Source organism: Xyrauchen texanus, chromosome 32 (assembly GCF_025860055.1).
Source record: "Xyrauchen texanus isolate HMW12.3.18 chromosome 32, RBS_HiC_50CHRs, whole genome shotgun sequence".
NCBI lineage: Eukaryota > Metazoa > Chordata > Actinopteri > Cypriniformes > Catostomidae > Xyrauchen > Xyrauchen texanus.
In genome coordinates, this window is record NC_068307.1 from 4091969 (window position 1) to 4236147 (window position 144179).

The 144179-nt window shown below is 38.5% G+C and overlaps 3 protein-coding genes across 4 annotated transcripts; 2 read left to right on the forward strand and 1 right to left on the reverse strand.

Moving 5' to 3' along the window:
• Positions 1 to 5422: 5422 nt before the first annotated feature.
• LOC127626213 (RING finger protein 207-like) lies at positions 5423 to 12957 on the reverse strand. Of its 2 annotated transcripts, none has more exons than XM_052101836.1 (7): positions 12822 to 12957; positions 10865 to 11030; positions 8492 to 8668; positions 8367 to 8418; positions 8166 to 8283; positions 7947 to 8033; positions 5423 to 6284 (listed from the first exon to the last, which is right to left on the reverse strand). In XM_052101836.1, the coding sequence occupies exons 2-7, from the start codon at positions 11009 to 11011 to the stop codon at positions 6110 to 6112; spliced, it is 756 nt and encodes a 251-aa protein (XP_051957796.1). In that variant the 5' UTR covers positions 11012 to 11030; positions 12822 to 12957; the 3' UTR covers positions 5423 to 6109. The 2 variants fall into 2 exon arrangements, with proteins under 2 accessions (XP_051957796.1, XP_051957795.1); XM_052101835.1 differs by having other exon boundaries at positions 5424 to 6284; positions 8492 to 8677.
• An 11348-nt stretch (positions 12958 to 24305) lies between these two features.
• On the forward strand, positions 24306 to 33262 carry LOC127626214 (60S ribosomal protein L22). The gene is made up of 4 exons (XM_052101838.1): positions 24306 to 24362; positions 25189 to 25293; positions 26142 to 26266; positions 33069 to 33262. Exons 1-4 carry the CDS (start codon positions 24351 to 24353, stop codon positions 33211 to 33213), a joined length of 387 nt encoding a protein of 128 aa, XP_051957798.1. The 5' UTR covers positions 24306 to 24350; the 3' UTR covers positions 33214 to 33262.
• Positions 33263 to 36931: 3669 nt separating this feature from the next.
• LOC127625753 (chromodomain-helicase-DNA-binding protein 5-like) lies at positions 36932 to 98783 on the forward strand. The gene is made up of 40 exons (XM_052101117.1): positions 36932 to 36998; positions 49242 to 49402; positions 56254 to 56445; positions 56520 to 56638; positions 59062 to 59303; positions 60810 to 60922; positions 61267 to 61396; positions 62467 to 62633; positions 62846 to 63064; positions 64610 to 64816; positions 64898 to 65109; positions 67707 to 67838; positions 67917 to 68025; positions 70489 to 70680; positions 70763 to 70963; positions 72945 to 73082; positions 73245 to 73366; positions 74696 to 74869; positions 75010 to 75151; positions 78030 to 78161; positions 80423 to 80540; positions 80637 to 80761; positions 80938 to 81184; positions 81733 to 81905; positions 84040 to 84214; positions 84315 to 84401; positions 84621 to 84709; positions 84795 to 84928; positions 85128 to 85272; positions 88126 to 88285; positions 88480 to 88559; positions 88650 to 88848; positions 88940 to 89020; positions 91056 to 91211; positions 91361 to 91469; positions 91721 to 91853; positions 91941 to 92136; positions 94447 to 94610; positions 94725 to 94851; positions 98320 to 98783. Exons 1-40 carry the CDS (start codon positions 36932 to 36934, stop codon positions 98445 to 98447), a joined length of 5997 nt encoding a protein of 1998 aa, XP_051957077.1. The 3' UTR covers positions 98448 to 98783.
• Positions 98784 to 144179: the final 45396 nt, after the last annotated feature.

A 144179-nucleotide genomic window follows, 5' to 3' on the forward strand; every position in this document is an offset into this window, starting at 1 on the left:
CTTTCCTCAAGGACCATGATGGTACATAAAACAACATAGGACAAACCCAGAACCACATGAGACTACACAGACTAAATAACATACCTATAAAGTGCATGTGCAAAGTGTGCAAAAATTACAGGACAGTACAATAAAGTACTAACAATGAACAGGACAATAGACACACAAAAGAGACCAGTACACAGAAGTGCAAAAGATGACAGTTTCTAAAAATGCCAAATGCAAACATAACATACTATGAGATAGTGTTCTATGGACATAGCAGTTATTGAGGTAGCAGCCAGTTATAAAGTGACAAAATTAAAGTGCAACTCAGGACACATGTCTCTGTGTGTGTGTGTGTGTGTGTGTGTGTGTGTGTGTGTGTGTGTGTGTGTGTGTGTGTGTGTGTGTGTGTTGTGTGTGTGTGTGTGTGTGTGTGTGTGTGTGTCAGTCCAGGAGACTGATGGCTTGGGGGAAGAAGCTGTTACACAGTCTGGCCGTGAGGGCCCGAATGCTTCGGTACCTCTTGCCAGACGGCAGGAGGGTGAAGAGTTTGTGTGAGGGGTGTGTGGTGTCGTCCACAATGCTGGTTGCTTTGCGGATACAGTGTTTTTTGTATATGTCTTTGATGGAGGGAAGAGAGACCCTGATGATCTTCTCAGTTGTCCTCACTATCCTCTGCAGGGCTTTGCGGTCCGAAACGGTGTAAGTCCCAAACCAGGCAGTGATGCAGCTGCTCAGGATGCTCTCAATAGTCCCTCTATAGAATGTAGTGAGGATGGGGGGTGAGAGATGTGCTTTCCTCAGCCTTCAAAGAAAGTAGAGACGCTGCTGGGCTTTCTTGGTAATAGAGCTGGTGTTGAGGGACCAGGTGAGGTTCTCCGCCAGATGAACACCAAGGAATTTGGTGCTCTTGATGATCTCTACAGAGGAGCCGTCGATGTTCAGCAGAGAGCGGTCACTCTGTGCTCTCCTAAAGTCAACAACCATCTCTTTTGTTTTGTCAACATTCAGAGACAGGTTGTTGGCTCTACACCTGTCCGTTAGCCGCTGCACCTCCTCTCTGTATGCTGACTCGTCATTCATGCAGTGAGTCTAGTGAGGGGGGCAGCTGGGTCTTAATGTGCCTCATGACAAGCCTCTCGAAGCACTTCATGATGATGGGTGTGAGCGCGACGGGACGGTAGTCGTTAAGGCAGGACACTGAAGACTTCTTTGGCATGGGGACGATGGTGGCCTTGAAGCGCGTTGGAACGACGGCGCTGCTCAGAGTGATGTTGAAGATGTCGGTAAGAACATCTGCCAGCTGGTCTGCACATCCTCTGAGCACTCTGCCAGGAATGTTGTCTGGTCCAGCAGCCTTCCGTGGGTTGACTCTACGTAGAGTTTTCCTCACATCAGCCGTGGTAAGACAGAGCACCTGGTCATTGGGAGGAGGGGTGGTCTTCCTCGCCACCACGTCGTTCTGCACTTCGAACCGAGCATAGAAGTCGTTCAGCGCATCTGGAAGGGAGACATCTTTGTCACAGGCAACTGATGTTGTCCTGTAGTTGGTGATGGCCTGGATGCCCTGCCACATATGCCGTGTGTCACTGCTGTCCTGGAAGTGACTGTGAATTCTCTGGGAGTGTGCGCGCTTTGCCTCTCTGATGGCCCAGGACAGTTTGGCCCTGGCTGTTCTTAAGGCTGCCTTGTCGCCTGCTCTGAAGGTGGAGTCTCGGGTCCTCATCTACGGCTTCTGGTTGGAGTGTGTGGTGATGGACTTGGAGAAAGTGACATCATCAATGCACTTGCTGATGTAGCTGGTCACTGATGCTGTGTATCAAAGGGAACTAGTGGAGGCATTTAAATAGTTGTTTTTAAGAATTCATAAAGGTCACCATTGAGGTCACCACAATGTCACCATTCGAGTGATCTATGTCCCCTTTGGTCAAGTTGGACCTTGTTAACACCATCTCAGTGCATGTGCAAATGAAGTGCTTGTGTCGACACATTTCTGTGGAGAATTATTTAGCTTTAAGGTTGCATGTATGACATGTGTAAGTGTAATAAATATAAATATATAGTGTATCACATAACTGAGTGTACATGCAGGGTGATTATTCTTTCTAGAAAGGCTATTGACAACATTTAATAAATAATATTTGTGAGGCCAGGGTAGCTCAATATGTAAAGACAATGACTACCACACCAGGAGTCGCAAGTTTGAATCCAGGGTGTGCTGTGTGAATCCAGTCAGGTCTCCTAAGCAACCAACTGGAACAGTTGCAAGGGTGGGTAGGGTCACATTGAGTTATCCTCCTCGTGGTCACTATAATGTGGTTCTTGGTCTCCGTGGGGCATGTGGTGTATTTTGCATGGATGCTGCGGAGAATAGTGTGAGCCTCCACACGCGCTAGATCTCAGTTGTAACATGCCCAACAAGCCACGTGAAAAAATGCATGGATTGACAGTCTCAGATGCGGAGGCAACTGTTATTTGTCCTCCACCATCTGGATTGAGGCGAGTCACTACACCACCACGAGGACTTAGAGCACATTGGGAATTGGGCATTCCAAATTGGGGAGAAAAGGAGAGAAAATCTTACCACTATGAGTTCTCCAAAGAGTTCCTAGCTACAAATTGTTTCTTAAAACCTTGTAAAGCAGTCAATGGAAAGGAGGAGGCGAGAACCGGCTTTTCAATATGAATAATAGTTTAATTTCAAACTCAAACAAAAGACAAACACACATGACGGACATGTCTGTAAACTATCTCTCTCTCCCGCACAATCCCCCGCAGTTGGCCTTTATCCCTCTCGGAGGCTTGATTAGCCTGATAAGGGACCGGGTGTGTATGATCACGACCCGGCCCCGCCCTCCGCCCTGCCACAAACCTATTCACAAAACTGCTAAGAGCTAGTTTTACTAAGGAAATCTTAAAATAAATGTAAGGTGGTGACCTCATTGCGATGGATGATGTAAAGTTTTAAGAGCTCGCTCTTTTAAATCGCCCACAGTGATTGGTTGACAAGGATGACTTCAGTGTTTTTTTGGTTGACGAACATTTCTTCATCCTGTATTGAATGCCACCTTTTTTTCTTTGAATTGTCGGACGATGTGCGTTCTAGAAAGTGTATATATAGTTTCATAGATGTTTCTGCTGACTGATGACACAATTCCACACTACACAATTTAATCTTTCCTGTGGCCAGGGAGTTGTTAAAACCTTTATCTCCGGTTGTTTGCTTTGTGGGAGAGGTACAGTACCTGCATTCCTAAGCAAGTTTACAATCATGAAAACACACTTGCAATAAACTAGTCCTACTCGGCCGTTATTGAGTCTGTCTTGTTTACATCTATAACTGCCTGGTTTGGTTAAGCAACCAAATCAGACAGAAGGAAACTACAACGGACAGTAAGGACTGCTGAGAGGATTATTGGTGCCCCCATGCCCACCCTCCAAGACTTGTACATCTCCAGAGTGAGGAAACGTGCTGGTAGAATCACTCAGGACCCCACACACCCTGCCCACTCCCTTTTTTAACTGTTGCCCTCTGGCCAGCACTTCAGAGCAGTCAGCGCTAGGACAACCAGGCACAATAACTTTTTTTTACCTTCAGGCCATTTTCCAGATGAACAATGAAATAGCCTCAGGACTGCCCCAAAGTGGAATAATGTAAATACATATCTCATGCAATATGTAAATTCACACAATTAATTAAATAAATGTACATACCCCTTAGAGCTCATTTAATTAAGGTGAACGTCTATCAATAATGTAAATAATATTCTAATACATCATTTGGAAAGCACTGATTGATGACAGCAGCCATACTCCTGATTGTCTGTGAGTCACTCTTAGGGACTTAAAAGCCCTCAGACTGACTTCTGCGCCGTTGTGGATGTAGGAGCTACTTTTAATGTTAAAATGCTTCGTGAATTACTATAAAAAAAAATTATAGAGTCTTAAAAGTAGGAGTGAAACGCCCCTAATTTTTTAAGAGTCGCTCATAAATTAAACTTAAGGGGAGCTGGAGGGTCTAGCATCACCCACTAATAAAACCCAGAATCCAGGAAGCACAGTGAAATGAAGCAATGACACAGCAGAGGTTTCTGTATTTCTGTCAGGATTGAGCAGCAAGGCAGACGAGGAGATGCGGATCTAAATGCAGTTAAACTTTATTAAATAAACAAGCAAGAAAAAACACAAAGGAAAACCCTCAATGGGGAAATAAACATAAAACTAGAAAACACAGGCAGGGAACACACACCAGGCTAACAACATTCAACGAACGACAAGGAGTGAACAAAAAGCAGGGCTTAAATACACAGTGAGTGATGACAAAATGAGACACAGGTGAAAACAATGAACAAAATGGCAGTGATGATGGCAGGCGGATTCTGGGAAGTGTAGTTCTAAACAATGACAAGTGAGACAGTGGAGCTAAACAAGGGACAAAACTATGGAATGCAAAGGTGACAAAAATGGCAGACAGAGGGCAACAGTGAAACAAGACAAGGAATTCCTAACACTTTGCTCCTTCTGTAATGCTGTGGATTAATCTGCCCCTCACCTTTTTTGGGAATGTGTCCACGCTGTAGTATTTTGGAGAAAATTTTGTTTGTTTGTACATACCTCTATTTTAACTAGTCTTTGCTTTATAAAGACATTTTATTTGGTTTCAACAGTTTTGATAATTTAAAAAGTGAATATTTTCTGATTAATCTGTTTATTTTTCTTGCCAAGTTTTTTGTACATAAGTGTAAATTTATGTCTAATAAAGCCCCTATTTAGACTTGTTTGTAAAGACTTGAAATATTATTTAAATACTCTTTGTACCACCAACAACTCCAAAGCATTGAAAAGCATTGCACTATGTAATGAATATAATGTCTTGGCATTATTGTAAAATATATCTGTAGTATTGTGTACTATGTGTACCCCTGGTTGTTTCTAAAAAAAAAAAAATGTCTGAGGCAGGTGTAAATTGTCGGGTCCTTAAACAAGCCCTCATAATAAATCTCCAACTGATTGACAAATTCACTTGTGAAATGGATTACTGTGAACTGTGTGCCAATGATTGATTTATGATCAATAATATGGTAGTAAACAATAAATTGTATTCTAAAGCTGTTTTTTGTATCGTCTTATCAATTATGAACTCTTCCGCTACAGGAATGTAATGCATTTTAATTATCTCAATATTTTTTTATTTTATATATATATATATATATATATATATATATATATATATATATATATATATATATATATATATATATATAAATAATTTTTTTTTTTAATATTTAAAGATAACTATGTATAAATATTTCATCATTATATATTGAGTTATTGTTATATGTGGGGCTTTCTCAGCAAATATTTGTATATCGGGACACCATGTAATTAATTCAATTAAAAAAATGTATCGATTTACTGCCCTAATAAAATTATAAGCTTTATATTTCCGCCTTTAAACCCTTCAAAAATTGGCCTCATTTACTTCCATTGTAAGTGCCTCACTGGAACCTTGATTTTTGGTTTTTATTTTATTTTTTTAAGAAAAAAAGGGACGTGTCGAAAATACTTTTTGTGAGAATGAACATTATGCCACAAATGCTGTGGATTGAGCTTAACTCGTGATGAACCCAGAATATTCCTTTCATTTTAAAAAATGTTCACACTGGCATCTACAGTAAAATCATCTTTGGAATTAAAACTGGGATTTTAGACCTCCTGTCCTAGAAAAGTTTGATTAAGGAAAACCTGATTAAGGTTGTTCATAACCAGTATCAATTTGACAAACATTCAGTAAAACAATGTAGAATCAAATTTCACCAAAGGAAGGTTTATCATGATATAATTTTGAACATTTTGAACTTCTACATTTAGTGTTACACTTCATAAAAACAACAACAAAAGAAAAAGCAATAATCCATCAGTCCATGAAACAAAAGCCCATCAATATTTTTTTCAATACCAACATTATTGAGCCATTCGATCCACTCGGTAGTCTTTTATTTTGCTCAAGTCCAGGTGGTTTGACACACTCAAAATGCTAGAACAATTCTTATCATGTCCTGATTCTTCTTGTGCATGTGCTGACATCTTAACACATGTCTAAACTCACACGCCACATTTGCGGTCATTGTTCACCATCGTCCAAACATGCCGATTTACAGAAGCAGCTCTTTCCAGCAGAAATCTCTGAAATATTTGTCTGCTTTCCATGCCAACAAAAGTCATTGCTCTTCAGTTGTGTCGTTTCAGGCTCCAGGAGAGCGTTTTCTGTGGCGGTGTCCCAGTCGCAGACAGAGTCACTGCCAGTGGAAGAAACCAAATGTCATTCACTTAACGTATGTGTAAACATGTAAGTGTAGATTTTTCACTTTGTGCTGGGTTACTGTATTACAAAAGCCCTGAACCTCACTGTGAAAAAACTAAAATTCAGTTTAGGTGTCTTAGTGCCTTCCTGAGACTATGTCCTAATTTTTTTCTTTCTCTCTGAACCTTTCTTTCTCTTTCTGTTTTTTTTTTCTCTCTCAAAATATATTTCTCTAAAAATGTTGTTTTTCTCTCAGAATTTTTTCCTCTCTGAAAATATTATTTTTTCTCTCTCAAAAGGCAACAAGCTTACAATTAGCATGTGCAATTAGCACGTAAAACAAAGACATCCATCTAGCGTATGTTTTCATAGGCCAGCAATTTTAAAATGCATAACATCAATAGCAGTATCGATATTCCCAGTTGTGAGGTCATCAAACAATCAGAAATAGCTCCTGTTGGGGGTCTGGGTAGCTCAGCGAGTATTGACACCGACTACCACCCCTGGAGTCACGAGTTCAAATCCAGGGCATGCTGAGTGACTTCAGCCAGGTCTCCTAAGCAACCAAATTGGCCCGGTTGCTAGGGAGGGTAACCTCACATGGGGTAACCCCTCGTGGTTGCGATTAGTGGTTCTCACTTTCACGGAGAGTACCAAGAGCCTCCACAGTGTCATGCTCAACGAGTCATGTGATAAGATGCACGGATTGATGGTATCAGAAGCGGAGGCAACTGAGGTTTGCCCTCCGCCACCTGGATTGAGGCGAGTAACCGTGCCACCACGAGGACCTACTAAGTAGGCATTGGGCATTCCAAACTGGGAAGAAGAAAAGAAATAGCTCCTGTTGTCACACTTGACAACAAATGCAATTTGAAACGCATCAAATTCTGAGAATATGCGTACTTCCCTGCTACACAGTGTGCAAAAAGCAGTATGTCAAATGAGTAGGATATCCTTGTGGCTAAATGATACTTGTTTATCAATGCCCAAGGAAATTGCTGACTTTTATTGAGGGTAAGTGACAATGCCAAAGTGGCAGAAACCAGGAATGTTTTCATAGTTTTTCTAACAGTAGTTTGTGAGATTTTGGTGGATGTATCTCGCACCCTTTAGTGGGGTCTGGGGGCATGCTACCCCTTAATAAAATTTTGTACATTTTAAAGTTAAATGCATCAATCTGGAGCACATTGAGAGCAAAATTTAGAGGCTAGAACTATGAAGAACTTTGTGCTCTTGTAAACAATTTTGTGCTCGAGTAGTGATAAACACATTGGTTGTATAGATGTGAATGTTGATGACACGGCAAAAAGGTCACACCCACAAAGAATGGTAAATGAGATGGAGTTTAACGCAGTTCACAAATGGTCAAAACACAAAATCGATTTCAGCCAGTGACAAGTCCGGAGAGAATAAAATGACATTTAAGTTACATGCTAGTTTGCAATGGCGCAAAACACAACGTTAGAGATCTTTTCTGTTATTAAGAGAAGTATAAAAATATTTTCGGTTCATTATGAAACCATGGCAGGCTGTGACGGCCGCCACAGTCTAGGTAATTAATGGGAAACACTGCACCTGTATCCCTACAAAAATGTACTTCATCAGTGTTCGAGAAATTGGGAATTTGGACGCATCCATGGTGTTTGATATAGATCACCTGTTTTGTTCTGTAGTCGTTGCGCCAGCCTTACAAATCACCAGAGTGTCCATGTGATCTTCCTCAGACCTTTGTGGCTTTTTAAACCTGTGAATACATCAACAATATCCCATTTAGTAACCAAAATAATCCAATGGCCACATTATGCAGATGGGATGCTTGGGTATAAACATTCAAATATAAAATATGAATGCTTGAGTATTAAAATTGCAAAACAACCTGGGTTCCAGGCGCTCTTTTACTTTTGCTATGGATAACATGTAGGGCCCGATCTGTCGTGCAATGGTTGTCAAGTAGGCGTTCTCTTGCTTCAGCTGAAGAAGATCATGAAGCTGTGCTGTAATTGGCAAACTAATTAGTGCACTAATTAGTGGTCAAATTGTATATGCAACCCACAGGCAGCACACTTGTGTTTCTCACCTTCATAGATCTCTTGCTCGTTGGTTACTCTTTGAAAGGTCATATCCCATATCTAGAAACAGCCAGAATATTCTAAGAAGCTGTGTTTTGAAAAAATAATATGCTAAATTAATCTGTGGTCTCACCTTCTCAAATATGGCCCTTTGGGTCTGCACGGCAGAGTACTGTGACACGATCTGTTCGTTAATGAGCCGAGAGCTTTCCAGGATTTCGCCCATGGTGTCTGTGTTGATGAGCGAGTGATGCTTTGTCAGGCTTCTGTGCATCTCCTGAACTTGATCCTTCAGCTTCTGGATCTCTGTCTGAAGAACCTGACTTATTCAATATGTAAGATTTAATCAAATAATACATTAGATACAGTATTAATTCAAACACCAGACACCCCCTGCACGGACACATAGCACCCCCACCCCGTCTGAAATCGAGAGCCAGTTTCCTACTGACAGTCCCACCTCTCCAGACAACCAAAGAAATAGCAAGGACCAACATTTGGAAAGATGAATGGAACCAGCTAAACACACGAGTCCTGGACTGGATGGAGAGAGGAATCACCCCGACTGAATGTCTCGCCAGTGGGCACGACCTCCCATGGCTAACCTGGAAGACCCTCAACAGATTACGAGTGGAACAGGGCAGGTGCAAAGCACTTATGAAAACATGGAACCACCAGACAGACGACACATGTAGCTGCGGAGCAGTACAGACAATGCCCCATCTACTGGAGTGTGAAAACGCCCCTCAGTGCAGCGCCCAGGACCTGGCTGAACCGACTACATCAGCTGTGATCTGCGCCAGATATTGGCAGAACGACATCTGAGATTGCAACGGACTCGAAGAAGAGAAGAATTCAAAAAGAGATCCAAAATACAATAAAAACGTCTTTTTTTAATTAATGTATGGAATGACAAAATTTGATTCTCTTGATTGCAAAGGAATATGCAGCAGTATCTGAAAACAGTAAAGGAGTACAGTAAATCAGGTAATGGAGTACAAAAGCAAATATTATAATGTGATAGACATTCTTCAAGACCACAACAGTGACCATTCACTTTTTTACCATTTGTTTTCTCTATAGGCATTTCAAAAAATACTTCTATAGAGAGTTTTAAGCTATGAACTAAGCTAACTAGAGCCAAGATGATTCACAATATTTATTACCTTTGATTCGAAGCAAAAATAAAAATATTTAAATAAAATGAAAATAGGGGAAAAATGCAGTGTAAATATAAAACGTTTTGCTTATATTTTCATATTAGTGATTAAGCTACGCGTCCCACGATTCATTGTGAATCTTGTATATGAATCATAAATGACCGTACCAAATAAAATAATTGACTTTAAGTCATTGATTATAAGTATAAAACACAATATATTTATTAGATTTTTGTGATGAGAGTGTAGAGATATTGATTTGATTATTTTGCAATTTGCATTTCTATGGTAACAGCGACTTCTCTGATTGGTTGATCTCTCTTGGGTAGTGTAATTGATCGCAACAGTCTGGTTCCAAAAGTAAAAATCTAATTAAATAATTTTTTTTTTGCATAGTGGAATTAATGAAATTGATAGTTTACCCAAAAATAAAAATTCAGACTTTGTTGTCCATGATTCTCTTATTGGTGGATAGTTTACATTTACATTTACATTTATGCATTTGGCAGACGCTTTTATCCAAAGCGACTTACAGTGCACTAATTACAGGGTCAATCCCCCGTGGAGCAACATGGAGTTAAGTGACTCGCTAAAGGACATTATGGTGGTGGCTGTGGGGGTCGAACCAGCAACCTTCTGATTACCAGTTATGTGCTTTAGTCCACTACGCCAACACCACTCCAGTTTCCCTTCTGGATGATGGGTTGTGTGGTTCTTCACCAGAAAATCTACTAATAAACAGGTTCTTTTTTTTTTAAATAAAATTGAAATAATGTGGGCTTATGACTTCAACAAAAGCATATATCTAATATATTATTTAGTGAAAATGTTCACTGACTGTTGATCTCCTGTGCCCCTTCATGATAGGGTAAGAGAGCAACATTTAACCCAGCATCTTCATCACATTGGGGCGTTTAAGCTAAAACAGGTGACTGAATTTTTATTTTTGGGTTAACTAATCCTTTAACGATAACTAATAAGCCTATAAAGACAGACTATAGTGAGCTGCGATGTTGTTAATCGATGGTATATGCTTTTGTTGAAGCCATCCAAAAAGAATTTGTCTAGTAGCAGACTTTCTGGTGAAGAACTACACTACCCAGCATCCTGAAGGGAACGATCCACCAATAAGATCACTGCCAACAAAGTGCACCAAAAAAGCTCTGCAGTGACCACCCACTCTCATGATGTACTGTCAATGACATTATTGAGTCGGTCTCCCTAAACACTAAAGGTTTGTACATTATAGCTAAAAAGAACCCAACTCTTTTGCTCTAGTCAAACACCAGGCAGAGGAATAATGACTACATGGCTTCAGTTATTAATGAATGAGGATTGATTCTCACCCTGTAGCTTTCCTCAAAGTTTCGGCAGTGCTCAGTGAAGGGTGACTCTCTGCCCTCGGCCAGCAGCACCTTGGTGCAGATGTATCGATGAAAGGTGGGCCTGCGGCCTAGAGACATGTCACTGAGAGAAGGGGATGGGCACGACATAGACAGAGGGAACTGCAGTCTGTGAAATGGGACAGAGAGGACCATATGGAAACTCTCTATTTAAAAAAAACCTCTGAAAATATAATTTTAATCATCTGCTCATGCCTCCTCTTCATATTTGTCACCAGTAGATTGTTGGATTTGTAATGAGGAATGCAATTTGTAAAGAACACTCCACTAATCAAGAACATTTACATGCACAGCAATAAATACCAATAATTTTGTGTTAATCAATATTATGCTATCAACTGAGCTTAACTTGTATTGAACCCTGAATATTCCTTTAAGTAATTTATAGCACCTCACATATTATTGTTAACTAATTTGTATGTAAACGTGCTCATTGTTTTCAGAATCAGAATACATTTTATTGCCCACGTAAGATTATACAAGGAATAAGCCGCTGATAGAAGACAATAAAATGAAACTCAAATGGACAGCAGTCCTAAAATATGCAAATCAGTAAATAAGTGTGCAAATAAATAAAGACAAATTAGCTAGAGCACAAACAAAACCGAAAACCAAAGCAAAAACATAGGGCCATAACATAACATAGCATAGCATAACGTAGTGTAGCGTAGCATAGCATAGCATAACATAGCATTGCATAGCATAAAATAACATAGCCTAACATAGCACAGCATAGCATAACATTAACATAGCATAGCATAGGATAGCATAATATAACATAACATAGCATAGCATAGCATAACATAACATAACATACTGTAACATAGCATAGCATACCACAGCATAGCATAACATAGCATAACATAACATAGCACAACATAGCATAGCACAACATAGCATAACATAACATAGCATAACATAGCATAACATAGCATAGCATAACATAACATAACATAACATAACATAACATGACATAAGACAAAACAAAACATAACAAAACAAAAAACAGACAAAATAAAGATGTGCCATAGCTTTAGTTTGCCATCTTTTGAGTGTTTCAAGAATTTTTTAACCTAATCCAAGTTTTAAAGGAATATTCCATGTTCAATACTAGTTAAGTTCAATTAACAGCAATTTTTGGAGGTTTTAAAGGCTTATTATTTAATAAAAGTGCACACAATAATTCGTCATTTAAAATTTGATTTAAAAATTTTAAATCTTCATTTTTAGGGTTGTTTTATGGTTTACATGACATGCCGTCATGACAATAAACTTGTAAAATTGGATATATCTTTACACAGAACAGGTAATGAAGTGATTTTATCACACTAAAATCATGTTAACACGTATGTTGTTTACGTCTTGTGGCTATACTTTTGAAACAGTGAGCATTTTAACGTTTACAGATTGGCCCCATTCACTGCCTCAATGTAAACCAGATGTTTTCTTTTTCAAATTTTCCAAAAATGTGAAATATTCTAAATGAATTCTTGTGGTAATTAACATTATGCCACAAAAGCTGTCAATTGAACTTAAATTATACGAAACCCGGAATAATAAACACGCTTGGTTTGTTTCTTTCATAAAAACATCTTTTAAAATAATAATATAGTATTAGTAGATCATGTAACAACCATCAAAACATTGAAGTTCAGCAAGTCCTTTTCTGAACTAAATTAAACCCAGACACTGATCCGTTTTAATTTTCCTAGCTCAGAAATGCAACACTTCCACCTCAGTATCCACAAATCAACAGTACCTCAGAAAACAGTTTGCAAGTCATGACAACAATAGCAAAACCTCAATCATTAGGAGCATGAAAATGACCAAACTTCAGCCACAACATCCTATTAAAAGCTCCTAATGTTACAAAACAAACAACAAGAATAAAGAGAGTTACCTTAGATTCAAAGCTCCTTTAATCTCTCTTCCCTGTTACAATACATGCACTGTGGCAGTTCAAGTCCCTCGAGTGAGTCTGGACAATGCAGTTCTAACTTTCAATCATTGTATGTTCTCATAGCCTACTGTAAGTGACAAGCGACCCCCCAATTAAAATTTTTGGCACCAGCAGTGACATCAGTGGCATGGAACAAAGTGCTCTTATGGCTAACCGCCTTTGTGTGAGTGAGTTGAATCCCAGACACTTCTCTGAAATTCTGTTAAAAATAGTGAGAGAAGCCTGACCTCCGCACTAGTCTGTCTGTTGGCACGGGGGGCAGAGTACAGAAGGGGAGGTAGTTTGTTTGGTGGAGGGCTTCAACGGTAGGGATGACTGATGTGGAAAGTTGTCCCAGGGACTTGCGTCACAAACTCTCTGAGGAGAGATGGAGGTAGCCGTGGTGGAATGGCTGAATCCATTCTGATCTCTTGTCACCTTGAGTGTTCTGTGTAGCTGTATACAGTCTTTTATGAAAATGTGAAGAGCAGATGGCGTACAGGCGTGTGATGTGAGTTCAATGGCATGACAATGCAAAGTCACACAATAATTCCAAACATCACAAACTGAAGAGAAGGAGAAAGATGGGCTATGGAAACTTTTAGTCATGGTAATTTACTCATAGAGATATGACCAAACATAATTATATCCTACAATGTCCCCCAAAAAGTAATTTCTTTCTTTAAAAAAAGGAAAATTCTGGGTTACAGTGCAAGTCAATGGGGCCAATCCGTAAACATTAAAATACTCACTGTTTTAAAAGTATAGCAAGATCTAAACAATATGCCTGTCAACATGATTTGAAAGTGATAATATTGATTAAAAAAAATTTGGGCCAAAAAAAAAACAAAAATTGGCCCCATTCACTTCCATTGTATGTGCCTCAATGTACCCTCAAGTTTTGAGGTGAAATGTCCACTGTGTGGAGCTAAAAGAGAGTTAAATGTCAGATGAAAAAATGCAATTGCTCAGACAACTTCGTCATTTTGTGGTGCTTCTATGACACTTGCGGCTCATGTGTCGACTTGCGTGCTCTTCAGGACTCGTATCCCGGTCTGATAGTTGAGCTACCATGCAATTCACACCAGGGCCATAGCGAGGAATTCTGGGCCCCCTGACTGCATATTGGTCTGTCTACCCTTTCATATTAAAAAGTACAGTTTAAAATGTGTTGTGGGCCTCCCTGGGCTTGTGGGCTCCTAGAATCATTGCTGCCTTTCACCCTATTAGCTACGGCCCTGATTAAAACTTTCAAATGTATCACCTGACCAAGGCATGTGCTACATTAAAAGTGTTTAGATACTGCTGCATTGTGTCGTGATTTGTGTGAAAGTAAATAAAAGTAATTTAATGTTTCAATTGGAAACTGCCGTGATACATACAAGGAGCCACAAAAAATGTAGGTCTAATAACATGATACTATGAGACCATTTTCTGATTTAACCCTCCTATTATCTTTGGGGTCAATTTGACCCCAATAAATGTTTAACATCTATAAATACATGATTGACATAATTTATATTTTTTGCTTATTATTTAATGTCTTTTCCAAATTTAATGGGGAGAACTGGGTAAAAATAAAATTAACATGATGATATGTTTTCAATGTCCTGTTCTCATTTTGTAGCATCGGTGTTCTTTGGGGTCAATTTGACCCCAGACTGTTTTGGCTGTATAAAACATATAAGAAATATCAACATTTTACATACATATGTTTTGGTTGTTTTGGATGACAGAGGTCACTATAACATGCCATTTTATAATCTTCAAAAAACATCCTTCTGCATTAGGGCCCTAACCTAACATACCTAACATGAGAACCACTGATAGTACACATAACTTGGAGGAGGGGTAAACATAATTCCCACGAGAACTTTAATATTTCCCACACCGTGGGAGAGGGGAAAACATAATTCTTGTGAGACATTGATAGTTCATCCAACATAGTGAGGAGCAAACATATATAAAGGCTTGCACAGTTCTTTGACAGTGAAAGTGACAGAGGAGAATGTGAATGTTGAAGAGGCCTCTGATGAGAATGAGACTCTTAGTGTTGACCTCCAGTTGTCTCTCAACCACCAGCAGACACGTTACTTTCCAAAAATGGAAAGTTATTATGGTACCTCTCCCCACTTGAACGACAGGTAGACTTAGCGCTGCTAATGTCATCAAAATGGTTCCACGCCCCACCATATATGCTGTCAGCCATGTCCAAGACATAAAATCAGCATTTGAGCTCTTAGTAACACCATCAATCGAAAGGGATTTACTTATGATGACAATCTTAGAGTGGATGCGCATGTATGGGGACATTTGTAAAGACTTGGATGTGACCCACTTGCAAGCCTACATTAGGTTGCTCATTTTGCCAGGAGTGTACAGGTCAAAAGGAGAAGCAACAGCAAGCCTTTGGAATGATGACACTGGAAGGGCAATTCCAGCCACCTAAAGACATTCCATGTTTTCTCCCACGTCATACACTTTGATGACAGAGCACCAAGGCAGGCCGACAAGAGCACAATACGGGATGTATGGGACAAGTGGGTCCAGCGATTACCCTTTCTTTACAATCCAGGCCCCCACGTCACTGTGGATGAATGTCTGGTTGCATTTTGTGGGTGCTGTCCCTTCAGACAATACATACCAAGCAAACCGGCCAAATACGGTATCAAAATATGGGCAGTATGTGATGCACAGTCCACCTATGCCTGGAATATGCAGGTGTACACTGGTAAATCCCCTTGGGAACGCCTTAAATAAATCAGGGCATGAGGGTAGTACTGGGCTGAAGGACTGAATGGTCATAACATTACATGTGATAATTATTTCACATCTGATGCCCTGGGTGAGGAAATGCTGAAAAGGAAGGTTACCATGTTGGGGACAGTGAGGAAAAAACAAAAGCTTCTTGCGATAAAGAAGAGAAAGGTAACATCTTCAATGTTTGCCTTCAATGATAGAGCCACTGTTGTCTCCTATTGCCCCAAGAAAGGGGAAATTGACCCCAAGGATAAAATATTTTAGTAAATTTGAGGATAACAGGAGGGTTAATTACAAAAACACATGGCATGAGTTTCTGAAGCTAGAATTAGCTACACTTCATCAGCCCTGATCCATTTGGAGAAATATCTCAACACACTATGCAGATATTCCAACACCATTGATCCGATCCTTCAGTTTCTTGGAAAAGTGCTTGTAAAACTCCATATCAGTTCATTCCATAACCCAGCAACAGGAGTTTGACACAAACCAGCATTATGCTGCAACGAGATCTGAGGATGGATTTGTTGAATGCCAATTTAAGATGAGAATCATTTCTTTCGTATGTCCTGTTTATATACATTTTGTCATAAAAATGGATTCTAGTCAGCATTGATGCATCACAATGCTTTATGAATAAAGACTTTATCCCTTAAGCCCATATAGATCTACATCCAGATGACTGAAGTGCTGAACTAGGATCAAGTTCTCTTCTGGCTAGACTAATCCAACTGCAAGTTAAAGAGCTAAACTGATCTGAAAAACAGTCATCATTTATGCATCTATATTGTGAATATGGCTCTGAAGCTGTCCAGTCTGTGGCATAACTCTGAGCCCTGCTCCCTTGATCTTTCCAGGAAGTCTGGCTGCCATCTCCCTCTGCCTCCTATTGTCACCTCAGCTCCTGGCACCTCACAGACACCGGACTAACTCTGGCTATAACAGGACAAATGTGAGGTTGGGTTACATAAATGTTTCTCTGGGCAGAAGCTTAATGAGTGGCTGAGTACATGCCAGGGTAATACCACTGTCTCCTTCCTGTTGTCTGTTGTCCAGACCTGCTCATTGGGTGAAAAGTGCATGGCAGAATTCGGACAATATCAATTTGAAGGCAAAAATCCTTGCAATGCAAATAAAAAAATAAATAATAATAAGGAAAATGACTGTAGGTCTGTCAAAATTAAATCACATTGAGTTGTTGGACACAATTATTTTAGGTGAAGACAAGTTAACGCAACACATTTTGCATTTAAAAAATAAAGGCTATCAACCCAATATTTATATAATAACTACTGATGAACTACTTATAATAATAAATAAAAATGAATGTAAAGCTTGAATTCCTTGCAGTGATTTGGTCACTGTGAATGTTGGGGAGTTATGAGAAAGGTTTGGTCTATGTAAATTTAACCATGATTTTACTTAGTAATATTGTATTAATTATGTATTGTGTTTTTTGGAGGAAGGCACTTGTTTTAATCCTATTAACATACTATTAATACAGTAATATGGTGTTAATACAGTAACCATGTTTAATTATATGATTATTATGATTTTAGTACAAAATACAATGGTGATACTATGGTTATAGTAGTAAAACCATGGTTAGTTTTTGTAAGGGAAGGTTAGGGTTAGGTTTAGGGGTAGGGTGTTTGTGGAACTCCAAGTAAACACAATTAACATGCTGCAGCGATGCCCCTAAACTGCAGTATGTAATTAGGTGTGTAAATAATATCAGCAGTCCTTTGCCCTTAGTGCAAAGAAGATACTTTTTGTTGCCATTTACACTTAATGCAAAAAAACTCTGCCTTAAAGAAAATATAATTGGGGAGACAGAAAACAGGATGGAAAAAAGTGGGACAAAAGACTGAATCGAACACGGATTGTCCTCAAGGAAAAAGCACAGTTACACTATCGTTACTCTCCACACCACTGCAGCAACACATGGAGTCTTCGATTTCTGTGTTTCCACAAGACTATTGAAGTGCAAATTGAACAGGTGATATTTACACCTTGTGAGAAAAGTCACTTAGTTTAAAAAAAGGGATGAACCCTTCCGTATGTCCTGCACCAATTTCATGTTTCAATAAGAAATATGCCAAAACAGGAAGGTAAACCATGCTCATTTAATTATTCCATGGGGTCTTATTATATTTTGTCCTTTGTTTGCTCTTGTATTTCCCTAATGTAAACACACACATACTAGATGGAGTCCTAGATTGCAGTCTGACATAAATAGCTTCATTCCTGGAAGACATAGTCAACTTCCAGGAAATGTGAAGGGTACAGAAAAAAAAAATACTCAACAAATCACAGGACTCATGAAATGCTTGAGCACTGCTATTCCAAGTTTCTTTTTATTGGTGGAAAAGAAAACAACACAGCAGTTTCTTTAAACAAATGGATTGTTGTTTTGTTCAAACTTCTGTTTATCCTCATCATTACAATATTGAACATTCAATTATGGTGGTGATTTCAAAGAAAAGAGAGAAAGCTTCCTGAATAACTAGCTAGCTATTAACTTAATGCTGCCTTCACATGCAATCAGAGTTATCTTAAATACGAATGACCTACTCAGAAGTTGCATATGAATGACCCCTCAAGTCATAATGACAACTGGGAAACTCTAAGATTATTTCCTTTCCCCAAGCTGGGAGGAAATTTGAACGTTCCACATGGCGGAAGATGTGAATGATAGATTGCATAACTTTTTCTATATATAGCTAATTGTTAGTGCTTGCTGTTTCAGTCATTTACGGATATCAGCAACTATTTGATGCACATTGTACATATTTACGCCTAGAAAATAGCATGTATTGCTAGAAAAATAAAATTATCGCCAACAGGCTGACTGAGTATTATGCATCAGTGTCAAAATAAGAGGTCCCCTGGTCTCCTCCGTGTTTTTTGTTCTTTCCAACAACAAAGCACTTGAACGTGATGCAGTAGGATTATATATCACATGAATGCAGCCTAACTACACTGTTCCATAGTGTAAAAGCGTCCACACATCGGACGAGAAGTGCCTCGCCTGGTTGCAGCTAGGACATGGCAGAGGTATCAAACACAGGGCACGTCGATGTGGTTCAGTTGGCAGACACTACACACAAAGTTTGTGTATGAACAAGACTAGAGTAAATAATCTGTGTCCTTTTATAACGATCTGGGTCAAATTCAATGGAAAATATGCAAGTTGCGCTCTGTTATAAATTAGAACAGCCTCCGGAGTCATAGATGGGCATACATTTATAGTAAACAATTGTTTCGAATTTTAGAATGCGCCATGTCATATACCAGAAGCGTCCAGTAGTGGTGTTGCGTCATGCATAAAAACAGCTAAAAGGGGAATCAAATGCATTTACCAACATCCATCATGATCTATAATGCTGCATAAAATTGAATGGCACCAACACTAATATTATTCTATTTGTTTCCGGAATCCAGAGCCGGCCAGATCCAACTCCGTTCCTGCTTGGTGTCGGACTCCACTGCTACATGTTGCTGAGAGATGATGACAAACTACAGCCAGTGCCAGCCAGACTTCAGAGGATGAACTAATACCAATTCCAAATGTAAGACATTGGATTCTTCATATACCACTGCCTGAACCTTGGATTTAGGATGGACCCCACCGAACCTCAACGAAATGACCTGCAGGTTGAACTGCGATGCACCACATTAATCTCTACCTGCATCACCTTTGTGTATTGATGGACTACACTCTTGAAATGGAATACTTAGACTATCATTTAATTGCCAACAAAAGTCTTCATCAGCCAACTAACAAAGGACAATGCATCAATGTGAACTACTGCTGTTAATCCAGGATGAACTTCAAAGACTTCAAATAATCTTAAAGTACATAAAATAATATTTTCTTTTTACTTTTTTAAAAACACTGGACCTTAACGATTGGATTTGCACTGCAAGTCCAATTGTTATGAAAAGCGCTATACAAATAAAATGACTTGATTGACTTGACATTTCATTAAAATGAATTGGTTACAATAAACAATTTACCAATCCACTTATGTGTAGCGATGGGATGTCCGAATCAGTTTAGTGAATCGGTTCTTTTGGACAATTGTTGTAAATGAGTTGGTTACAATAAACAATTCACCAATTTACTTATTTGTAGCATTGAGGAGTCCAAATCAGTTTAATGAATCAGTTAATTCGTACATTTCATGTAAATGAATGTTAAAATAATAAAATGCACCAATTCACTTTGTAGTGTTGGGAAGTCCTAATCAGTTTACTGAATTGATTCATTCGAAAAGTTATTACAATAAAAAATTCAACAGTTTAACGAATCGGTTCGTTCAGATGTCACTTCACTTTTTTTTTTTCTTCTTCTCAAGAATTCATCCCTGAAGTTAATGAAGCTGCTCATTAGTGCAGCCAAGTGCGCTCTCTTCTGGTGTACTACCTCACTTGTAAACTGTTAAACAATGTAAATATAGCACTTTCCTCCTCCTCTGCATTGGTCTGCACTTCACCCAGCATGGCCTTCAGCAGAATGACGGCCTCTCTGGCTGATGTCTGCAGCTCCTTCACCATCTGCAGGACAAGAAATGTTAGTACAAGGCAAAGTCTGCTTACTGCATTGGCCAACTGTTGTCCAAATTGTCTAATACAGCTGCTTCAAGTTGACATTATTCACATTAAAGTCAACATGAAATGGCATTCACATCCCATTTTGATTTCATGTTGACTTGAAGTGTTTGAGTTCTGTTCTAATTGGTGCACACATTATATTCATAAGCTTATGCTTTTATTATCTTCACAATTTCCAGGATTATTAATAATGAATGTAAGTTAAGTATACTGAACATAGTGTAAATGAGAAGTTAATGCTTTAAAGTGACTGTAAGTTTCTGGGCATAAACTATATGGTAACAAATTTATATTTTGGGACATACCACAATGACCTCAAGCCTAACCCTAACCATTAACTATGACTAAAATTAGAGGCAAACCAAATGATTGGTATTTGTTAAAGCCCAATCTTGGCCCTAACCCTAACAGTAAACCAGACCCCTAAAATCTGATTGGTTGATAATAACGAAGTTCCAAGACCTTGGGTGGCGCTAGGGGTGGGCTATGGGGGGTTAGGCCCTGAATGTTTTTAGTAAAGCCATGAATGTTTTAATCATCTTGTAGAGATGTCAAAATTACCAGGACTTAGTTATCAAGTTTATACTAAAATCTAAATATATTTTAACTAGGGCTGCCTAGTAATGCGATTACTTATACAAAAAATAATGCATTACCAAAATTAACCCAATTAATCATATCCCCAGACTGAGCAATTGAAGCTTGTAGTTCCACCTGTTTTCTCAAGGGGGCAATAAGCGAAACCCCAGCTAGCAACGCGCTGCTTACACAGAGAACAAACCACACATATCGACAGCAGACAGCACACATTCTTGTGTTCAATCTTTGTTTATCGTGACACAGTGACCTCAAAATCATGTTTATGACTGCTTTCCACCACGATTGTATATTTGTGCGCATGCAAGTAGAGCGCTTGCAACTCACAAATGCTGCTGTGTTAACGGTCAATAAGTGCAAAAAGTACAAAATAATTCAATACGTATCCCTGAAAATAAAAGAGTAATATACAGATGTGCTCAAACCCAATACATTTACATTTATGCATTTGGCAGACGCTTATATCCAAAGCGACTTACAGAGCCCTTACTACAGGGACAATCCCCCCGGAGCAACCTGGAGTTAAGTGCCATGCTCAAGGACACAATGGTGTTGGCGGTGGGGATCGAACCGACAATCTTCTGCTTAACAGTTTAGTGCTTTAGCCCACTACTCCGCCACCACTGTATAGAGTCTCAACGGGATAGGACATTTGCATTTTTGCAAAACTCTTTTATTAAGACACGATGCCACAAACTTCTCAAACTTTGGAAAAACCAGCGTCTATGCACCAATTTTAGCCTATTTCCAGCTTTTAAGTTTAAAAACACTGAATCAATTAATGATAAACATTCAGTTGTACACAATGTGTGTTGAACGTACAGAAAGCCAACATTCCCTTTCATTGCATAATTTTTCCTTAAAACGAAAGATAATGGTGACTTAAGGCAAATATTCTGCTCAACAGCTTTTTTCTTCTTCCTGGGGCATTATGAGGGTGAATACCTAATGACAGAATTTTCATTTTTAGGCTAACTAGCCCTTTAATATGTGGTAATAGGGTTTATTGCAGTATGTTTTTAACTAGCGAACCACAGACTGCTGGCATTACAATGTACCGGGCTATTTAGACACAACAAATGCACATTTCAGTGAACCTCATTGGATAAATCTCACTAACTCAGGCAGCTCTTAAAAACAGAAGACTTGATATAAACAAAAGTGAAATGGGTGGGTCTTACAAGTAAGATCACAGGAATCTAGGTTTGCCAAAGAGGCTTTGGAAATAACCCAATAACCAGCTTGAGGAAACTGAATTATTGGAGACACAAATGTAACCATTACAGAGGAACTTGGCTTGTGTCCACAGTGACTGGTTCTGATTGAATGCTTCTGTCATGGTTTCAATTTCTTTACTCCCACAATACTTGAGCTGAAGGTTCAAGTACAGATCTACTGACATCTTAAAACGCTTGGATTTTCAATATCTACATTGCCCACATTTTTCACAATATTTTACATTTATTTGCTCTTCATCATGACAAATGTGCAAATATGAATCCAAATGTTGCAATCAATGATTAATCATTAAATCTGCATGAGTACTTTTCCCTTTTGTGCTAATAAAAAAACATATTGTAATGCAGTGTTTGTTGTTTTTGACCAGTAATTCTATTTATTTAGACCTCTCCAAATGTGGGCAATTGAGGTGATTGCCATTGGCCCTGCCATGCAGGCAGCTGGCACAGAAGATTTGAAAGCAATCCAGAAGACACTGTTGGCGGTATTGCTCATGACACAGGTGACAGACGAGGGGATGGAGTTTGGCATAGTCTGGGTCCCACAGGTCATCATCATTCTCCCTGCCATCTGTAGAGATAGAAGAGGATTAAGTATTTAACTGCATTTCAAATGGATGCAATTATTTGCAGAATAATGAGAATGAGTTCAGCTGGAATTATCAAATGTTTTTAAATGTACATATTCTAACTTCATGTGGTATTACCTGTGACAATTGGCAATTATTTCAGATTTTTGGTAGCATAAATTCAGTCAACAAACATTTTGTTTTTTTTAAAAGATGTTTTCAACGTTCTGCCATGAATGAAAAAAATTACAACACATAAAATCCAACAACAATGTACATTTATTTCCTTTTGTACACACAGAAAATATAATTACCAGTCAGGCTTCCTCAGCAACCAATTAGCCTGTTTGCTAGGGTGGGTAGAGTCACATTAGGTTAACCTACTCGTGGTCGCCATAATGTGGTTCTCGCTCTAGGTGGGGCACGTGGTGAGTTGTGCGTGTAAGCCGCGGAGACTAGCGTGAAGCCTCCACACGCATTAGGTCTCCGTGGTAACGCGCTCAACAAGCCACCTGATAAGACGTGCGGATTGACTGTCTCAGACGTGGAAGCAAATGAGATTCAACCTCCACCACCTGGATTGAGGCGAGTCACTACACAACCGAGGACTTAGAGCACATTGGGGATCGGGCATACCAAATTGGGGAAAAAAGGGGCTTCTGTCAGAAGGGGCTGGTTGTTTATTGCTAGTCTTGACCACTGTCTACCGGAATGACAGCAATGCCAGGGCTCAAAGTAAGCCTGATGCCATGCTGCTGACTATAGAGGGGAGGGTTGAATAGGAAGGGAGACTGATGGGGTTGCCAGAGGCTAAACTGTTGCCTGAAAATATGAGAAACCAAATACTATGAATCCTGTCAGGATCCATAGTATTTGCACAGGACCATAATTTCCCCTACGAGACATTAATGTTCTCTTAAGTTATTGTTCTATGGCCAAAGTGTGTTGCAATGTGAGCCAATAGCCCCGTTCACACATGCAACCAGGTAAATTACAGGAAAATCTATAATATATATATATATATATATATATATATATATATATATATATATATATATATATATATATATATATACACACACATTTATTTTGTGAAAGATTACACAATTCAATTTGATGGACATAATTATGAGCTATGAGCATGTGCTATATTCTGTACACTGCAATTTTCTGTATATTGTTTAACAGAGCAGTGCATGATACAATTAATGGTGTATACATGTGATGTGTAAATCAAAAGGTCTAAGGATCTAATGACCCCCTTTAAACATAAAACAGTGAAACATTTGGAATTAAATAATGGGTTACAAGGGCATTGGGTGTATAATAATAATAATAACAATACAAATATTTATTATTATTATTATTATTATTACAAAATAACAGAAGTTTTTACATCTAGGCATCAAGACATTTGGACATTCAACTTCAACTTTCTTTTTTTTTGCAGTTTACACAGGCCTATTCAGTGTATTCATTATCATTATTCTCCACGATAATCCCAATTAATCTATGTTTACTTTCTATTCTAATATAGGCACATCCATTTAATCCACTCAAAAGCGTCACTCATTAGATTCTGTACATTTATACTGTGAATCGATCTTCGAGTAACGGATTCTATCGATTACATCTGAAATAGATTATAACGGGCAGTTTTCAATGCGCATGCGCTCCTCTCAAACTTCCTTTCTGCCAAACTGTCGGCCATGGCTCCGCTTGTGAGTACGAGCACATTTCTGAAAAACGACCAATACATCGTGTCACGTCCTTTTGGACGCACTGAAACGAATGCAGATTAAATCCGAACAATGAACCTTTTTAGTAGAGTGATTAAACGAACGAGTTTGTGCATTAGTATTGTTTTTAAACGCGTTTGTTTATGGCAGGTCTGGAGTGAGGCCTACTTGAGGCAACCACGTTGTAGCACTGCATCACTGCAGTTAGCCGATTAGCTTTTCTAATAGCTAAGAGTCTCTGCTGAAATAATGCATGTTTTTAAATCGTCCTTCTAATATATATATTTATTGATAAATGTGATTTTTGTAGTCAACATTAGGTTTTGTACCTTGTTTATGTTTGAGTCATGTAGGCACTTGGGTAAGAGCTGAACAATGAATTGTAAATTTTTATCACCGTTTATTGGCATTAAATCGGTGCTACGTTAGGTCGTTGTATGTGATCTGCTCTATAATTTTTAGTGACTTTTGACTTTGAGTTTTATGCAGTAAAGAAATGATAATAATCGTATTTTTCGAATGATATCACTGTTGCTACTCCATACCGTTGCTGGAATACAGTAATTAATATTTTGGTTCAGACTTAAAATGTTGTAATTATTGCAATCAACTCGATGAGTTTTGAAGGGTCAGTGTGACTTAAAATGATGGAGCAGGTCACCTTGTCTAATTGTTTCTGTTCTGATCTCATGAACATGCTGGAAGCAGACTTTTTTTCTTACATGAAATCACAATGTTAAAAGTGATGAATGTATGTAAACGCTGATTGATATTGATTCCACATGATGGTTCTAATTGTGTTTTACAGAAAAAGCAGATGACCAAGGGTGGGAAGAAGAAAAAGCAGGTCCTAAAATTCACCCTGGACTGCACCCACCCCGTAGAGGATGGGATCATGGATGCTGCTAACTTTGTAAGAGTTAATGCTTATTTAAATGCTTAATGATTTTGGGTGTATATACAGTACATACCTAAATACAAAGCATTCATCTCAACCTCAGATGGCATGCTGAGGTATTGCCTAAAATCTTCACTAACCATCTGATGCATATTGCATAAACAAATGGAAAGCAATTCTTAAATCAAATCAGACTGCTTAATGCAACTTCTTGGAGTCAAGGTGCACATATTGTTATCACCCTGTTTTAAAGTTTATTTAATTTTTTTGCCAGGCATTTAGTAGCAAGTAAACCTGATATTCTCAAGCAGAGCTGAACTTTCCTTATTTATTATTTCTGTTTGTTACCTGTGTATTTTTTTTTAATTGAATTTATCATCCTGTTCGGTATTATGCTATAATACTTCAGTATACAAATTTGAAGCCTTGATCCCATCATTCTATGAACTGAGTGACACTGAAAAAATGTCCTTCTTACTCGGAGAAGATGATAATACAGCTGCACTAGCGGCTAAATATGTGCTAGCTATTCACAACGCCAGAGACAGCTAATTCTCTAGAATGACCCAATGTATTTATTTATGCAGTGTGTGTATATTTATTTATCCATCTATATACAATGCTACATGTGACATGATTTATACATATATGTTTTGTTTGTTTGTCTGTTTGTTTTATTATTTATATATAATATGTTGATGCTTTGGCAACATTGTGTTACACAGTCATGCTAATAAAGCAAATTTGAAATTGAAATTGAATATCTACCTGTAAATTGTTAATAAAGGATTTGGTGGATGTTTCATGACTTGCATTTGTGCTTCAATATGATCTGATGGGCATATCTACACTTCTACTCACAGGAGCAGTTCCTTCAGGAGCGCATCAAAGTAAATGGAAAAGCTGGTAACTTGGGTGGTGGTGTGGTCTCCATTGAAAGGAGCAAGAGCAAAATCACAGTGTCATCAGAGGTCCCCTTCTCCAAGAGGTAGGTCTGATGTTGGAGATCCACTTTCACAAGTAAAATGCTTGTGAAGGGCTGCATACGGTTAGGCTACATTATTGCAGTTTCATAATTTGTATTACTCCATGACTATTGTGTTGAAAATTATGTAATTTTCTAACATTCAAAATAGTTAAGTAAAGGACACGATCGCGATTATTTGATTGAACCACTATTATTTGCTATTTTATTGTGCATTTCAAATTCCAATCACATTTTATACCACAAATAATGAAATTAAGCACCCATAGATCGCCCTCAGAGCCGCTCATGAAGATTAACCACTTTTGATGCGCAGCTGAAGCACAATTTGTATGACAATTAATCATCATTATATTGAAAGCCCTAAATCAGACAATTTTATCGTTGTTTAATGTTTTGACAAATAGTTAGACAAATTTCATAATTGTGATAGTGCCTTTTAGTAATATTAAAGATATAAGGTTTTAAAAGTTACATAAACTGGAACTGACAATTTCAGTGCAGTTTTAACCAGCCAGCAAAATCTGAAATGTGCATCATAAGACTTGTATGGTCAACTGCTTTTATTGTCACAATTTTCAATGCATCTCCATTTGAGAGCTGGTAAACTCCATTTGAGATCTATTTTCTCACACTTTGCATGGTGGCACACATAGTTTTTCAATATAATGTGATCATGTTAGGGATGTGCAAAACGACCAGTTTTCATTATCGACTACTCTGTTGTTTAAACTACTAGTTGACTAATGTGTTAAGGATAATGTATAATTAGGCTTTGTTCATGTGATGCTTTTCAGAGGTACATACGGATTTTAAGCACTTCAACATTAACTCTTTCCCCGCCAGCGTTTTAAAAAAAAAAGTTGCCAGCCACTGCCAGGGTTTTTGACGATTTTCGCTAAACTTTAATGGCCTGTAGAATATTTTCTTCCATGAATATATGAAGATGCTATATATCAAAATAAAGATCTGGGCCTCTGCTTTTAGGCAAAAAAAATGATTTTATTTTATCTTCATATGTTCTTTTTTTATTGCGACTTGAACAGAGGTAGGTTTTGTCAAAAAACAACATTTCAGACAAAAAGCTGAGAAAAAGGCATGTTTATGTCTGATATTTTGAGCTTCTCATACTCCACTTCTTCATGTTTGAGACGATCGCAGTCTGTTTCTTTGATCAAAGAGTTGCATACTCTTTCAAAACATGCGCAGGGGTCTTCCTTACCGTATAACACCTAAAACACGGAAACCCGGAAAATTCCGTGTTTGGCGGGGAAGCGTTTTTTTCATAAAACACGGAAAATTCAATGTAAATTAGTGAGTGTACAGCTTGTATAACAGTGTTGCTGTCCCCTCAAAATAACTCAACACGCATTCATTAATTTCTAAACCTCTCGAAACAAAAGTGAGTACACCCCTAAGTGGAAATGTCCAAATTGGGCCCGATTAGCCATTTTCCCTCCCTGGTGTCATGTGACTCGTTAATGTTACAAGGTCTCAGGTGTGAATGGGGAGCCAGTGTGTTAAATTTGGTGTCATCGCTCTCACACTCCCTCAAACTGGTCACTGGAAGTTCAACATGGCACCTCATGGCAAAGAACTCTGATAGATCAACTGAGGATCTGAAAAAAAGGAATTGTTTCTCTAAATAAAGATGGCCTAGGCTATAAGAAGATTGCCAAGACCCTGACCCTGAGCTGCAGCATGGTGGCTAAGACCATACAGAGGTTTAACAGGTCAGGTTTCACTCAGAACAGAAGTTGAGTGCATGTGCTCAGCGTCATATCCAGAGGTTGTCTTTGGGAAATAGACATATGAGTGCTGCCAGCATTGCTGCAGAGGTTGAAGGGGTGGGTGGTCAGCCTGTCAGTGCTCAGACCATACGCCGCACACTGCATCAAATTGGTCTGCATGGCTGTCGTCTCAGAAGGAAGCCTCTTCTAAAGATGATGCACAAGAAAGCCTGCAAACAGTTTGCTGAAGACAAGCAGACTAAGGACATGGATTACTGGAACCATAACCTGTGGTCTGATGAGACCAAGATAAACGTATTTGGTTCAGATGGTGTCAAGCGTGTGTGGTGAAAACCAGGTGAGGAGTACAAAGACAAATGTGTTTTGCCTACAGTCAAGCATGGTGGTGGGAGTGTCATGGTCTGGGGCTGCATGAGTGCTGCCGGCACTGGGGAGCTACAGTTCATTGAGGGAACTGTGTGAACATGTACTGTCATACATACGGAGACTGGGCCGCAGGGCAGTATTCCAGCATGATAACGACCCCAAACACACCTCCAAGACGACCACTGCCTTGCTAATGGTGGCCGCTCAAAATATTGACACTTTGGGCCCAATTTGGACATTTTCACTTATGGGTGTACTCCCTTTTGTTGCCAGAGGTTCAGACATTAATGGCTGTGTGTTGAGTTATTTTGAGGGGACAGCAAAATTTACACGGTTATAAAAGCTGTACACTCACTACTTTACATTGTAGCAAAGTGTCATTTCTTCAATGTTGTCACATGAAAAGATATAATCAAATATTTACAAAAATGTGAGGGGTGCACTTTTGTGAGATCCTGTATATGCCTGTGAAAATGTTGTTGTATTAAGGCATTGATAACCAAAAGCTTTTGTATGTTGCTACATCCAGGCTGATATGTCTGCCTAAAACCTGAGATCACTATTGTATCGGCCAGTGAAACAGAGCACAAAAATGAGCCTTCTTGGTAACCCTTTAAAATAGTGAAAATGCCAGCATAAATTATTGTTATTGGATATGAAGTAGAGAAGTGGTGATAACCAAAGTTTATCCGTGCTGGTAATTTTGATATTGATTAAAGACTTTTAACTAAATTGCATTTGAATTCGAGTAGGTAGTTTTTGGCAATACATTTTTTTTTTTTATGTATATAAATCTGTCCGTATGATTTTTTTTTTTCTTTTCTTTTTTCTACAGAATGTTATTCTATTGAATCATAAGTGCACTTAAAAAATGTGTTAGTTTAATTCAATTGAGTTTTTGATATTAAATTAAAATGTAGGCTCTACTCAAATATTTCGATGCAAAAACCTAAATAAATTGACATGTAACTTAAATTTGATCTGTTGCCATTATACATGTATGTTAGGGCTGTCAATCGATTACAATTTTTAATCTAATTAATTACACGGTTTCCCGATTAATCCCCTCATATAACAATAACTCAATATATAATGATTATGCATATTTATATCAATATATAATTATATATAGTTATATATATATATATTAGTCTTTAAATATAAAAAAATATATATGTAAAAAATATTCAGATCATTAAAATGCTTTACATTCCTGTAGCAGAAGAGTTCATCATTGATAAGACCATACAAAAAGTGGCTTTAGGATACAATGTATTGTTTACTACCATATTATTGATCATAAATCAATCATTGGCACACAGTTCACAGCAATCCATTACACAAGTGAATTTGTCAATCAGTTGGAGATTTATTATGAGGGCTTGTTTAAGGACCCGTCAATTTACGCCTGCGTTAGAAGTCTCGGGTGTGTTGCGTCATAAACATAAAATGTTTAGGTCACTGTGTCAAGTTAAATATAGTTTAATACTCAATCTTTAAACGCATCTTGAGATCCCTTAGTTCAAATTTGTGCTCCAAGTGTTTTGAACGTAACATGTTTGTGGTGTTCTGCCTACTGAAGCATTTTCTTCACTGTATAAAACAGAATATATATTTAAAAACTGCGCGTTGCTCATACAGCTTAAGTTTCACTTACTGCCCTCTGGAGTAAACAGGAGATACTACAAGCATGCATTTCTCAGGAATCTTCCTTATTATGGTCAGTGGGCATGCGATTAATTGCGTAAAATTTTTTAACACGAAATAGTGAAGCTGCGTTCATGAGTCGTATCAGAACGGCAACACCACTTCATGAAACCCTCCATGAAAACGCTTGCAAACAATAACACCTCATTCTGCATTTTAGTGATAGTTTAGTGTGCTCAATATTAGGCAGGTGGTTTTAATGGTGTGTGCGTGCATGAGATATGCTAATGTGTTTTTTGCTAGCAAGGTTCGAAAGTTATTTGAACTTTAATCCAGTCCCATGCAAGCCATGCTGGGAACTGGAAATATCCTGCCCGGATTCAGCATTACATTGATGCAACAAATTATTCCCATAGTCCCAACACAATTAGATTATGTGAACATAGATGGATTGCATACAATGAAATTAAGACCAAATGAAAAATTATTGTTGTATAAGCTCATTTAAAATAAGTTAATTAAGCAGTAAAAAATCACGTTTGGTGAACATTCGTTTGAAATCTGCATCCATTTGAACATTTCATAGCAATGTGACATCACTATTTGGTGACTGTTGAATATCACTTGGACATAATAAAATGTTCTCATCTCAAACATAAATGTATTACTTTGATTTCAAAACTTAGTATTTTCAATAGAGCTGATTTCTTTTGTGTAAACGTTGGACTGTAGCATGCATGTAAATGACGATGTTGATTGAAAGTTTGGGATACAGTAGTGTGCTTAACGGTCGAGTTGTGAGTTTGTGGTGTTTAATGGTAAGAGACGTGGAATGTGCTTGCATTTTGGCAATGAAATGTGTAGACCATAATCATGCAATCATTGATCGATTTAGATGCAGCAGGATGTTGAATTCCTGCCGTGTTTACTGGAACAGGATTTTGTTTCAGTAGTGCTGTTTTATTATTTAACACATGGAAATCAACCCACTTTTTGCTTTAATATCCCTTTTATGATTATACCTTTATTGTATTTCACAGTAAATTATTGGTTGGCATATAAATGCTTCTCATTAATTTGCTTTCATTATGGGCCTTTTTTAATTGTTTTATAGGTTAGATTGAAATTAAGATGTTACTTTGGTCTTAAGTGTAACTGTGACTGCTTTTGTCAAGTTTCATGCAAGGCTTTTATAAAATATTAATAAAAGGTTTGAATTTTGAATATTGCACTATTGAGCAAGTTTTGAAATATATGATTATATATTATGTTAAGCAAGATGTTTTCTCAGAGCATTACACTTGAAAAGAAACTGTGTTTTAGAATTTGAGGGTCTTTCCCCAAAATATAATTTTCCTGTTTGAAAGATGTTTCTTCGTACCAAATGGAGTGAATACAAATCAGTCACTTGCTAAGCTTGCACATATGTTTTGTAAAATAATTGTAATATGTAACTGTCATTGGAAGGGGCTATCAAATCTGTACCACATCAAATAATCAATGTAAACAGAGCTGGGTTGTGATGGATTGCATGTTACCTGGATTATGTAATCGGATTACAAAAACAAAGTACTTGTAATTAGATAAAATTAAATTTAAAAATGCTCGTAATGGATTATGTGATAACATGTTAAGTGGGTAAAGGCTGTAAATTGTAATATGTGAATCACAAAAGACTGTTAAATAAGTAAATATATAGTATGTGCAGCGCCAGTGCGTTAGCGAACGTTTCTTCTCTGTTGACACAGACTCATGCACAGGCTGGTGATGCACTCATCTATTTTTAGCCTTACGCCGGTGCACAACATTTGAGCGCTACTCAAGAACAGCCTCACAGATGTAGATGCTCAATAGTTAGGTTCACTTATAATATACATTTAGAACGGCACCTGAGGAGCTTTTGACCAGAATTGGAGTAAGAAGCTAATTAAATTACTGTGAATTTGCCTGCATACAAACACATACAGGACGTCCTGGAGATTTTAGAATGTCAAAATAAAAGCGTGAGGGTTTAAAAAGTGCACGATTTAAATGTATTATTGTTGTAATTAAAATTACAAGTCACTAATATTAATAACAATTTATTATTATCATTAGTATTTGTTTACAATTTATAACTATTTAAATTGAATGGGTTACAAAACATAACTGTGTGAATGAAAATTGGACTGACAGAAAATAGATCTGAATCCTTTAAAAGTCCAGATGTAAGTTGAAACATAAAGGCAAAAATGTGTAGAGGTTTGTGTTTCTTTACATATTAAAGAGTACTCTCAGTTAGTTCCACACAATAATGTATAATAAACTGATTGTTGATTGGCCGATACTGAGATTTCCGATATCAGAATCGGATCAGAAGAGAAAAAGTGGTATTTGCGCATCCCTAATTTGATCCAGTATGTTTAAAAAATAAATAAAAATGTAAGCAACACTGAGCCTGTTTACATGCACACCAATACACGGAGTCATTTTTAAAATTATCTTATTAAAAAAAAATCTGACAAGGCAGGAAACCCGCGTCAAACAGTGAAGAGACATGCGCTCATCACGTGTGCACATTGGATGAGCTGGTAAGGTGTTATAGACATGCAAAATCTGCGTAATGGGTAAATATCTTCCTGTCAATCAGGTTATTCGTAAGCATTTTATGACCTTTAATGTCGATAAAGGAACACATGACCACATGCATTGTCGGCTTAAGCATAATCGGTAAGAACGTGCATGTCATCTCGCATTGTCAAAATGATACCTACTTAAATGTATTTAACATAGTAAATAAACAAGAATCAGGTCAGGAGTAAATTTTGGATTACTTTAATGTAATCCAAAGGATTACAATTCAGAAGTAATCTACTCCTCACTGAATGTACAATATGATACATTTATATAATATTAATATAATAATTGTCATACGCTGGCGATGTTCATGAACTATGCCCATACTGTCACATTTGAAATGCAATCATGTAATAAGTTACTTGAGTCATGCAGATTTCAATAATATGAAATGATGCAAACTGAAGCATTTATTTTGTCTGCAGGTACCTGAAGTACCTTACCAAGAAGTACCTCAAGAAGAACAACCTGCGTGACTGGCTGCGTGTGGTAGCGAACACCAAGGAGAGTTATGAACTGCGCTACTTCCAGATCAACCAGGACGAGGAGGAGGAAGACGATGAAGATTAAATCCATGCCGTACTTTTGTAAATTCAATAAAATTTTCAAAAGAAATAAATTCCTGCTTATTTCTGGGTCATTCATTTGAGGTAGTGCATCATGACATTGAACCTCTTGCTCTGAAGAAAAACAAAAGAGCAGGACAAAATCACAATTACGAATCAAATGGATGTTTTTTTTTAATCTGCTGAGCAACAGTACTCATTTAATTCCTATTACTGCAGAAGAGCTATACGGTCCAATCTACCATCACTTAGAGGGGAACAATGATTTCCATAGCAACTGTAAAGTTTGTCCTTTCTCAAAAGGGTTCAGCGACTTCGTTTATTGGGGGGAAATTGTTATGTCTTTATGATTTTCAGTGTAAATTTTTGCTCTGGGTGCTTTTTTTGTTTCCCCTGAGGCTCCTCTTTTAAATGTCTTTGTCTCGTGTGATATTAGAGCATGTCGCTGGCGTATCCTTGACAACGGCTCGTGATTCGCGGGTTCACAAGACCTTTTTTTGTTTTTTATGGAAATGGATTAAAAGGAAAAAAATACAATTACTGTGTCACTCCTAAAGGAATAACATTTTACTTATCACTCAAATAACAGCTGCCTGGGCTCGTTTTATAAGGGATCGTTCACCCCCAAATAGAAAATTGGCATAATTTATTAGCCCTCATGTTGATTCAAACTTGTATTCCTTTTTCATCCGATGATCATAAAAGATAATGTTTGAATGTTAGGGAGAGGCTGTCAGCTTTAATGTCCTGCCAAACATCCTTTTTGTTTTTCCAAAAGAAAGTCTCATGAGTTTGGAATATGTAGCCTCTAAGAGGACAGGGTGGGAATATTTTTCTGAAACACTTTTGCTCTCCCTCACAATAAATTTGCCATAGGTTTATTATAGTAACCATTTTGTAACCATGATAGTTGTAGTGAAATAATAATGACAATACATGAAGAAAAAACTATGATAATACAATTTCAGCTCATAAATTTAAGGGAATCATGGTTTTACCAAGCAAATACCAGTTTAATTATGGTTTTACTATAGTAATATTGTGGTAACGCTTAAAAATAATGTTCCATTTGTTAACATCAATGAATAAAACTTTTACGGCATGTATTAATCTTGTTTAATTTCAACATGAATTTTTAAAATAAATGTTAACATAAGTACTATTATTAACATTAACAATGAATTTTTTCTATAAACAAAAATAGTTTGTTCATCGTTAATGATACCTAAATCATTTACTAGCAAATGTAACCTAATTACCGTAGATTTTGGTGGATTTATTTTTATATGTAGTAATATTGTAGAGAAATGATTGTTTAGGCTAACGGTTTTATTACATTTTTGAATGTAACCATGGTTTTACTATAGTAATATTGTAGTAACTATGACAATCCATATAGTAACCATGGTATTACTATAGATTAACTATGGCTAATCTTGTGGTCTTGTATCAAATACTATGACATTTGTAGTAAAATCAAAATCACCACAAAATTATTATTTTTATTACTGTAGTTTTTGTTTTCCTGTAGTACTATGGTTTTACTAAGAATATCAAGGTTTAAATATGGTTATTTTAGTAAAACCATGGTAAATGTATTGCGAGGGAACGCAAAACTATGTCCTCTAAGGCAGGGTTCTCAAACGTTTTGATGCCAAGGAGTCAAGGACCCCCAAATATGACAATCACCTTGCGTGGGACTCCCTCCTAAAATATATAAAAACTGCTATATTTGTGTGTATAAAGACAAGAGAAAAATTAAGTGTGATATTAAAAGGCAATTTTAATGATCTTTTATATAGTTATTGTACTAGAGCCAAAAGAAAGATTATTAAAATAATATCTGCACCCATGTATTTATTATCTGTAGGGATGCGTTGTATTTATGCGTCCAATTTAAAACCATTGATGGAAACCACTTGTATAAACCATTGGTTTTTCATATCGGCACTTACATAATTATGATCGAATAAGCATGAAAATGCTAATTAATTAAATTTATTTAATTGTATTACATTTTTGATAATTTTTCTGTGCATAGTATAAAGAATTACTAAACAAAATTAATAAAATCCAAAAAAGAAATGTAGAATATAATGATTCATAATTTAAATGTGTAATATTTTATCATAATATGTCAAATGTGAGGCTTATCGTTTAGAACGGCAAAAAACAGAAAATAAAATAAATTTTAGATGTGATTTGATGACAAAATGAGGTAAGTGGCAAAATATGGGTTTTGGATTGTAGTTTTTTTATCTATTTATTTTTCATCCCCAATTTGAAATGCCCAATTCCCAATGGCTCTAATTCCTCGTGGTGGCGTAGTGACTCAATCCGGGTGGCGGAGGACGAATCTCAGTTGCCTCCGCGTCTTAGACCGTCATTTTATCCCGTGGTTGTAGAACGCATTGCCACGGAGACATAGCGCGTGTGGAGGCTTCACACTATTCTCTGCGGCATCCACGCACAACTCGCCACGTGACCCACCGAAAGCTAGAACCACATTATAGTGACCATGAGGAGGTTACCCCATGTGACTGTACCCTCCCTAGCAACCGGGTCAATTTGGTTGCCAAGGAGACCTGACTTGAGTCACTCAGCAAACCCTGGGAATTGAACATGCGAACTCCAGGAGCTACCCAGGCCCCCTGGATTGTAGCTTTTTTGTTAAAATATTTATCGTATCGGCCCAACATTTTCAAAATATTTAGCCTACTTTGTAGTACAGTGTGTGCAGCGTCCTTCTACCTGATAATTGAATAATGTTAAATGTATAAACCCAAAGAAAAACTTTTAGATTAAACTGAAATGCTATTTTCTGTCAAATTAAGTAAATATAGTGTTTTACATTTATCAACACTTTCTCTGCATTCTCTGAAATTTTCCTCAGACCCCCTAGCAACCCCTCGTGGCACCCTAGGGATCCCCGGACCCCAGTTTGAAAATCACTGCTTTAAGGGGTTCTGTATTGGAACAACACTAGAGAGAGAGAGATTGTAAAGGGCGAATGCTAAGTGAAAGTGACCATCCCTATGCCCTACTCCCTTCGAAGGACGTATCTCTTGATGTGGACACTCTAAAGGCAGCATGAAAGCGCTATATAAATGTACCCTTCACTAATAGTCTTGTAAAAGGGCTTTTCATGAAGAAAATCAATTCTTGTACTATTGTTTGGAACGAAACAAAAGTAAAAGTGAGTGGTGGGGCAGGCTTCTCCCCTGGACCCCCCCTCGAGAGCCGCCACTGCTTGAGGAGAGGGAAAGCAAACTGCAGCTTTGCTGGCTGAAAGGGTTTGTGAGGGAACTTTCTCCAGTATGTATCCCTGGATGACCTCAAATTCCGCGATGCCACCGCGAGACGGGCGAGCGCATCAGCAATGCACAGTACTAGTTAAGCCGGTGACCATCAGAACACCACTAACTAGTTGTGTCGGGAAACTATGGGATGGATTGCCATGGCAACCGACCAGACGTCACAATCTGGGCATGTGTGTTCCATTTTTGTCTCTTATTTTCAGACTGGAGGATTTGGATAGAGAAGAGGGAGAGAAAGGGGAAGAGATTTTTTTGGGGGGGCAGCTGAACAAATAGGGCAGCCATCTTTTATTTTATTTTCACCATAATAAAATTAAGAAAAGTATCCTCACCTGATTCGGAGGGTTAAGTTTCAGGACTTTTATTCCTGTATCTCGGATGTGATTTTCTGGTAATACGTTAAAGATGCCCGGATCGCTAAGCAATGAAGAAGAGGGGCAAGACGATATGGACTTTGAGGACGAGATGCCAGGTGAGGGGGTAAAGAGTCACAGGGGAGGGAGAGTTCTGCCCTTCACTACTGCGCTGCTACGCCTAGTTGGATGCGGGAAAGGGGTCTCGCGCTACGCGGTCGTAAACGCGCGTCCAATTTATAATTGCGCGTAACCGGTAACAGTCTGTGTAGCTTCTATTCTCACACCGGACACTGCTTCCAAAAATAACGGCGCACTGTCCAACTGCATTTGAGTCAGGAAAGCGCGGCAGTCCATTTCTCAATTGTCTGTGCAGAAATGCATATTCTCTCACGAGCCAATTTTTGTACACGCGCATATAAATGAGTCATGCATGCACCCCGTTTTGTCTTTTCAAGCCAGAAGGCTCTGATAGCAGTTGCAACCACGATGCACAATGATTTCTAAACGTGTTACACTGTTTTAATGTGTAAAGTCTGGTGCATGCATATGCATCCGTCATGTTCAGGAAATAATGCAATGCAAGAATCGCTGTTTGATCTTTTATGATTTATGCAAGCAAATGATTCCTCTGAGGAACAGAGAGGAGCTCTTGGTGACAATGCTGCTTCATGGTCACAGTGTCTTGGTGAAAAAGTAGTACATGTGCCTGATAGCCACGTGTGACAGGAAAACATCAGATGCTATGTTACTCAGCCTCTGTGGTCTGATTGAGTGGCACAGACTTGAGTCAAGTAGGACTTGAGGTCATTTTCTACACCTTTAGTGGTATATAGACTGAAAGAGGGGCTTTTGCATGTTCAATGCAAGTTGAGATCAGTCTACAGCATTTGTGGCATAATTTTGATTACCACAATAATTAATTTAGACTCGTCCCTCCTGTTAGTAAAAAAAATAATAATCTGTGTTTGAGAGACAATGGAAGTCAATGGGGCCAATCGGCAAACATTGAAATACTCACAGTTTCAAAAGTATAGCCACAAGACATAAACAATATTCATGTCAGGAGGATTTTAGTGTGATAAAATTGCCAAATAACCTTTTCTGTGTAAAGTTATGTCCAATTGTACAACGACAATGCCACAAACCCTAAAACTAGGATTTAAACATCTTTACAGCTCAATTAATGCACAGTTTTAACAGAAGAAGTAATGAAAGTGCTTTGATCAAATAATAAACCTTACATTTCTGCTTTTCAAACCCTCCAAAAATGAAGGCCCCATTTACTTCCATTGTAAGTGCCTCACTGCTTTTCGAAATCCGAGTCATAATAATTTATTGTAGTAATCAACATTACGCCACAAATGCTGACAATTGGTCATAACTTGTATTGAACCCGGAATATTCCTTTAATATTATCCATTTGTAAAATGTAGAATGTATTTTTTGCAATAAAAGCAGATACAGTTGCTTTACTGTATGTTGATAGTGAATTTTTAATACTACAAGACAACAGTATCATTAAGCTGCCCTTTGCATCCAAGGTCAAGCCCAAAGCAGTGCCTGTATGTATCTCATTTAACCCTGTTTATGCACTCTGTAAAGGGAGCGCCTGGTTTAAAACAAAAGACTCATCAATCTTGTTTTTATGACAGACTGGTCTGAAATCCATTGGTTTTTAGAGCAGGTTGCAATGGTGTGACGAATAAACCATGTAGTAAGACTCTCTGGCTGGCTGCCTTTTATACAGTCATGGCATTCCGTTCAATAAAATCAATACGTTCATAGTTTTTCGCCCACAGCCAGGTCTAGGCTGCCTATGAATTAGTCTTGAATTAGTCACATGACCAACCTGAATGCGAGTTCTCATTTAAACCCCAATCTCGTATTTACCTTCTTTTTTTTACAAGGCTGAGATGAGAATTGCCGAGGGCTGCAAACGGGGTGAAATAATGAGCAATATGCACAATAATTAATAATTCAGAAATAATTTATGAACCAGTGCGCTCTCTCAAAGTACACGGTAAGCTCCCACATGTGCTATAAATGAGAAAAGGAGAGAAATCTATGCAGCTGAGGAGTGGCCATGATTTTGGGCTATGCTGTTTGATTCTATTCTGTGTTATTGTAAGTGCTTTTCAGTGCATGTGTTGTGTACGGTAGAACTATTCATGAGGTCCTATACATTACTGATGTTAGTATGAGGTGGTTAATGAAGTTTTGGTGAGATAACGTACTGTGTGCTTCAACATAAGATGAAATTATTTTCAGGTCCAGTTTTGAAGATTACATTGAATCATTTCTGTACAATCAGATTCCAATTTACCTCTGAGTAGAAACTCAGTGATGAACCCTCATGTTGTTTCAAACCCATATGACTTTCTTTCTTCCGTTCTGTGGAACACAAAATGAGAGGTTAGGCAGAATGACAAAAAGATGCAATTAAAGTGAATGGCTACTGAGACTAACATTCTGCCTAACATTTCCTTTTGTGTTCCAAGGAAGAATGAAAATCATCTGGGTTTGGAATATTTTTGGGTGAGTTTATTTTTCACTAAGTTGTGAAATTTTAAATTGTACCAATCTAGGAGGGGTGGTGGCATAGTGGGCTAAAGCACAGAACTGGTAAGCAGAAGGTTGCCGGTTCGATCCCCACAGCCACCACCATTGTGTCCTTGAGCAAGACTCTTAACTCCAGGTTGCTCCGGGGGGATTGTCCCTGTAATAAGTGCACTGTAAGTCACTTTGGATAAAAGCGTCTGCCAAATGCGTAAATGGAAATTACATCAGAAATTAGCATAATTAATTCTGATTCAAAGTAATGGCCAGCATCGTCCAATCACTGCAACCCATGTTAAAATAAAAGGATACATGATCAATTCTGAATATATGTGCTGATTATCATAGTCCCATGTCTGCCAAACATGTTGAGTGATCCAAACATCATCTGCAGCCTGAAACTGAACTTTAGATGGGAAGTTTGGATTGAATGCACTTCACTGCATAGAGAGCTATAGGATGCTCCCTTGCTCCCTATGTACTAAATGACTTCACCTCCAGTGTGCTGTCTCTCTTCACTGGTATCAGAACAGTTCAAAATGCAACTTATTTCCATCCTAACTCTGTATACAGCCTCTGGAAGCAAAATCATCCAGCATTTGGATGAACCCATTGATTCTCAGTTAGATAATGTTCAGTGAATATAGGATATTTAAAAAGAAAGTGAGCATATAGTCCACGTACGATAAATCACTCAAAGTTTACAAATGGCATACAGGATGAAACTAGAGACTCTAATCTTTTGACTCAAACAGGTTTCGATGTAAACGCATGATTTGGTTTCTTACCAGATGCAGTTCTGTTGGCGTTTTTCCCAAAGACAAACTACGTCACATGACTCGTGTGTTGAACGTCTCCTGAACTGAGATCAGTCGGTTTAAATTAAATTAAATTAAATTGTGCGTTACCTATAGCAAAGCTAAAATACAACGTCCACTCTGAATGCGGGGTCACACAAGGTTAATTACAGTGTATCTAAGACACAAGTGTAATGGGACAGATATTGAAAATACAGAACTACACCGATCAGCCACAACATTTAAACCACCTGCCTAATATTGTGAAGGTCCCCCTTGTGCCGCCAAAACATCACAAACCCGTATCTCAGAATAGTACTTAGAGGTACTATTCTTCTCACAACAATTGTACAGAGTGGTTATCTGAGTTACTATAGACCAGTCAGGCCATTCTCCATTGACCTCTCTCATCAACAAGGCATTTCCATCCACAGAACTGCCCTCATTGGATGATTTTTGTTTTTGGTACCATTCTGAGTAAATTCTAGTGACTGTTGTGTGTGAAAATCCCAGAAGATCAGCAGTTACAGAAATACTCAAATCAGCCCATCTGGCACCAACAATCATCCATCTGATCATCTAATCAGCCAATCGTGTGGCAGCAGTGCATAAAATCATCCAGATACGGGTCAGGAGCTTCAGTTAATGTGATCTCAGTGATTTGGACCGTGGTATGATTGTTGGTGCCAGATGGGCTGGTTTAAGTATTTCTGTAACTGCTGATCTCCTGGGATTTTCAAAGTCTGCCAAAGTCTACCGTAACTCAGATAACCGCTCTGTACAATTGTGGTGAGAAGAATATAATCTCAGAAAGCTATTCTGAGATGCAGGTTGGCGCTGTATTGACGGCACGAGGGGGACCTACACAATATTAGGCAGGTGGTTTTAATGTTGTGGCTGATCAGTGTATGTATTGTAGGTCAGAGATGTGCGCATGCTTGAAACACTGCAGAACACATGACTGTTGCCCTCAACCAGGAGGGGATGAAATTATCATTGGTGCCTTAACTCTGGAAAAAAACATGAGAATGAAACATGATATAGAATGCCATTCAAGACAATTTGCATACCTCCACTGATTTGTTTAATAGGGACATGCATCAGTTCTACTAAGATATGCACATTTTAATCAGGTGGTTTTAGATTGTTGCAACTTGAGTCCCCATTCCACGTGTGGCGCATCAAGAACAAAGGCTGGAGTCGCTCCAGAGAGAAAGAGCAATTATTCCCAGAGTTACTAAATGGGACCAGTGGTTGTATACTTTGCCTTGTCTAAAAATGAAGGCATTCTCAAAAAGCATTATTTTCATCTGCTAGTCATACCCCAGAGGGGCAAGTAAGAGTTTGTGTTTGTGTTGATTCCGGGATTACCTGCGAGATGTCCTTATTAGGAAGCATTAGGGCGAAACTGATCCAAAAATAATTTGAGTGTTACCTTCTCTATTTACCCCCTTCATCCACTTTGAGTCTGGTCTTCTTTTACAGTACATACAGTCTTATCTTCCTTTTGAATTGAAAGATTATCATGAGAGCTTTCCTCTGCTCAGAGAAGTCATCACTCTGATTGGTGGGGGCTATTTTTGGAAGCTGCACTGTGAAAGCTGACACCCCTTCCTCTTAGCTAGAGTTTGTGCTCTGTAAGTGTGTGTAAATCAGTGTTGCATCACTCTACAGTCTGTCAAATAAAAAGAATCTTGAGAATTTTCCAAACAAATTGCCTCATTTCTATAGTGTAGAGAATATATATATACAGAGTTTATAGATACGGCAATAAAATAATTATACTGACTAAACTCAATTACAGTGGCTTCTTTCGAGTTTTGTAGGTTATCAGGACATTCATTTTAGACTGCAAAGCTTTACTGGTTGTGAACTTGCAATTTATGTTGCTGTGTCTCAAATGACGCACTACACTATGCACTATGAATCCTCATACCTCATCAAATACAGTCCTTAAAGGTTATAAGCTGACTGAAGTGACATTTCAGACGCACTCAACGTGTTGCCATTTGTGCGTTAGTCAACCTTGGTGAAACACTAATATCTAAAATAATGTACATTTTCACACAGTTTGGGGTAATGCTAAAGCATATAACTTACATTTGCAAGGTGTTATCTTCTCAGAAGTTTCTGTAGTTACCACATTCACCATTTATTACATTAGAGCACAGCAGTCTAGTTCCGAAGTATAAATCCCATAATGTTTTTACATAGATGAATTGTGAATTGTTATTATTAACGATAACTTATTAACAGTGCTACCATGATCTCCGCGATTGTTAATTGATGGTATATGCTTCTGTTGATGCCATCAGTCCATGTAATTTCAACTTTACTTTTAAAATACTGTATATAATAGCAGAACTCCTGGTGAAGAACTCCACTTCCCATGATCCTAAAGAGAAATGCTCCAATCGGAGAATTAGAGAAGCGCTCCATCAACCGCCCACTCCCATGATGACGCAATGAAGTCTGTTTTCCTAAACTCTTAAACTACTTAATATCTGCAATATCTGTAATATTATTGCAATAATATAACAATTGAAAAAGGGAAAGCAGCTCTATTAAATACTAAACCAGCACATTTGAAATCAACTTTATATATTTATGTTTGCGAACATAATTATATTGAGTAAAGTCCAAGTGATATTCAACACACTCGTCAAAGAGTAACATGATCACATTGCTATGAAATGTTCAAATGGATTCAGACTTCTAACGGATGATGGTTACTCAACAATATATTATATATATTATTCTAACATTTGAATCATTTAGATTATGATATATTTTGAGACTCTCAGCCTAAGAAACTGCTGAAAAAAACAATGTAGCCAAAAATGTACCTTTGTTTCTTATTATTTGACATTATATATCTGTGGGTGTAAATAAGGTTGCTCTGAAAAACTGTGTTTGTTTTGTTCCTAATAATGTTGATACAACAAAGCATTCAAAAGTTATCGCATTACAAAAATAAATTATCTTAGTGTCCAAAAACCTCTCCAAACAAATAAAACATTATAATTGTACTTAAGAAATAATTACACATGTAAACACAATAACGACAAAAGGTTTACATAGCCTGATTATAGTAATGAGATTTTGGTAATGAGATTTCACAGAATGAGTTTCATTCTGTGCCATTTGAGTTATTATTGAGTCTGTGTCATGTACTTGGCGCCATCTCCTGGTGGTCATATGTAATATTGTGCTTCATGTGGATTATCTAATGATCTATGCATCTGATTACCATGTGTGTTGGCTTGTTTGAAAGACCTCCTCTAAGTAATGGAATGTGATATGTTATGCTCCGTTTATATTTCATGAAGTTATAAGCGAAAACGCAGCATATAAACAGCACCAACATAATTGTCAAAGACATATACTTAGCTATTACTCACTATATTTAATCTGTAAGTAAAACAAATAGGTTTGTTATATTCTACTCTGAGAGCTGTCCAGAAATATATGACACATGTGTGTTTAGTCAGTTTGATGTTTTTCACTCTTGCAATAATATGTACGTTTTTTTTCTCGTCCTAGCTTAAAGGGTTAAAATGAGCTAATGCAACAATTGTTCTGTTTTGTTCTGTCATGTTGAATTTTTTTAGAGGTTACCATTGTGGAGAAGAATGGATCTAATAGTTAGGAGAAGGTTGGGTTTATTACTAATGAAATATTAAAGTGTATTTCTTTTCTTTGAAGCATATGCTGAGGGATCATCAGTATAATGACTGATTGGGGATCTGTAAGCTCACAGCAGCATCATTCCTGTTAATCAGTACAAAACGATTTTAGAAAAATAATCAGGTGGTTAAAATTTTGCCAAAGAACAACTTGACACTTATTTGTGAACTGAATGAAACTAAGGTTGAATTATATCGGAAGAACACGCTGCACTATGTATAGTGTAGAAAGGGCACTGCATACAACATAAAAATCTATCTGTCTGTCTGTCTGTCTGTCCGTCCTTCCGTCCGTCCGTCCGTCCGTCCGTCCGGTCTGTCTTGTTCTGTTGTCAATCTATCTATCTATCTATCTATCTATCTATCTATCTATCTATCTATCTATCTATCTATCTATCTATCTATCTATCTATCTATCTATCTATCTATCTGTCTTTCTGTCTGTCCGTCTGTCTTGTTCTGTTGTCTATCTATCTATCTGTCTGTCTGTCTGGCTGGCTGGCTGTCTATCTGTCTGTCTGTCTGTCTGTCTGTCTGTCTGTCTATCTATCTATCTATCTATCTATCTATCTATCTATCTATCTGTCTTTCTGTCTGTCCGTCTGTCTTGTTCTGTTGTCTATCTGTCTATCTATCTATCTGTCTGTCTGTCTGTCTGTCTGGCTGGCTGGCTGGCTGTCTGTCTGTCTGTCCGTCCATCTTGTTCTCTTGTCTATCTATCTGTCTTGTTCTGTTGTCTATCTATCTATCTATCTGTCTGTCTGTCTGTCTGTATGTCTGTCTATCTATCTGTCTGTCTGTCTGTCTGTCTGTCTGTCTTGTTCTGTTGTCTATCTATCTAGCTATCTATCTGTCTGTCTGCCTGTCCGTCTGTCTGTCCTTCCGTCTGTCCGTCCTTCCGTCCACGAGCCCACCCGCCCACCTGCTAATGTGTTTGTTGCTTGATAGCAACAAGCTGGACGGTTTCGAAATAGTTATATGAACAGATACAATTTAAGTTATCTTAACTCAATATATTTTGTTTTTTCAACACAAATGTTTTTAAGTAGATACTACATGTTAATTTCATATCAAACTAATTTACATTGTGTAGAACCTATGTTCACAATTTAATTAAGTTAATCCAAAAACATTTTGTATTAATCAACAACTTTTAATCAATAGTTTTATAGTTTTCCATCGTTTTTAATTTAATGATATCATTTGCAAAGCTTCATGGGATTGTAGTTCATTCCCTCATGGAAGATGTTATGTACACAGACTTGTACCTTTGTCTATTTGTCTGATTTTCAAATACTATTTTGCTTCAAATCAAAGTTTGTAATGTTGTGATTCACCTTTGGTGTGGTTCATTGCTTAGAACTCAGTTATGAAGACTTTTATTAAATCCCTTTTGAAGAAATAAATGGACAAAGCACTTCAGGAACCAAGATGGCTGAAAAAGTGGACAGGCACTGTTGTGCTTTTATAGACCAGGTAACCCCGCCCCTTCCGATATGAAGGGCAAGCCGTGACCACTGAGCGCATTAAGTGTGATTTGGGACCCAGCCACTGTCTTTGCAAGGCAGAGCAAAGGTTTTAAAGATACAGCCTATAAAAGTTCTGAACAACATGCTGTCTCATCACATCAACAGTGGAGCACTATTAACATACGCAATCTGTCAGATAGCTAATGCATTTTACTCTACCGCACCTCTTCTTATCAGCGAGCACAGCCATCAATCACTACTATAATGGAGTGCGACAATGACCCAGCTCTTGCTGGAAGGTCAGAGATACCTCAGTGTCCATGCTTAGATGACACAGAAATGTGTGGTTGCAGCCATGACATTTTAAGGCCTGCTACCAGGAGCCAGTGGCAACCGCACAGGTTATAATCACCTGGCAGCGCCAGGCAGAGCATCTGTTTACCTGGGAACCTGGCACAGAACATGACTTTCACTGTGATTCTGGTGAGAAACTGCATCTGCCTCTTTTAATAGATCATTTGTCTTTGTGATTTATTTCATTTGCAAATTATAATGCAGTGGATGTTATCACATTAGCGGAGGGATTTAGAAGATTGCACAAATCAATTTTTAATGTTAATTTTGGTGTTAAAGGGATAGTTCACCCAAAAATGTCAATTCTGTCATCATTTACTCACCCTCCATGTTCCAAACCCATTTGACTTTAAAACATTTAATTGAGAAGCCATTGACATAAGATATTTTGTCTTGTTTTCAGAGAAATCTTACAATCAACAAAGAAAATGACAACAGATTTTTCATTTTTGGGTGAACTAGCCCTTTATCGTTGATATTGAGAATATTGGTATTGATCAGTATTGATACTCATATTGGTTTGATAAATATTAATTCCAGAAATATCAAGTAAAAGCAACATAATCAAAACCACTTAAAACATGACTTGACTATGTAATACCTTTGCTTCAAACTGCTGTATTGCATCACCATGACTGTAAGAGAGACATGAATGAATAAGAGATGTGAGCTTGATGTGCCTGGCAGGCAGCAGACATTTTCTACAGACATGAAAGAGCCTCCCTGTGAGATGCACTGCAGACAGGCTGCCCTAAATATCCATCATCTCGCAGGTAACTGCTCTATTTATGTGCAGCAGAAGATTAAAAAACGCAGCAGTTGACAGAAAGTCGGGAAGCTCTATCTTTATGAGAGTAAATACTCAAAACGCCCTGTAGAGCTGCGAGCTGGGCTTGAACTGTGCAGTGGCGGTTCTCACCGGAGCTGAAGTCCTCTAACAGTGTCAGCTAAATGAAGGTTAAGTGGATTTGGAGGATAGCATCCAAGAGGCTGGGAAAGCCCCATCTCCTGCAGCTCCCACGGGGCATGGTGGGCTGCAAGGCTGGGCTTTCACTGATTGACCGCACATGCTGCATATTTCATGGGCCACACTCTGAGCTGAAGATAGACAGTCAGCGGGAGCCGTACCATAAAGCTCCATTGCAGAGGATGCTTCCCTGATCTCTTTTTTTTAGCACTTAGTCTTTTTGACAGCATGGCAGTATCGAAGCGTTAGAGTGCATACGTGCTGCCTGACAGTAGTTTTTGTTTACTGTGAGAGATTCACACTTCAGCAGGTGGCAGGGGCCTCACCTGTTTCCCATCGCTCCCCTTTCAGTTTGTCAGTTTTCCTGTCACGGAGTGAAGGATTCTCCACTTTACTGGCAAACCCCCCCAGCAGAACTAACTAGAAAAATAGACAGGTCACATTCAGATTTTACTAAATATTAATTTTATTTTGGGAATATATTTTTATTCATAAATGTGCCTTAAAATAAACTATTATGATCTATATTTCTAAAAGAATTCTGGAGTTATTGTAAATCCTTAAAATATGTAAAAAATACAAACGCTAGGACATTTAAGTTAATTGAAAATTTTTATTTGCAACAAGACCCTCCTATATTATATTATTTGTTTTATTATTTTTTTTGTTTGTTGTATGTCTGCTGTTTAGTTTTGTAATGCCTTGTTGTAATTGTAGTTTTGGAGTAGATAATAAATATAGATTGATAGACTGACAGACAGACAGTCACATAGACATATAAATAAAAAGACAGACAGACAGATAGATAGATAGATAGATAGATAGATAGATAGATAGATAGATAGATAGATAGATAGATAGATAGATAGATAGATAGATAGATAGACGTAATTCAACCTTAGTTTCATCAGTCCACAATAACAAATTGTGAATATCAAGGTGGTCTTTGGCAAACTTCAGGATTGCAGCGATGTTTTTGTTGGAAAGCAGCAGCTTCCTTCATGGTGTCCTGCCATGGACACCGTGCCTGCTTAATGTTTTCCATATAATATCCTCAGAAAACATAGCTAACAAATGTTAACCAGTTCCAGTGATTTTTTTCAAGTCTTTAGCAGTCACTCTATGGTTCTTTTTTACCTAATTTTGTATTCTGTGGTGTGCCCTTTGAGTCATCTTGTCTGGATGGCCACTTCTAGGGAAAGTACCCACAGTACTAAATCATTTCCATTTATAGACAATTTAGTACTGACAGACAGGAAGATAGATAGATAGACAGACAGACAGACAGATAGATAGATAGACAGACAGATAGATAGATAAACAGACAGACAGATAGAGAGATAGATAGATAGATAGATAGATAGACAGATAGATAGATAAACAGACAGACAGACAGATAGATAGATAGATAGATAAACAGACAGACAGATAGAGAGATAGATAGATAGATAGATAAACAGACAGACAGATAGATAGATAGATAGATAGACAGATAGATAGATAAACAGACAGACAGACAGATAGATAGATAGATAGATAAACAGACAGACAGATAGATAGATAGATAGATAGATAGATAGATAGATAGATAGATAAACAGACAGCCAGACAGATAGATAGATAGATAGATAGATAGATAGATAGATAAACAGACAGACAGATAGATAGATAGATAGATAGATAGATAGATAGATAGACAGATAGAGATAGATAGATAGATAGATAAACAGACAGACAGATAGAGATAGATAGATAGATAGATAGATAGATAGATAGATAGACAGATAGATAGATAAACAGACAGACAGACAGATAGATAGATAGATAGATAGATAGATAGATAAACAGACAGACAGATAGAGAGATAGATAGATAGACAGATAGATAGATAGATAAACAGACAGACAGACAGACAGATAGATAGATAGATAGATAGATAGATAGATAAACAGACAGACAGATAGATAGATAGATAGATAGATAGATAGACAGATAGAGAGATAGATAGATAGACAGACAGACAGACAGACAGATAGATAGACAGACAGACAGATAGATAGAGAGATAGATAGACAGACAGACAGACAGACAGACAGACAGATAGATAGATAGATAGATAGATAGATAGATAGATAGATAGATAGATAGATAGATAGATAGGCAGATAGATAGGCAGATAGATAGGCAGGCAGTTAGATAGACAGACAGACAGATAGATAGACAGACAGAAAATCAGATAGATAGATAGATAGATGATGAACAGACAGACAGACAGAAAGACAGACAGACAGACAGACAGATAGATAGATAGATAGATAGACAGACAGAAAATCAGATAGATAGATAGATAGATAGATAGATAGATAGATAGATAGATAGATAGATAGATGAACAGACAGATAGACAGAAAGACAGACAGACAGACAGACAGACAGATAGATAGATAGATAGAAATATGAGGGATATTTTGGAGTCTTAGGTTGGCATGATTTGTGGCTAAATCTTTTGTCTGCTGATGTTTTTTCTTCAGATGAGAATGAGGAAGATGAGCGTGAGAGGAATGTCCCTCTGTCGCCGCTAGAGAGATTCTTCTCTGGGGATGACTCGGTTAAACAGCATAAGAAAAAGAAGAAGCCCAGCAAGATAGCAGAGGGCAAAGAGCCAAAAGTGAAGAAAAAGAAGAAGAAGGAGGTAAGGAACAGCCTTACAATTGTTGTATCTACAGCCACTTATCAACAATATAATACATGAAACAGGCAGGTACATAATGCCATGACAAATTTAGTTCCATTACACTACAATATAGATATTTTAAATTAGATTAAGCTGACACTAAACCATCCATATTACAAGCAGCATCCTGATCCAGCTTTAGTCCACACTACATCACAGCCGGTAGGGCAGTCAAGCTCTTGTCTACCATGCCGAGGCGTAAACGCTGTTCCCATCATATAAAACGATCCGCCTGACCTGAGGTTATTGTATCAGATTGTTTACAGATCAGCTGTTTCATCCTGTCTGTTCTCCCTCCGAGTCTGCTGTTTTGTCTCAGCCATGGAGAAAAGTGTTTGATAGGTCAGTAGGTCACAGGCCCCCCAGCTGATTGTAGTCACCATTGAGATAATGAGGGGGATTCCTCTCTTTCTCCTCCCTTTCTCTCTCTCCTTCATGCTCCCTGCCTCCTCTCAGATTCAGTCTCTCTATCAGTGCTCTGTCTTTCTCAGCAGTTGTAAATGTGCCATAGAGAGGGCAGAGAGGTCTCCCCTCAGCAACTAAGCGCTCTGCTTGGCATCAGTCATGTGCTCCCTGCGGTGCCGTGTCAGACCACCTGCTGCCTGCACAGCTCAGATCGCCAAAGCTGGCCACCTGTACCAGAGCCTGATCGATTGTGGAGAGTCTGTGGATTGTAACAGAGGAGTGAGAATTCACATCTGGCAGATGTAAACAATTATAAGGGATATTTTAGTTAGAAAAATTTGTAAAAAATTAACTTCCACTTACAAAGGAATTGAATGGGGCCAATTTTTGGAGAGTTTAAAGGCATAAATATGAAGCTTACCAATTTTAAAAGCACTTACTTTAATTTTTATGTTAATTGTGCAAATGTGTTTTTTTTAATAAAATTAAGCGCACTGAATTAACACGTTAAATCGACAGCCCTAATTTTAATGTTTACGGATTGGCCCCATTGACTTCCATTGTAAGTGCCTCACTGGAACCCAGATTTTTTATTTATTTATTTTTGTGCAATCAATATTATGCCACAAATGCTGTCGCTTGAGCTTAAATTGTATTTAACCCAAAATATTACTTTAAAGTTGGGTATACATACATACTGTATATTACATATACAATATATATCCCCAACTTATATTAAGGCTGTCAATTTAATGCGTTAATTCAGTGCAATGAATTATATAAAAAATAACGAGTTAAAAAATGAACACAATTAATCATCTCCCCAGTCTGTAATAAGGAATATTCCTACCATCAGAGCAATTCAAGCTTGAAGTACCACCTGTATTCAGCAGGGGGCAGTAACGAAACCCCATCAGAGAACAAAGCAAACTCAGGCTTGCTTGACACTGGCTGTCGCGTTTGGAAGGCTTCGTGCTAGGTAGGACGTGTCCTTTGAAGCCTGCAGTATACAGAGTGTCCTCCTTTAAACGAGACGGCCTTCATAGGACAAACGGAAACGGAATGTAACATGGTTACTATGACAGCACGCCACAAGTCCCTCTGGAAGGGAATGTGTGAGGTACATTTTAGGAGAGTTATAATGATGTAAAGAGAAGAGAAAATAGATTTTACAGGTGTACTTTTAGTCTAATACTTTATTTTAATTATATATTAATATAATTATACATTTTATATACTCTGCATCCGTCTACTGAGGTACTTCAACTTGGGAATTAATGTTCCTTGCATTTGAACATCATATTTACAGACAAATTGGCATCATTTTTTTTTTTTACATTTCTGTTGAAGCAAAGAATTGTGGGTTGTGAGTGCCCACGAAGGATACACCTCATGCATCCTCCAAATTACCGTGAAAGAAGGTCACATTCGGAGTGTCCTACTCGCTTTTCTGAAACGAGACATCCTCGATGATGTATGTGGCCGACGGAGGACGCATCCTTCCAAATGAGACACATCCACTAGATAGAAAAAACTATTTCGTATCAAGTGATTTTTAGACGTGTCTTTTTAAGTTTCAAACTAGGTTTAACTTGACACATCGACCTAAAAACTCCCCAAAATGCTCCAAAAGCGTCCGATTGTGGCATGTTTACATTGATATATTGTTAATAAATATTATATGACTAGTTCGTTATATTCCAATTCTAAACTTCTACATTTATTCCAAATTTTGGGAGAGAAAAACATGAAATTGTAATTATTTGCTGAATATATTTCCCCGTTGTTGGTGTCAAACATTCATATGCATTCAAATTCACCGCTAACCCGTCTTTTTTGGAAACCATTCACTTGCATTTTAAGGGGAGCTCCTAACATCTCCTTTTGTGTTCCATGAAAGAAAATAAACCATTTGTGTTTGGAACAACATAAGGGCGAATCAACATTTTCGGCTGAAATATTTCTTTAAATACTGCATTTTCTATTATGAGACAGCTTTTGTGGGACAGTATTGACTCTGAATCTTTTTTCCTCTTGGGTACACTAACAGATAAAGTAGATGTGGTTTGAATTTTGGGAGACCTTTCAGCTCCAGCTGTGAAGCTGTTTAGCGGTTTTGCTCTTTGCTTCTTTCATAAGCACCCCTCCCTTTCTTTCTTTCTTTCTTTCTTTCTTTCTTTCTTTCTGTACCATTTTCCTCTCTCACTCTCCCTCTTTCTCCATCCCCCATGTACGTGATTGAGATTTGTCTAGATCACAGGCACTGCAACCACGGGGACTCTGCATAACAAGCTCGTTATGCAAACGCGTCTGATTGGATGGCGCCATTTCATTGGCTGCTGCAGCAGAGAGAGCTCCCCCTATACCACCCCCCACCCCCCCCCCACTGCCCCAAACACTGCACAGTTTGGTTACCATGGCAACACAGAACGGCTGCTGTTGGAGCTCGTGCGCTCTGCGGCAATGCCGGCCTTCCCTGTGCCGAGAAGACGTCTGCCAGCCCAAGTACAGCTGCAGCAAAGCAACAGGCTTTCTCCAATCACACACACACACACACACACACACACACACACACACACACACACACACACACACACACACACACACACACACACACACACACACACACACAGACAGTAATTCACCCACTGACACATGTGTTCCCCAACACAATGATCATTTCTATTCATTTCCCTGTTTCCAGATGTTACTAATAACAGTGCTGTAATGATCTGGTTACGTCATAGCAAATGCCTTTTTTATCATTTTTATGGTCTATAGATGCAGGGGCTGTGCCAAATAAAAGGATCCCAGTTCAAATACTTGTACAGCTGCAAGACCGATATCTAGAGCAGGGTGGCCAACATAATGCAGATATAAACACATTAACCTTTACTTTAAATTCAGTTTTAAAGCAGTATAAAGTAATATTCTGGGTTCAAAACAATTTAATCAGTATCTGTGGCATAATATTGATTACCACAAAAATGTATTTCTACTTGTCCCTCATTTTCTTTAAAAAAGAAAAAAATCTGTGTTACTTTAACTACATTTCTATCCAAGGATTTTTTGCTAAATAAGTTTAAGCGCATCAATAAAGCTGATGGAAACGCACATTATCACTAAAATGTCACAAATGTCGACATAATATTTTTCCGTTTAACTCAAGCGCATAAACTCTATGTCGATACATCAAATGTCGTGGAAAATGGTTTGGAAACACTTTTGTCGATAAAATTGGCATTAAGGCAAAAATGTAGTGTCACATGACAGAGTTTGCCCCAATCGTTAGTCTGTGTTAATCTTGACATCAGTATTGAATGGCAATTTATTGTACGTGATTATGATTGCTCTTTACGGCATATAGAGCCGATCTGCAAACATGACACTTCCAGGAGTGCAACACAAATATCTCGTGCACGTTGAACAAATGAACGGCCGCTGTTTGCGATTAATTGAATCGCAGTATCCATCCGTTTATTTATTAAAGTTGCATTTCGGCAGTCACTGAATTAGCACACAATACAAAAATCATAATTTCTGTGCACAAAGATGTTTTAAATTAAAAATAAATACACAATATTTTTTTTAACACTTAATTAATTTAAACAATTAAATTATTGTTTAGTTTTACTTTTGAAAAAATTCCGGCAAAATCATTTTATATTAAATAAATAAATTTACCAAACAAAATTTTTTTTTTAGATCTATATATGCTTAACTTAAATGAGCTTCACTCTGTTCTGTAGATGAATAAAGTCGGCTGAATGACGTTCTCAGAATTTTCTGCACTTTTTTTCAAGACTATAAACTATCAGAAATATTTGTCCAATGCGGAGTTCACTTTCAGAAAACGATCTTTTCAACATTTTATAACGTTAAAATACTTTAAATCTAGAAAATATACATTTTTATTATGAAGCTAAAATAAATTTGAGATGATAATCAAGTTCAGTTGGTCGTTAAAAGTTGCTGGAGAAATATGCGGGACATAATGCAGTTGTGATGGCGATGCTTTTGATTAGATGATTGTTCAAAATATTGAATATCAGGAATGTATCTTCTGTAAACCCTGATATAACACTGCATCAGTTTATTGCTTTAATATCTGTGCACACATCATACACACATCGATTGATGGTCCTTATACTGAGACAGAAAGTTTCCGCCACTACTTGGTGAAAGTTGCCAGCTTGAACAGGGCCATGACGATCCACTTTCGGGTCGTAACTGGTGCCAACCTGTGATAGGCGCAACATCAGGACCAATAATACAGTCCTATCAGAAGGGCAACTGTTACCTTTAGATTGCAATTCCTCCTCTTCTGATTGCGTTTCATTTGTGAAATTAAAATGATAGTAAACTGTCAAATTTTAATGAATTGTCTCAATACTCTCCCTATTTTAACAAAACCTCGGAGGAAAAAAATGAGGGACATCTGGGAGGCGAATTAGCGATAAATACACATTTCTGAATGGAAACGCTTCAGGGCAGATTTCTTTTGAGCTAAACCAAAACTTATGCAACAAAGTGTTTTTTAGGCATGATGTCATCACACACACCATTTTTATCGATAAAAGGCCATTTGAATGGAAACAGGCAGAAGGCGGCAAAGTGAAAAAAAATTTCACTTTGTTGATAACAAAATAGCGCGAAAGGTGGATGGAAACTAGGCTAGTGAGACACTTACAATGGAAGTCAATGGTGCCAATCCATAAACACAAAAAGGTATAGTGTTTCAAAAGTATAGCCACAAGACGTAAACATGATTTAACATGATTAAAGTGTGATAAAATAGTTTAGTAATCTTTTCTATGTAAAGTTGTTTCCAATTTTTCAACTTTGTTGCCATGACAATGTAAACCCTAAAACGAATGTAGAAATTACAATTTAAACAACTTTGAATGCTGAAATTATACACAAGTTTTAAAAGCATTTAAAGTGCTTTTATAAAATTATAAGCTTCACATTTCTGCCTTTTATACCCTTCCAAAAAAAATTGGCCCCATTCACTTCCATTGGCAGTGCCTTCGATTTTTAGTTATTTGTTTTCTAAGAAAAGGAGGGACGAGTCAAAATTGTTACTATTATTATTGTGTGTGTTAATCAATGAACATATTGCCACCAATGCTGTTGATTGAGCTTAATTTGTATTGAACCCAAAATATTTATTTAAAGGGACTCAGTAAAGGGATTTATTTCTTTTTTTAGTGAAATGTTTAGTTAATTACTATATTTCGAATCAGTTATGTAAAATAGAGTTTTCTAGTTTTATATGTTTATGTCTAGTATAAATGTATAAGTTCAATTTAATATTGTCACACCAATTGTTTTTCCTAATTAAATAATATAATTTGATTATTATATATTCAAAAATATTGCTTCAATGTAGTTAGATACTTTTTTGTAACTTTTAGTGTAGCTAACTACATTTTAGAGTAGCTTTAAAGATTAGCTTGACTGTCACCACACACACACACACACACACACACACACGTATATATATATTAGGTCTGTCGAGTTAACGCGTTAATTCAATGCGAATGCCCCCGGACTGTAATAAGGAAGATTCCTGAGAAATGCAAGATTGTAGTACCACCTGTTTACTCCAGAGGGCAGTAAGTGAAACTTCAGCTGTATGAGCAACGTGCAGTTTATACAGTGAAGAAAACACTTCAGTAGGCAGAACAACACAAACATGCGTCACGTTCTTGCGTTCAAAACACTTGATGGAGCGCAAATCCGAACTAAGGTATCTCAAGATGTGTTTAAAAATTGAGTATTGAACTATATTTAACTTGACACAGTGACCTAAACATTTTATGTTTATGACGCAACACACCCGAGATGTCTGATGCAGGTGTTCATTGTCGGGTCCTTAAACAAGCCCTCATAAATCTCCAACTGATTGACAAATTCACTTGTGAAATGGATTGCTGTGAACTGTATGCCAATGATTGACTTATGATCAATAATATGGTAGTAAACAATACATTGTATTCTAAAGCCGCTTTTTGTATCGTCTTATCAATGATTAACTCTTCTGCCACAAGAATGTAAAGCATTTTAATTATCTGAATATTTTTTATTTTATATATATATATATAATTTTTACATATTTAAAGATAACTATGTATAATTATTTCATCATTATATATTGAATTATTGTTATATGGGGGGCCTTCTCAGCAAATATTTGTACTTTTCCACCTTTATTTGTCATTTTTACATTTATTGTGCTGTTATTCCTGCTGTGGTTTACACTGTATTGTTGTTGCATTATTTAGTGTTGACAACCAAGGCAAATTCTGCTGCACCCCTGAAGTAGCGAATAAAGGGATTCTGGTCAGTATTGTTCACTGTAATGTTTGTAGTGGTGTTTTCAATAAGCCTGCATCCCACAGGGGCTTCTTACAGAGCTGGATGACATGTCAGATAGAGAAGATCGCGGTCACAGGTCAGGGAGTGAGAGCAGCACCTACAGCTCCCTGAAGAAGAAGAAGAAAACTCCCAAAGAGAAGAAGGAAAAGAAACCAAAACAGCGAAAGAAAGACGAAGATGAGGATGAGGATGATGACGATGATGGAAACATGAAGGTACGGTCAGTTTTGATGTCGAAATGCTGTTTTATTGATACTGCCATGCTTTATGGGTTCTCTTGTGACACCAGGAACCAAAGTCATCGAGTCAGCTGATGCAAGAGTGGGGTCTGGAGGATGTACAGTATGCCTTCTCAGAGGATGACTATAAAACTATCACCAACTACAAAGCCTTCAGCCAATTTCTTAGGTAAGACAAGGTTTCCCTTGTTTATTGACGTTTTAATGCCCTGCTGTCAAGTTGTCCTGTTCTATTTTAAAACGCTCAATTTTGCAAATGCTTGTAAGAATTAACGACATTATAATAAGAGGTTTTCTAATAACAGGCATTGAAACAAGATGTACTGTCAGACCCCACGCCAAGCAAGTTTTTGCAGTCAGAGTAGGATATAACATTGCATCTTATATCTAAACAGTATAATATTTGATTCATTTTATAAAACAACAGTCGGGTTACGGAAGTACAATTTTTTGCTTCAAAATAAAATGTTGTGATTCACCTCGAAGCTGGTCGTTTTGTATCATGTCTTCGAAATCTTTTATGAAGATTTTTATGAAATCCCTATGGAAAAAATAAGTGGAAAAAATATTTCCGGAACCAAGATGGCTGAAAAAGTGGGCGGGCACTGTTACGCTTCGTTTCTGATCGTATGAGCCATGTTCAAAATGTTGATAAACTCACACCTGTGAGTGCGCATTTTAACATTGGGGAACCCCTCGAATACGCCTATATATATTTGAAACACAATCCAAAGAGAATGAACCATCTCCAAAACAATAGAAAACTAGATTTAGTTTACACATAACGCACATCCAACACATTGCTAATCCCAACGTATCAAACTAAACACTCAAGCACAGCAACACCATATGCTATTTATATCAACCAGTCATGACATATGGAAAATGTATGAATGGAATTGGTTACTTACAGTTTTGCGGTCAGATCCAATAGTGTTTTTAACTGCCCCATCTGTCAATAACATTTCCTTTGCAAAGCATGAATCATATTTTGGCTGATTCACAAGCAATCCATGATGAAATGAGCCGAACACACATACAATACATGCTAAACTATAGGCTGAACACACATAATACAATCATCCTGTACTGATGCGCTCAGGAACTTTGTTAAACTTCAGTAACTTTTTTCTGATGTTGGGATGCTCTTCTTCACAGGCGCATCTTCCATTGTCTCTTTACTATGGATGGGACACGGTTCTCCCAGCCATTGGCAGCAATGGAATGGAGCAGAACAGATGCATTTTTACAGTTTGCATGCAGTGCACATTGCTGTAAGCACATCAAAATGGTCAAAGATGTCCATCTAGTGCATGTTTACATAGACCAGCAATAAAAAAATAGCAAAAATGCAGCCAAGATGTGTTTATACTCAAAACACTAAAAGACTCAAAATGGGGGTCTCCTTTCAAAGGGTTATATCTTGACATCATATCTTTTAAAAGCGGAGCGAGATGCATGATAATGGTCAAAGCAGTTTGTCTATTGCATGTTTATGTAGAAACATATTTAAAATTAGTCCAGATGGGCAGGAGAATGTGTCCTGTTTAAGTCCCCTTTGGTGTGCGGGATATTTAGGCCCATCTGTCTTGTTCTTTCCTCTTCACCTTTCTGACTGAGCGTCAGTGTGTGGGCCAAGGGTGCGATGATGAAAAAGTAGGCGTTGATGTCTTGCTGTAGAGGCAGGGAAAGTGATTCCTCCGCTTTAATGTGCCAAGTTTCTATGTTGCTACCATTCCCAGCCAATCAAAATGAACTTCTGTATATTTCTTGGTGTAAGAATTGTCTGTTCTGATTATTAATATTGTTGATTGTAACTATTAGTGCTGTCAGTCGATTACAATTTTTAATCGTGATTATTCGGTTTTTTATTATTATCGCGATTAATCGCAGATATTGAAAGTGCTGAAATGACACTATATATACGTCTTTTCCTGTCAAAATGCATTTATTTCCATCTTAGGACAGAAAACAAAACAATATGTAGCAATAAAATGCTTTATTAACATTTTCCAAATTTGTTTTCCGAAGCCTTCCACAATATAAAGATAGAAATGCACTAAAATATCTCCAATTCAAATAACATTAAATGTTTCCCAAAGTGGAAGTGGAAGTTTGACTAATTGAAAGTACTAGTCCCCACATAGGTTGCATATTCATTGCAATGGGGATTAAATCTCTTAAACTCTCATCCTCTACAATATTAATGTGCCATAGACTGTGGCTATCCACTTTGCTAAAGTCATAAAGCCGCGTTCATGATTCGCATCAGGGCATCAATGCCGCTTTGAACTCACCATGAAAACAAAACACGACTTATTCAGCGTTTTAGTTTAATTGTGATTTTCTTAATGAAGGTGAGTAAATAATGACTGTGTATTTTTGTGAACTATGTCTTTAAGACGATGCTTTATATGGATTTTACAACAGTTAATGGGGTTTTATGCTCTGCGTGTTGTGTCTAAAAACTCCCCTTACTCGTGGTAAATTCACCCTAATGCACTGCCTCTCTTGTCTTATTGCTTTATTCAGTTGTGACAAAACTCAACCTCACAGTGTAGTTTTCTCATTGCCATTTTACTTTGTGGTCAGGCCTCTTATTGCCAAGAAGAACCCCAAGATCCCCATGTCAAAAATGATGACGGTGCTTGGGGCGAAATGGAGAGAGTTCAGCGCAAACAACCCGTTCAAAGGAACCTCTGCAACCGCTGTGGCAGCAGCTGTGGCTGCTGCCGTGGAGATGGTTAATGTGGCTCCGCCCATCTGCATTAGAAGTATCCAACAGATCTCATCATCTGGGCCAATCAAAAAAGCCAAAACCAAAGAGGGAAAGGGTAAAGATATGCTTTATGTAGCTAACATTACACTGGGGTTTGATTTCCAAAGCAGTTAATAGAAGGTTTGACATGGTTAACACAAGTAGTGTGAGTAATTATTGGCTCTTGGTACTTGGTTCAAAATTTCTTAGTTCAGATGTTACGTTTGTACCTGGCTTTACACTAGCTTTTGGATCCCAATTGCTTAAGTGCAACTTAAGTGTGCATATGTGTACGCTAGTTCAACAAAAATACAGTTTTGCAAACATTATATTTAAATTTGTTTACCGTAAAGGTACAGTTCACCCAAAAATGAAAATTCTCTCATCATTTAGTCACTGTTTGACTTTCTTTCTTCTGCAGAACACAAATTAATATTTTTAGAAAAATATCTCAGCTCTGTAGGTCCATACAATACAAGTGAATGTTGACCAGAACTTTGACGCTCCAAAAAGCACATAAAGGCAGCAAAAAAGTAATCCATAAGACTCCAGTGGTTAAATGCATGTCTTCAGAAATGATACGATAGGTGTGGGTGAGAAACAGATCAACATTTAAGTATGAGTGGTGGTGGCATTTAAGTATGAGTGGTGGTGGCGTAGTGGGCTAAAGCACATAACTGGTAATCAGAAGGTTGCTGGTTCGATCCCCACAGCCACCACCATTGTGTCCTTGAGCAAGACACTTAACTCCAGGTTGCTCCGGGGGGATTGTCCCTGTAATAAGTGCACTGTAAGTCGCTTTGGATAAAAGCGTCTGCCAAATGCATAAATGTACAAAAAGTTCCAGTATGTGGAAACATGCACAAAGAATCCAAATCACAAAACAAATTAAAAAAGTAAAAGTCAAAGTGGAGATTTGTGGTAAAAAAAAGGACTTAAATATTGATCTGTTTCTCACCCACACCTATCGTATAATTTCTGAAGATATGGATTTAACCACTGGAGTGGTATGCTATTTTATGCTGCCTTTATGTGCTTTTTGGAACTTCAAAGTTCTGGTCAATATTCACTTGCATTGCATGGACCTACAGAGCTGAGATATTTTTCAAAAAATCTTTGTTTGTGTTCTGCAGAAGAAAGAAAGTCACATCTGGGATGGCATGAGGGTGAGTTAATGATGAGAGAATTTTCATTTTGGGGTGAACTGTCCCTTTAATGCGCTCCTGGACTAAATGAAACTCAAGAAATGGGTAGCTGATGTGACATTCCTTTGAGATTGTGACATGCTACACGCCATCTAAAACTATTTAACATTATGAGCTCTTTAGAGACTCCATGGAATTTTTGTACTTTTAAACATGTATTTGCCAAACCACTAAACAATTCAGAATGAACTAGTGAAGGCAAAAAAATAAAAAATTAGATTGTGAAATACCTCATTCAGGACCTAAGATTCACACTTTCACTTTTACATTCATGTATATTTTAACATAAAATCTTAATGTTGAAAAAAGTTGATGGACACGTTATACACCATCAACCCATCTCAAAATCTCACTTGTTTATCTGGACTGCATTGCAGGGCCCGGTGCTAAAAAAAAGAGTAAACCAGTAAAGGAAACAAAAAAGAAAGGGAAACCGAAGAAGTCCAAATCGAAAGCAGGCCAGGGTGGGAAAAAGAAAAAAGGATCTTCGGTGAGAATGCCTTTACACTGAAATCTTTATAGGGCTTAACATGTATCACATGGAACAGATTCCCCATAGCTGTTGACTTGAGAAAGAGAGAAGGCTGAAGAATGTATTTGCAAACTAGTTTAACTTCCCAGAGCAATTCATGGATTGTTTTTGACATATACATTTGTTTTATTATTTTGGTTTCTCACAGTTTTATGAGGTTCTTTCTGAATCAGGAGCTTAGACCCTTTTCAAATTTGCTAGCTTCTGATCAGAGCCAGTACCTATTATATAAACTACTGTATCTTTTGAGGAATAGGAACTGATATGGATTGTTTTCATGGATTTCATGCCTTGTATCCCAGAGTGAGGAGGATTTTCTGGATGATTTCTCAGACTTTGATGACATCAGTATTCACAGTTCCTCTGTACGCTCAGACACATCAGCGGCACCCAAAAAGAAGACGGGCCGTCAAGGACGAAAAAAAAGAAAAAGTAGTTTGTTGGAATGATTTGCTCATTTTGTTGTATTAATGAATTTAATGCCAGTATCTGTTGTTTCTCTTGTTTTAACATTACCAGCAGAAGTTTGGACACACCTGTACTTTCTTTATTTTTCACTATTATAAAGTCATCACCTAAGGAATAACATAAATGAAAGCATGGGGTGATGCTGTGACTTAAAGGGATAGTTCACACAAAAATGAAAATTCTCTCATTATTTCCCAGATGTGTATGAATTTCTTCTGCTGAACACAAACAGAGATTTTTTGAAGAATATTTCAGCTCTGTAGGTCCATACAATGCAAGTGAATGGTGGCCAGAACTTTGAAGCTCAAAAAAGCACATAAAGTCAGCATAAAAGTAATCCATACGATTCCAGTGGTTTAATCCATGTCTTCAGAAGAGATATGATAGGTGTTGGAGAGAAACGTATCAATATTTAAGTCTTTTTTTTTTTTTTTACTACAAATGTCCACTTTCATATCATCAATCATATTGCTTCTGAACATATCGAGTTAGCTACTGGAGTCGTATGGATTACTTTTATGCTTCCTTTATGTGATTTTTGGATCTTTATAGTTCTGGCCACCATTCACTTGCACTGTATGGACCTATAGAGCTGAAATATTCTTCTAAAAATCTTTGTTTGTGTTCATCAGAAGGAAGAAAGTCATACACCTCTGGGATGGCATAAGATAATTTGGGGGTGAACTATCCCTTTAAAAAGTTAAAACTAAAGTCTGTAACCCCCCCACCCCCAAATAAGATTTTTTAAATAGAATTTAAGCTTCTTCAAAGTAGCCATTCGTTTGTCAGATCACTGCATTGCACAATAGCTGCTTTCAGTTTTCTAAAGAAATGCAAATGTTGGCACAGATTATATTTGTCTACAAAACATGAGAAACAAATTGACAAAAGTTCAAGTGCATACACACATTTGACAGGATAACAAAAAAGAATGATAGAATATAAAACTGTATTTAAAAAAAATGTCATGCATTGTTTTTTGGAATTGATGCACAATACTTATACACACAAGGCCAACCTCGTTTTTAATGTAGGAGAAGATGGAGATGGCTACGAGACAGACCATCAAGACTACTGTGAGGTTTGTCAACAGGGAGGAGAGATCATTCTGTGTGACACCTGTCCCAGGGCATATCACCTTGTGTGCCTGGATCCAGAACTGGAAAAAGCCCCAGAGGGCAAATGGAGCTGCCCGCACTGTGTGAGGAAATCCCATCCAGCATAACAAACATAAACATGCAAAGAAACACACAAAATATATATAAACACACAATCTAATGCATGTATCCATACATGTGGTTTGTAGGAATTCATAGAAATATACAGCATGTTGCATGTACATGCCATTATTTTTAGTTTTACATATAATGACATACATCAGATTTCTGTATGTGCTATTTCTTCATCTCTCAGGAAAAAGAAGGCATTCAGTGGGAGGCCAAAGATGATGATGAGGAAGAAGATGAGGTCGTTGGGGAAGAGGAAGATGACCACATGGAGTTCTGCAGACTGTGTAAGGATGGAGGAGAGCTGTTGTGCTGTGACACCTGTCCTTCCTCCTATCACATCCACTGCCTCAACCCACCACTGCCTGAGATCCCCAACGGAGAGTGGCTGTGTCCACGATGCATGGTGAGAGACTTCTGCACAGCTCAGCTCAGTGCTTTCATACTAGGTGTCGATTTCACACTTCAGTTGACCATAACGTTTGGATTATTTGTCTACAATGAAAGCGGTTCTCCGTACTCAGGTGTGCACCTTGGATCTGCACTGGAGTACATTTGAAAATGGTTCATGTGAACCACAGCTTAGTTGATGTCAACGCAATCTGAAAGTGAATTACTGTTAATATTGATTTTTAGCGTTGTTGTTTGCCAATAGTTTAGCGATTAGAGTAACATCAATTTAAAAAAATAAATAAATAAAAAATTAAATATTTTGAGAATAAAGTCGTAATATTTTAAGAAAAATCTCATAATAGGTCTTTTACGAGAATACAGTTGTAACAATACTAGATTAAAGTTGTAATAGTATGAGGATAAAATCATAGCTTTATGATATTAAATTATTAATGTTTTATAAATAAAATCATAGTATTATTATTAAAGTCGTAAAATGAGAATAAAGTCGTAGCATTACGAGATTAAAGTAGTAATGTTACGAGAATAAAGTCGTAGCATTACGCGATTAAAGTAGTAATGTTACGAGAATAAAGTCGTAGCATTACGCGATTAAAGTAGTAATGTTACGAGAATAAAGTCGTAGCATTACGCGATTAAAGTAGTAATGTTACGAGAATAAAGTCGTAGCATTACGAGATTAAAACATAATATGAGAATAAAGTCGTAGCATTACGAGATTAAAACATAATATGAGAATAAAGTCGTAGCATTACGAGATTAAAGTAGTAATGTTACAAGAATAAAGTCGTAGCATTACGAGATTAAAACATAATATGAGAATAAAGTCGTAGCATTACGAGATTAAAACATAATATGAGAATAAAGTCATAGCATTACGAGATTAAAGTAGTAATGTTACGAGAATAAAGTCGTAGCATTACGAGATTAAAGTAGTGATGTTACGAGAATAAAGTCGTAGCATTACGAGATTAAAGTAGTAATGTTACGAGAATAAAGTCGTAGCATTACGAGATTAAAACATAATATGAGAATAAAGTCGTAGCATTACGAGATTAAAACATAATATGAGAATAAAGTCATAGCATTACGAGATTAAAGTAGTAATGTTACGAGAATAAAGTCATAGCATTACGAGATTAAAGTAGTAATGTTACAAGAATAAAGTCGTAGCATTACGAGATTAAAGTAGTAATGTTTTGTAAATAAAGTCGTAATGTTACGAGAATAAAGTCATAACTTTACGCGATTAAAGTCTTTATATAATGAGAATAAAGTTGTAGCATTACAAGATTCAAGTTGTAATATTATGAGAATAAAACCTTAAGTAGCATTAAAAGTAACGTTAGAAATAATGTGGTGAAGAACAGCAAAGTGGAGCACTGATTGTACTGCATTAATCTCATAATGCTACGACTTCATTCTCGTAATTTTGATTTTATCCTCAAAATATTACTAGTTTAATCTCATAATTTTACAACTTCCCATCTGGATATGTGAAATGTAATGAACTTTACTAATCCATATTTTGCCCCAGTGCCCACCACTAAAAGGGAAAGTCCAGAAGATTCTTCACTGGTCTTGGGGAGATCCCCCCTTGCCTCCTGATGTTCCTCTTGGGCTGGATGGAGAGAAGTTAGACGGTCTGGCCAAAACTCCACTGAAGGGCCGTCCAGAGAGGCAGCTGTTTGTGAAATGGGCTGGCCTGTCCTACTGGCACTGCTCCTGGGTCAGCGAACTACAGGTGGGATTCAGGGCCAACATTCTCTTTTAGCTTTTTAGTGCCTTTTCAAACCATTTTATGGTGATCTTTACCTCGATGCAGTTGGAGCTCTACCACACGGTAATGTACCGTAACTACCAGCGTAAGAACGACATGGACGAACCCCCTCCGTATGACTATGGATCTGGGGAGGAGGAGCTTAACAATGAGAAGAGGAGGAGCAAAGACCCTCAGTACGCAGCCATGGAGGAGCGATTCTACCGTTATGGCATCAAGCCAGAGTGGATGATCATTCATCGCATTCTCAACCACAGGTACAGGGCGCAACGGGTACTTCTGCCAATGGTCTTTTTTAGACAGTTCACATATTTTGAACCCATATGTGCATAGTGGGTAGACTGCTGCAAAACTCTGTCCACACCAGGGCGGTGTGATTTGTACACAAAGTCATATTGCGATGATTTAAAAAAATATTTAACACAGTTGTGGAGCACAGAACCACTCTGAAAGCAATGAAATAATACTTGGAAAAAACTTGGAAGCTAGCAGACAATTCATTTTTTTAATTAAATCGCAGCCCTTTGGTCATATCGCGATATCGATTTTATTAGGTTATATTTTTTGTAAATGCATTGATTTTGCTACGATTACATCTATTATTCACACAAGAACAGTGTTTTTCTCCACCGAAAACAGAGCATTTAGAAAACTCTCTTCATTACCGCATACAGAAAACTGAAAACAGAGTTTTTAAACGAAAATGGACCTACTGTGGTAAAATTCTTAAACTAATTAGATGTTCACAAAACTTTTTTTGCACCTAAACTATTCCGATTGAATCCCATGCCAAATATTTTATACTCTCTGAAAAAAGTTAAGGTATGCATCCAAACATTACATTTACATTTATTCATTTGGCCGACGCTTTTATCAAAGCGACTAACACAAGAGGAAAACATAAGCGAATCATCTTAAGGAGAAAGTAGTATGAAAAGTGCCATACTACACAGTTGCACTATCATCAGAATAGTATACAAGATTAACAGATTAAAGTGCAACAAGAATTATTATTATTTTATTTTTTTAGTGACTGGTTAAGTGCTCATGGAAAAGATGTGTTTTTATCCATTTTGTGTAGACAGAAAGTGAGTCAGCTTCACGGATGGAGTTGGGACGGTCATTCCGCCAAAGTGTTTTGGTGCCTCTTTGTGTTGGTACAACAAGGCGACATTCATTAGCCGATCGCAGGCTTCAAGTGGGCTTGTAGCTCTGCAGAAATGAGATATGCTGGAGCAGACGCGGTGACTGTTCTGTATGCCAGCATCAGAGCCTTGAATTTAATACGTGCATCAACCGGCAGCCAGTGGAGAGAGACGAGGAGGGGTGTAACATGTGCTCTCTTTGGTTCATTAAAGACCAGACCTGCTGCTGCATTCTGGATCATTTGGAGAGGTCTAATAGCACATGCAGGGAGGCCTGCAATGAGAGCGTTACAGTAGTCCAGTCTAGTTATGACAAGTGACTGAACAAGCAGTTGTGTGGCATGTTCAGAGATGAAAGGTCTTATCTTCCTGATATTGTAGAGTGTAAATCTACATGATCTTGTGGTCTTTGAGATGTTGTCTGTGAAATTTAGCTTGTTATCGATGGTTACCCCTAGATTTCAGATCGTTTTGGAAGGCGTTACTGTAGTTGAACCCAGCTGCACGGTGATGTTGTGTTCAACAGCAGGGTTGGCTGGAAAGTTAAGGAGTTCGGTCTTGGCTGGGTTCAGTTGCAGGTGGTGTTCCTTCATCCAGGTCGAGATGTCTGCCAAACAGGCAGAGATTCGAGCAGTCACTGTGTTGTCGCTGGGCTGGGAAGACAAGTAGAGTTGCACGTCATCAGCGTAGCAGTGGTAAGAGAAACCACGTGCCTGAATGATGGGTCCCAGTGATGTTGTGTATACAGAGAAGATAAGTGGCCCAAGCACTGAGCCCTGAGGTACCCCAGTAAGTAGCTGATGTGGCTTGGACACCTCACTCCTCCAGGCTACCTTGAAGGACCTACCTGAGAGATAGGAATTAAACCAGTCAAGCATAGCTCCTGTGATGCCCAGTGAAGAGAGGGTGGAGAGTAAGATCTGATGGTTGACTGTGTCAAAGGCTGCAGGTCCAGCAGAATCAGGACGGCTGATCTGGATTCAGTTTTCCCCTGTCTCAGCAACTCAGTGACAGACAGCAGGGCAGTCTTTTGAAGCCTGACTGATTGTCATCCAGCAGCTTGTTCTGTGAGAGTCAGGCAGAGATGTGATTGAAAACTTCACTTTTAAGTGTTTTTGCCATGAATAAAAAAATAAAATTCTAGTCTCAGAATAAAAAAATCGAAACAAAAAACAAGGGATCATTTTAGTTCGATATTTAAGAATTGATGTAAAGGAGTTAATAGAGTTTCATAGAGATTCAGTGTTTTGTTTTACATTTTTTGTGCACGTTTTTCATGCCGAAAATGTTGACTAGGTGTTAAAGGGACAGTTCACTCCAAACTAAAAATTCTGTTATCATTTACTCACCCTCAAGTTGTTCCAAACCTGTAAAACTTTCTTTCTGCCATGGAAAACAAATGGAAATGTTAGGCAGAATGTGAAGTGCAACATTCACTTTCATTGTCAAGATTACGTTTCTAAAATACATTTCAATCAGCAATAAATCTGACAATAGTAGCATCATATATGTTGCAGCTTTGCCTCAAATCACACAAAAACTATTTTTTTTAGGATGGTCTAGCTAATGCACTAAATATACTCTATCTAAAACGCGATTGGCTCTTTTAACTGACAGATGGGACTTAATTTCCTACAGCATTTTCTCTAATTATATTCCTACAAATGACTCGCTCCCCCTTATACTGACTCTGGTTGTGTTTGTTGAAGTTTTGATAAGGATGGAGATGTACACTTCCTGATTAAGTGGAGAGATTTGCCGTACGATCAGTGTACGTGGGAGGCTGATAACTTCGACGTTCCTGATTATGACAGATTTAAACAAGCCTACTGGGACCACAGGTGAGCTATTGCATTAATGCATCATGTTGATTTAGTCATACACACACACTCCACGTTGATTTACTCTTTGTGTACCAGGGAGCAGGTGCTCGGTGAGAGCCCTCACCCCCTGCTGTTCAGAAAGGGAAAGAGACTCAAAGAGGAAGGGAAGAGGAGGGAACCTCCTCCAGACAATCCGGTTGTGGATGTGAGTGAGATTGCTGTGTCGCTTTATAAATTTACAGCAGGTTTTTAGTGTGCTGTTTTTATAGAATGAATCCCTGTATCCCTCTCTTCTCTTTTTATGCAGTGTTAATTTTCTCAGTTTTTTTATTTTTATTTTGTCTTTTTATTCAGTTCTACCCTCACTAAAATGGCATATAATTTTTGTCAACAAAAATGGCATTTTATTTGATGATAATGTGCAAAATGACAAAAACGTGTTAAAATGTAACCATTCAATTTTTTTTTTAACTTTATAAACTACCTAAAAAACATATTTAAACGTATCATCACCTGCGCTCCTGATGTAATACATTTAATGAATATACTGAAGTATTTGCTATTTTTAAAATTACTCTGTTATGAATTCCCTTCGTTTAGACGGTTTAGGATGCGTTACATGTTTTTAAGGTAACGGCGTATACTCAACGTAAGTTATGCAATCTGACTGGTGCGTAACTTAGTTTATGTTCATCTCTTCATTCGCTTCATTGTTTGTGCAGATGTTAGTTGTAATATTATGTTTATGTTATGTATATGGATATAGCTGATTAATGTCACATATATGTGATGTGTTTAAGTGAGGTAATTAACCTGTTAGTAAAGTTTATTGTATAGGTGTTCAGATCATGCAGTTTAACCCTTATATGCATGGGTGTTTTGGTAAACATTATTACATACTCTTTAGTGACCGGGCATGTATATCTATCACAAAGGAATCTAAAAAAATGCCCAGAAATTTCGTGAGATGCAACTGGCTCTCAAAAACACATTAAGCTACACATAAGTATTTTCTCAGGCACTTTTTTGAGTCTTAATAGATGCACAACTGACATAATTTCAATAGTACACCCAAATGACAAAAGTGAAATAATACTGTTCATGTGTTACACTTGCTATAGTTTACTTCTTTGTCAAATAGCAATGTCAAATATAACTTTACTGTAACATCAGTGCCACCTTGAGTAGAAATAGCTTGTATAATATGTATCTGTACACGCTAGGACTGTACAATCAATCAAAAAGATAATCGAGATTACAGCTGCTGCAAGTATCTAATCGTGAAAAGTGTCAATTACATCATTCAGTTTAGAAAAATTCCTGTAGTGTCAAGATTTTTTTATTTTCAATTTGATTTGGTCTGTTGTGTGCATGAATGCAATAGACAATCAGGCTATTAGCATATCAGAAACGACAGTCTGGTATTCTAGTGTTGTTGTGTTTACAATGTAAACAAAATTTCAAAACACTTGTTTTCTATGCAGTAAATCAATTCAGGAACAATTCTTCACTTGTTTTGGATGTGTAGCTTAAATAAAGAATATGACATGCAGTTGCCCCACAAAATGTATTAAATTATTAAACGCAATTAAAATATAAAGCGAATTAAACGTATATGAATATAGTACTAATTTGTCTTTTAATGAACACAGAAATATGTATCCTATGATAGTAAACTTATATAGATATAAAATAATAATATATAAAAATATTATTTATTGATGCGCAAATAAAAAACAACCTGTTACTATTACATATCTCGGGTCTCTAATGACCCTATACATTTTTGGAAACTAAGCAGTTATAGGCGAGGCAAGTTTATTTATATAGCACATTTCACACAGTGTAAATAAAGTTTTTTGTTTGTTTGTTTGTTACATTATTCAGAAGAATAAGGATGAGAAATACTAAAAATGTGTTGGCATAACTCCAAAAAAATTATGAGGTACAGGGGTGGAATGAGGTCCCAGGTCCCTAAAGACTCGAGTAATGCATTTAAGGGTTGAGTGCGAAATCCCTAACATACTATGATTGGACTATCAATTATTTCTAGATTTTTCTATCTTAAAATAATTAATAAAACTTAGCAATAGTGCGTTTTACTAACTTGCAGATTTATTGTTTTGGTCATATTTTTGTCTAGAGTATGTTTTTTCGCCCCTTTTCTCCCCAATTTTGAATGCCCAATTCCCAATGCGCTCTAAGTCCTCGTGGTGGCGTAGTGACTTTCCTCAATCCGGGTTACGGAGAACGAATCTCAGTTGCCTCCGCGTCTGAGACAGTAAATCCGGTCATCTTATCACGTGGCTTGTCAGGCGTGTGGAGGCTTCACGCTATTCTCCGCGGCATCCACGCACAACTCACCACGTGCCCCACCGAGAGCGAGAACCACATTAGGTAACCTCCACGAGGAGGTTACCCCAACGTGACACTACCCACCCTAGCAACTGGGCCAATTGGTTGCTTAGGAAGCCTGACTGGAGTCACTCAGCACGCCCTGAATTCGAACTTGCAACACCAGGTGTAGGTCTAGAGTAGGTTTTAATTAAAACCATTTTTTTTTTATCATCATTAAACGTCTTTTCGTCTACGTTGACAAAATAAATTGAAATATTCATCAGTAATTCTGTTGACGAGATTTACACTGTTTGTATGTTATTGGTCACAGCCCACCATCAAGTTTGAACAGCAGCCCTGGTACATTGATGACACAGGGGGAACTTTGCACCCATACCAGCTGGAAGGCTTGAACTGGTTGCGCTTCTCTTGGGCTCAAGGAACCGACACAATCCTGGCTGATGAAATGGGGCTTGGCAAGACTGTGCAGACTATAGTGTTCCTGTACTCACTCTACAAAGAGGTCTGGGTACCACTTGAACTTTCTATCAAATGTACTTGATGGAGAAAGAGAATGATGTGAAAGTCGATTGTTCTTATTTCAGGGTCACTCCAAAGGGCCTTTTCTGGTCAGTGCACCGCTCTCCACCATCATTAACTGGGAGAGAGAGTTTGAAATGTGGGCTCCGGAATTCTATGTGGTCACTTACACAGGAGACAAAGACAGCAGGGCTGTTATACGTGAGAATGAATTTACCTTTGAGGACAGCGCCTTCAAAACAGGTCGCAAACTTTTCCGCATGAAGGTGAGAGGATGATGTGGACTGGTTTAAAGCTGATGTGTGCATCAGTTATGTTATATGCTGAGGCCTGGGAAATCTATTTGAAATAAGTTATTATATTGCAATTCTGTTAGGTGACTCTAGTGACACAGAATTAACACATTTTACTGTTAACCTGATGTTCTGATGCCACTGTCGACACAAAAGTGTAACATTTGTTGCACCTACACAAAACACACACACACACACACACACATGTTGTGTTTCCATGTTTTATGGGGACTTTCCATAGACATAATGGTTTTTATACTGTACAAACTTTATATTCTATCCCCTAAACCTAACCCTACCCCTAAACCTAACCCTCACAGAAAACTTTCTGCATTTTTACATTTTCAAAAAACATAATTTAGTGTGATTTATAAGCTGTTTTTCTCATGGGGACCGACAAAATGTCCCCACAAGGTCAAAAATTTCGGGTTTTACTATCCTTATGGGGACATTTGGTCCCCACAAAGTGATAAATACACGCTCACACACACACACACACACACACACACACACACACACACACACACACACACAAATTGGGTTTCCATGTTTTATGGGGACTTTCCATAGACATAATGTTTTTTATACTCTACACACTTTATATTCTATCCCCTAACCTTAACCCTACCCCTAAACCTAAGCCTCACAGAAAACTTTCTGCATTTTTACATTTTCATAAAACATAATTTAGTATCCATTTATAAGCTGTTTTCCTCTTGGGGACCGACAAAATGTCCCCACTAGGTCAAAAATGTCGGGTTTTACTACCCTTATGGGGATATTCGGTCCCCACAAAGTGATAAATACATGCTCACACACACACACACACACACACGCATGCACACACACGCACTCACACACACACAATTTCTATGCTGAATTTCCATAATTTTTTTATAAAATACAGCAACACCTTGATTTAATAAAAGTTAGAAAAAAGACCAGAAGCAAAAAAGAGATGGTGTAATTATTTCTTATGACGTCATGTGTATTGTTATTGTTTTTTTTAATCTTTAAATATAGGGATGTCCCAATACTGGTGATACTGGTATCGGAACTGGGTTCGATACTGCACTCACATGTTGTACTCATGCTCGTAAAAATGCTTTGATATCAAAAACTGATACCATCTGACACTCTGTAAACATTCAGTGCACAAACTGAAATCACGTTATGTGTGATTATTAAACCAGCAAAGGCAGCGATTTAATGAGATAAATATAAAGTCTGCATGTGCTGCACACTTCAAGGTAAATAGATCTTGTTTTAAGAATTTATAAATGTAAATGTGAAGTCGTCTGCTCTTAACAAGTAGCTTTAAAGCCCCTACTCATGAGCATTGACCGCGCTGTTTGTTGCAAATTACTGTGCTAATTTAGTGCTAATTTACTATGTAGCGTGCAGCACATACAGACTACATATTTATTTTATTAAATAGCAGCCTTTTGTGGTTTAATCGTGTTTTAAACACACTGAGTCATATAGCGAACTTCTTTTCAGAAGGTGAGAAGCTACTTTTTAAAAACACACCGAAACGGAAAGGGATTTACTCCAAAATAAAAGCTTCTGCCAAAATAAAAGCTCCATTTAAATGGAAGAATGTTTGACAGAAATGTATCATTACTGTTTAGTTCTGTAATATTCAATTACCACTACTGCTAATACTACAACTAATAATAAATTAATTATAATGATCTTGTATTTAAACAATATCTCACATCTGTGATGCTCTGTTGTGCAGCACTTAAATGTACACTTAAAATGAACGGTAGTTTGAAGATATGTTTTATCAATTACAGACTATAAACCTAGTCTCCATATCTTTGCAGTAAAATATTTAGGTTGTAAAACTGTTTTTGTGCATGACTTTATGGTGAGAAATTTGGTCTTTATTGGTTTAAATAAAATCTAAGTAAGTTGTTGTAGAGCCCTTGTTATTATTTTTCCATCACAGAAGGACACACCAATCAAGTTTCACGTCCTGCTGACATCATATGAACTGATCACTATTGATCAGGCCGTTCTTGGCTCTATTACCTGGGCCTGTCTGGTTGTGGATGAGGCCCACCGGCTGAAGAATAATCAATCAAAGGTACAGAAGTAAAGGAAGGCTTTACTTTGTAGAAGAACAAAGTCATCTTATTCAATTTCAAAGCATACCTGTGAAATCATATTTCAGTGTGCACTGCATAATAATTGTGTAATTTACTGGATACTTGGAAAATCAATATTGTCTTTACCTTTTTTCAAAAAGTTTTTTAGAATACTGAATGGCTACAAAATCTACTATAAGCTGCTCCTGACTGGAACCCCTTTGCAGAACAATCTAGAAGAGCTTTTTCACCTGCTCAACTTTCTCACACCTGAGCGCTTCAAGTAAGATTGCAGTCTGCATGATTAATGTGGTGATTCACAAATCTGCTCTTAGAAGAATGACCCCCTATAGAGTGATCATGTGGATTGTAATGGAATATAATCATAGGAATAAAAGGAAGTGAGTTCCATGTTCTATATTTGGCTGGTTAGTTTCAGAAGTGTCCTGTGGTGTGACATGCTATAATTCATCTAAATCTATATAAAACAAAATATTCCAGTTCTTCTATAATTATATTGAGTTGACAATTTTCATGTCCTCATATTACTTGAGAGACTGCATGGCATATTTGCATTTTTATTATAGTAAAGGCAAAAGGTGTTAAAAAAATTGGGAAAAACTTTGTTTTCAATGTTAAAATTCTTTCTTAATATAGAGCAGGGGTGCCCACACTTTTAAATGACCAACTCAATAAGATCTACCAACAAAAAAAAACACAGTTTCATTTAAAATAAGAAAATGCTTGTTGGGACTACTGCATGTATTCCTACATGGAATTCATCTTCTAATTAATAAAAAAATATATAATAATGTTCAATGTTGATATCATTCAGTTTTAAAACTAAACCCAAAACACCTACAGCACAATGGATTACAATAGCCAGGGCATTTACCTTATTCTGATGACTTGCACTGAATGGAATCAGACAGTTTTGCCTAATCCGGGCATTAGCATCGCAATTTCGCGCTCTGTTCTCAGAAGTGCTTGTAAGGCGCGTATGCGCAAACCTAGTTGTCATGGCAACTGAATAAACAAAACCTCGCCTGGTCAATATTTACGCGTCAAGTGCAAGTCAGACAGAAACTAAAAGAAGGAAAGACATTATATTGATTTGTATTAAAATTTTACGAAAGTACATTTACATTTTGTGCGATCTATCAGCATTGGCTTTGCGATCGACTGGTAGATTGCGATCGACGTATTGGGCACCCCTGATATAGAGTCTCAACTATAAGCCATTTGTAGATTGATTTCATCAAAAAATTTAACACCATGTCTCTGGTACTCTCAAAACATTGCTCTGTTTGATTGATCAGCACGTCAAGCCTGCCACAGCTACATTTGCTCGACCAATGGCGTGAGTTTAGGGCGGGGCTATCTGCTTGTACAAACTATGGAAGATGGAAGAGTTTCCTGGAATCTGTTTGAAAACAGTGATTATTTTTTTTCAGTTCCATTTGGTGACACTAGTGGAGCAGAAATATGCTCTTTTTCCTTATACAAATATGTGGATTTCAACATAAAATCTTGATGATGAATTAAAAAAAAATAGTTGAGTGGACAAATTAAATGTAAGCTTCCAATATCTAAATCACAATGTTGTTCACAGTAACCTGGATGGTTTTCTGGAAGAGTTTGCAGACATCTCAAAAGAGGACCAGATTAAGAAACTGCACGACCTTCTAGGGCCGCACATGCTCAGAAGACTGAAAGCCGATGTCTTCAAGAACATGCCAGCCAAAACCGAACTCATAGTGCGAGTCGAACTCAGTCCCATGCAGAAGTCAGTCTACCTGAGTTCCTCTGATCCTCATACATAATTATTAATCCAAACTCAGTTTATCATACCTCAATATCATTTTTCAGGATTTCATATGTAAAATAATTAGTGTCCATCAAGTTTTTGTGCTTTCTCGCCGGCAGGAAGTACTACAAGTTCATTTTAACGCGGAACTTTGAGGCGTTGAATTCCAAGGGAGGAGGGAACCAGGTGTCGCTTCTCAACATCATGATGGACTTGAAGAAATGCTGCAACCATCCCTACCTGTTTCCAGTGGCTGCAGTGGTGAGGAGGGGAGGGGAGGAGAACATTTTGAGAGCGATTGCTCCCAATGTACACACCGCCATAAGGAGACGGTGCTGTATTTTTAGCAAATGTATCTGTAATACATTACCTGTTGTATAGGGGCTATTTAAAGACAACCAGAACCTTTTGTTCAAGAATCTATTGTTTCTTAAAGTCTGCAGTGAATTTGATGCATAATATCGGCCTTACTGTGTCATATTCTTATCTTACATTTTCGTGTTTTGATATTGATGTTGTTTACTCTTAGAAACATTGACTGCAGACAATTAGTTGTGGTTGCTAATCATCACTATAACTATTACTCATATTTAGCATTAGGGTATTTTCAAAAACCCAAAGTATGAAACTTTGGTGTGTAACTGGCTCTACAATCTAACATATGCGTTTTGCATGGGGGAATATAAAAACGGAGACAAAATCCTTTAGGCTTGCATTGAAGGAAGGATATGCATACACTGGCTGCCAAAAGTTTGGAATAATGTACAGATTTTGCTGTTTCGGAAGGAAATTTGTACTTTAATTCACCAAAGTGGCATTCAACTAATCACAAAGTATAGTCAGAACATTACTGATGTAGAAAACAGCATCATCACTGTTTAAAAAAGTCATTTTTGATCAAATCTAGACAGGCCCCATTTCCAGCAACCATCACTCCAACACCTTATCCTTGAGTAATCATGCTACATTGCTAATTTGGTGCTAGAAAATCACTTGCCATTATATCAAACACAGCTGAAAGCTATTTGGATAATTAAATGAAGCTTAAAATTTTATTTGTGTTTGTTTTCAAGTTGCCACAGTATGCAAAAGACTGGCATGTCTTAAGGTCAATATTAGGTCAAATATGACAAAAAAAAAAAAAGATTCTGATTTCTCTTGACACTCATCAGCCAATCATTGTTTTGAAGGAATGAAGGCTATACAATGACTTGACATTGCCAAAAAACTGAAGATTTCATACAAAGGTGTAACTACAGCCTTCAAAGACAAAGGACAACTGTCTCTAACAAGGACAGAAAGAGATGTGGAAGACCAGATGTGCAACTAAACAAGAGGATAAGAACATCAGAGTCTCTAGTTTGAGAAATAGACACCTCACATGTCCTCCGCTGACAGCTTCATTGAATTCTACCCGCTCAACACCAGTTTCATGTTCAACAGTAAAGAGAAGACTCAGGGGTGCAGCCTTATGGGAAGAATTGCAAAGAAAAATAAACTTTTGAAACAGAAAAACAAAAAGAAAAGGTTAGAGTAGGCAAAGAAACACAGACATTGAACAACAGATAATTGGAAAAGAGTGTTCAATCACTCACTCGACATTGTGTCCCTTCCTGGGACGCCAAACGTACCTCTGAACCTGAGAAAAGGCCAATGTCAAGTTGGCAGACAGAATTTGCATGCCCTGCCCCGAACATAGACCCCAAACATAGACCATAGTAAAGTGCCCAACAAGACAGTCACATCTATGGCAAGTGCTACAGGAAGTGTGGGGTGAAATGTCACCTGAGTATCTGGACAAACTGACAGCTAGAATAACAAGGATCTGCAAAGCTGTTATTGCTGCACATGGAGGATTTTTTTGATGAGAACTCTTTGAAGTAGTTTAAGAAGTTCTGAATTTTTTTTTCAAATTGTAATAGTAATTTTTCATGTTATTAATGTCCTTACTATACACTGTGATCAGTTGAATGCCACTTTGGTGAATAAAAGTACATATTTCTCTCCATAAGAGCAAAATCTGCACATTATTCCAAACTTTTGGCCATATATTTAGGTTTTCTATATTATAAAAACATATAATAAAAACAAACGTTTGTAGTTTATAAATCTAACAGTTTATACATCTAAAATCTAGTTAACAAAAATATTTTAGCCTAATTTTAAGATTTAAATTTATAACAAAATTCCATCAAATTAAATTGTGTAATTTTAAAGTAAGTAAAATTATTAAAACGAAAAAATAAATAAATATATATATATATATATATTTTTTTTTAGATTATAAATTGTGGAATTTTGTTATTAAAAAGAAATGTGTTCTTCTTAAAATAATTTTTTTGAGTGTTGTTATTGTTGAGCTAGTGATTTCGGTTGGTGTGGTGTAATACATTTTTTTTATATTATATTTATTATTATTATTATTATTATTATTATATACAACATATAAAATATAATAAACAATACAATATAATATATATATTTATATTTAAACTCACTGAGCACTTTATTACGAACACCTGTTCACCTACTTATTCATGCGATTATCTAATCAGCCAATCATGTGTCAGAAGTGCAGTGCATAAATCATGCAGATACGGGTCAGGAGATTCAGTTAATGTACACATCAAGCATCAGAATGTGGGAAAAATGTGATCTCAGTGATTTGGAGCGTGGCATGATTGTTGGTGCCAGATGGGCTGGTTTGAGTATTTCTGTAACTGCTGATCTCCTGGGATTTTCACATGTAACAGTCTCTAGAATTTACTCAGAATGGTGCCAAAAACACAAAACAGCCAGTGAGCGGCAATTCTGCGGACAGAAATGTCTTGTTGATGAGAGAGGTCAACAGAGAATGGCCAGACTGGTTCGAACAGTCAGAAAGTCTACGGTAACTCAGATAACTGCTCTGTACAACTGTAGTGAGCAGAATAGCATCTCAGAATGCACAACATGTCAAACCTTGAGGCCATAGTGTTCCTAATATAGTGCTCAGTGAGTGGAGTGTATATAAGCATATAAAAAACTATTTTTAATAAACTAACTGTCTAGAAAATAACTTGACACCTTGAATCCAAACATCATTAATTAAGTCTTTTCTTCAAAGTCCTATTTTAATGTCCATTCTTTACGTGTTCAGGAAGCTCCAGTTTTACCCAACGGTTCATATGACGGTAACATGCTGGTGAAATCCTCAGGAAAACTTACCCTGCTTCAGAAGATGCTCAAGAATCTCAAAGACGAAGGCCACAGGGTTCTCATCTTCTCTCAGGTAGATTTTACCCACTCTCTTAATAACGTGAGTTCAGAATTCCCTGTGAAGAACAATAAAAGCATAAATATGCAGCGGCCTAGCTTCAATTTCAGTCGAGGATTAATTAGATGGTAAACTGTGTATAGAAAATAAGAGCGGAACACATTCATCTTTTAAATGGAGTTACCAAATGAAAAGGCGGGGCCTATATTTATCTCCGCTTTGTTGTTTAGTCCTCAGACTTTTTTTCCCTCCCTTTTAAATTGCCTGTGGAATCATTGCATCCATTAATTTGATGAATGGCACAGGTAAATGGGGGTATGGGTTTGGACTTTTCATTTTACCACCCTTTTCTTTCCTCAAGTGCTTGAGAATAAACATACATATTAATGTTTAAACATACCATGTGTTTGTTCACTCCTTTAAGCTTGATGAAAGAGGAGGGCTAAGTATCTTTCCCCTTTTTTGTTGCAATTTGCATGTGTGGAATTTAGTAGCTGGCAAGCCCTCCTGGGTTTGTTTAACATATCGCTTGAGTCTGTCATCATTTACTCATCCTCATGTTGTTCTTAACCCATGTGTTTTTCTTTTTGAAGTGTTGAAGAATGTTCACGCTGCTCTCTTCCATAAAACTGAGTTGGATGGGGACTAGGGGTTGTAAAGCTCCAAAAATGTACTCCATGTGACTTATGCACATTTATCCAAATATTCTGAAGCCGGGTTACATTCAAGTTAATCTTAATCGAGAGCATGTGTGGCATAATGTGGCACTTCTTGTTGGGGTCTCTAAATACACACTTAACGAGTTGCAATATGTACAAAATTCGCAGCTAGGATCCTAGGACCAGAACAATTGACCACATTACTCCTGAGAAGCACAGACTTTAGGCATTTTTAAATCTTATCTAAAAACATACTTCTTCAGGTTAGCTTTTACTGGATTATTATTAGTTTTTTTTCTTCTGATTTATTTTTATTTGTATTTTTGATATACTTGCTTATACATTTCATTAATCTTTGTTTTGTATTCTTATATGTTTGTTTTTTGTGTTTCTGATTTATTATAAATTTTATTTTGATGTGCATGTTTATACATTTCATTAATCTTTGTTTTGTATTATATAGTTGAAGACAAAATTATTAGCCCCCCTATGAAATTTCAATTATTTTTCAAATATTTCCCAAGTGATGTTTAACAGATCAAGCATATTTAATACAGTATTTCTTATTATATTTTTCCTCTGGAGAAAGCCTTATTTATTTTAATTTGCCTGGAATAAAATAATTATTTTAAAAAATTTAAAAACGGCTAAGGTCAATGTTATTAGCCCCCTTAAGAAATTGTCTGTTTGATTGGCTACGGAACCAACCACTGTTATCCAATGACTCGCCTAATTAACCTAATTAATCCCCCAAGCCTTTAAATTTCACTTCAAACTGAGGATTAGTATCTTGCAAAACAACTAATGAAGTAATATAAAACTAGACTTGAGAAAAAGAATTGTTAATGCTCACAAAGCAGAAGGATATACACGTTTATCAAAGCGTTATCAAGAAGTTTGAGGAGACCCACACAGTGGAAAACAAGACTAGCAGAGGCAGGAAGCGAAAGATTTCAAAAACCTTGGAAAGAAAACTGGTGAGAGAGGTTTCTAAAGACCCAAGAACATCTGCCAAGACACTAGTGAATGATTTAGCCAACTCTAGGATTGATGTCTCAATGAAGACAGTCACTAGAGCCCTGCACAGGAATGGACTGCGAGGTTGCAGACCAACAAAAACAACCTGGAGAACAATTATGCATACTGGAAATGTGCCCTTTGGTCAGATGAGACAAAACTAGAGCTCTTTGTCCATAGAGACGTTGCCTATGTTTGGAGAAAGAAGAGAGAGGTGCTCAATCCAAAGAACAACGTTCCCACAGTGAAACATGGAGTGAATGCTGTGGGTATGTTTCAGTGTGTCTGGAACTGGGAATCTCATCAGGGTCGAAGGAATCATGAAAAAGGAAGACTACGAGAAGATTTTGAAAGACAACCTCAGGCAATCTGCAACAAAACTTGGTTTGGGTCAATATTTCGTCTTTCAGCTTGATAACGACCCAAAGCATACCTCACTTATGGTGAAGAACTACCTCCAAACGGGCAAAGTGACTGGCCTGCACAGAAAATAGTTTTTGGGTGAACTAGCCCTTTATCACTATTATATGTCCCTTTGTTCGAGACCTGTGTTGTTTTTCCTGTTTGTGTCTCATCCTGAACTGTTGATACCTCACTCAGATGACAAAGATGCTGGACCTGCTAGAGGACTTCCTGGAGTACGAGGGGTATAAATACGAGCGGATTGATGGTGGCATCACTGGTGGGCTGCGACAAGAGGCAATTGATCGTTTTAACGGTGAGAATGCCAGCAGGGAAATTGCAGTTGTGTGTGTGTGTGTTGGATAGTGGATACTGAGGCTCTCAAACTGACTGGCTGTCACCCTGTGTTCAGCTCCTGGGGCTCAGCAGTTCTGTTTTCTGCTGTCTACACGCGCTGGAGGATTGGGTATCAACCTGGCAACCGCAGACACAGTGATCATATATGACTCCGACTGGAATCCACACAATGATATTCAGGTAATTTTTTTGCTTTATTAATGAGGAAGTTCCTAAATGTCCCCAAAGGGAGGTTTTGTCAGATTTAGCTAAATCTGGGAACAAATCTGTCTCCAATCTACCTCCATTATACAAATACCAGTTTGTATATTTCTTGCTTATGTCCATTTCCTGTCTTTCTGTCCATCTTTCTGCAGGCATTCAGCAGGGCGCATCGTATCGGCCAGAATAAGAAGGTGATGATCTATCGTTTTGTGACGCGGGCATCAGTAGAGGAGCGTATCACTCAGGTGGCCAAGAGAAAGATGATGTTGACCCACCTGGTGGTGCGTCCCGGCTTGGGTTCTAAGACGGGTTCCATGTCCAAACAAGAACTGGACGATATCCTCAAGTTTGGCACTGAGGAACTTTTTAAAAATGATGTGGAAGCTGCCAGAAATATGGGTGAGATAAAGTGGATTGGTGTGACAGTTTGTCCAATGCCCTCTTGTGTCCCTAGAGAGATTCCTGTCGCTTTAATAAAGAAACATTTTATTCCAACCACACATTGCACAGATGTGGTAAAGAAGTCCCAACTCCACTTTTGTTATTTGTATATTAAAAAAATAAAATGAATGTATAAAAGCAAAAATGTGGGCAAAATGTTGAAAAACTAATGATACAATAAAAATAGTAAAATGACTCTTTTCATTATTCACCAAGATTGAAGGTCCCCTGTATAATTAACACATTAGCTGAGAGAGAATTTTTTCATTTGTAAGCAAAATGCACATTATATTTCAAATACACCCAAATGAATCAGAATTGAATCGAGAGCTTGTGACTCGAATTGGGATATCAATATCTGCCCTACTAGAAATACAAAGTCATGGGTTCGATTCCCAGGGAAAACACATACTGCTTAAATGTCAAGCCTGAATGCACTGGAAGTTGCTTTGGATGAAAGTGTCTGTCAAATGAATAAATGTAAACATGGTGTGTCTCTCGTCTAGGTGACTGTAAGGATGGAGAGGAGGTAAATGTTATCCACTATGACGATAACGCCATCTCCAAACTTCTGGACCGCAGTCAGGATGCCACTGAAGACACAGAGATACAGAACATGAACGAGTATCTAAGCTCCTTCAAGGTGGCTCAGTATGTGGTAAGGGAGGAGGATGGAGAGGTGAGTGACAAATAACTGCATTTTCAGTTACTCTCCATGCCGTTTCTATTAAATGTTTGTTTATCTTTTTGAACTGACAACCATGTTTTTCCTTCTAGAAATTTGAATTGAACCTTATCAGTCCAAAAATTGAAAAGAATCAATTGTTTTTTTGCTTACAAACTGATGTTTGGATTTAGTATTGTGTACTGACTTTATCAGAAGTTTTTGTTTTTGGGACATGGTACCTAATATATTAAACGATTCACCAATTGACTTACGGTATATGTAGCATTAAGTACAAATCATTTTAGTGAATCGGGCTGTTTGGGCAGTTTATGTAAATAAATTGGTTAAAATAAACAAATCACCAATTCACATATATGTAGCACTGGAAAGTCCAAATCACTTTAGTGAATCATTTTGTTCAGACAGTTCATGTAAATGGATAGGTTCAAATATACATAACACCAATTCACCTACAGTAAATACTGGCGGCCAAAACCTTGGAATAATGTGCAGATTTTGCTCTTATAGAGAGAAATTGGTACTTATATTCACCAAAGTGTCATTCAACTGATCACAGTGTATAGTCAGGACATTAATAACATGAAATATTACTATTACAATTTGAATTTTTCAACTTCTTAAACTACAAAGAGTTTGATGTAAAAAATCCTCCATGTGCAGCAATAACAGCTTTGCAGATCCTTGACATTCTAGCTGTCAGTTTGTCCAGATACTCAGGTGACATTTCACCCCACACTTCCTGTAGCACTTGCCATAGATGTTGCTGTCTTGTTGGGCACTTCTCATGCACCTTACAGTCTAGCTGATCCCACAAAAGCTCAATGGGGTTAAGGTCCATAACACTCTTTTCCAACGATCTGTAGTCCAATGTCTGTGTTTCTTTGCCCACTCAAACCTTTTCTTTTTGCTTTTCTGTTTCAAAAGTGGCTTTTTCTTTGCAATTCTTCCCACAAGGCCTCCTGAGTCTTCTCTTTACTGTTGTACATGAAACTGGTGTTGAGCGGGTAGAATTCAATGAAGCTGTCAGCGGAGGACATGTGAGGCGTCCATTTCTCAAACTAGAGACTCTGATGTACTTATCCTCTTATTTAGTTGTACATCTGACCTCCCACATCTCTTTCTGTCCATGTTAGAGACAGTTGTCCTTTGTCTTTGAAGACTGTAGTGTACACATTTGTATGAAATCTTCAGTTTTTTGTTAATTTCAAGCATTGTACAGCCTAGTCTAGAGTTTCCAGATAAAGCTGTTTCTTTTTTTGCCATATTTGACCTAATATTGACCTTAAGACATGCCAGTGTATTGCATACTGTGGCACCTCAAAAACAAACACAAACTCAATGTTAAGCTTCATTTAATAAACCAAATAGCTTCCAACTGTGTTTGATATAATGGCAAGTGATTTTCTAGTACCAAATTAGCAATTTAGCATGATTACTCACGGATAAGGTGTTGGAAATGGGGCCTGTCTAGATTTGATAAAAATTACTTTTTTAAATAGTGATGGTGGTGTTTTTTACATCAGTAATGCCCTGACTATACTTTGTGATCAGCTGAATGCCACTTTGGTGAATTAAAGTACAAATTTCCTTCTGAAACAGCAACATCTGTCCCATTATTCCAAACATTTTGCCGGCAGTGTATACAGTATACTGTAGTATTGGAAAGTCCAAATCAATTTAGTAAATCAGTTGATTCGAGCAATACAAGTTAATTAAATTGGTTCAAATAAATGATTCACCAATTCACTTAAATGTAGCGTTGGGAAGTCCAAATCCAAAAGTAAATCGATGTGTAAAATAATTGGTTCAAATGAACATTCAGTACCATGGCATTACCAACTGATATTGTCACTGTACCATTGTACCACCATGGTACATTTTTGCAAGGAATGTACTTTTTTGAGGGGCAAAAACCTTAAATTATGGAGATCTCATGGTACCCATGAAGACAACAGCTTCTTAAATGGACTAAATGTGTTATTACACACATACAAATACCAAACGTTTAGGATTAGGGTTAGAATGAGTCTATAGTGACTATAATTAGCTTATAATTACTACAAATAATAGATGTCTATGGTATGACCCCATTTAAATAGCTAAGTAAATGTGTGTGTACCTGCAGGAGGAGGTCCAGAGGGAGATTATTAAGCAGGAAGAGAATGTTGATCCAGACTACTGGGAGAAGCTCTTGAGACACCATTATGAGCAGCAGCAAGAGGATCTGGCACGGAACCTGGGCAAAGGGAAACGCATCCGCAAACAGGTCAACTACAATGACGCCTCCCAGGAGGACCAAGGTACACACACACACACATACAGAGATGCTGACAGTGCAATAAGTACTGCGTTAAGCATACATGAGTGTACATGTGTTCCCTCTCTCGATCCTGTGTTCAGAGTGGCAGGATGATCTTTCAGACAATCATTCTGAGTACTCTGTCGGCTCCGAGGACGAGGATGAAGATTTTGAGGAGCGTCCAGAAGGTAGGTAACATTTCTGAAACATTTCTGCACGGTAGAAGACAACATTATTTGCACATTCATTCAAGGAAGTATGCAAAAAAAGTGTACACAAACACCTCTTTTTTATATAAAAATTTGTTTACCACCTGCTTTATGTGGGCAGTGATAGCACAACGTTAATTTTGCCAGGCAAATAGCAATTCATCAGTCTCTTAACTAAATTATCTCCTACTCTTTCAGGGGGGCGTAGACAGTCTCGCAGACAGATGAAGAGCGATCGGGACAAACCGCTGCCGCCACTGCTGGCCAGAGTCGGAGGAAACATAGAGGTGAAGTGCCTTAGAATGTGCACTTCCTGTCTTCAGGTCAAGCTTTGGCTGCACATAGGATATTTACATACGTTTGGGATTACAGGTGCTAGGATTTAACGCCCGCCAGCGAAAAGCCTTCCTGAATGCGATTATGCGCTGGGGAATGCCGCCACAAGATGCCTTCAACTCTCATTGGCTCGTCCGTGACCTAAGAGGAAAAAGCGAGAAGGAGTTCAGGTACTGCATGTGCCTCAACTTAAATAAACCGCTAAAGCAAGTCTAAGCTGGTTGGCTGGTCTTTGCTGGTCTCCCAGCCTGGTTATACTGGTCATCTGGGTGGTTTGAGAAGAGATTTGGGCATTTATCAGCTGGCCTGACTGGGAGACCAGTCATTCCATATTTTATTTGTTGGTCTTTGTTCTTTTGTGTTCTTTAGGGCTTATGTGTCTCTGTTCATGAGGCACCTGTGTGAGCCAGGGGCAGACGGAGCTGAAACTTTTGCAGATGGGGTCCCGAGGGAAGGGCTGTCCCGCCAACATGTTCTCACCCGGATCGGTGTTATGTCTCTGGTCCGGAAGAAGGTAATGCATTTGCATTTTTTTGTTTGTTTAAATTCCACGAGTTTTTTCTTTTGCCTTTGTTTTGTATCTGAATTATGTTACTCAAAGACAAGGCTGTGATGGATGGAATTGGGTCTTGAATAGGGATGGGTCAAGTCAACTTGTCAACTTGTCAACTTGTCAATTTATTATTGTTTTTTTTTAGCTTTATTGTTTTGTGCATTGGTGCTTCAATGAGGGTAAATTTAGTGATGCAATTTGCCAGAGAGGGATTGAACATGCTGACAGCATTTAGTGCTTTAGTGTGCCTACACTTCTATAAGTTGAAACGTTAAGAAAATATGAGAATGTGACATAAATTGGAGGCAGATTTCTGCCATATGTTGAACAAAATATAAATAACATGACTTAAAAACTGTGTCATGCCAGTAACAGCCAGTTGATGGCGTTAGCCACCTGTGTAGTCTGATGGCTTGTTGTAACCTAATTTTATATTTTATCACAAGATATGCATTTGGATATACAGTATATTTAGACATTATCAAACTATTATTTGTCAAAATGTAGCACTTTAAGTTGATTTGAAGTGTTTCAGATTTTGCCAGTTTTGTCATTATGCTTCCAATCAAACCTGACCATGGCGTTACAAAGAGAAGACAATTTCAATGGCCAGTCAATTCTGACCACGAATACCAAAGGTGTCAATTTTTTACTACCATTTAGACTTATCGAATCAAGTCGATATGTTTTTTTGGATGTTCAGATGGCAAGTGGAGGAATTTTCACCAAGTCTTGTACTTCTCAGATAAAGGAAATAATTTATATTCAATTAAATTGACCGAATACCATAGGAGGGTCAAGACCAACAACTATTCATTCAGACAACCCACCCACCTAGTCGATTATGCAAATATCAGCCTGATCTCATGAAAATGACACGACCATAGCAACATTTTTGCAAAACAAAATTATGTTCTTCGTAACACGTTTCGCTGCAATTTCCCAGTGAAATGTCCATTGGGGGGCGCTAAAAGCGAGTGAAATGTTGTTGTAATCAGATGAAGTTTTAAAAGTGAATATTAGATGGTGGTTTTAATAAGTGAACGTACATCCCTAACCTAAATCTTTAACCTAAACCTAACTAATAGTGTTGATAAAGCAAGTGAGAGGTGAACAAAACAGAAATCCTTACCCTAAACCAAAACCTAAACCTAATGGATTGTGTCCTAAAAGCAAATGCGACATGATAAGCACATTTTCTGAAGCCACCATGTCATGTATTGTCGCTTCTGTGAAACTTTCTTCTCACGTGCCAGCTTGCGTGTTTAGCTTGGCTTGAGTTTTGGTTTTCAAAAGAGTCCAAAATCCAACACTTTATCAGGTGAGCTACCACACAAGCCAATCACGCTGGAATAAGTGTGAAAATGTTGGTGAGTCTGTAATACAAGTGTTAAAATTAGTGCTGTCAATCGATTAACGTCTTTAATCAAATTGATTACATGGTGTCCCTATTAATTAATGGCAATTAATCGCATATACAAATATTTGCTGAGAAAGCCCCTCAGTAATTCAATATAACAATAATTCAATATATACTGATTAAATAATTATACATAGTTAACTTTAAATGTTATATATATATATATATATATATATATATATATATATATATATATATATATATATATATATAAGATATTGATAAGACAATACAAAAAGTGGCTTTAGAATACAATGTATTGTTTACTACCATATTATTGATCATAAGTCAGTCATTGGCACACAGTTCACAGTAATCCATTACACAAGTGAATTTGTCAATCAGTTGGAGATTTATTAAGATCCAAATGTTTTGGAAAGAACTAAATAATTACATACAAAGAAAAGCTATGATTCTTGTTAACTTTGAAGAAGTTGATATTATGCTAAAATGTTTTTCATTTGATGGTGATAAAAATATTCTGTTTATATTTGATTGAATTATTATAATTGCCCGTTATTATATTCATAAAGTCAAATGGAATGGAAAAATGCCAAATTGCCAATGTTAAAATATATTTATAAACAATATCTAAAAGTAAAAACTTAAAAGCAAGGAAAACTTTACAGCTATTTAATAGGTATAAGTTATTTCAGTAAAATGCCTTTCTTTTTTATTTATTTTTTACCCTTGACATGTATGGTTATATGTACTATTGGATGTAAATTATTTTTGTTCTTGTTATATTGCAATAAAAAAAAAAAGAAAAAAAAAGGGATGTTTTGTTCACTGTATAAACTGCGTGTTGCCACACAGCTGAAGTTTCACTTACTGCCCTCTGGAGTGAACAGGTGGTACTACAAGCTTGCATTTCTCAGGAATCTTCCTTATTACGGTCCGGGGTCATTGCGATTAATCGCACTGAATAAAACGAGTTTAATTGACAGCCCTAGTTATAATTAATTGTTTTTAAATTATGCATTAGAGTAAAAGTTACATAACATAGCTGTGTGTGTTGAGCAAAAAATAACTATTCTCTGTATATGTTAATTTCTACTATATATGGTATAAAGTCATAATCAGCTGTTGTAATTGTGATTTGTGTGAATGTGAATAAAATGCTCAGTTTTTGTAGTACCTTAAGTGTTTTTCACCAGGGAGCTGTGGCAAATGTAAAACACGGCACGTAAGCCTAAGTTTGCAAAAATGTTGTTATAGTAACGTTATTTCTATGAGACTAGGAAACAAAATGTGTAGATTTGCACATCCCTATTGTCGATGTTTCAGCCAATGAAATGTTTTGTTAGCTTTGTTTTCATTCAGGTCAAATTAGATATTCTGTTTACTCTGTGAAGTCTATTGAAATATCCCCTTGTTTTTTATTGTGTGTGTAGGTTCAGGAGTTTGAGCATGTGAATGGAAAGTTCAGCATGCCAGATTTGATTCCCTTAGGCTTAGATCTGAAAAAACTTACTGAAAGTGTCTCATCGGACCCAAACACTCCTGTCCCAGCCAGTCCGGTTCCGACTCAACCCAGCACACCTGTGCCATCAGGTATGTGAATGTGTGTCTACTGGACAATAATCATGTTTCCATCCATGTTACGGATTGAATTCATGAGAAAAATCCATCCAGCATTTTTTATGTGATATCCCAAAATTTGCGTAAAAGTATGTGGATGGAAATCTAGCTAATATCATTTTGATAGTTCTTGGTTAGCTGGACAGTTACATTTTCTGTTTTTACAGATAAAACTGAGTCAGTGTCCGGTCCTCAGGAAGACAAGGAGATTACGAAACCAGAGAGCACCAAAACGTCCGATTCTGAGGTTGGACTGCAACACGTAATACTCAAGAAATCTCTCCTTTATCTCTCATCTCTCTAGTGTGTATTAAAATCTCTCTTTGTCTTCTCACAGCAGCCAGTTATGCCAGAGCCCTCCCCTGCACCAGAGAAGACCAATGATAGTGAAGAGCCAAAGAGTGGCTGTGTAGAGGAGAAGCAACTGGAAGAAAGCGAGAAGAATGTCACGCCACCTGTCCAACCAGAGCCATCGTCCAATCAAGCACATCCACCCATTAATCCTAGTGAGCAGTCAGACAATCAGACTCCCTCTGGTGAGAGTTTTTACACCATGCATGTAATAATTCTTCAAAACTTCTCTATTTATAAAGAAATTATTAAAACAACGATAATAATTTTTTACAGACTCTGGTAAAGTGAAAGACACTTCTCCGGAGAGAGGGAAAATAAATTCAGCCCAGTTAAAACAGACGACAAAGAGCAAAAACTAGGTGAGTTACACTGAAATATTTTTATGATTTTGGAGAAAACAGAAGGAAAGGGGTGACCACCAAGATTTTGGGTTCAAATTGATATATTTATACAGAAAACAAGTTACACCGAAAGACATTTGAAGGTATTCAGCTGTTTTGATCATGTGATTCCAGCAGTTAGAGTCACATATGCTAGCATCCACATACAGTAAATATGTAAAGCTTTAAATTATTGAATGCTTATTATTGCCAAAAAACACTCACTGAATAAATAATGATTCACACAGGGCTGGACTGAGAAGAGAAATCGGACTGTGATTTAACCTGGGGGTGGGGGGGGGGGGTAATAATGCAGTGGCTCATTATAGGTTATCGCGGCACATTCTGCACTTTTCGGGGCCGGACCACTCGGTTCTCATGATGGCCAGTCCGCCCCTGATCGGCCCCAAAGTGCGTCGGCCCACCGGGCAAATGCCAGGTATGCCAGATTACCAGTCCAGACCTGGTTCCACATAAATATTACACATTTAATTAATAGTTAAAGGTAATATTTTAAAGCTTCAAATAGGTCCTGATTATCAACATCAGTAAGTGAATTTAGTAGGATTCTTTAAAGATTGCCCATTTAAACATGGATTTATAGATTTATTTTTCAACATTTTTATTTTTAGGGCAACATGTAAATTCATAACAAGTAATTTTGAAAAACAGACACACATTAGATAATGCCAATATATTTCAAGTGTATTTCTATCCATGATGTTCATTTATTATCTTTGTTCTTCTTTTTCAACAGTAATTGCTTACAATAAAATACTGTATTCAGAATTGTACTGTAAATCAATCAATATAGGATAGGTAATTTTCTGTCATAACACAACAAATTACAGTAAAAAAAGAAATTCAAATATCATACTGCATTGAGGGATAATCGCGTTTCATTTGAATCCACCAATATGGCGTTAAGTGTTCCCTTTGTATGGGAACTTCGACTTATTTAGTTTGAATTAATTTTCTCCCAGCTGGTATAATTGGGCTATAAAACGAATTTTTTTTCACACACACAAAAAAAGATGTTGGTTAATGGAGAAAAATAACCTTGGGGAAAACCAGGCTCACTGTAGGGGCCAGTTCCCCTGTGACTAAACAGCATAAATATAATGCCAATAGCATATATAAGGAGAAAAAGCAGAGACCCTAAAACTGATCCCTGTGGCACTCCATACTTAACTTTAGTTTGATCTGACAATTCCTTGTTTACAAAGACAGAGTGGTAGGGGTTGGATAAATGGGACCTACTCCATGTTAATGCCAACATAATTCTCAAGCCTATTCCAGAAAATGTCGTAATCTATGGTGTCGAAGGCAGCACTAAGATCTAAAAGCACAAGAAGAGAAATGCAGCCGTGATCAGATGATACGAGCAAGTCATTTGTAACTCTGATAAGTGCTGTCTCTGTACTGTGATGGGGCCTAAATCCTGACTGAAATGCTTCACATACACAATTTCTCTGTAAAAATTATGATAATTGGGAGAGCACTACCTTTTCTAGTATTTTCGACATAATTGGTAGATTGAGATCGGTCTATAATTAGCCAACTCTCCAGGATCAAGCTTTGGTTTCTTGATAAGCGATTGTCTCTAAAGTTTGTTCATAATATAAAGTCTACACTGAGGTGTAAATCTGTAAATTAAAATAAAGAAATAATACAATTTTAAATGAACAATCAGGGAGGGAGGTTTGCAATACTTAGGTTACACCACGATTGTAATCTCTATATGATACAGTCTACAACACAGCACTGCTACATTGCAGTAATTACTTTTGTCTTTTAATAGCAACAAATTGTAAGACTACTACTGTAAAATATACTGTGAAAGTCCTGCAACTAGCAGCCAGGAATATATACTGTAAACTCTCATTATTATAATTTTTTTTACAATGCAGCTAAATTATAAAAATATAAGATGAAAGAAATGCATTACTTTTTTTTTTAAGGCATTAAAATGTGTCATGTGTCAACTGCCATATATCTGGTTTACACAGCCATTCCTGATGATTTAAAATCCGAAGATCCCTCTGAGAGCCAATTGAACGGAGAGAAAGACATGAGGGACGACACAGGAGACGAGAGCCACAAAGATGACAAGACCAGCGTCAAGACACGCTTCATGTTCAACATCGCAGATGGAGGATTTACAGGTGAGTTTCAGTCTTATTGATGTTGGTGTGATTGGCTGTCTTCTTCTGACAGGCATTCCCGCATGGATACGTATTGAATTGCGGACAGCAGAATACAAATTATGCACGAATGGCAAAGAATGCATGGATAAGTATGTGCGTATTCTCAGAGTTACACACGCTCTGGCAGAACGAAGAGCGCACAGCTGTGTCATCTGGAAAAATGTACGACATCTGGCACCGTCGCCATGACTACTGGCTGCTGGCTGGCATTGTAACGTATCCTCACAGTTTCCTCAGTAGTGCTATTGTCACTTCCTATAATTGTGTTTTGTTTTTCTTTCTTTTTCAGTTTTTACAAAAGCATGGTCTAAAATGTACTTTTTGCGACATCTGCCAATGGCAGGTGAATTGAGAAAACTTACCGGCCGTTCATCTGGACATTAAACTGCATTTTGCAAATTTTTAGAAAATACTTGTTTTGAAAACCCTCTCTGAATATAAGGCAAACCCTTAATCAAGTGTCTCAGACATGGCTATGCCCGCTGGCAGGACATTCAGAATGACCCACGTTATGCCATCCTCAATGAGCCCTTTAAGACCGAAATGCACAAAGGGAACTACTTAGAGATGAAGAACAAATTTCTTGCCAGGCGATTTAAGGTACGAGTCATACGATTTTCTTTAATCCAAAAATAATTTTTTTAATTAACGCTTTCTTGAATGTCATTTCCCTGCTCTCCATTTTAGCTCTTGGAACAGGCATTGGTAATTGAGGAGCAGCTACGGCGTGCAGCGTACCTGAACATGACTCAGGACCCCAGTCACCCTGCTATGGCCCTCAACACGCGTTTTGCTGAAGTGGAATGCCTGGCTGAGTCCCATCAACACCTCTCCAAAGAGTCACTGGCTGGTAATAAACCAGCCAATGCTGTGCTGCACAAAGGTGCAATATTCTACAAATACAATGTTGATAAGAAAATAAATAAGTAAATGTATAAACTTTATGAGTCAAAATAGAGAATGTTTGGTTGGCCACTAAACTTAAAATGGCAAATCTAAGGAGCTCCTTAGAGGCCCCTTTTTTCTGAAATAGTTTTCCGTTCCGGCGCAATTAATTTAGCATTTACGCTTTTATACAAAGTGACTTACAAAATGAGGATACAACATATGTGATTCATGTTAATGAGACAGTAACACACATTTTAATTGCATCAGATTCAGAACAGTACAAGCCAAGATTTTTGTATTTTTTATTATTGAATTTAAGTTTTGCATTCACTCACAAAAAGCTTTGTGTTCTCTCACAATACCTTTATCCATCCCTTACAAAAATTAAATATGGTTTTACCACAGTAACCATAGTTGCACTTTGGTATTTTTAGTAAAACCATAGTAACCACAAAATGCACCATGCTTTTACTACAGTAACTATTGTTTAACTATGGTATTTGTATTAAATTCATAACCTGAAAATTGACATTGGTAACCATATTTTAACCATGATATTAGTGGTAAACCCTAGTAATAATACATGAAAATTAGGGCTGTCAATCGATAATTTTTGTTAATCGAATTAATTGCATGGTGTCCCGATTAATTAATCGTGATTAATCGCATATACAAATATTTGCTGAGAAAGCCCCTCATATAACAATAACTCAATATATAATGATTATACATATTTATATCAATATATAATTATACATAGTTATCTTTAAATATTTAAAATTATATATATATATATATATATATATATATATATATATATATATATATATATATATATATATATATAAAATAAAAATATTGAGATAATTCAAATGCTTTACATTCCTGTAGCAGAAGAGTTAATCATTGATAAGACGATACAAAAAGCGGCTTTTGAATACAATGTATTGTTTACTACCATATTATTGATCATAAGTCAATCATTGGCATACAGTTCACAGCAATCCATTACACAAGTGAATTTGTCAATCAGTTGGAGATTTATTATGAGGGCTTGTTTAAGGACCCGTGTCAATGAACACCTGTGTCAGACATGCTTGTAAGCGTGTAAAATGTTTAGGTCACTGTGTCAAGTTAAATATAGTTTAATACTCAATCTTTAATCACATCTTGAGATACCTTAGTTCCGATTTGTGCTCCATCAAGTGTTTTGAATGCAAGAACGTGACACATGTTTGTGTTGTTCTGCCTACTGAAGTGTTTTCTTCACTGTATAAACTGTGTGTTGCTCATACAGCTGAAATTTCACTTACTGCCCTCTGGAGCAAACAGGTGGTACTACAAGCTTGCATTTCTCAGGAATCTTCCTTATTATGGTCCGGGGGCATGCGATTAATTGCGTTAATTTTTTTAATGAGTTATTTTTTGTAAAATGAATCGCACTGAATTAACGCATTAAATCGACAGCCCTAAAGAAAACCAAAACTATGTTAATAAAAATAATAATCATTCTGATTTTGTTTTAAAACAAATTCACCCCTTGAGTTGATAATGAGGTTTTTTGGCCTTCACACCTTGAGATGTGAATTAATGTTAAATAGTTCAATGATCGGAGTCTGTTTATACCGCAGTTACCACGTGTATTGTGAAGAAAACAAGGACTGAATCATGGAACCTGGTCATAAAAATGGCATTCGTTATAAAAAGCAGCATGTCATGGAATACGACATTTTTGGACAAAAATTTGTTTGAATGCACAAATAATCAAATGAAAATTGCGATATGTCCTAGTGTGATAATTAAACTGCAAAAGTCTGTGATTTAATTAAATATGTAATCTGCATGTGATGCATGCTTCAAAATGAATGTGTAAATCTGCCCACTTATACACTTAAAACACCACATCACGATAATCGTGCGCTCTTGTGTGTGTGAGATGTGCGTAGCACATGCAGATTATGTATTTATTCATTTAAATCACAGCTTTAACAATGGAACAATGTAATGGAGACTTTTCAAAGAGGTATTATGGTGCAAATAGCATCTAACAATATTCTCTGCCCAATTTTAAACTATATAGGACACAACACAGCTCCCAGCAAAGCGCTGTTGCTCATTTCACATACGAAGATGGTGTATACACCGTAGTCGTAAAGGCACAGCAGCAAAAACAGCTCATTCTAAAACTCCCAGAGAGGGTTGAAAATGGCCATATAGAATTCAATTATTACTGTTTTGGTGCAACAAAAAAAAAAGCATGAAATGCCCCCTTTAATGGTTTGTCATTTTGACATTTTTGTTCTAGTGTTGAACCAGCTGGAAGAGCTGTTAAGTGACATGAAGGCCGACGTGACACGGTTACCATCCATGCTTTCGCGCGTCCCACCCGTATCTTCCCGGCTGCAGATGTCAGAGCGGGGTATTCTCAGCAGGCTCACCAGCCGGGGCAACGAGCCGCCATCTCAGCAGGTCAGAGTGACACTGTCTCCTATCATATCACAGCTGCATCTAAAAGATGAATAATAGATAGACCTCATGTGAATGAGCCTTGATGTAAGAATGTTCTATTTAATCTCCCCTCAGCCTTTCCCTCAGGGCTCGTTTGGCTGTTCTCAGATGTATAATAGCAGTTTTGCCGGAGGGTTCCGTGGGCCTGGAGGCACCGCGATGGTGAACTACAGCCAGATGCCCCTGGGGCCATATGTTAGTGGTTAGTGCTCTTACATAAACCAACATAAACCTTGAAATGAAGGGCATAGATTAATCAATCAGCTCATTTACATTGACACCAAAAAGCCGTTTATTACTTAAGACATGAAAGCAACTTTCTCATTTACATTATCTTTATTAACGGCTTGCTCTTTAATGGTCTGCACTTATATAGCACTATTTTAACCTTAGTGGTTTTGAAAGCGCTTTACACTGTGACTCATTCAACCATTCACACACACGTTCACACACCAATGGCGGCAGATCTGCCATGCAAGGTGCTAGCCTGCCATTGGGAGCAACTTGGGGTTCAGTGTCTTGCCCAAGGATACTTCGGCATGTGGAGACATGTGGGCCGGGAATTAGTGGCCGACCCGCTCTACCACCTGAGCCTCAGGCGCCCCTAATGCTGTATACAAGTGTCTCGATCAGCAGTCATTTCCCTGTGATGCGTGTGTAAATAATTAAAATGGCATCTGAGGACGAGTCTGGTCCATACTGCAGCTTATTCTAGCTAATAACCAACCTCTCCACCACAGTGAGTGGGATCTCTTAAGAAGAAGTGAAAGAAAAACGAGAGCCAGATCACGTAAACTTTTAAAATGGTCCATTATTATGGCAGCAATGTAATAAAATGGTAATATATCATATTTTAATGTAGAAACGTTTACTAAATACATTTATACATCAGGCTTGCCTGATTACTCGTTTATATGGGTCGAGATTCATTCATTTAATTGCTCTTCACAAGAATTTTACCTTGCTCCTTTTATAAAATTGTACTCTGTAAATGTCCGCAGCGCTTTGCAGCGTGGTTCCCTCATGCTTTAAAATTTTTATTTTCACTTTGGTGTAATTCCAAACATATTTATATGCAAATAAGAAGAGTTTGTGGATTGATACATTTTCCATATAACAAGCGCAACTGCAATCATGTGATTGACAAAAAGTCTTGCTCGCATGGATCATATTCATGATCGCTTTATAAACCAGATAATTTAACACAGTGGGAGAAAATAGAAAAACCAACAATGAGGGGGGAAAATTTGAAACTATTACATAATATATCGTAATTAAACTTATTCTCATTTAACCATCTCTTAAATTAAAGGTGCTTGTGGAGATTTCCAATCAAGAAGAATTACCTTTTTGGCTGCAATCATGCCCACCATTAAAGCCGGTTGATTGGTATGAGGGAGAGCACCAGTCAGATCAGAATAGCCGAAAATCGCCAGATTAAATATTGGAAGACCAAGGCCTCCACATCCAGTAGGTTTTTGTAAATGGGCTTTTGCTATGCGAGGTGTCTTGTAGTTCCATAAAAATGAGAGAATAATTGAATCTAGTTGTTTAAAAAGGTTGCCCGCAAATAAATAGGGAGATTTTGGAAGAGGTAAAGAAACCTAGGAAGAGTAACCATCTTTATTGCATTCACACGGCCAATTCATGATTGAGTAGTTTCCAACTCTCAATGTTTGATTTGAGTTTGTTAATCGTGTCTAAGATATTTTATTGAAACTAATATTTAGGGTTCTTTGGAATTTTCAGGCCAAGATATGTAAAGTGAACCTCCACTATCTTAAATGGTAATCTATTTAAAAAGCGGGTGCTTAAATGATTCGTTAGTGGCATAAATTCACTTTTACTCCAATTTACTGAGTATCCTCAAAATTTACTAAAAGTGTCAATGTAATCTAAAAGTTTAGGGACTGAAACCTCAGGATCCGTGACACACAGTAACAAATCATCTGCATATAAGTTTACCAGACTTTCAGTATTTCCTAATGAGATCCCTTGGATATGAGAGTGGGCTCTGATTCCTACAGCTAATGGCTCCAGTGCAATGTTGAAAAGAAGGGGGGATAGAGGATCACCCTGTTGTACACCCCGATGCAATTAAAAAGCACTGAATCTAATACCATTGGTCAAAATGGATGATAACGGACAGAAATAAACAATCTGAATCCATTCGATAAATCTATCTCCAAATCCAAATTGTTTTAACGCTTCAAACATGTATGGCCATTCTATCCAATCAGAGGCTTTTTGGGCATCTAACGAGATAACAGCTGCAGAGTTGTTCGCTAACCGCCGGTCCGTATATAAAATATTAAGAAGAAGGCGAACATTACAGAATGAAAACCTTCCTGGAATAAACCCAGTTTGGTCAGGATGAACAATAGATGAGATGTGTTGTGCTAACCTGGAAGCCAATACTTTAGTTAATAGCTTTTGATCAAAATTTAAGAGGGCAATGGGTCTATAATTTGTTGGATCTGTCTAACTTTTCCCTTTTTTCAAAACTACACAAATATTTGCTTCATATAGAGTCCGGAAGTTTCTTCTTTTGGATTGACTCTTGTAGCATTCTCTGCATATAGGGGGCTAGCCTCTTATTAAAAGCTTTAAATAATTCACTGCCGAACCCATCGGGGCCTGCAGCTTTACTCAATGAAAAAGCTTGAATGGCATTTAGTAAATCTGCTACTGAAATTTCAGATTCAAGATCACTTTTAGAGGATTCACTACGTTTTGGGAGGTTTAAGTTTGAAAAAAAACCACAATCATAGTTAGATTCTGTATCTTTAATTTTTGTAGTATATAGTTCAGAATAAAATTCCCTGAAACAATCATTTATCTCTTTAAGAGTAGTTATTAAACTGCCCAGTTTCGATTTTATCATATGAATCGCTTTCTTAGCTTGTTCTCCCCTTAATTGTCTTGTAAGCAACCCATCTAAAATGTTTATACAGGAGATTATCCCCACTAAAAACCCAAATTGTTTAAAACAGTTCTGTACCCGTGGCCAGGGTTGTAGCTAGTGGGGTGAAAGGCGGTAACAATTCTTGGGGCCAACCAGTCCAGGGGTCCCCACAACAAAATCTAAACTGTGTTTTTTTAATAGGAAAGGGGCCCAGAGCAATATACAGTCAGGGTGCCCAGATTACTGTGCTACGGCCCTGCCCGGGGCCCAAAATGTTTTGCTATGCCACTGTTGGTCTATGTGCTCACGCATTAGATGGATGCTTTTGGATCTTCTTACTTTGGTTGTTTTGTGCCTCACTAGTTATATAGCATCTCTAGGCATGAACACTGTGTTTTTAGAGCGCAGGTTAAAGTCAAGAAGATTCACACTTTGAAAAACACATCTCAAGATCCCTTCATGATTCTGTTGTGATCAGTCTTGACTGACTGGAGCTTGCGATTTTCGCAAGTGCTTTCCAGTTTTGTGTGTAAAATGTACAATACCAGACGGTAAGTGAACAGACTCTGGGTGGTCTGTGGTTGAGACTAAGACTTACGTAGTGACCAGTGAGTAACTAAGTCAAATCTAGTAAATACTCTTGATTTAATGTATGACATACAGTATATATATATATATATGAAAATATAATGAATAAAAAATTTGTATTGCTGTATAACATCCCTGATATCATAAAGATGGTGCTATTTTCTCTCCGGTTCCCAGTGTCTTCAAATGGACCTCTGCCTGCAACCAGCCACCTCGAGAAGAAGTCCAGTGACACTCTTAGAGATGTGCCCAACACTGACCTGAAATCAGGCAAACCCAGTGATGTCATATGCATCGAGGACTAGCTCGCACCCATTCTGCCCTCTCTCTGTAAGATACCTATGGACAGATCTATGGAGACCTACTCCAAAATGTCAATATTAAACAGCAGATTGTGTCAATTGAACATTTGTCCTTAAGAATCTGCTGTTTTATATGCCTGTAATTTCAATCTAGTAAGGTTAAGTTATTTTTCTGTTGTTCTTTTTTAACCTCTATATTGCGAAAGTCTTGATCAATTAAAGAGAGACTGGAAATTTTTGAAGAGGGCACTAATATTTTAACAGTCCTCTGGTCTTGAGTTTTTGTTTTACATAATGACTTATTTTCGTGCCATGGAGGACATTTTCATCTCTGCTAATGTTGAGAGGTGCTACTAGTTCCTAGCCACTTTAAGGACTAGACCTCCTTCCTCTGGATACATGTGCAGCCACTGCTTAGTTTCTGGCTCTGCTCATGGATGGTGTGTTGTTGGTGCCCCTGCAGGTTACTGATGTGAACTGAAATGCAGAATAGTCCAATGCATTGAGAAACAGTCCAACTTCAACGTGATTTTAGGAAGAGTACCTCTAATACACCCCACCAATGTTCACTTTTTAAATGGTATTGGATTGTTTTTCAGTTTGCATGACACTTTATTGCGAAAAAGTTACAGTGTGGAACATGAGAAAGGTTAAATGATAGGGCAGTAATTAACCAATGGCAAATGGATCACTATTTGGAAACTTTTCTCAATTGTATTGTTTGCTGTGAAACATTGGGGCTTACACACAACTTGAAAGGAATATTCCATCTTAAACTTAAACACAAGCTGTATTGACATCCTCTGTGGCAAGCTGCAGCAAGAAAAATAATAAAAAGTACGATTTAGACAATTTGTACGTAAGAAATTATGCATTTTTTTTATTGAACAACTATTTAGGTGCCTAAATTAAAATGCAAGCTTCACAGTTTTTGTATTTAAATCCTCCAATACGATTGCCCCGTAAGTTTCAATAGTAAGTGCATTAATGTACACAAGTCAAAATTATATTCTGACATATCCAGAATATCCATCCTGCAAAGGACAAAGAAATGGTTTAATTTCTGGAACAAAGTGAATTTGTGCAGTGTTCATGCCACCATTAACTTACTCAGAAAGCTTGCATGCAGATATTTTTTATTTGTAAACTTAATTTCCTATTCTGTTGTTATTTTAATTTTTTTATAATGATATTGTCAGACAGATTTTGTCCAGACATTTTGTGAATAACTGAAGCTAATGGATATCATTGACATTATTGTTCTGCTGCCATCAGTGGTGTGGATATGGATTGTTTTTGTTTAACTTTGAAATGATATGCCTTGTGTAACTGTGTTTTTAAGCAGCGCACTTTACATGGAGACAGGACGTGACCGTAGAGACGGCATTTCCAATGGGCCATTTCAAACGCAGTAGAAACCTCTCTCAATAACTTGTATACTCGGTTAATTTCAGTCTGTGGTATTAGTCATGTTAATTACTAAAATGTTGATGAAGTATTTCTGTTCGTTTTCTGCATCTCAGCCCCAGGTTAAATGGCACTGTGGTGTCAAAGCTGAACTTAAACTTGATCATAGCTTCTTTCGCAGATTATTTTTAACTTAATTGTTTAAGATGATGCTCATTTCTGTGTAGACTATGAATGTGGGTTAAATAAAGTTAAATGTCCACACACACACACACACACACACGCACATTCACACACACACAAGATAAACCTCAAACGATTTCATTGAAATACAAAGACAGCCTCAAGAGTAAAAGGACCTTAAAGAGAGAGTCAGCAGCATAAAATGTGTTTTGAAATTAAGTTTTATTTTTATCCTGTATGATGAGTTTACACCATTTCAGTAATAGCTAACTTTTATGACAGTATTAATATTGACATTAAGCTCCATTTAAATGCAATCAAACTGAAGCTAAAATGAATGTATGAAGTATTTAATAAAAGCTTCAGTCTAATATAAAAAGTCTTTTCATTCAAGTACACATTAGGCTTCAAAAGCTACCAGAAAATCCTGGTCTACTGAATGCACAGAACGTAAGATGTCTCCAGATTACTTTGGACCAAAGAGGTCCTTGTCCTGGTTTCTAACCAGCTACGTATAAGCAAAACTGTAAACAGTACTACTATTTTACAGAGATAAGAATATGGAAATGATATAAGTGAACTGTCATCATTTCACTTTGTACTCAGTGTATTTGTTTAATGTGTTTTAATAAATTCTCTCCAATAAGATTTATACCTGGTTTCATTTTTCTTTAAATATTTAATTCTCAAACATTTGCTGAATCCTGCAGAAAAAAAGGGAAACGCACAGTTTCTGTATTCATTTCATGTTTTGATATTGTGTGTTCAACGTCAGATGGACCTTTGCACCAATGTACTCAATGCATGCCCTCACATTACTACAAGAAATAAATCATTACTAATGGCCATTTGGTTTGTTTTGTTTGTAGAAATGTTTGTGAAAATCAGGTGACTGTTGTAGAATATTTTTATAAAGTTAAATATAAATGAATCAAGTATAATCAATGTAAATATAGCGATTTTATTCTACAATTGTTTCTGGTGGTCAAGCATGTATCTTGCTGTGTGTGCCTCTGTAAGAATGGAATGTGCTCACATATGGTAAACTAGTCTCCTGTGTTCACACTAGAGAAGACACATGGTGAAGCCTCTCCACGGACATTTCCTGTTCACTTCTTGAGAAACAATAGACTGGAAATCTGATGGATGGTGGTGATATATGTGGAATGTATTAGCCACGCCTTGGTAGATCATATGTATTTAAGCATGTGCAAACCCAGATTCTGGAGTTGCTCTGCAGAGCAACTCAGCTTTTTTATCTCTGATGATAAAATCTATCTTCTGGCATCAAACCCCCAAGACTTCAAGAGTGATTTTTCACAATCCATGCTAGAAATTTTTTTTCACAATCCATTTTATAATCCATGCTAGAAAACTGACAAAACAATTTAAACGTAAAGTGACATTGAAGCTTTAGATAAATCGAGGATGAGGATGTGTTTAAGGAGGCAGCAGATTTAAAAACAGCAAGTGCATCAGAGGATTGAAGTCCATCTAGGGAAATGCTGAAGCTTTTCTATAGATGTAGTAGTGAGGACAAAAAGGTGAGTTGTATTTGTTTAGTAGTCTATTAAGCTCACTTTGAGATACAGATTAAGTTTTAAAGTGCGTTATTGTCATGAAAAATATGTATTATCATGTGTATTATGTGCAATACCCCCAGAGTCTCCCAAGAGGGAGGGAGGATGAGAGACTCAACAGGACAGACACAATGGTAACAACTAGGAATGACTTGCAGACACGGCTCACCCAAACAACATTAACTGGGGAGGTATTGGAAATAAAATGTCACTGCGGAAAGACCTGCAAGAACACAAAATGGCTTAAAATACACCAAGAACACCTGGACTTCCAGGAAAGGCACATTTCCTGGATTTCGTTGCCTATTAAAGCCTGTAGACCGATTTTCATGCGAAGGGAGCGGGTCGCTTTTGCTGGGAAAATCCAAAAGATTTGACGTTTATTCGCACTCCCGAGAGCCGGACAGTATCTTCTCTTCCGCTATTCAACAGCAACAACAAACTGCAACACTAGGTAACGTTATCTTAGAGATGGAATAAAGCAAACGTTTGGCTCCCAGCACAATACAGACTTCTACACAATCTCTGAGTAAGCCAAAACAAAAACAAAAAATCTACTGAATCCCATCGGGCTAAGCAGGAACGTGATCGTGGTCGAGCGAAAACTAGAGTGAATATCAGCGGGGCATTTGATTCCTGGCAGGGACCTTCGCTCGGTTTTCGGGATCAAAACTGACCCTGAATTGGCATTCTTCTTATTGGACAGGTAAGCTTACATAACTGCAAAGCATGTGAAATATAGTTCCATAAGTATTGATCTGTGTAAATTTTGCTAACTTGATCTTGTCTACTAACGCTGACAAATTGCAATCTACCTTGCTTCGTAACTTTCAAATAATTTCAACGATCTTCTCTTTACACTAAAAGACAGGTTAATGTCAATGTTAATCTGTAAGTATTCAGCAAGGTAAACTACAATCATACATGAAATAATATAAATAATAATAAAATAATTGCTAGACAATGTTCAAGATCATGCAAAAAGCTCCATTCATTTATAACGTAACTTATATACAATCTATTATTATAAAACAATAGCGCATCGATATACAGTATCAAAATGCCAGTTGTGATGGAAACAACTGGCATTTTGATACTGTATATCGATGCGCTATTGTTTTATAATAATTACTAATTGTGTCAACATATTTATAATGTACAGTCTTTTTAATAAAAAGCTACTGTCATCATCCACCAAATTTATATAGCTTATTTATGTAGCTTTACCATATTGATAAAGCTGGCTAGCTAGCTAACGCTGACATAGGCTATCGTATAAATACAGTTAATGTATCATGCAAAGAAAAGTGATTACTTCAAACTATAGTCTCACATAGTCAGACCTATATACACACTTTGTTTTATCCCTGTTGCAGCACTGGAGGGTAAAATATAATATACAGTCTCAAAGTTTGTAGTAAAACAATCACACCTGTGTAATTTTAATCATGCTAATCCTAACCCATCTGTCAGCATGAAGTCGTAATTAGCGTTCAGTCTCTTTGTACGTTACGTCATTGTTTTGGTCAACAGGTAGCTGGCTACAGTTCACTTAATGGCCACAGGTGTCATTAATAACAAGGGTTTCTGAATCTTTCATTCTGCACCTTTAAATCAGGAAAAACTGAACTTGAGGAAAAGCAGATTTCAAAGGGCTCCATTTGTTGGATAGCTGTTGCTATTTTAACTGCACAGATATAGCATTACAAGAGCAATAACTCAAAGTCAGAAGATTTAATTGAATTTCTTAACTTGCTGCTCTAGTGGACAAAATCAGCAGTGCATCCTTCATCTGTCAATTACAGTTGAAATAAATAAAAAATGTATTTGCTGTTGACAAGCGGAATTTGATGAAATTTAGCACATGTCCTCAGACTATCCTGGTGTTTTAAGTTTTGTTATGTTTTGATATTTGGTCAAATCAAGTTTGGAAAATTGGACAAATCAAAAATCACAGTTTTTTTTATTTTTTTTTTATCATGACGGCCCCTAAATGATACGTGCAAACTTTTGTGCCAATAGGACAAACAGCCTAGAAGGAGATAAAAAAAGTAGGTTTTTCACAAAATTTTAAATGGCAGAATTTGTTTATAGATGGAAATGAAATCGGTATAATTATATGTTTTGTAAGGCTTGACTCAAGAAATCAAAGGACAAAATAATTTTATAATAATTGATTCTAGCCCTCACGGTTGCGCAGATATGAGCCAAAACGTAAAGATGATTATTTTAGCACCTCCTAGAGTCGTGTGGCTGTGCGTTTGGTGTCTGCCAAGTTTGGTGTCTGTAGGACTTATGGTTTCGTTTTCACGATCAGTTTAAGGGGAGAATAATAATAATAATAATAAATATAGCTGCAAGCAGTGATTAATGGGGTTCAAGCCTTTAAAGTACTTTAATTATTAATCAATAAATCAATTACATGTGTGAATTTTGTGAGATACCACTTAAAACAGTGATAAAATATATATTTTTATAACCATCAGGTTATTTACCAGAGAGAGATGGGTTTAATAACATTCATAACTTTTATAGCGCCATCTTTTTTCCTATTTACACAAAATTTTGCACACATCTAAAAAATGACATGTCGTATATGTGTACAAAATGTTATGATAATCGGGTTTGTCGTTTATGAGTTTTAGGATATTGGGTACACTTGGTCACACCTATTTATTAAAATGACCTTGTCATAACCATGACAAATACAAATTTCAAATTTTTGGGATAATTACTGGTCTTGGCTGTCCAAAGATTCTTCCTGTACCGGTTTTTTTGCGGTCAGGTGAAAAACATAGGATTGTAAATGTAGGCTTTTAAAATAAACTTAAATATTTTATGAATGATTTGTTTGACACCAATAGTTCTTGAGGCAAAGTTGTTCAGAAAGAGGAGATGTAACATATAAAATGAACAATATTTTTATTTGTGACAAACCGCACAGTTTTCAACAATTAACAGGCATGTAAATCATGATAGCACCACCTGGTGGCTGATGTGTTTTGTTTTCAAATTTTGTACAGATAAATAGGCCCACCAAGTTTTGTTCTGATATGCCTTTTGTAACATGGTCTTAAAGTTGCTAAAGTCTGATTGGTCAATGGCAGCCATGCTTTTACAAGATATGCAGATGTCTTCAAAGACCTTGTTGGCACCTTGGACAAAGACACAGCATGCACATTTTCAAGTCATTCGGGCCAATGGTACTATAGTTAGAGACATTTCTAGAATTTTAATTATCATTATAATGCCACCAAGTGGCCAATCCCTGGTAAATGTATTGTTTTTCCCCACTTTGATCCCCTACAGATTTGTCTTAAGTTTGGTTGAGATTACTCATTGCGTTCAGGAGTTATAGACCTACAAGTGTTTTAGGCTCCACCCACAAGAATTAATTGGTCTATTATAGACATGTGAAACATGCAGTTCAACATATTTTTGCTAATAATTGATGTATGGACTCTTTCTAAACTGCTTTCATTTTGATTGGACGAAAAACCTATGACTAGTTTGCAAAAGTATGTTTTTCAAATAATTAATGAACATGCACCTGTGTAATGGTCTTTTAAGACAGTAACAACTTACAGATGGTAGGTAATTAAGGTCACAGTTATAAAAACTTAGAACACTAAAGAGACCTTTGACTGAAAAACACCAAAAGAAAGTGTTAACATGCCTTAGGCATGCTGTATGGTGGCATGAGGACTGCAGATGTGGCCAGGCCAATAAATTGCAATGTCTGTAATGTGAGACGCCTAAGACAGCGCTACAGGAAGACAGGAAGGTTAGCTGATTGTCCTTGCAGTTGCAGACCATTTGTAACAACAACTCCACAGGATCGGTACATCTGAATATCACACCTGCGGGACAGGTATAGCATGGCAACAACAACTGCCCGAGTTACACAAGGAAAGCACATCCCTCCATCAGTGCTCAGACTGTCCGCAATAGGCTGAGAGAGGCTGGGCCGAGGGCTTGTAGGCCTGTTTTAAGGCAGGTCTTTACCAGACATCACCGGCAACTACATCACCTATGGGAAGGGCTTGACTGTGAAGAGAAATCGGCTCGGGATTTTACATGGCAACTTGCCCAAAAGTTGTGTGTGTGTGTGTGTGTGGGGGGGTATTCTGCATTTCGCGGCAGACCAACCGGCCCGCTCAGTTCTCCCGATGGCCAGTCCGCTCTTCACTGATGATTCGCCGTTTTGTATAACAAATCCTGGCAAATCAAAATGACAGTAAAATGCTCACTGCCATTCACCTCGCAAGCATGATTAATAAAATTAAGAACTAAATTGAGGAATCAAAATGCGTGTGTCTTATCAAATCCACGGTTCTTGAAAATTTGTAACCGGTTCTAAAATAGAACCGGTTTTCGAAACCCAACCCTACCGCTAATGCACAAGGAATCATGCCATTTAAAGCATTGCCATGCCAACAGTATTTAAGATATCAAGAAACCCTTCAGAATTTAAAATGTGAAATGCCTTGACTATAATCTGTATTTTTTTAAGCAATTCATGCTAACATAATAGGGATTTTTCAACGTATGATAAAAGAGACACACTTCCTTCTGCCAGTTGGTGGCACTATGACCGTAACCCACAATAGTCACATCAATGTGATCAGCCTGCAAGGACAAACATTTGGCTCAATTTTTATGTTTTTAATTTTCTGCACGCAGACGATATGAGACTTTTTCCTTTCCTTTTTGACATTACTTTGTCGCTTCGCCATGGCAACACCGTTTGATATATCAAAAATCCCTTCGCAATTTAGCATCGTCAATGTCTTGGCATGATGTCGCCCACATTTGGTACCTGTAACATTAAAGAGACTCTGAAGTGTGTGCACATTTTCAAGAGTTTTCACGCATGTTATGTACCCCAAAAGTACTGAAAACCTTGAAAAGAAGAATTAATCCTTAGAAGAACAATAGGGCTCCGCACTTTCAGTGCTTGGGCCCTAATAATAAGTACAAATTCACACATGAAAAAATTTAAAAAGGATGATAAAGTAAAAAAAAAAAAGAAAAGAGCCATTTTAAAAATATGGTAGAGTATAAACAGACTCAAGTCAGATCTCTCTCTCGTACAATGGCAGACGGACACAATGCTACCAGCACATTTTATTTATTTTTTTGGTTGTTTAATACGTCAAAAAGGAGATAGAAGAGACACTGTGGAGTACTTCAGCAGCTTACTGGGAACAGAAGGACCTACAAAAGGCCAGAGCTGAATCTTGAAAAACATTGAATCTCAAGGCACATTAGCAAATTAGACTAGACTTGAGGAAATTTATCAAGACTTTGTTATTCTTTGTTTCTTTGTTAGTCAAGTGTGGCAAAGCTGTTAGTTCTCATAGGCATGAATCCTATAGGATTTACCATGATTTATGCTTACAACTTAACTGATATTTATATATATATATATATATATATATATATATATATATATATATATATATATATATATATATATATAAAATAAAAATTCAGATATGACAACTAAGGGGACCAACTCATAGCCAGGGAGTTCAAACAAATACCTGCTTGACACCTAAAACATTGCAATGGGCTGGAAGATATAATGAATTAGATCCCATAACGAGTGGTATACATCTGTGGCACCATTGATCGAGTAGGCCTTATAAAATAAACTATTAAGAGTGGTTATGTATAAATGTTTACATGGTTCCAGAATCATTGTGCATTTAAAAAAATATATAAGTTTAAGTTCACACTTGGAAAAAATATTTCTCTGCAGATAAACCAAGCAAGAACAGAAAGTTTACATAGATGTTTTGATGATTACTAGATCCAGTTGCTATGTACCCTCATTTCATTCAGCTCCTGCAATAGATAAAATATAGATAGTCAAAATTCCATTTTACAATTAAGTTTATTCAAATCCAAAAACAGAGAATTTAAAACAGAAAGACATGCATACACCTATGAACGTCGTTTACTTGGAGAAGACGAACATTTTGAGAGAGGCCAGTTTGGAAAGTGCATTTGGGCTGTGGTCCAAAGCCAGGTTGCTGTGATTAGAATGCGGACTCAAAGCATAACTGGACATGTTAGCATAACTGGAATGTCCTGGTTTAGCGAGACGCAGGTAAATTAGTTGCTGGCCAGGCAACAGACCGGTAGCTGGCTTGTGCTCCCTATGACACAGAAGAATATCTGGACGGTCCTTGCTTGGCAAGAGGCACATAGCTTGGTTGAACCAGCTGGCCAAGAGGTGGTCAGCTAGGAAGCGATATTGCTTAAGGCTAGCAAAGGGCTGTGCTGATATAGACATGGACTGGAACATTGTTTGCAGAAGTCTAGAAGAGGGCTGGCAGCTGGGTAGCAAAACAGAACGCTCTGCAGGCTTTACTGGGGCCTGGTAACTGGGTGGTACTACGCTAAGGAGCTGGGTCTGGATGAAGACTGATACCTGGTTGTGCCACAAGCAAATTGTGCTACAAATTCAAAGCAAGCACAGGCTTGAAAGACTGGCTACTGGGCTAAGTGACCGATGGGCTGCTGTACTGGATCACAGGTTGATAGTCAAAGCTAGGAATTTGAGCTGGCCTGGTACCTGAATAAAGCTTGGAACCAACTGCCAAAAGTTGAAATCTTTGACCTCAACAGGGCTGTGCTAGTTACTGGCTACTGGGCTCAGCAACAGACTGGCAGCTGGGTTGTTGGCTATTGGGCTGAGCAGCAGACTGGTAGCTGGTGTCTGATTGTTGGCTGCTTGACTGGATCACAGATTGATAGACAAAGATTTGAATTTGGGCTGGCCTGGTACCCGAATAAAGCTTGGAACTAACTGGAAAATGTCTAACTCTTTGACCTCTACTGGGCTGTGCTAGTTGCTGGATACTGGGCAGGGCAAATGACTGGTACCAGAGCAGTGCTGGTTGCTGGCAGAGTGGTGGAGCAACAGTCTGGAAGATAGCTTGTGGTGGTTGTTGGCTGCTAACTGGAGCTTGTTGGCTAAGGGTCACAGATTGATAGTGGAATTGTGCTTGTTGCAGGCTGCTGGGCTGAGACAGTGCAGATTGCAGACTATTAGGCTGGAATTCAGACTGGTTGCTGGACTGTCCCACAGACACATTGCTGGCCTGGACAAGAATTTGGTTTGAGAGTTGCATTGGCTTCAAAACTGACTCATTGCTCTGCTTATAGCCACTCAAATGGAACAAAACTTCCTGAACCAATCGGAGGGGACAGGTCACCTCCAGTGCCATATCCACCTTTAACAGCACAATAAATTATAGTGCTAGAATTTCGGGGCCTGAAAGCTTGAGGGACAGCTCCTTTGCCATCCCATCTGTACAAACTTTGTAGTTTGGAATCATCCAGCATAGGTAGATCAGCCTCCATTTCAGGATCCAGGATAGGGTCCATTGCCTACAGAAGCATAACCATCAACAAGTACACAAGACAAGTGTAGCATCCAAAATTGCCAAAACACAAAGCTGAATAAGCACCGAACACTTTCAATTCAAGTTAGTGCTATTAAACTTGTCTTTTTATAATGCCTGCTATTGCATTTCACCAATCGTATACTAGATCACAGAAATCTATTGTTCTGTGGTTGAGACTTAGGTTGTGACCAGTGAGTAACTAAGTCAAATCTAGTAAATACTCTTGGTTTATTGTATGATATAAATGTCTTCAAATGGACCACTGCCCCAACCACTGGAGTCGAGAAGAAGTCCAATGACACTCTTAGAGATGTGCCCAACACTGACCTGAAATCAGGCAATCCCAGTGATGTCATATGCATCGAGGATTAGCCCGCACCCATTCTGCCCTCTCTCTGTAAGATACCTATGGACAGATCCATGGAGACCAACTCCAAAATGTCAATATTAAACCACAGATCATGCCAGTTGCACTTTGGTCCTTTAGAATCGGTTGTTGTACACGCCTGTAATTTATATCATGTAAGGTTACATTTTTCTGTTGTTCTTTTTTAAGCTCTATAATGCAAAAGTCTTGATCAATTAAGGAGAGACTTTGGACATTTGTGAAGAGGGCACTATTAGTTTAACAGCCCTCTGGGCTTAATCTTTGTTTTAACATAATGACTTATTTTCTTGCTATGGAGGACATTTTCATCTCATCTATTGAGCCATCTGGGGCCACTACTAGTTCCTGGCCACCTCAAGGACTAGACCTCCTTCCTCTGGATACATGTGCAGCCACCAGGGGTGGAAAGATTACTGAAAATTAACACTCAAAAAAAAGTACTGTTATTTCTTAAAATATTTTGTATGAGTTTATGTACCTGTCCTAAACTACTCAAGAAAGTGTAAATTGTAGCTCATTTAAAAGTACCCATGAGTATTGAGTTGTGAAATCTATGCCCCTTTATAATAAAAACTCTATGCTGCAATTGAAAAATCTAGCACACATACAGTAAATTACATTCCCTTTTATGGCTGTTTGCCAGAAAGAATAAAAAAATATAGGTATTTTATAGGTGTTTGTGATTGACAACTTTTAAAATACATCACTTATCTATGATACTGTAAACACTACATGAATCTGATTAGAAAACGTGTATATATAAATGGGTGACATGATTACAGAAATGAAAAAATGAAAAACTTATTTTCAATATCAAAATGTACAAAATAATTACATTAAAATCAGTTGAAGTGTAGGGTCACAATTTTCTGCCGCCCATCATATAACTTCTGAAGTCACGGATTTACCACTGGAGTCATTTGGATTACTTTTGTGCTGCATTTTTGTGCTTTTTGGAACGTCATAATTTTGGCATCCTTTCACTTACACGGTATGGACCTACAGAGCTGAAATATTCTTCTGAAAATCTTAATTTGTGTTCTGCTGAAAACGAAAGTCATACACATCTGGGATGGCATGAGGGTAAGAAAATGATGAGAGAATTTACATTTTTGAGTGAACTATTTCTTTAAGTAGCACAAGGGGGGTACAGTGTTCAACATTTATTTAGTTGTATTCTCATTCTAATGCATGATGCTCAATTTTCTGAAGTTTGTGACTGGTGGAATGTTCTGCCTGAAGTATTGCTCTACACATGTTGATACTTTTCTATCAGGCATTAGAAAAACTTGATAAAGGCTAAGCATAATTATAAAATATTTTTATAATCTCTACTTTCCTGGTAATTTATTATACAAATTAACACACTCTCTATATTAGGGGTCGGTATTATAAAAAAAAAACTCACAATATTATGAAAAAATATTATTATTAAAAATGTCATTTTATTACATTAATACTTTTAAAGTTACTCAAGTTATTTAGACAAAAGTAGAGAATGGTTTTCTCGTTTCCTTGTTGTTGTTGTTTGATTAACAGCCTTTTTATGACATAGCCTACTAGACAGTGCTCAATTCGATTACCTGCACACTTCCAGTCCAACATTTTGATAAAAATACACTTTTTACCCAACAGCTTACATTGACTTTAGACCAAACCGTCTGCCTTTACATTAATGCCTCACCAAGAAAGGCATTGGTGGAATTCTAAAGTTTATTTGACTGTTTAGGCGTTTTCCCGCATTAGTACTCTTGGAACACACATGTAAAGTACACAAACATTATCAAACACTCAAACAGCATGCAGCTACAGACGTCAGGAAATAAAAAGTCCAATCTTTTATATTTTATTTAGATCAACCAACCAGTGGTTGTCTTGCTATTGCGATCGATGTAATGAACACCCCTGTCTAGATGTAGAACATAGGCTAAGTATAGAAAATTAATCAAAAGTTTATCATTGATATCAAGGACATCTTTCTCTTTTCTTTCAGATAAACATCAAGATTGTTTTATCGCCCAGCCCTATTGATAACATTGCCTTAAACATCAACCCAATAATTTCAGTTATAGATAGCTAAATTATAGACATACTTCGAATCTAGTAAGCAGAAATATGAAATTTACCTCGCTATGTTTCTTCAAATTAGAGGCAGGAATAATGCTGATATCTGGCTTGAGCAAGTTAAACTCACATAACACAATCAAGCAATTGATCCTTTTCACTGCAAAAATCCCTTTCATGTACAGCTGTGATTATTAGATTTTGAACTATGGTTGAGGCATCCTACACATACATTACAGCTGGCGCCTGATCTACAGCTGCCATTCAAGTTTTTTTACGTGTGATTTGATTTGATATTATTTCAGCTCTACAGGCTACCACAACAAAATAACAAATAACAACAAAGTCATTGGTTAAAGTAAATCGGTTAAGAACGCCAAAACGATGTCTAAAATATCCTACATCTTGCATTGCTAAAGTTCCAACATAACGTTTTCGAACTGGCAACGAACTAGATATACACTTGATCAATTCATCAGTTTCTATATTATCTGAAATATTTGTGGGAAACACCCTTGTGCCCCCCCCACACTCATAGACACACATTATACAATGCACACACTTAAGGCCCAAACATGTCATTATACTCCTGTATCTCAGCAGGGATGAAAAAAGTTAAGGTTTACAACGGGAATAAGTCGACACGCATCTTGGCCGTTTTAAGCAATGTTACTTCTGACGAGAGCTGCAACCTAAAAAACGGTAATCCCAGAACCGAGATCTCATTTTCTCGGTTTCTCTTTCGATCTCTAAAAAAACACACACCCGCACCAACTTGTTACTTCAGTACAAGCCTTGCAATATTTTGTTGTTTGTTCCAACGTGATGCTTTCAATTTAGCAATGAAGGCACGGACTGTATTAAAGACACTGAATCTGTGGCCAAAGAAAGTAGTTCCACTCATAACAGTGTTTTAGGGACTAAAACTAAATTGATGACAGACTGTTGAATTGCTGAAAAATAAGGCACACATGAGGTGGAATGGTCATGACGCACAGCTGCATTATCACCTTGGATGGGAATTATTTTTCAATGGTCCGTTGAAATTATTCCTTGTGTGAACAAACACAAGAAAAATCTCAAATAATTTCAATGAAACATAAGAGACAGCCTAAAGTGGCCTAAGGGGTGTTCACCGTTTCAGATGTACATTTTAACACAGCAAAATTCACTCATTAACTCACCCAGATTCGTATAACTTCTGCAGAAGACAAATTAAGACGTTTAGAAAATTACAGCTCTTTAGGTCCATACAATGCAAGTGAATGAGTGCCAAAATATTGACACTCCAAACAGGCAGCAGAAGTAATCCCTAAATTAAAATGTAGATATTCAAAGTGAAATGTGGGTGAGAATAGGAACAATGGGTACATCTTTTCCCTGCACGCATCCTCAATGTTCCGATAAAGTAAATCAAAGTTGTAAAATATTTGGATAATTACGTTCAGAAGGTACAGGCGTTTGAGTAACTCCTGCCAAGTCCGGTGTTTCTAGGACTTCGCTTTTGCTGCCCATATGCTTTTAAGGTAGAAAAAAAAAAATCAGTATAGATTCAAGAACCAAAACCCAGCTCATTGCAATGAAGAGATCATTTGGCCTAGATCCCATAGCTAGAGTGGTACTTGTGGCACCATTGATACAGCGGTCCTTCTAATAGTAATATATTTATGCATAAGGATTACATACTTTCAGAACCTTTAAAAGAAATAATTTCCCTGCAGATAAACAAAAGAACAGAGTCAAGGCATTTTGATAATTGCTAGATCCAGTTGCTTTGTACCCTCATTTCATTCAGCTCCTTCGATAGGCCACACAATATAAACAGACAAAATACCATTTTCCAATTAAGTTTATTCATATCCAAAAACAGGAGTTTAAAACAGTAAGACATGTATACACCTATGACTTCACTTGTTGCAATTTCCCGACTTTGCTCCAGGACAGACGCAGTTTACTTGGCGCAGACAGAACATTTTGCGAGAGGCCGGTTTGGAAGCGCATTTGGACTGGATCCTGAAAGCCAGGTTGTGGTGACTGGAATGCAGACTCCAAGCTTGAAGAGAAAGGAAGATCATTTGGCCGAGATGCAGTAGCATAACGGGACAGTCCTGGTTTAATGGAAGGCAGGTACCTTTGTTGCTGGCCGGGCTGGGTAACCGACCCGTAGCTGGCTTGTGAAACAGAAGAATATCTGGATTGTCCTTGTGTAGCAAGGGGCACATAGCTTGGTTGAATCAGCTGGGCAAGAGGTGGTTGGCTAGGAAGCATTTGGGGTTGGTAGCTAGACTGCTTAAGGCCAGGCTGGGTAACAGACCCGTAGCTGGCTTGCGACACAGAAGAATATCTGGATTGTCCTTGCGTAGCAAGGGGCACATAGCTTGGTTGAATCAGCTGGGCAAGAGGTGGTTGGCTAGGAAGCATTTGGGGTTGGTAGCTAGACTGCTTAAGGCCAGGCTGGGTAACAGACCCGTAGCTGGCTTGCAACACAGAAGAATATCTGGATTGTCCTTGCGTAGCAAGGGGCACATAGCTTGGTTGAATCAGCTGGGCAAGAGGTGGTTGGCTAGGAAGCATTAGGGGTTGGTAGCCAGACTGCTTAAGGCTACCCAAGAGCTGTGCTGGTCTAGACATGGACTGAAATGTTTGCAGAAGTCTAGAAGAGGGCTGGTGGCTAGGAAGCAAAACAGAACTATATCTGTGCTCTGCAGGCTTTACTGGAGCCTGGTAACTGGGTGATACTACAGGCTTGTTGTGCTGTGCTAGGGAGCTGGGTCTAAATGGAGACAGATACCTGGACAGCCCAGGCTGTGCCACATGCTGGTCACTGGACTGTGATATGGATTCGAAGCAAGAAAACAGCTTGCCACCAATCTGGCGAAGTTGTCCTTTTTGGGACTGCACAGGCTTGAAAGACTGGCCACTGGGTCGAGCAACAGACGGGTAGCTGGGTTGTTGGCCACTGGGCCAAGCAACAGTCGGGTAGCTGGGTTGAGATGGTTGGCTGCTGACCTGTGCTGGTTGTTGGCCACTGGGCCAAGAAAAAGACGGGTAGCTGGGTTGTTGGCCACTGGGCCAAGCAACAGTCGGGTAGCTGGGTTGAGATGGTTGGCTGCTGACCTGTGCTGGTTGTTGGCCACTGGGCCAAGCAACAGACTGGTAGCTGGGTTGTGTTTGTTGGTGGCTGGATTGGATCACAGATTGATAGCCAAAGCTTGGAATTTGAGCTGGCCTGGTACCTGAATAAAGCTTGTAACCAACTGGAAAAAGTTGAATTCTCTGACCTCTACTGGACTGTGCTAGTTGTTGGCCACTGGGATGCAGAACAGACGGGTAGCTGGGTTGTTGGCCACTGGGATGCAAAACAGACGGGTAGCTGGGTTGTTGGCCACTGGGATGCAAAACAGACGGGTAGCTGGGTTGTTGGCCACTGGGCCGAGCAACAGACTCGTAGCTGGGTTGCGGGCCACTTGGCTCTGCTGGTGGCTGGCCACTGGGCTGAGCAACAGACTGGTAGCTTGGTTGTGGGCCACTGGGCTCTGCTTGTTGCTGGCCACTAGGCTGGTTAACAGACTGGTAGCTGGGTTGTTGGCCACTGGGCTGCAAACCAGACTGGTAGCTGGGTTGTTGGCCACCGACCTCTGCTGGTTGTGGGCCACTGGGCTGAACAACAGACTGGTCACTGGGCTGGGGGCCACCGGGCTCTGCTGCTGGCTGGTCACTGGGCTGTGGGCCACCGGGCTCTGCTGCTGGCTGGTCACTGGGCTGTGGGCCACCGGGCTCTGCTGCTGGCTGGTCACTGGGCCGTGGGCCACCGGGCTCTGCTGCTGGCTGGTCACTGGGCCGTGGGCCACCGGGCTCTGCTGCTGGCTGGTCACTGGGCTGTGGGCCACCGGGCTCTGCTGCTGGCTGGTCACTGGGCCGTGGGCCATCGGGCTGTGGGCCACCGGGCTGGTCACCAGGCTGTGCTGCTGGCTGGTCGCCACTGGGCTGTGGGCCACCGGGCTGTGCTGCTGGCTGGTCGCTACTGGGCTGGTCGCCACTGGGCTGCAGAACAGACTGGTAGCTGGGCTGATGGCCACTGGGCGGCAGAGCAACGGACTGGTAGCTGGGCTGATGGCCACTGGGCGGCACAGCAACGGACTGGTAGCTGGGCTGATGGCCACTGGGCGGCACAGCAACGGACTGGTAGCTGGGCTGATGGCCACTGGGCAGAGCAACGGACTGGTAGCTGGGCTGATGGCCACTTTGTTGTTGGCCACTGGACTGGATCACAGATTGATAGCCAAAGCCTGTAATTTCAGCTGGCCTGGTAACAGAAAAAAGCTTGGAACCAACTGGAAAAAGTTGGACTCTTTGACCTCTGCTGGGCTGTGCTGGTCGTTTGATACTGGGCTCAGCAGCAGACTGGTAGCTGGCTTGTGTTGGTTGCCAGCATAAGGGCGGAGCAACATACTGGTACTGGATTTGTGCTGGTTGCTGGCTACCGTGTTGGCGAACGGTCACAGATTGATTGCGGAACAGTTCTGGCTGAAGCACAGATGGCACATAGCTTGGGGTCTGGGCTGGCCTAGTATCTGAAAAAAGCTTGGAAAGAACTGGCAAATGTTGAGCTCTATTCAGCTGGACAAGAGGCTGGAATTCAGACTCGTTACTGGACTGCCCCACAGACTCATTACTGGACTGCACAAGAATTTGTTTTGAGAGTTGCACTGGCTTCAAAATTGACTCATTGCTTTGCTTATAGCCACTCATTGAACCAAAATTTCCTGAACCAATCAGAGGGGACAGGTCACCTCCAGTGCCATATCCACCTTTATCTGCACTATAATTTATAGTGCTAGAACTTCGGGGCCTGAAAGCTTGAGGGACAGCTCCTTTGCCATCCCAGCTGTAGAAACTTTGTAGTTTGGAATCATCCTGCATAGGGACACCAGCCTCCATTTCAGGTTGATGGTATCCAGGATAGGGTCCATTGCCTACAGAAGCATAGCCATCAATTAGTACACAAGACAAGAGCACAATTCAAAATTGCCAAAAACACAATAAAGCTTAATAAGCACTTACCACTTCCAATTCTAGCATAGAGGCAAAGCTGGAAAAGTGTCAAAGAAAAGCTGCGAATCAAAGCAAATACTTATCATTAGCACATGGTAGAATAACATCTAGACAACCCATATCCAAATCAATGATTTCAACAACATACATCATCATTGTAGTATAGTAGTGTATAAATGATGCATAGTTATATAACTTATACAAAACTAAAACCTTCAGCCAACAATAAAAAATAAACAACTTTTTACCCAACCATGTGTTAATGCCACTGAATTGGTCTTTTTATAATGCCTGCAATTGCATCTTACCAATCATATACTAGATCACAGCATCGGACCAATCAGTTTTCACAAGAACCTGTAATAGACAATTATTTGTTTCAGCTGTTGCAATTCATTTAGCACGCCACTTTTTTAGTTGTTGTGGTTTGCTTTGTGCTTTTGTTGTATATATATATATATATAAAAATCAAAAGCATTCATTGTGTAATGTAATGAAAGTCAAGTTGTTTCACACTTTGAAAAAGCATCTCAAGATTCCTGTATGATTCTGTTGTGATCAGTCTTGCATATTGTAATACATGCAATTTTCACAAGTGCTTTACATTTTTGTGTGCAATGTGTACCAGACGGTAAGAAAATGGACTGTGGGTAGGCTGTGGTTGAGACTTAGACTTAGGTTGTGACCAACCAGCCACCTTGAGAAGAAGTCCAGTGACACTCTTAGAGATGTGCCCAACACTGACCTGAAATCAGGCAATCCCAGTGATGTCATATGCATCGAGGATTAGCTTGCACCCATTCTGCCCTCTCTCTGTAAGATGCCTATGGACAGATCCATGGAGACCAACTCCAAAATGTGAATATTAAACCACAGATCATGCCAGTTGCACTTTGGTCCTCTATAATGCAAAAGTCTTGATCAATTAAGGAGAGACTGTGGACATTTGTGAAGAGGGCACTAATATTTTAACAGCCCTCTGGGCTTCAGTTTTTGTTTTTACATACAGTGCATCTGGAAATTATTCACAGCGCTTCACTTTTTCATGTTACAGCTTTATTCCAAAATGGATTAAATTCATTATTTCCCTCAAAATTCTACAAACAATACCCCATAATGACAACGTAAAAGAAGTTTGTTTGAAATCTTTGCAAATTTATTATAAATAAAAAACGAAAAGAATCACATGTACATAAGTATTTACAGCCTTTGCCATGACACTCAAAATTGAGCTCAAGTGCATCCTGTTTCCACTGATCATCCTTGAGATGTTTCTACAACTTGATTGGAGTCCACCTGTGGTAAATTCAGTTGCATGGACATGATTTGGAAAGGCACACACTCATCTATGTAAATTCCCACAGATAACAGTGCATGTCAGAGCACAAACCAAGCCATGAAGTCCAAGGAATTGTATGGAGGCACATCTGGGGAAGGGTACAGGAAAAAGAAAAAAGGTCCTTATGAGCACAGTCGCCTCAATCGTCCGTAAATGGAAGAAGTTTAGAACCACCAGGACTCTTCCTAGAGCTGGCCGCCTGGACAAACTGAGCGATCGGGGGAGAAGGGCCTTAGTCATGGAGGTGTCCAAGAACCCGATGGCCACTCTGACAGAGCTCCAGCATTTCTCTTTGGAGAGAGGAGAACCTTCCAGAAAAACAACCATCCCTGCAGCACTCCACCAATCAGGCCTGTATGGTAGAGTGGCCAGACAGAAGCCACTCCTCAGTAAAAGGCACACGACCGCCTGACTGGAGTTTGCAAAAAGGCACCTGAAGGACTCTCAAACCATGAGAAACAAAATTCTCTGGTCTGATGAAACAAAGAGGAAACCAGGCACCGCTCATCACCTGGCCAATACCACCCCTACAGTGAAGCATGGTGGTGGCAGCATCATGCTGAAGGGAATTTTTTCAATGGCATGAACTGAGAGGCTAGTCAGGATCGAGGGAAATATGAATGCAGCAATGTACAGAGACATCCTTGTTGAATATTTGCTCCAGGGCGCTCTTGACCTCAGACTGGGGTGAAGTTTCAACTTCCAACAGGACAACGACCCTATGCACACAGCCAATATGACAAAAGCGTGGCTACAAGACTACTCCGTGAATGTCCTTGAGTGGCCCAGACTTGAACTCAATTGAACATCTCTGGAGAGATCTGAAAATGGCTGTGCACCGATGCTCCCCATCCAACCTGATGGGGCTTGATGGGGTCCTGCAAAGAAGAATGGGAGAAACTGCCCATAAATAGGTGTGCCAAGCTTGTAGCATCATACACAAAAAGACTTGAGGCTGTAATTTGTGCCAAAGGTGCTTCAACAAAGTATTGGGCAAAGGCTGTGATATATATATTTGAAAAAAATTTAGGTTTCAAACAGACTTCAATCATGTTGTCATTATGGAGTATTGTTTGTAGAATTGAGGAAAATTGATTTAATCAATTTTGGAATAAGGCTGTAACTTAACAAAATGTGGAAAAAGTGAAGCGCTGTGAACACTTTCCAGATTCACTGTAATGACTTATTTTCTTGCAATGGAGGACATTTTCATCTCTTTAATTATTGAGCCATTTGGGGGGCGCAACTAGTTCCATGCCACCTCAAGGACTAGACCTCCTTCCTCTGGATACATGTGCAGCCACCAGGGGTGGAAAGAGTACTGAAAAATAACACTCAAGTAAAAGAACTGTTTTTCTTAATGTAGTTTGAGTCGAGTAAAAGTACCTGCCCTAAAAACTACTCATGTAAGTGTAAATTGTAGCTCATTTTAAAAGTACCCATGAGTAGTGAGTATTGAGTACTGTTGTGAAATCTATGTCCCTTTATAATAAAAACTCTATGCTGCAATTGAAAAATGTAGCACACATACAGTAAATTACATTCCCTTTTATGGCTGTTTGCCAGAAAGAATAAAAATATAGGTATTTTATAGGTGTTTGTGATTGACAAATTTTAAAATACATCACTTATCTATGATACTGTAAACACTACATGAATCTGATTAGAAAACGTGTATATATAAATGGGTGACATGATTACAGAAATGAAAAGATGAAAAGGTTATTTTCAATATCAAAATGTACAAAAGAATTACATTAAAATCAGTTTGTGTAGGCTCAAAATTTTCTACCACCCATCATATAACTTCTGAAGTCACGGATTTACCACTGGAGTCATTTTGATTACTTTTGTGCTGCATTTTTGTGCTTTTTGGAACGTCATAATTTTGGCATCCATTCATTTACATTGTGTGGACCTACAGAGCAGAAATATTCTTCTAAAAATCTTAATTTACTTTCTGCTGAAAACGAAAGTCATACACATCTGGGATGTCATGAGGGTAAGAAAATTATGAGAGAATTTACATTTTTGATTGAACAATAAGTAGCACAAGGGGGGTACAGTGTTCAACATTTATTTAGGTATTGTATCTTTTTAGCCCAGAAATAGTTGTATTCTCATTCTAATGCATGTTGCACAATTTTCTGAAGTTTGTGACTGGTGGAATGTTCTGCCTGAAGTATTGCTCTACACATGTTGATACTTTTCTATCAGGCATTAGAAAAACTTGATAAAGGCTAAGCATAATTATAAAATATTTTTATAATCTCTACTTTCCTGGTAATTTATTATACAAATTAACACACTCTCTATATTAGGGGTCAGTATTATTAAAAAAATCTCACAATATTATGAAAAAATATTATTATTAAAAATGTCATTTTATTACATTAATACTTTTAAAGCTACTCAAGTTATTTAGACAAAAGTAGTGAATGGTTTTCTCACTTCCTTGTTGTTGTTGTTTGATTAACAGCCTTTTAATGAAATAGCTTAATAGACTGTGCTCAAATCGGTCACAAGACTCTCTAGCCAATCATGTTGAAGGATAAAAATAAAATCACAACAGGGAAGTAGCGAACACAGACGGTGGGAAAATAGCGCATTTAAAGTACAGTTACAGCTCTTAAAATGTACTTAAGTATACAATTTTAAATAGAGTTTTGTGTTTAAATCTGATACGATTGCCCCTTAAGCTTCAATAGTAAGTGCATTCATGTACACAAGTCAAAATGCATCCTGCAAAGGACAAAGAAATGGTTTAATTTCTGGAACAAAGTGAATTTGTGCAGTGTTCATGCCACCATTAACAAATTATTTTTTTAATTTGTGAACTTAAACAGACATATTTTGACTGACATTTTGTGAATTGTTGGAAACTTTCTAAGCCATGCTAATGGATAATATTGACATTATTGTTCTGCTGTCATCAGTGGTGTGGATATGGATTGTTTTTGTTAACTTTAATAGAACACAATAGAAACCACTCTCAATAACTTGTATACTCAGTTCATTTCAGTCTGTGGTATTAGTCATTTTAATTATTATAATGTTGATGAAGTATTTCTGATCGTTTTCTGCATCTCAGCACCGGGGTAAACTGCACCAAGCTGTCATCACTGACCGTAAACTTGATCGCTTCTTTCACAGAGTATTTTTTACTTCTGGTTATGCTCAAATCTTTGTAGACAAGGTGTGGGTTAAATGCAGTTATACCACAGGTCTGTTGAATGGTTGATTCTGATTGGTTCACTGACATTCTAAGGTGTGCAATTATTTTTCAAGGAACGGGATTGCTATAAAGTAGTTCCAAGTCTTGACTGCATAACAGTTCTCACTTCGCAAAATTATTTCCCTTATTTCAAAGAGCCCTACAGGCTACCACAACAAAATAACAAATTACAACAAAGTCATTGGTTAAAGTAAATCGGTTAAGAACTCCAAAACAATGTCGAAAATATCCTATATTTATATACATTTTGGTAAAGAGAGCCCTCGCGCTCCCTCCCACTTACACACACTCACACTAATACATACGCTCACTCACACACGCGCTCGCGCACACAAAACCTGTTTACTTCTATGACGAAAAGCAGCGCATCCTGCTTTGCTATAGTTCCAACATAACGTTTTGAATTGGCAACGAACTAAATATACACTTGATCAATTAATCCGTTTCTATATTATCTGAAATATATGTGGGAAACACACTTGTGCCCCCCCACACTCGTAGACACACATTAAACAATGCACACACTTAAGGCCCAAACATGTCATTATACTCCTGCATCTCAGTGGGGATGAAAAAATTTAATGTTTACAACGGGAATAAGGTGACACGATCTTGGCGATTTTGAAGCGATGTTACTTCTGACGAGAGCTTCAACCTAAAAAAATTGGTAATCCCAGAAGCGAGATAATAATAAAGCTAATTTTCTCAGTTTCCCTTTCGATCTCTCAAAAACACACCCCCGCACAAACTTGTGTTGCTTGTTCTGTGACGTTTTTGATTTAGCAATGAAGGCACGGACTTTACTGAAGTAGTTCCACTCATAACAGTGTTTTAGGGACGAAAACCAGAAAAGATAAACCCTAAACGATGTCTTAAGGTGTGGTAACCATAGTATAAGTGCAATAATTGATGACGGACTGTTGAAAAATAAGGCTCACACAAGGTGTAATGGTCACGACGTACAGCAGCATTATCACCTCAGATGGGAATTTTTTTTCAATGGTCCATCGTCAATTATTCCTTGTGCGCGCGCATATGAACATTCAAACACACGAGAAAAACCTCAAATGATTTCAATGAAAGGTAAATACAGCCTAAAGGTGCCTTAGATTCAGCACCATAAAAGGTTTGTGAAATAAAGCGGTTTTTGTGTGTTATGCGTTCACCATTTCAGATCAGTGGCGGCTGCTGGTCTTTCAAAGAGGGGAAGCTCATTTTCGGCCTACATTATAAACTTATTTAAAAGTAAATTCTGCCCTACGTTCCTTTTCGAGAAAATGCACTGTGACTCTGTCGTACCAACTAGGCGTCTTTTCCAGTGACTTGACCAGTGTCTTCTCAATGGCCAGCAGAGCTAGGCTGCTTAAACGACCTTGGCCCATTGTGTTACGGGTGTAGGACTTGAGACGCTTTAAACAGGAGAAGCTCCTTTCTACACCTGCAGATGTAGCTCCAATTGTTGCCACTAATGAGAACAGTTTGTAAAGCTGAGGCATTGCAATGTCCAACTCCATGTCTTTGAGGAACACCAAGTAATCACACAGCTTTCCCCTGTTACCCTGCAAGTCCTGATCTGAATACAGGACTTGAAGTTCAGACCTCAGTCTCCCTGAATCAAAGTGATGGCCATAACTTTTCAGGACACTTTGGAAGGCCTCCTCTGGAAATTCTTGTCTCATGTCATCAAATTTCCCTGGATTGACTAATTCTAAGAAGAGCATACTTTCCAAATTTGAAAAACGTTGAGGAATCTGCTCCAAGATGTTATCAAGGATGGCCATGTAGAGATTTCTGTAGTGCTCTTGGGGATCCTGCAATTGGGTCAGACGGCTTTCTCATGGGCTCATCTCGTGGGTCTGATGTGAGATCTGCTGTTTTGGCATAAACAGCTTGGAAAGCCCCTCTGACCTTTTCTCTTTGACAAATGCAAGAAGAGATTCAATTCTTTTCTTGCAGTAAAAACATCCATCGCCCTCTGCTGGACAACATCAAAGACCACATCAGTCTCAGTGAAGATTTGTTCATATGTGTACAACATGAACACAAACTCAAAATCCTCCAGTTTCCTCAGAAAGCCTTTGGCACAATCCAGTGTATCATCATCAATTGTCGTGTCTGCAATGATGTTTTCAAATGTCTGCAGGAGGCCATCATAATTGTTTGCCACAGTGCTCACTATCCGTGATGTGAAATTCCATCGAGTAGGAGCGTTTCTGGGCAACCTTGAACAGCCTGCAGACTCCAGAAAAGATGTCCTCTTTGTGGATTTTGAAAAAAATGTGCCAAACCCAGAGAGTGATGCATAAAAAAATTCTGCACTCAGGCAAGCATTTAGCCCCCTGTGACAGCACCAGATTCAGTCTGTGTGCATACCATTGGGGCTATTGCTTTCACTTTGGCCTGCAGACCATTGAGTGCTGAAGCCATGACAGCAGCCCCATCATAGGTCTGTGCCACAAACTTATCCTTAAAATTGTAGGCCTGCATGTTCTCATTTAAAACATCAAAAACGGACTGAGCATCTCGCCCTCCAGAAACATCAAAAAATCCAATAAAGCGCTCCTGAATTTTACCTGCACTATCCACATAGCGAACAATGACAGAGAGTTGGGCACGGCAGGATATATCAGTCGATTCATCCACCTGCCATCCAAAAAAGGGAGCATCCTGAATTTCATCTCTGATCTGATCAGAAATGGTGGCTGCAAGAGCAGAGATCAAGTCATTTTGAATAGTATGGGACATACCAGAAAACACAGTTGAGGACTCTAATTGTGTGGACAGTACAGTGTCATATTTAGATAATGTTTCTGTGAACTCCCTGTAATTTCCCTTGTTGGATGATTCACTACTCTCATCATGTCCCCTAAATGACAGCTCCTGTCGGCCAAGCAAGGATGTTACATCAATAAGGCGGTTTAGGAAGGCCCTGTTTTGTTTGACTGTTTCATTATGTTTAGTCACTTGAATGCGAGCACCTTCATTGATTGCATGCTCAACCCTGATCCTGCCCATGCAACTTAATCTTGCACATGCACTCACATGTTCATTGCTCTTTTCATGTCTTTTATATGCCCTGTCAAAGTTAGACAGATCTCCAAACCCCACTTTTGACCAAACAACACATCCGTGAGATGGTTTCATCAAGAGGCATGGCCAGCAGTACATTTTATTTGTCACAGCACTTCCAGTCAGCCAGCTAACTTTGTCATACCAGGAGAGCTGAAAAGACCTGTTATTTTTCCCTATTTTTTGCACTAAATCAATCTTAGGTGTTGATCTGCCCTGCTGTTTAATTCTAATTTTTTCCTCATAAGACTTTCAAATGGCTTCGCCAAAATCAGGTCGACAATATTAGCACCGTCTGCCATCGTGCGCAGTTTCACCCGTACGACGCTAGCCTAGCCTACTGTATGAATGAATGAACGAACGCTCTAAAACAAAATATATTAAACTTGGTAAAACTGAAACAAGGAATGTGGTGTATAATTGTGTCAAATGAATTATGCAAATTGACTAGCAATTTCGCCAAACAAATATAAAGAAATAGGTTGCAGCAGTTTGTCTTTCGACTACACTTGAGAAATCCGCGATGGGACTGAGCGCGAAATAGCTTCAGTGACTTCTTATAGTACAGATTCGCTGTCAATCAAAAGGAGATGCAGTCTTTCGACAGATCCTCCAATCATCACGCGGAAGCCCGGAGTCCAGGCCAGCCCACTCCTCATTCACCCCCAGAGACGCGGAGCGTCCGTGGGCGGGACATAATCGCAGCATTTATCCAATGACAGTCTATTTTCGGAGCACTGAAAAAAACTGTTCAGAGCAGCCCCATTGAAGTCAATGGACGCTCGGCTTCAACAGGGAAATGCACTGACGCTACGGGAATGTATGAGAAGTAAATAGAGTCAGCCGACGTGCTATATGTAATGTAGCTGATTCTGAACGAACTCGTCTTCGAGATGAACGTGTTCTAACGCATTTTTAGTCAATAAATTGTTTACAGAAGAGTACATATTTGACCATTATTTTTTTGACATTATAGGGGAAGCTGAGCTTCCCTTGCAGTCTTAAAGAAATCCCCACTGTTTCAGATGTACCTTTTATCACAGCAAAATTCTCTTAATTTAATAAATTGGTTTACAACGGGAATAAGTCGAAACACATCTTGGCGTTTTTGAAGCGATGTTACTTCTCACAAGAGCTGCAATCTAAAAAAATGGTAATCCCAGAAGCTAGATCTAATTTTCTCAGTTTCTCTTTCAGTCTCTCAAAAACACACACCTGCACCAACTTGTTGCTTGTTCTAACGTGACGTTTTTCGATTTAGCAATGAAGGCACAGACTGTATTAAAAGACACTGAATCTGTGGCCAAAGAAAGTAGTTCCACTCATAACAGCGTTTTAGGGACGAAAACCAGAAAATGTCTGAAGATAAACCCTAAACTATGTCTAAAGGTGTGGCAACCATAGTACAAGTGCAATAATTGATTGACGGACTGTTGAAGGCACACACACACAAGGTGTAATGGTCACGACATACAGCAGCATTATCACCTCGGTTGGGAATTCTTTTTCAATGGTCCATCGTCAATTATTCCTTGTGCGCGCGCATATGAACATTCAAACACACGAGAAAAACCTCAAATGATGTCAATGAAAGGTAAATACAGCCTAAAGGTGCCTTAGATTCAGCACCATAAAAGGTTTGTGAAATAAAGCGGTTTGTGTGTTATGCGTTCACCATTTCAGATGTACCTTTTATCACAGCAAAATTCTCTTAATTTACTCACCCCTCATGTCATCCATGATTCATATAACTTCTAATATATGCATAATGTTTACATGCTTTCAGTACCTTTGAAAAATATTATGAGTCAAGGCATTTTGATAATTGCTAGATCCATTTGATTTGTACCCCCATTTCAGTCAGCGCCTTCCATAGGTCACAGAATATAAAGTCAAAATACCATTTTCCAATTAAGTTTATTCAAATCCAAAAACAGGAGTTTAAAACAGCAAGACATGTATACACCTATGACTTCACTTGTTGCGATTGCCCAACTTTGCTCCAGGACAGACGCTGTTTACTTGGCGCAGACAGAACATTTTGTGAGAGGCCGGTTGGGAAGCGCATTTGGACTGGATCCTGAAAGCCAGGTTGTGGTGACTGGAACGCAGACTCCAAGCTTGAAGAGAAAGGAAGATCATTTGGCTGAGATACAGTAGCACAACGGGACTGTCCTGGTTTAATGGAAGGCAGGTACCCTTGTAGCTGGCCGGGCTTTGCAACAGACCCGAAGCTGGCTTTTGACATGGAAGAATATCTGGATTGTCCTTGCGTAGCAAGGGGCACATAGCTTGAATGAATCAGCTGGGCAAGAGGTGGTTGGCTAGGAAGCATTTGGGGCTGGTAGCTAGACTGCTTAAGGCTACCCAAGAGCTGTGCTGGTATAGACATGGACTGAAACGTTGTTTGCAAAGGTTTAGAAGAGGGCTGGGGGTTAGGTAGCAAAACAGAACTATATCTGGGCTCTGCAGGCTTTACTGGAGCCTGGTAACTGGCTGGTACTACAGGCTCGTTGTGCTGTGCTAGGGAGCTGGGTCTGGATGGAGACCAATACCTGGATAGCCCGGGCTGTGCCACAAGCTGGACACTGGGCTGTGATATGGATTCGAAGCACGAAAACAGCTTGCCACCAATCTGGTGAAGTTGTCCTTTTTGGAACTGGACAGGCTCGAAAGACTGGCCACTGGGCTGAGCAACAGACGGGTAGCTGGGTTGTTGGCCACTGGGCTGAGCAACAGACTGGTAGCTGGGTTGTTGGCCACTGGGCTGAGCAACAGACGGGTAGCTGGGTTGTTGGCCACTGGGCTGAGCAACAGACGGGTAGCTGGGTTGAGATGGTTGGCTGCTGACCTGTGGTGGTTGTTGGCCAGTGGGTCGAGCAACAGACTGGTAGCTGGGTTGGGGGCCACTGGGCTCTGCTGGTTGCTGGCCACTGGGCTGAGCAACAGACTGGTAGCTGGGTTGTTGGCCACTGGGCTGAGCAACAGACTGGTAGCTGGGTTGTTGGCCACTGGGCTGAGCAACAGACGGGTAGCTGGGTTGAGATGGTTGGCTGCTGACCTGTGGTGGTTGTTGGCCACTGGGCTGAGCAACAGACTGGTAGCTGGGTTGTTGGCCACTGGGCTGAGCAACAGACGGGTAGCTGGGTTGTTGGCCACTGGGCTGAGCAACAGACGGGTAGCTAGGGTTTGAGATGGTTGGCTGCTGACCTGTGGTGGTTGTTGGCCAGTGGCTCGAGCAACAGACTGGTAGCTGGGTTGGGGATGCTCTACTGGGCTGCATGCTGGTTGCTGTTGTCCACTGGGCTGAGCAACAGACTGGTAGCTGGGTTGTTGGCCACTGGGCTCTGATGGCAAACAGACTGGTAGCTGGGTTGTTGGCCACTGGGCTGAGCAACAGACTGGTAGCTGGGTTGTTGGCCACTGGGCTGAGCAACAGACTGGTAGCTGGGACGTGATTGTTGGTGGCTGGACTGGATCACAGTTTGATAGCCAAAGTTTGGAATTTCAGCTGGCCTGGTACCTGAATAAAGCTTGGAACCAACTGGAAAAAGTTGAATTCTTTGACCTCTACTGGGCTGTGCTAGTTGCTGGCCACTAGGCTGGGCAACAGACTGGTAGTTGGGCTGTTGGCCGCCGATCTCTGCTGGTTGCTGGCCACTGGGCTGGGCAACAGTCTGGTAGCTGGGTTGGGGGCCACTGGGCTCTGCTGGTTGCTGGCCACTGGGCTGAGCAACAGACTGGTAGCTGGGTTGTTGGCCACTGGGCTGAGCAACAGACTGGTAGCTGGGTTGTTGGCCACTGGGCTGAGCAACAGACTGGTAGCTGGGTTGTTGGCCACTGGGCTCTGCTGGTTGCTGGCGACTAGGCTGGGCAACAGACTGGTAGCTGGGTTGTTGGCCACTGGGTTGAGCAACAGACTGGTAGCTGGGTTGTTGGCCACTGGACTGCATCACAGATTGATAGCCAAAGCTTGGAATCTGAGCTGGTCTGGTACCGGAATAAAGCTTGGAACTAACTGGAAAAAATTGGACTCGTTGATCTTTACTGGGCTGTGCTGGTCGTTTTATACTTGGCTCAGCAACAGACTGGTAGCTGGGTTGTGGGCCACTGGGAAGAGCAACAGACTGGTAGCTGGGATGTGATTGTTGGTGGCTGGACTGGATCACAGATTGATAGCCAAAGCTTGGAGCTGGCCTGCTACCTGAATAAAGCTTGGAACCAACTGGAAATAGTTGAATTCTTTGACCTCTACTGGGCTGTGCTAGTTGCTGGCCACTAGGCTGGGCAACAGACTGGTAGTTGGGCTGTTGGTCACTGGGCTGAGCAGCAGACTGGTAGCTGGGTTGTTGGCCACTGGGCTGCATCACAGATTTATAGCCAAAGCTTGGAATCTGAGCTGGTCTGGTACCGGAATAAAGCTTGGAACTAACTGGAAATAGTTGCATTCTTTGACCACTGGGCTGGGCAACAGACTGGTAGCTGGGTTGCTGGCTGCTGACCTCTGCTGGTTGGGGTCCACTGGGCTGGGTAACAGACTGGTAGCTGGGTTGGGGGCCACTGGGCTCTGCTGGTCGTTTGATACTGGGCTCAGCAACAGACTGGTAGCTGGCTCGTGCTGGTTGCTGGCATAGGGGTGGAGTAACATACTGGTACTGGATTTGTGCTGGTTGCTGGCTGCTGGGCTTTACAAGAATTTGGTTTGAGAGTTGCGCTGGCTTCAAAATTGACTCATTGCTCTGCTTATAGCCACTCAATGAACCAAAACTTCCTGAACCAATTGGAGGGGACAGGTCACCTCCAGTGCCATATCCACCTTTAACAGCACTATAAATTATAGTGCTAGAACTTCGGGGCCTGAAAGCTTGAGGGACAGCCCCTTTGCCATCCCAGCTGTAGAAACTTTGTAGTTTGGAATCATCCTGCATAGGGACACCAGCCTCCATTTCAGGTTGATGGTTTCCAGGATAGGGTCCATTGCCTACAGAAGCATAGCCATCAGCTAGTACACAAAACAAGAGCAGCATTCAAAATTGCCAAAAACACAATAAAGCTGGATAAGCATTTACCACTTCCAATTCCAGCATAGAGGCAAAGCTGGAAAAGTGCCAAAGAAAAGCTGCAAATCAAAGCAAACACTTATCATTAGCACATGGTAGAAAAACATTTAGACAACCAATATCCAAAACAATGATTTCAACATCATACCTCATCATAGTTGTGTATAAATGATACATAGTTTCACCATTTACACAAAATTAAACCTTCAGCCAACAAATCATAAAAATAACTTTTTCCCAACCATGTGTTAATGCTACTGAACTGGTCTTTTTTATAATGCCTGCAATTGCATCTTACCAATCGTATACTAGATCTCAGCATCAGACCAATCATTTTTCACAAGAACCTGTAATAGACAATTATTTGTTTCAGCTGTTGCAATTCTTTTAGCACACCACTTTTTTGGTTTTTGAGGTTTGCTTTGTGCTATTGTTGTTTATATATATTTATATATATATATATATATATATATATATATATATATATATATATATATATATATATAAATATATGTATGTATATATATGTATGTATGTTATTAAAAATCAAAAGCATTCATTGTGTAATGTAATGACAGTCAAGTTGTTTCACACTTTGAAAAACGCATCTCAAGATTCCTGCATGATTCTGTTGTGATCGGTCTTGCATATTGTAATGCATGCAATTTTCACAAGTGCTTTACATTTTTGTGTGCAATGTGTACCAGATGGTAAGAAAATGGTCTGTGGGTGGTCTGTGGCTGAGATGTAGACTTAGGGTTGTGACCATTGTGTAAATAAGTGAAATCTAGTAAATACTCTTGGTTTATTGTATGATATATTTATGAAAATTAAAAAACGAATACAAAATGTATTGCGGTATAACATTCCTGAGATCATAAAGATGGTGCTATTTTCTCTCCAGTTTCCAGTGTCTTCAAATGGACCTCTGCCCCAACCTGCCACCTGGAGAAGAAGTCCAATGACACTCTTAGAGATGTGCCCAACACTGACCTGAAATCAGGCAATCCCAGTGATGTCATATGCATTGAGGATTAGCCCGCACCCATTCTGCCCTCTCTCTGTAAGATACCTATGGACAGATCCATGGAGACCAACTCCAAAATGTCAATATTAAACCACAGATCATGCCAGTTGCACTTTGGTCCTTTAGAATCGGTTGTTGTACACGCCTGTAATTTATATCGTGTAAGGTTACAAAATGTTTCTGCTGTTCTTTTTAAGCTATATAATGCAAAAGTCTTGGATCAATTAAGGAGAGACTTTGGACATTTGTGAAGAGGGCACTTTTAGTTTAACAGCCCTCTGGGCTTAATCTTTGTTTTAACACATTTTCATCTCTTTAATTATTGAGCCATCTGGGGCCACTACTAGTTCCTGGCCACCTCATGGACTAGACCTCCTTCCTCTGGATACATGTGCAGCCACCAGGTGTGGAAAGATTACTGAAAATTAACACTCAAGTAAAAGTACTGTTTTTTCTTAAAAAATATAGTTTGAGTAGAGTAAAAGTACCTGTCCTAAAAACTACTCTTAAGTTTAATGGGCTTGCCGTCTGAAATTTGTTGGCTTTAATTCAATATTCTGATTCATCATTGACAAGTTGAACGGTCCCGGATACATCCACGGATACCGCACTGCGGTTGAGTTAGTTTTATATTTGTCATTCGTGACAATACTCATTTAACACTCTGTGCAAATCACATTTTCAAGCCAAACCAACTTAGAGATGCATGAATGGGTTTCTTTGCCTAGCACAAAGCTGAATTTATATATTTTTTATATAAATGTATTAGCTCTATAAATAAATTAAACTATTTAACCATTTGATATTATGAAATCACAACAAATATAAAATGTTCTTAAAAATATCCCTTTCATGACACAAGGCTATGTTTGTGGAATTTACATTCTATATGTTATCAAATAAATATAGTGGTTTAAATATTTATAATAATTGAATTCCATTAAACTCAATGACCGTTTGACCTGAGTTCTTCATATAGCACAGTTATCTAATGTCAATTGTTTAATGTCTCTAGGTCAAACAGTCATTAAGTTTAATAGATTTATAGGGATAATTGAATCTGTATAAAAAGTACTGAATATTTACTCCCAAAAACAAGTCTTGTGCTATATGAAGAATAATATTACAGTTGGTTTCATGTCTCACAAGTTAATATCTCGTGGCCACAGCATATTATCACGTTCCCATGAGTTAATATGTCGTGCCCACGACAAAACCAAGTGAACCCAACATGTCCCCTCCCGGTCACCGTAGTATTTTCATTCTAATGCATGTTGCAAATTTTTCTGAAGTTTGTGACTGGTGGAATGTTCTGCCTGAAGTATTGCTCTACAAATGTTGATACTTTTCTATCAGGCATTAGAAAAAACTTGATAAAGGCTAAGCATAATTATAAAATTCTTTCCTGGTAATTTATTATACAAATTAACACACTCTCTACATCAGGGGTCAGTATTATAAAAAAATCTCACAATATTATTAAAAAATATTATTATTAAAAATGTCATTTTATTACATTAATACTTTTAAAGCTACTCAAGTTATTTAGACAAAAGTAGTGAATGGTTTTCTCACTTCCTTGTTGTTGTTGTTGTTTGATTAACAGCCTTCTTATGACATAGCCTACTAGGTCACTTCCAGTCCAACATTTTTATACAAGTACGCTTTTTACCCAACAGCTTACATTGACTTTAGACCAAACCGTCTGCCTTTACATTAATGCCTCACCAAGAAAGGCATTGGCGGAATTCTAAAGTTTATTTGACTGTTTAGGCGTTTTCCCGCATTAGTGCTCTTGGAAAACACATGTAAAGTACACAAACATTATCAAACACTCAAACAGCATGCAGCTACAGACGTCAGGAAATAAAAAGTCCAATCTTTTATATTTTATTTAGGTCAACCAACCAGCGGTTGTCTTGCTATTGCGATCGATGTAATGAACACCCCTGTCAAGATGTGGAGCATAGGCTAAGTATAGAAAATTAATCAAAAGTTTATCATCGATATCAAGGACATCTCTCTCTTTTCTTTCAGATAAACATCAAGATTGTTTTATCGCCCAGCCCTATTGATAACATTGCCTGATTAAACATCAACCCAATAATTTCAGTTATAGATAGCTAAATTATAGACATACTTCGAATCTAGTAAGCAGAAATATGAAATTTACCTCGCTATGTTTCTTCAAATTAGAGGCAGGATTAATGCTGATATCTGGCTTGAGCAAGTTAAACTCACATGACACAATCAAGCAATTGATCCTTTTCACTGCAAAAATCCCTTTCATGTACAGCCGTGATTATTAGATTTTGAACTATGTTTGAGGCATCCTACACATACATTACAGCTGGCGCCTGATCTACAGCTGCCATTCAAGTTTTTTTACGGGTGATTTGATTTGATATTATTTCAGCTATTTCTAAGAGCTCTACAGACTACCACAACAAAATAACAAATAACAAAGTCATTGGTTAAAGTAAATTGGTTAAGAACTCCAAAACAATGTCTAAAATATCCTAAATTTATTTAAACTTTGGTAAAGAGAGCCCTCGCGCTCCCTCGCACACACACACAACCTTTTTTCTACTATGCTGAAAAGCAGTGCACCCTGCATTGCTATAGTTCTAACGTAACGTTTTAGAATTGGCAACAAACTAGATATACACTTGATCAATTCATCAGTTTCTATATTATTTGAAATATTTGTGGGAAACACCCTTGTGTCCCCCCACCCCACACACATTATACAATGCACACACTTAAGGCCCAAACATGTCAGCATACTCCTGCATCTCAGTGGGGATGAAAATAAATTGGTTTACAACAGGAATAAGTCAAAACACATCTTGGCGTTTTTGAAGCGATGCAGCTCTTGTGAAGTAACGATCTAAAAAAACGGTAATCCCAGAAGCTAGATCTAATTTTCTCAGTTTCTCTTTCAGTCTCTCAAAAACACACACCTGCACCAACTTGTTGCTTGTTCTAACGTGACGTTTTTCGATTTAGCAATGAAGGCACGGACTGTATTAAAAGACACTGAATCTGTGGCCAAAGAAAGTAGTTCCACTCATAACAGCGTTTTAGGGACGAAAACCAGAAAATGTCTGAAGATAAACCCTAAACTATGTCTTAAGGTGTGGCAACCATAGTACAAGTGCAATAATTGATTGACGGACTGTTGAATTGAAAAAAAATAAAAAGGCACACACACACAAGGTGTAATGGTCACGACGTACAGCAGCATTATCACCTCAGATGGGAATTCTTTTTCAAATGGTCCATCGTCAATTATTCCTTGTACGTACGCATATGAACAAACAAACGAGAAAAACCTCAAATGATTTCAATGAAAGGTAAATACAGCCTAAAGGTGCCTTAGATTCAGCACAATAAAAGGTTTGTGAAATAAAGCGGTTTTTGTGTGTTATGCGTTCACCATTTCAGATGTACCTTTTATCACAGCAAAATTCTCTTAATTTACTCACCCCTCATGTCATCCATGATTCATATAACTTCTAATATATGCATAATGTTTACATGCTTTCAGTACCTTTGAAAAATATTATGAGTCAAGGCATTTTGATAATTGCTAGATCCATTTGCTTTGTACCCCCATTTCAGTCAGCGCCTTCCATAGGTCACAGAATATAAAAAGTCAAAATACCATTTTCCAATTAAGTTTATTCAAATCCAAAAACAGGAGTTTAAAACAGCAAGACATGTATACACCTATGACTTCACTTGTTGCGATTGCCCAACTTTGCTCCAGGACAGACGCTGTTTACGTGGCGCAGACAGAACATTTTGTGAGAGGCCAGTTGGGAAGCGCATTTGGACTGGATCCTGAAAACCAGGTTGTGGTGACTGGAACGCAGACTCCAAGCTTGAAGAGAAAGGAAGATCATTTGGCTGAGATACAGTAGCACAACGGGACTGTCCTGGTTTAATGGAAGGCAGGTACCCTTGTAGCTGGCCAGGCTTTGCAACAGACCCGAAGCTAGCTTTTGACATGGAAGAATATCTGGATTGTCCTTGCGTAGCAAGGGGCACATAGCTTGAATGAATCAGCTGGGCAAGAGGTGGTTGGCTAGGAAGCATTTGGGGCTGGTAGCTAGACTGCTTAAGGCTACCCAAGAGCTGTGCTGGTATTGACATGGACTGAAACGTTGTTTGCAGATGTTTAGAAGAGGGCTGGTGGTTAGGTAGCAAAACAGAACTATATCTGGGCTCTGCAGGCTTTACTGGAGCCTGGTAACTGGCTGGTACTACAGGCTCGTTGTGCTGTGCTAGGGAGCTGGGTCTGGATGGAGACCAATACCTGGATAGCCCGGGCTGTGCCACAAGCTGGACACTGGGCTGTGATATGGATTCGAAGCACGAAAACAGCTTGCCACCAATCTGGTGAAGTTGTCCTTTTTGGAACTGGACAGGCTCGAAAGACTGGCCACTGGGCTGAGCAACAGACGGGTAGCTGGGTTGAGATGGTTGGCTGCTGACCGGTGGTGGTTGTTGGCCACTGGGCTGAGCAACAGACTGGTAGCTGGGTTGAGATGGTTGGCTGCTGACCGGTGGTGGTTGTTGGCCAGTGGGCTGAGCAACAGACTGGTAGCTGGGTTGTTGTACACTGGACTGGATCACAGATTGATAGCCAAAGTTTGCAATTTGAGCTGGCCTGGTACCTGAATAAAGCTTGGAACCAACTGGAAAAAGTTGGACTCGTTGATCTTTACTGGGCTGTGCTGGTTGTTTTATACTTGGCTCAGCAACAGACTGGTAGCTGGGTTGTTGGCCACTGGGCTCTGATGGTTGCAAAACAGACTGGTAGCTGGGTTGTTCGCCACTGGGCTCTGATGGTTGCAAAACAGACTGGTAGCTGGGACGTGATTGTTGGTGGCTGGACTGGATCACAGATTGATAGCCAAAGTTTGGAATTTGAGCTGGCCTGGTACCTGAATAAAGCTTGGAACCAACTGGAAAAAGTTGAATTCTTTGACCTCTACTGGGCTGTGCTAGTTGCTGGCCACTAGGCTGGGCAACAGACTGGTAGCTGGGTTGTTGGCCACTGGGCTGAGCAACAGACGGGTAGCTGGGTTGTTGGCCACTGGGCTCTGCTGGTTGCTGGTCACTAGGCTTGGAAACAGACTGGTAGCTGGGTTGTTGGCCACTAGGCTTGGAAACAGACTGGTAGCTGGGTTGTTGGTTGCTGACCTCTGCTGGTTGCGGTCCACTGGGCTGGGTAACAGACTGGTAGCTGGGTTGGGGGCCACTGGGCTCTGCTGGTGGGTGGTCACTGGGCTGGGCAACAGACTGGTAGCTGGGTTGTTGGCCACTGGGAAGAGCAACAGACTGGTAGCTGGGTTGTCGGCTAATGGGAAGAGCAGCAGACTGGTAGCTGGGACGTGATTGTTGGTGGCTGGACTGGATCACAGATTGATAGCCAAAGCTTGGAATTTGAGCTGGCCTGGTACCTGAATAAAGCTTGGAACCAACTGGAAAAAGTTTGACTCGTTGATCTTTACTGGGCTGTGCTGGTCGTTTGATACTGGGCTCAGCAACAGACTGGTAGCTGGCTCGTGCTGGTTGCTGGCATAGGGGTGGAGTAACATACTGGTACTGGATTTGTGCTGGTTGCTGGCTGCTGGGCTTTACAAGAATTTGGTTTGAGAGTTGCGCTGGCTTCAAAATTGATTCATTGCTCTGCTTATAGCCACTCAATGAACCAAAACGTCCTGAACCAATTGGAGGGGACAGGTCACCTCCAGTGCCATATCCACCTTTAACAGCACTATAAATTATAGTGCTAGAACTTCGGGGCCTGAAAGCATGAGGGACAGCCCCTTTGCCATCCCAGCTGTAGAAACTTTGTAGTTTGGAATCATCCTGCATAGGGACACCAGCCTCCATTTCAGGTTGATGGTTTCCAGGATAGGGTCCATTGCCTACAGAAGCATAGCCATCAGCTAGTACACAAGACAAGAGCAGCATTCAAAATTGCCAAAAACACAATAAAGCTGGATAAGCATTTACCACTTCCAATTCCAGCATAGAGGCAAAGCTGGAAAAGTGCCAAAGAAAAGCTGCAAATCAAAGCAAACACTTATCATTAGCACATGGTAGAAAAACATTTAGACAACCAATATCCAAAACAATGACTTCAACATCATACCTCATCATAGTTGTGTATAAATGATACATAGTTTCACCATTTACACAAAATTAAACCTTCAGCCAACAAATCATAAAAATAACTTTTTCCCAACCATGTGTTAATGCTACTGAACTGGTCTTTTTTATAATGCCTGCAATTGCATCTTACCAATCGTATACTAGATCTCAGCATCAGACCAATCATTTTTCACAAGAACCTGTAATAGACAATTATTTGTTTCAGCTGTTGCAATTCTTTTAGCACACCACTTTTTTGTTTTTTGAGGTTTGCTTTGTGCCATTGTTGTTTATATATATATATATATATATATATATATATATATATTATATAAATATATGTATGTATATATATGTATGTATGTTATTAAAAATCAAAAGCATTCATTGTGTAATGTAATGAAAGTCAAGTTGTTTCACACTTTGAAAAACGCATCTCAAGATTCCTGCATGATTCTGTTGTGATCAGTCTTGCATATTGTAATACATGCAATTTTCACAAGTGCTTTACATTTTTGTGTGCAATGTGTACCAGACGGTAAGAAAATGGTCTGTGGGTGGTCTGTGGCTGAGATGTAGACTTAGGTTGTGACCAGTGTGTAAATAAGTGAAATCTAGTAAATACTCTTGGTTTATTGTATGATATATTTATGAAAATTAAAAACGAATACAAAATGTATTACGTGTATAACATTCCTGAGATCATAAAGATGGTGCTATTTTCTCTCCAGTTTCCAGTGTCTTCAAATGGACCTCTGCCCCAACCTGCCACCTGGAGAAGAAGTCCAATGACACTCTTAGAGATGTGCCCAACACTGACCTGAAATCAGGCAATCCCAGTGATGTCATATGCATTGAGGATTAGCCCGCACCCATTCTGCCCTCTCTCTGTAAGATACCTATGGACAGATCCATGGAGACCAACTCCAAAATGTCAATATTAAACCACAGATCATGCCAGTTGCACTTTGGTTCTTTAGAATCGGTTATTGTACACGCCTGTAATTTATATCGTGTAAGGTTACAAAATGTTTCTGCTGTTCTTTTTAAGCTATATAATGCAAAAGTCTTGATCAATTAAGGAGAGACTGTGGACATTTGTGAAGAGGGCACTTTTAGTTTAACAGCCCTCTGGGCTTAATCTTTGTTTTAACATAATAACTTATTTTCTTGCCATGGAGGACATTTTCATCTCTTTAATTATTGAGCCATCTGGGGCCACTACTAGTTCCTGGCCACCTCATGGACTAGACCTCCTTCCTCTGGATACATGTGCAGCCACCAGGTGTGGAAAGATTACTGAAAATTAACACTCAAGTAAAAGTACTGTTTTTTCTTAAAAAATATAGTTTGAGTAGAGTAAAAGTACATGTCCTAAAAACTACTCTTAAGTTTAATGGGCTTGCCGTCTGAAATTTGTTGGCTTTAATTCAATATTCTGATTCATCATTGACAAGTTGAACGGTCCCGGATACATCCACGGATACCGCACTGCGGTTGAGTTAGTTTTATATTTGTCATTCGTGACAATACTCATTTAACACTCTGTGCAAATCACATTTTCAAGCCAAACCAACTTAGAGATGCATGAATGGGTTTCTTTGCCTAGCACAAAGCTGAATTTATATATTTTTTATATAAATGTATTAGCTCTATAAATAAATTAAACTATTTAACCATTTGATATTATGAAATCACAACAAATATAAAATGTTCTTAAAAATATCCCTTTCATGACACAAGGCTATGTTTGTGGAATTTACATTCTATATGTTATCAAATAAATATAGTGGTTTAAATATTTATAATAATTGAATTCCATTAAACTCAATGACCGTTTGACCTGAGTTCTTCATATAGCACAGTTATCTAATGTCAATTGTTTAATGTCTCTAGGTCAAACAGTCATTAAGTTTAATAGATTTATAGGGATAATTGAATCTGTATAAAAAGTACTGAATATTTACTCCCAAAAACAAGTCTTGTGCTATATGAAGAATAATATTACAGTTGGTTTCATGTCTCACAAGTTAATATCTCGTGGCCACAGCATATTATCACGTTCCCATGAGTTAATATGTCGTGCCCACTGACAAAACCAAGTGAACCCAACATGTCTCCTCCCGGTCACCGTAGTATTTTCATTCTAATGCATGTTGCAAATTTTTCTGAAGTTTGTGACTGGTGGAATGTTCTGCCTGAAGTATTGCTCTACAAATGTTGATACTTTTCTATCAGGCATTAGAAAAAACTTGATAAAGGCTAAGCATAATTATAAAATTCTTTCCTGGTAATTTATTATACAAATTAACACACTCTCTACATCAGGGGTCGGTATTATAAAAAAATCTCACAATATTATTAAAAAATATTATTATTAAAAATGTCATTTTATTACATTAATACTTTTAAAGCTACTCAAGTTATTTAGACAAAAGTAGTGAATGGTTTTCTCACTTCCTTGTTGTTGTTGTTGTTTGATTAACAGCCTTCTTATGACATAGCCTACTAGGTCACTTCCAGTCCAACATTTTTATACAAGTACGCTTTTTACCCAACAGCTTACATTGACTTTAGACCAAACCGTCTGCCTTTACATTAATGCCTCACCAAGAAAGGCATTGGCGAATTCTAAAGTTTATTTGACTGTTTAGGCGTTTTCCGCATTAGTGCTCTTGGAAAACACATGTAAAGTACACAAACATTATCAAACACTCAAACAGCATGCAGCTACAGACGTCAGGAAATAAAAAGTCCAATCTTTTATATTTTATTTAGGTCAACCAACCAGCGGTTGTCTTGCTATTGCGATCGATGTAATGAACACCCCTGTCAAGATGTGGAGCATAGGCTAAGTATAGAAAATTAATCAAAAGTTTATCATCGATATCAAGGACATCTTTCTCTTTTCTTTCAGATAAACATCAAGATTGTTTTATCGCCCAGCCCTATTGATAACATTGCCTGATTAAACATCAACCCAATAATTTCAGTTATAGATAGCTAAATTATAGACATACTTCGAATCTAGTAAGCAGAAATATGAAATTTACCTCGCTATGTTTCTTCAAATTAGAGGCAGGATTAATGCTGATATCTGGCTTGAGCAAGTTAAACTCACATGACACAATCAAGCAATTGATCCTTTTCACTGCAAAAATCCCTTTCATGTACAGCCGTGATTATTAGATTTTGAACTATGGTTGAGGCATCCTACACATACATTACAGCTGGCGCCTGATCTACAGCTGCCATTCAAGTTTTTTTACGGGTGATTTGATTTGATATTATTTCAGCTATTTCTAAGAGCTCTACAGACTACCACAACAAAATAACAAATAACAAAGTCATTGGTTAAAGTAAATTGGTTAAGAACTCCAAAACAATGTCTAAAATATCCTAAATTTATTTAAACTTTGGTAAAGAGAGCCCTCGCGCTCCCTCGCACATGCACGCTCTCGCGCACACACACAACCTTTTTCTACTATGCTGAAAAGCAGTGCATCCTGCATTGCTATAGTTCTAACGTAACGTTTTAGAATTGGCAACAAACTAGATATACACTTGATCAATTCATCAGTTTCTATATTATCTGAAATATTTGTGGGAAACACCCTTCTGCCCCCCCACCCCACACACTTTATACAATGCACACACTTAAGGCCCAAACATGTCAGCATACTCCTGCATCTCAGTGGGGATGAAAATAAATTGGTTTACAACAGGAATAAGTCAAAACACATCTTGGCGTTTTTGAAGCGATGCAGCTCTTGTGAAGTAACGATCTAAAAAAACGGTAATCCCAGAAGCTAGATCTAATTTTCTCAGTTTCTCTTTCAGTCTCAAAAACACACACCTGCACCAACTTGTTGCTTGTTCTAACGTGACGTTTTTTGATTTAGCAATGAAGGCACGGACTGTATTAAAAGACACTGAATCTGTGGCCAAAGAAAGTAGTTCCACTCATAACAGCGTTTTAGGGACGAAAACCAGAAAATGTCTGAAAATAAACCCTAAACTATGTCTTAAGGTGTGGCAACCATAGTACAAGTGCAATAATTGATTGACGGACTGTTGAATTGAAAAAAAATAAAAAGGCACACACACAAGGTGTAATGGTCACGACGTACAGCAGCATTATCACCTCAGATGGGAATTCTTTTTCAAATGGTCCATCGTCAATTATTCCTTGTGCGCACGCATATGAACAAACACACGAGAAAAACCTCAAATGATTTCAATGAAAGGTAAATACAGCCTAAAGGTGCCTTAGATTCAGCACAATAAAAGGTTTGTGAAATAAAGCGGTTTTTGTGTGTTATGCGTTCACCATTTCAGATGTACCTTTTATCACAGCAAAATTCTCTTAATTTACTCACCCCTCATGTCATCCATGATTCATATAACTTCTAATATATGCATAATGTTTACATGCTTTCAGTACCTTTGAAAAATATTATGAGTCAAGGCATTTTGATAATTGCTAGATCCATTTGCTTTGTACCCCCATTTCAGTCAGCGCCTTCCATAGGTCACAGAATATAAAAAGTCAAAATACCATTTTCCAATTAAGTTTATTCAAATCCAAAAACAGGAGTTTAAAACAGCAAGACATGTATACACCTATGACTTCACTTGTTGCGATTGCCCAACTTTGCTCCAGGACAGACGCTGTTTACGTGGCGCAGACAGAACATTTTGTGAGAGGCCAGTTGGGAAGCGCATTTGGACTGGATCCTGAAAACCAGGTTGTGGTGACTGGAACGCAGACTCCAAGCTTGAAGAGAAAGGAAGATCATTTGGCTGAGATACAGTAGCACAACGGGACTGTCCTGGTTTAATGGAAGGCAGGTACCCTTGTAGCTGGCCAGGCTTTGCAACAGACCCGAAGCTAGCTTTTGACATGGAAGAATATCTGGATTGTCCTTGCGTAGCAAGGGGCACATAGCTTGAATGAATCAGCTGGGCAAGAGGTGGTTGGCTAGGAAGCATTTGGGGCTGGTAGCTAGACTGCTTAAGGCTACCCAAGAGCTGTGCTGGTATTGACATGGACTGAAACGTTGTTTGCAGATGTTTAGAAGAGGGCTGGTGGTTAGGTAGCAAAACAGAACTATATCTGGGCTCTGCAGGCTTTACTGGAGCCTGGTAACTGGCTGGTACTACAGGCTCGTTGTGCTGTGCTAGGGAGCTGGGTCTGGATGGAGACCAATACCTGGATAGCCCGGGCTGTGCCACAAGCTGGACACTGGGCTGTGATATGGATTCGAAGCACGAAAACAGCTTGCCACCAATCTGGTGAAGTTGTCCTTTTTGGAACTGGACAGGCTCGAAAGACTGGCCACTGGGCTGAGCAACAGACGGGTAGCTGGGTTGAGATGGTTGGCTGCTGACCGGTGGTGGTTGTTGGCCACTGGGCTGAGCAACAGACTGGTAGCTGGGTTGTTGTACACTGGACTGGATCACAGATTGATAGCCAAAGTTTGCAATTTGAGCTGGCCTGGTACCTGAATAAAGCTTGGAACCAACTGGAAAAAGTTGGACTCGTTGATCTTTACTGGGCTGTGCTGGTTGTTTTATACTTGGCTCAGCAACAGACTGGTAGCTGGGTTGTTGGCCACTGGGCTCTGATGGTTGCAAAACAGACTGGTAGCTGGGTTGTTCGCCACTGGGCTCTGATGGTTGCAAAACAGACTGGTAGCTGGGACGTGATTGTTGGTGGCTGGACTGGATCACAGATTGATAGCCAAAGTTTGGAATTTGAGCTGGCCTGGTACCTGAATAAAGCTTGGAACCAACTGGAAAAAGTTGAATTCTTTGACCTCTACTGGGCTGTGCTAGTTGCTGGCCACTAGGCTGGGCAACAGACTGGTAGCTGGGTTGTTGGCCACTGGGCTGAGCAACAGACGGGTAGCTGGGTTGTTGGCCACTGGGCTCTGCTGGTTGCTGGCCACTAGGCTTGGAAACAGACTGGTAGCTGGGTTGTTGGCCACTAGGCTTGGAAACAGACTGGTAGCTGGGTTGTTGGCTGCTGACCTCTGCTGGTTGCGGTCCACTGGGCTGGGCAACAGACTGGTAGCTGGGTTGTTGGCCACTGGGAAGAGCAACAGACTGGTAGCTGGGTTGTTGGCCACTGGACTGGATCACAGATTGATAGCCAAAGCTTGGAATTTGAGCTGGCCTGGTACCTGAATAAAGCTTGGAACCAACTGGAAAAAGTTGGACTCGTTGATCTTTACTGGGCTGTGCTGGTTGTTTTATACTTGGCTCAGCAACAGACTGGTAGCTGGGTTGTCGGCCACTGGGCTCTGATGGTTGCAAAACAGACTGGTAGCTGGGTTGTTCGCCACTGGGCTCTGATGGTTGCAAAACAGACTGGTAGCTGGGTTGTCGGCTAATGGGAAGAGCAGCAGACTGGTAGCTGGGACGTGATTGTTGGTGGCTGGACTGGATCACAGATTGATAGCCAAAGTTTGGAATTTGAGCTGGCCTGGTACCTGAATAAAGCTTGGAACCAACTGGAAAAAGTTCGACTCGTTGATCTTTACTGGGCTGTGCTGGTCGTTTGATACTGGGCTCAGCAACAGACTGGTAGCTGGCTCGTGCTGGTTGCTGGCATAGGGGTGGAGTAACATACTGGTACTGGATTTGTGCTGGTTGCTGGCTGCTGGGCTTTACAAGAATTTGGTTTGAGAGTTGCGCTGGCTTCAAAATTGATTCATTGCTCTGCTTATAGCCACTCAATGAACCAAAACGTCCTGAACCAATTGGAGGGGACAGGTCACCTCCAGTGCCATATCCACCTTTAACAGCACTATAAATTATAGTGCTAGAACTTCGGGGCCTGAAAGCATGAGGGACAGCCCCTTTGCCATCCCAGCTGTAGAAACTTTGTAGTTTGGAATCGTCCTGCATAGGGACACCAGCCTCCATTTCAGGTTGATGGTTTCCAGGATAGGGTCCATTGCCTACAGAAGCATAGCCATCAGCTAGTACACAAGACAAGAGCAGCATTCAAAATTGCCAAAAACACAATGAAGCTGGATAAGTATTTACCACTTCCAATTCCAGCATAGAGGCAAAGCTGGAAAAGTGCCAAAGAAAAGCTGCAAATCAAAGCAAACACTTATCATTAGCACATGGTAGAAAAACATTTAGACAACCAATATCCAAAACAATGACTTCAACATCATACCTCATCATAGTTGTGTATAAATGATACATAGTTTCACCATTTACACAAAATTAAACCTTCAGCCAACAAATCATAAAAATAACTTTTTCCCAACCATGTGTTAATGCTACTGAACTGGTCTTTTTTATAATGCCTGCAATTGTATCTTACCAATCGTTTACTAGATCTCAGCATCAGACCAATCATTTTTCACAAGAACCTGTAATAGACAATTATTTGTTTCAGCTGTTGCAATTCTTTTAGCACACCACTTTTTTGGTTTTTGAGGTTTGCTTTGTGCTATTGTTGTTTATATATATATATATATATATATATATATATATATATATATATAAATATATGTATGTATATATATGTATGTATGTTATTAAAAATCAAAAGCATTCATTGTGTAATGTAATGAAAGTCAAGTTGTTTCACACTTTGAAAAACGCATCTCAAGATTCCTGCATGATTCTGTTGTGATCAGTCTTGCATATTGTAATGCATGCAATTTTCACAAGTGCTTTACATTTTTGTGTGCAATGTGTACCAGACGGTAAGAAAATGG

Coding starts and splice junctions, on each gene's coding strand:
- LOC127626214 (XM_052101838.1), top strand. Junction 25,294..26,141: donor TCATGGATGCTGCTAACTTT/GTAAGAGTTAAT, acceptor TTCTACTCACAG/GAGCAGTTCCTTCAGGAGCG. Junction 26,267..33,068: donor GAGGTCCCCTTCTCCAAGAG/GTAGGTCTGATG, acceptor TTTTGTCTGCAG/GTACCTGAAGTACCTTACCA.
- LOC127626213 (XM_052101835.1), bottom strand. CDS start 11,011: ATGTCGTGCCCATCCCCTTCTCTCAGTGACATGTCTCTAGGCCGCAGG. Junction 8,678..10,864: donor ACTTTGAGGAAAGCTACAGG/GTGAGAATCAAT, acceptor TGAATAAGTCAG/GTTCTTCAGACAGAGATCCA. Junction 8,284..8,366: donor CGAGCAAGAGATCTATGAAG/GTGAGAAACACA, acceptor TGCCAATTACAG/CACAGCTTCATGATCTTCTT.
- LOC127625753 (XM_052101117.1), top strand. CDS start 36,932: ATGCCCGGATCGCTAAGCAATGAAGAAGAGGGGCAAGACGATATGGAC. Junction 68,026..70,488: donor CAGACAATCCGGTTGTGGAT/GTGAGTGAGATT, acceptor TATTGGTCACAG/CCCACCATCAAGTTTGAACA. Junction 84,710..84,794: donor GAGTCGGAGGAAACATAGAG/GTGAAGTGCCTT, acceptor TTGGGATTACAG/GTGCTAGGATTTAACGCCCG.